This window comes from Geotrypetes seraphini, chromosome 4 (assembly GCF_902459505.1).
Source record: "Geotrypetes seraphini chromosome 4, aGeoSer1.1, whole genome shotgun sequence".
NCBI classification, from domain to species: domain Eukaryota; kingdom Metazoa; phylum Chordata; class Amphibia; order Gymnophiona; family Dermophiidae; genus Geotrypetes; species Geotrypetes seraphini.
In genome coordinates, this window is record NC_047087.1 from 315,458,220 (window position 1) to 315,590,621 (window position 132,402).

General features: G+C 44.3%; 1 protein-coding gene across 3 annotated transcripts; it reads left to right on the plus strand.

Moving 5' to 3' along the window:
* Nucleotides 1–4,635: 4,635 nt before the first annotated feature.
* Nucleotides 4,636–91,349, plus strand: LOC117359555 (pancreatic triacylglycerol lipase-like). 3 transcript variants are annotated; one of them, XM_033942527.1, is made up of 14 exons: nucleotides 4,636–4,661; nucleotides 8,390–8,461; nucleotides 22,784–22,832; nucleotides 33,803–33,957; nucleotides 40,105–40,230; nucleotides 42,201–42,335; nucleotides 50,963–51,071; nucleotides 60,266–60,385; nucleotides 61,694–61,813; nucleotides 66,392–66,510; nucleotides 71,740–71,866; nucleotides 74,436–74,547; nucleotides 82,287–82,454; nucleotides 91,232–91,349. In XM_033942527.1, exons 3-14 carry the CDS (start codon nucleotides 22,784–22,786, stop codon nucleotides 91,332–91,334), a joined length of 1,443 nt encoding a protein of 480 aa, XP_033798418.1. In that variant the 5' UTR covers nucleotides 4,636–4,661; nucleotides 8,390–8,461; the 3' UTR covers nucleotides 91,335–91,349. The 3 variants fall into 3 exon arrangements, with proteins under 3 accessions (XP_033798418.1, XP_033798419.1, XP_033798420.1); XM_033942528.1 differs by lacking the exons at nucleotides 22,784–22,832; nucleotides 33,803–33,957 and having other exon boundaries at nucleotides 4,641–4,661; XM_033942529.1 differs by lacking the exons at nucleotides 4,636–4,661; nucleotides 8,390–8,461; nucleotides 22,784–22,832; nucleotides 33,803–33,957 and adding an exon at nucleotides 36,106–36,235.
* The last annotated feature ends 41,053 nt before the right edge of the window (nucleotides 91,350–132,402 follow it).

Below are 132,402 nucleotides of genomic sequence, written 5' to 3' on the forward strand. Positions count from 1 at the left end.
ATATTATATACTGTTTTGATAAATGCTTAAAACTGAGGTCAACCAACCCGATAAATTAGGGTTAAGTATCAAACAGTATTAACTATCATCTAATTTTGAGAAAAGTGCTTAGGTGCCTATTTGTACTTGTAAGCTAAATTTAGACATTTAAAAATTAGGAAGGTACAGGGGAAGAGTCGGATTGAAAGAATTAAGTTAAGCATGCAGCGCTAATTTCTATCACTGGGTGTTTAATTCAAACAGCTAATAGTAAGCAAACCAACAGACATCCTAATTTTCGTAACCGTGGCCCTTCCCCATTCCGCCCCGGCCCTGCCCCCACATGAACCTCATGTCTCCTTCCCTGAGCTCCAGCCCGCACCTAGATGGCTTCTGCTCATGTGTGGATGTTGATGCGATGACATCACACTCATGCACACATTTGTGGGATGCCATCACATCAACATGCACAGAGGCCCTCCAGATACAGCCCTGAGCTCGGGGCCTTCCAAAACCCAGACAAACTGCCAGCAAATATCTTCTTACTTGGGGCCATGACACCAATGTTTTATGACATTCATTCCTGCCAGAACACCTGGTCTTGGTCACACGTGTTGAACACAGATAAGACCCTATGCAAATACAGGACCACAAACTAAAAGTCTTAAATACACAAATGAAACCCTAAGATGCCAGGCTCTGCATGCAGTAAAACACCAGAGAAATAGAAAGAAATACTTTCCTGAACAGTGCAAAATATAGACAGCAGATGTAAATTCTGAAAACTGACACATTTCAATCACTAAATTGAAAATAAAATCACTTTTCCAACCTTTGTTGTCTGGTGATATTACTTTTCTACTCATCTTTTCCCAGTCACTGGTTGAACTTCTTTCTGTCTGTGCTCTTAACTGTTTCCAGGGCCTTCTTATCCAATTGTTGTTTTCTCTCCTTCACTTTCTACCCTACATCCATCTTTGACATTAACTTTTAACATTCAACTTTCTTCCATTTTATGCTTTCCTCCTCAAATCTATCTACTTTTCCATGTCTTCCCTTCCGTGTATCCATGTGCACTATCCCTCTCTCTGCCCTTCCCCACCATCCATGTGTGCTGCCTTCCCTCTCTATCCTTTCCCTCTATCCCTGTGTACCATCTCATCTCTCTCTTTCCTTCTCCTATGGTCTGACATCTGTCTTCCCCCTTTCCCCCTCCTATGGTCTGGGATCTTTATCCTCTCCCCATAATCTGGCATCTCTCTCCCCTCTTTCCTTCTCCCCCCCCCTTTATGGTCTGATATCTCTGTCTTTCCATTCCCTTCCCCCTGCCTTAGTCTAGAATCCCTCCCTCCTCTTTCCTTTCCTTAGTCTCTCTCTCTTTTTCCCACCTTCCCCATCCAGTGATCTGACATCTCTCTCCTTCCCTTTCCCCCTTCCCATGGTCTGGCATCTTTATCTGCCTCTTCCATTCCCTCTGCTGGAGATCTGGCATCTTTCCTTCCCTTCTCTCTCCAACCCCACAGTTCAACATCTCTCTTACCCTCTCCATGCTATTCCCCCTCCCCCCGAGATCCAGTGCTTGCTCACCCGTCGCTGCTGTAAGTCTTCAGGCCATTGGCAGCATGACTGAAGTAAACACTTTGCCTTCGGCAACCCGGAAGCTTTCTTTCTGCTATTGCTCTCCGCTTATGCAGGGACAGGAAGCAGTAGCAGAGGAAACGCTTCTGGGTCACTGAAAACAGCGTGTTTACTTCAGTCATACTGCCTATGGGCCGAAGAGTTACAGCACACCAGGTGAGCAAGCATCGTATCCCATGGGGGCGGGGGGGGGGCGGCGGAGGGAGGATTCCGGATAGGTGCAGGGGAAGCAGGAGGTCTCCAGATAGGTGTGTGGGAAGGGTGGCGGAAGGAGGACTCCGGATAGGTGAGTGAGCTGCTTAGGGGGTACTAGATGTACGGTTTCCCCAGACAAAAGTTATAAAATTAAAAAGACGCCTGGACTCCCGTCACAGTCCTCAAAAAGAGGACATATCCGTGGAAACCCAGACATCTGGTAACCCTACTCAGGTGTAAGCACCTAAATTTATGGTTAGGGACCTGTTTTGAGCTCTCAAGTTCAACTGAAACTAGGTATCTAGCTTAGTACCTTAAATTTTAGCTCTCAGCATCATTTGAATGTTGCCCTACACTTGTCTACATTTTGAATCATGAGTCCAAGGGATTCACTGTTGTCAATGCAATTAAGACACCGTACAAAGATACTCAAAGGTAGGAGGTAATTTGCAGAATGTCTCACAAAGGTGCAAAGTCCATGGGCACCTAACACCTGTGGACTATCTAAACATTTTCAAAAGGAAAGTTCCTAAGCTGTTTCCCTTTGAAAACTGTTTACGGGTACACCTGGCCAGAGGACTTTGCCCTTGATATTTGTCCAAGCAAATAATGAGTGCTAGTTCCTAATTTCATTCAAAATGCATCCTTGGGAATGCATGCATACATTTACTTGCAGCCAGATTAAGAGTGGTAGGTTGTCGGGCAGTCTTTTTACTCTAGGAAATTCTTGCATATCCATGCAAACATTTCGAATATTGGGCAAAGAAAGGAATCAATATTCAGAGTAATTTAATCGGGCAGGAGAACCTCTTGCCCAGTTAAATCGCTTGTGTGGTGGTGTCCACTGAGATTCAGCAGCACTTAACTAGTCAGTGCTATCAAATATCAGCATGCACATACCTAAATCCATGGGTGGCCCATGGGCGGAGTTGGCACTTATGTGGTTAAGTGCTGATATTTAGCACTTAACTGCCTAAGAGGCTTAGTATGTCTTAAGTGCTATATGACCCAAAGAATAAAATAGAAACATGATGGCAGATAAAGGCCAAATGGCCCGTCCAGTCTGCCTGTACGCAGCATCCACTATATCCTCCTCTTCCTAGGGCTTTATAGTTATAGAAGCATGACAGCAGATAAAGGCCATAAGAATAACCTTACTGGGTCAGACCAATGGTCCATCAAGCATAGTAGCCCGTTCTCATGTGGGCCAATCCAGGTCCCTAGTACATGGCTAAAACCCAAGGAGTAGAAGCATTCCATACTAGTGATCCAGGACAAGCACCGATTTTCCCCCTGTCTTTCTTAATAACAGAATATGGACTTTTCCTCCAGGAAATTGTCCAAATCTTTCTTAAAACCAGCTACACTATTCACTATTACCACAACCTCTAGCAATATTTCCTCCTATTGGTTTTAAAAGTATTTCCCAGTAACTTCATCGAGTGTCTCCTAGTCTTTGTAATTTTTGACGGAGTGAAAAATCAATCCACTTGTACCTGTTCTACTCCACTCAGGATTTTGTAGACTTCAGTCATATCTCCTCTCAGCCGTCTCTTTTCCAAGCTGAAGAGCCCTAACCTTTTTAGTCTTTCCACTTACGAGAGGATTTCCATCTTCTTTATCATCTTGGTCACTCTTCTTTGAACCTTTTCTAGTGCTGCTATTTCTTTCTTGAGATAAGGAGATCAGAATTGAACGCAATACTCCAGATGAGCTCACACCATGGAGCGATACAGGGGCATTATAACATTCTTAGTCTTGTTAACCATCCCTTTAAAAAATAATTCCTAGCATCCTGTTTGCTTTTTTGGCCCCCCGCACACATTGGGCAGAAGGTTTAATTTTATTGTCTACGCTGACACCCAGAACCTTTTCTTGGACGCTAACCCACAAGGTGGACCCCAGCATCCAGTAACTGTGATTTGGGTTATTCTTCCCAATATGCATAACTTTGCATTTGTCCATATTAAATTTCATCTGCCACTTGAACTCCCAGTCTTCCAATTTCCTAAGGTCTGCCTACAATACTTCACAATCCGCATGCGTTTTAACAACTTTGAACAGTTTAGTGTCATCTGCAAATTTAATCATCTCACTTGTTCCAATTTCCAGATCATTTATAAATAAGTTAAATAGCACTGGTCCCAGTACAGACCCCTGTGGCACTCCACTGTTTACTCTCCTCCATTGAGAAAAATCAGGTCCAGTGATTCCCTGCCCTAAAGAGCTTACAATCTGCATGCACACCTGGGATAATCTGCATTAACCAGTGCACCTTGTTAGTGAATATACTCCCCTCATCAGGTATAATGCGGCCTGTGGCAAATAAAATGTAAAAGCTCACCTTTTAACATTCATTAATTAATATATATAATAGTTTACCATATATCAATGATTCTTAAAATGACAAGGTCCTAAGAGCATCATCAAGAGAAACAGGCCTGAAATCCACGTTTCTCTGGCTAACAGTCTGTGGCTCTAACTGCTGGGCCACACCTTCTGCGTTGTACAGTAGTAATGTCCTTTTTGTGATATGAGTCTGAATCAGACCTTGGATCGAATGCTGTTGAATTTGCCAGACTCTTGTCTAATTTTTCCTTTTCTAATGTGTAAATGGCTCTGCATGAGTGATACATGGCTGGAAAAAGTTTTTAAGTGGAGCCTTAATGATTCTGTTTTGGCTGCTGCTTCTTGGCTTTCCATAGTAATGGTAGTGATAACTTCAGTGTAGTAGAGTATATGCCAGTGCAGTTGCTTTGATAGGGTCTCTCCCCTCCCATCTGACAGCTTATAAGAACACTGAGGCTTAGAAGGTCACACAGGGAGGAAAGCAAGTGTGACAGACAGAGGTAAGTCAATTTCATGTGCGTTAGGGGAGATAATGTAACAAGAGCCATATGAGACAGATCCAGAACATGAAGCCTATATTGTAGACATGTGGCTATAATCAACATTATGGGTTTTGTAGCGCTAATGTCTGAATGTTTTGATGAGCTCTGCAATTCCTTAGAAACTTCCATAAGATTTAAGAATTTTTTTTTACAATTTTTTTAATTTTTTACATACTTTAGCTTCTTTTCCACTTTGGAAATGTATTGTCTGCTAATAAATTTGGTTTGAGGAACTGGTCCTTGCAAATATTTCTTGTAATAAAGTTTTACAGATGTCTTTTGACATTTCAAAAATACAAAATTCCAGGTAGAAAACCACTGAGGGGAAAAGTCTGTAAATAGCGTCTAAAAAGATAAGCGCTTATCTCTTGTCAATCATACTTAGGCACCTATTAAGACTCGTGCCTAACTTAAAATGTAGATGCCTGTAATGTAGGCCAGGGTTTTAGAGGCCTAAATCAGGGGTGTCAAAGTCCCTCCTCGAGGGCCGCAATCCAGTCGGGTTTTCAGGATTTCCCCAATGAATATGCATGAGATCTATTTGCATGCACTGCTTTTATTGTATGCTAATAGATCTCATGGATATTCATTGGGGAAATCCTGAAAACCCAACTGGCTTGCGGCCCTCGAGGAGGGACTTTGACACCCCTGGCCTAAATCCTTTAGAGCAGTGGTTCCCAACCCTGTCCTGGAGGCCCACCAGGCCGGTCAGGTTTTTTGAGATAGCCCTAATGAATATGCATGATAGAGATTTGCATATAATGGAGGTGACAGGCATGCAAATCTGCCCCATGCATATTCATTAGGGCTATTCCAAAAACCCAACTGCCCTGGTGGTTCTCCAGGACAGGGTTGGGAACCACCGCTTTAGAGAATCGTGCCTAGCAGTGCCTAAATCCTCTGCCCCCCCCCCCCAAACACTCCTACTTTGTAGTCAGGTGCCTATCACCCAATTAATTCTGATTTTTTTTTCAATTTATGAGCTTTTTAAAGCTCATAATTGAAGCCAATTTACTAATTAAGGTTTTTACCACGGACAGGCGCACTAATTGCTCCGACGCTCATAGCGCTGGCGCATTTAGCGCTCCGGGCTGTGGTAGAAGCCTCTACCGCAGCTTAGTAAAAGGGGGAGGGGAGTTAGACCCCCCTAACTCAGGGGTGTCCAATGTCGGTCCTCGAGGGCCGCAGTCCAGTCGGATTTTCAGGATTTCCACAATGAATATGCATGAGATCTATGTGCATGCACTGCTTTCAATGCATATTCATTAGGGAAATTCTGAAAACCCGACTGGACTGCGGCCCTCGAGGACCGACATTGGACACCCCTGCCCTAACTTTTGGCGCCTACTTAGGTGCCTTTTATAGAATTTCCCCCTCCCTCTCAGTTGATAGGTTTGGAGCAGAAGGAGAATGAACATGTCCCTTGTGTTCTTATTTATTGCCTCCTTGGCTCTGCTCCCAGCTGTTCTGTGAATTGGCAAGCAGAAGCAGCTGCTCCATCAGGAAGGCTGCCCATCTCACAACTATTTTCTATGGCCACGTATCCCATTTAGGTGCAAACAGAAATCTGCTGCTTTTAGATCTTTCTGGGGATGACTCATATTATAGCGGTATTTTTTATGTATTTGGCCGTTTATGTATACATTACAATATCAGCTCACAAGCAAATCCTGCAACAGAAATAGGCCTCCCATATACATTGTATAAATTAAAGAACAAGGAAGTGATAAGCAAATCTCCATCCTTAAAATAAATAAGCAAGGCTCAGGAGGACTTCTGTTAGCTCACAATATAAAAAAAGGTGACACCAAAGAAACATAAAAAGAGAACAAATCTAATCTAATTTCCATCTTATATACTGGATCATTCTAGCAAGGACTCGAGTCGGTTAACAAAGTTTAAAAGAATTTAATATAAAACAATAATGAAGGTAATAGAAAAATTTTCAATAAATTAGATCAGTCCTCAGTTACAATTATAATTATGGCAGGGGGGTATACAGTTATAATATAGGTTTAATCAATATTTTTGAGTATAGCATATGTATGTTAAATTTTGATTATAATATCTGTGAAAAGGGTGGGTGGGGGAGAGGGAAAATTTATGTATTTAGATGATAATAGAAAGAATTTCAAGTGATGTGTATAATTCATTTAATGTAAAATTGTATACTTGATGAAAGATGGAAAAATGAATAAAGAATTGGAAAAAAAAATAAATAAAATGTATCTGGATAGACCTTACATACTCATGAAGCCAAACTATTGGCTAATATTTTGGTAAATTTCAGAAGATTTGGGGACCATTAACAGATTTTTGTAATGAGAAATAACGTTTTCCCAAAGTAAGATATTTGACATGGAGGGGTGTGGGTGGGTAATAAATATTAAATCCTATAATGTATAAGAGTATTTAACTGTTTTTGATGTATTGGGAATGGAACTTTTGTAAGGGGAGGGGGGGTTGGGAGGGTTTTCTAACTTGATATCAATTGTTTAGATACTAGGAATAGTTCATAATATTCAAAATATTATAGAATATAGGTATTGGTTGAAAAGTTATATTTTTAAAGATATATGAAAGTTAATCAAGTGTATATTTATAAGTTCGAATGATTTTTCTTATACACTTGTTGTAATATGTAAAAATGAGTAAAGAATTAAAAAAATATATATATATATATTCAGCCATCATGGTTGTGGGGTCTTTTTTAAAACACAGGTTGCAGCTATCTGAAAAATCAATGTCAGTGGCATGCCTGGCTTGGTTGCCACCTGGGGTGGGGCATCCTCTCCTCTAGGCATCACCTCCCTCCTCCAGGTAGGGGGGAGGGCAGTCACGGGGCCGCAGTCTTTGTGCTCATGACTGTTGAGCCCCTGCCCTGGAACAGTAAGTTGACATCACAGGGGTGAGAGGGCTAGCAGAGGTGACAGCTGCGCACATATGGACTGTAGCCCTATGTTTTCTCTGTGAACCCTTACCACCTGCACCTAGGGCAGTCTGCCCTTCGTATGCCACTGGTATCAGTATTTACCTTGTCTCTTTTTTGACTTCAGTGCAGATAAGGCTTCACCTGATTCCATTCCTGGTGACCACACTCTTGCTTCAGTATTTGATTCCAAGATCACTGCACCCTCCCCTGAGCTTCTAATTAAGCAGCCTGCAGGGTCTGGCATGTTTGGTGGCACCTTTTACCCAGGAATGACGGAAATATCTTCATCTGAATGTGTTGAAACTCTCTCCCCCAGAGCACTAGGAAGGGCTGTTCCTGAAATCACAGAAGTGAAAGGCCAGCAAATGTCCAAGATAGAGTTTTCTGTGCAGAATGTACACCAGCTGGGGAGAAACCCCTAAGCTTGACCTTCCTCATATCCATGTTGGAAAGAAAAGCTCTCGGGGCTCAGAGATCTGCTAGTAACATCTATTCTCCAGATGCTATTTTGTTCTCCTACTTTATTATATATATATATATAATTTATTTTATGTCTAGGCAAAAAAAGTCAACAGTTACCCTAGAAACAATAAAAAAATAAATAAGCAATATACCACAATAAAAAAGTAAATAAGCAATATACCACATGCACAATGTCCATCATTGAAATATCTGAGCACAAACTATTGAATTATCGGGCTCTATTCCACAAAACCAACTTGACCAGGAAGTAATGTTTAATTTTTCTTCTTAGGTAAGGAAACGTACCTCCAGGTTGAAGGCCAGTTAAAGTCAGTTTCAGTGAAAGAGCATTCCTTCCCTCAAGGTATGTTTCAGTCCTAACCCAATTTTGAGGTTACTTATTAATGTGTATTAAGCAAATCATGCGTTGTTCTGGCCAAATAAAGCATGTTAAATGTCAAAGAGTGTGTTATTTTACCCTTCTTGTCCAATCCATCATCCTCTCCAGATTGGACTATTGCAACTCTATCTACTTAAGCCTAACTAAGAAAAACCTCCACAGACTCCAACAGATTCAGAATGCCGTGGCCAAGCTCATCTTCGCTAAAAGTAAATTTGACCATGTCTCCCCGCTCCTGGCCAAGCTCCACTGGCTTCCGATAATCGCCAGGGTCCACTATAAATGCTCCTGTTTAACTTTCAAAATCCTATATGGTATCCTCCCTCCCTTTATCCCTCTTTCTTGGAATTCCTCAAACCCTAATACCACCAGATCCTCCCACAAATTAAAACTATCCTTCCCCTCGCTAAAAGGCATTTCCCACACAGGAAAGCTAGGAACCTCCCTCCACTTCAAAATCACTGAGCTCTGGAACAACCTTACCTCCCCTCTTCGGAACTTGAGCTCTCTCCAAGTTTTCCGCAAACATCTGAAAACCTGGCTTTTCTCAAAAAATGTAAGTCTCCCTTCAACTTAGGAATCAAGGAAACTCTTATATCTTGGCATCCCAAGTCCTCTAAATTTTCTTCACACTTCTACCTCTAACCCTCTGTTGTAGTTCCTTCCTATTTCTCCTACTGTAAACCGCGTCGAGCTCTACGAACGTGGAGATGATGCGGTATACAAACCTAAGGATTAGATTAGATTAGATTATCTGTTAAGGGGAAGAAAAACTCCATTGCAATAGTGTAATGAAAACTCCATTGGAATATCTTACTTGCTAAGGGGAAAAGAAGCTCCATTGGAATATCTTACCTACAAGCGTTCAAACTTGGGAACAGGGTGACTCATCCAGGAGGTGTTGTTGACATCACTTCACTTTAGAAGCACATAAGAACATAAGAACATAAGAACTGCCTTCTCCGGATCAGACCTTCGGTCCATCAAGTCCGGCGATCCGCACACGCGGAGGCCCTGCCAGGTGTACACCTGGCGTAATTTATATTCCACCATATCCTTATATGCCTCTCTTAAGGAGATATGCATCTAGTTTGCTCTTGAAGCCTAGGACGGTAGATTCCGCAATAATCTCCTCTGGGAGAGCATTCCAGGTGTCAACCACTCTCTGAGTGAAGCAGAACTTCCTGACATTAGTCCTGAACCTGTCCCCCCTTAGCTTCATTACATGTCCTCTAGTCCGTGTCAAATTGGACAATGTAAATAATCTTCTCTGCTCTATTTTGTCGATTCCTTTCAGTATTTTGAAGGTCTCGATCATATCCCCACGCAGTCTCCTTTTCTCAAGGGAGAACAATCCTAGTGTTATAAGTCTGTCCTCGTATTCCAGTTTCTCCATACCCTTCACCAGTTTTGTTGCTCGTCTCTGCACCCTCTCCAGCAGTTTTATATCCTTCTTTAGGTAGGGAGACCAATGTTGGACGCAGTATTCCAAGTGTGGTCTGACCATTGCCCTATATAGCGGCATTATAACTTTCTCCGATCTACTCGAGATTCCTTTCTTTATCATGCCCAACATTCTATTTGCCTTCTTTGCCGCTGCCGCGCATTGTGCCGACGGCTTCAGGGTCCTATCTATCAGCACACCCAGGTCCTTTTCTTGTTCACTCTTCCCCAGAGTTGCACCTGACATTGTATACTCGTATTCCTTATTTTTATTGCCTAAATGCATTACCTTGCATTTCTCCACATTGAATTTCATCTGCCATTTCTCCGCCCATGTTTCTAACTGACACAAGTCGCTCTGGAGTTTCTCTCTATCATCCTGCGATCTGATCGCCCGGCATAGTTTTGTATCGTCTGCAAACTTGATGATCTCACTGGATGTTCCTTCCTCTAGGTCATTGATATAAATATTAAAAAGGATCGGCCCAAGTACCGAGCCCTGGGGCACACCACTAGTCACTTTCTCCCAGTCGGAGAACTTCCCATTTATGTCCACTCTCTGCTTTCGGTTTTCCAGCCATTTGCCTATCCATCTTTGTATATCCCCCTCTATGCCATGGCTATGTAGTTTCCTGAGAAGTCTTTCGTGTGGAACTTTGTCAAACGCTTTCTGGAAGTCCAAATATATTATGTCCACCGGCTTCCCACTATCGATTTGCTCGTTCACGGTCTCAAAAAATTGGAGTAAATTAGTCAAACATGATTTCCCTTTCCTGAATCCATGTTGACTGGGTTTCATTAAGTCATATGCGTCCAAGTGCCGGACTATGCTATCCTTGATCAGTGCTTCAACCATCTTGCCAGGGACAGACGTAAGACTCACAGGTCTATAGTTGCCCGGTTCCCCTCTCGATCCTTTTTTGAAAATTGGGGTGACGTTCGCTATCCTCCAGTCGTCCGGTATCTGTCCAGTTCTGATTGTCAGGTTTGCAAGTTTTTGCAATAACTCTCCGATTTCAACCTTCAATTCCTTTAAGACTCTCGGATGAATCCCATCCGGTCCAGGGGATTTGTCGCTTTTAAGTTTGTCGATCTGATAGTATATCTGGTCTAAGTCCACTTCAACTGTGGTGAGGCTGTCTTCTATTTCTCCTGCAAACACTTTCTCCGCTTCAGGTATTGTTGAGGTGTCCTCCTTCGTAAAGACGGACGCAAAGAAGGAATTTAGTTTGTCTGCGATTTGTTTATCTTCCTTGACGTACCCTTTTCTTCCCTGGTCGTCCAGGGGTCCCACTGCCTCTTTTGCAGGTTTTTTCCCTTTCACGTATCTAAAGAAGGGCTTGAAGTTTTTGGCCTCCTGGGCTATTTTTTCCTCATATTCCTGTTTTGCATTCCTCACCGCCTTGTGACATTTCTTCTGATCATCTTTATGTTTGTTCCAGGCTTCGGTTGTCTTTATGCATTTCCATTTTTTGAAAGAGTCCTTCTTTTCTTTTATGGCTTCCTTCACCTGTATGGTAAGCCATGCCGGTTCTCTTTTGCTCTTTGTTCTCCGATCTTTGGAAATCTTCGGAATGTAGAGATCTTGTGCTTCTGTGATAGTATTTTTCAGTAGTGTCCATGCCTGATCAACCGTTTCAAGTTTGTCCATCATCTTCTCGAGTCGTTTTTCTACCATGGCTCTCATGCTATCGTATTTACCCTTTTTAAAGTTCAAGGTGGTGGTTAAGGTTTTGGCATGTTTCCCTTTCCTGATGTGTAGTTTAAAGTTGATTACATTATGATCACTCGTTCCCAGTGGAACTATGACTTCCACTTCTGTTATCGGTCCCGTGAGGCCATTTAGGACCAAGTCCAAGGTGGCGTTGCCTCTTGTCGGCTCTTTTACCATTTGTTCCAGGAAGCAATCCCCTAGCACCTCCAGGAACTTGGCTTCCTTGCCGCAGTTGGAGGTTGCTAGTTTCCAGTCTATCCCTGGGAAATTGAAGTCTCCCAATATAATTACATTGCCTGTCTTGCATTCTTGTTTGATTTCCTCCATCATTTCTGCGTCAGTTTCCTCCGCCTGTCCTGGTGGACGATAGTAAAGGCCAATTTTCGTATCTGCGCCATATTGACCAGGAATTTTGATCCAGAGTGACTCAAGCTTCTCTTTCCTTTCTGTTTTAACCATTTCAACAGAATCTATCCCCTCCTTAACATATAGAGCAATACCTCCACCTTTCTGCCCTATTCGATCTCTTCTATACAGTTTGTATCCCTGTAGTACTGTGTCCCATTTGTTTTCTTCATTCCACCATGTTTCTGTTATGCCAATGATATCCAATATGTCACGTCTTGCTATTGTCTCTAGTTCCCCCATTTTGTTACCCAGACTTCTAGCATTTGTATACATACATCTAAGTTCTCTTCGTGTTACCTTTTTGGACCTTCTACTCTTGGCCGTCCCTGTAGCTTCAATTTTGGTATCCTTTACTGCTCCTGTGTTATCACCCTTTTTTGCTGTGTGGTCGTCCCCTCCTATGTCTGAGTTGTCCCTTCCTGCTTTTTCTCCCTTATTGGCTGTGAGGTCGTCTTCTCTTGTGTAGGTGTAGTTGTCCTTGGCTTCTTCGTCGGGGCATCCTGCTATCCGTACCATCGACCGGTGGTCGACTGTCGGCTTTCCCCTATCTATCAGTTTAAAGCCTTCTCGATTGCCTTCTTCATGTTGCCTGCCAAAACTCTTGCTCCTTCCTTGTTGAGGTGTAGTCCGTCCTTTCTGTAGTACTTGCTTTTTCCCCAGAACGCCGTCCAGTTGCGCATGAAGTCGAAGCCTTCTTCTTCGCACCATCGTCTCATCCAGGCGTTGATTACTTGCAATTCCCCTTGTCTCTTTCCATCCGCTCTTGGTACTGGGAGGATCTCGGAGAAGGCCACCTTCACCTCCCTGATCTTCAGTTGTCTTCCGAGAAAGCGGAGCTGGCCCTTCAGCTCTTCCCTGTCATACTTCCGCCCGCTCACATCATTTGTCCCCACGTGGATAAGTACAGCGGTGTCCTCTCCCCCTGCTCCATCTATGATCCTGGAGATCCTGTTGGTCACATCCTTCACTCTTGCTCCAGGCAGACAGGTGACAACTCTGTCCTCTCTTCCTCCTGCGGTGTAGCTGTCCACATGTCGTATGATGGAGTCGCCTACGATGATCCCCATCTTCTTTATTCGGGAGTTCCTTGGGGGGCGTTGGTCCACGTCCTTGTAGTAGGGCCAGTCTTCCTTCTCCAATGATACTCTTGAAATTGTTTCCTGTTCTTTGGGTGGGGCGATGTCTTCCTGTGGTCTCACTATTCCTCCTGGTGTGCGGTTGTCTCCTACCTCGTCTTCGGTTTCTTCTGTGTTTGCATGGGTGTCTTCTCTCCTCACATCGGTTTCCTGAGTTTCCTGAGTACTCTCTACATGGTGCTGATGAGCATGATGCACAACTAGCAAATAAATAGTTAACCCAGATCCCAGGCATCTCTGAAACCTGGTGGAGGAAAATAACCAATGGGACACTGTTATACTATAGTACAAGTTATATCGTAGTGATAGGGTGGATCGAATCGGTGGAGACGTAGCATTATATACTAAGGAGGGCCTTGAATCGAACGGATTCAAAATTCTACAGAAGTAGAAACACACTTTGGAATCCCTATGGGTAGAAATTCCATGTGTAAGGTGAAAAAGGATAGTGATAGGAGTGTACTACTGTCTCTCTGACCAGGATGAACGTAAATGGGTAACACAGTAATAATGGGTGATTGCAACTATCCTGCTATTGACTGGGTAAATGTATCATCAGGGCATGCTAGGGAGATAAAATTCCTTGATGAAATCAAGGACTGCTTTATGGAGCAGCTGGTTCATGAACCGACAAGAGATGAAGCAATTCTAGATCTAGTTCTTAGTGGAGCACATGAATTTGGGAGGGAGGTAATGGTGGTGGGGGCCCCTTGATAACAGTGATCATAACATGATCAGGTTTGATATAATCCCTGGAATAAGTTTACACAAGAAATTCAATACAACAGCACCTAACTTTAAAAAAGGAGACTATGATAACATGAGGAGAATGGTAAAAAATAAACCTAAAGGTAGAGCTGCAAAGATCAAAAATATATATCAGGTGTGGATGTTATTTAAAATTCCATCCTGGAAGCCAAGAATAGATATATTCCATGTATTAAAAAAGGAGGAAAGAAGACCAAAGCAGCTGGCGTGATTAATGAGAGAGGTGAAAGAAGCTATTACTAAACTAAACTAAACCTTAGGTTTGTATACCGCGCCATCTCCACAAGCGTAGAGCTCGGCACGGTTTACAGAGTTAGGAAGAAAGGAACTCCAATGAAGGGTTATAGGAAAGGAACAAGAAGAAAGAGAGAGACAAGGGTCCCAGAGAGCAGGAGGTGTGAGATTTTTGAAAAGAGCCAAGTTTTCAGGTGTTTGCGGAAGAATTGGAGGGAGTTTGAATTTCTGAGCGGGGATGTGAGGTTGTTCCAGAGTTCTGTGGTTCTAAAGGGGAGGGATGTTCCTAGTTTTCCTGCGCGGGATATACCTTTTGTAGAAGGGAATGATAGTTTCAGTTTTTGGGAAGATCTGGTAGAGTTGGGGTTAGAGGAGTTCCAAAGGAGTGGAATATTACAGCTAAAAGAGAATCCTTCAGAAAGTGGAAGAAGAATCTGACTGACAATACGTAATTGTAAAGAACACAAGAAATGTCAAGTCAAATGCAAGGCGCTAATAAGGAAGGCGAAGAGAGAGCTTGGATAGAAGATTGAGCTGGAAGCAAAAACACACCGTAAAAATGTTCTTAGGTATATTAAAAGCAAAAATTGGTTGGACCGCTAGAAGACTGAGGGATAAAAGGGGCTCTCAGGGAAGACAAGGACATAGCGGAAAGATTAAATGAATTCTTTGCCTCAGTCTTATCTTTGTAGAATTAAAGTCTAATAACAGGTTGCACACCATAGCAGATGGGGCTACTTTTCAATTTGCATTTTTAATCATGATTAAGCACACAATTGAAGATATTTTATATTTATTTATTTTCCACTGTGGTTCCTTGTAACTATGGGCATGTCACTTAACTCTCCATTTGCCCAGGTACAAAATAAGTTTCTACCGCTACTACTACTATTTATTATTTCTAAAGCACCTGTATAGACTGTAATGTGTAAACTGCTTTGATTGTAACCACAGGCAAACTATTAAGACTGAAATTTTAAAAAACCATTTCCGCCCCGTCTCCGCGAGCTTGGTCCCTGCAAACCATCTGATCCCGTCTGCACAAGCCGCAGTTTTGATTTTATATTGAATGTATTTTTATTAAAGTATAAAAAGAAACAATATTCTGAACAATTATGATTTTATAAATAGAAATATACAGAGCACGGACCAACAAAACCCCTTCACATATATCCCCTCTACTATCAAGAAAACTGAACAAGCCAAGTTCATAGAAATATTATGCTAACAGAAAACTGCAGTCCCCAGTTATGTCTCTAGCAGGATATATATTTCAAATCTGATATATTCTTTTTTTTTTTTTTTAATTATTTATTTATAAACTTTCAAATATAATCAATCAAGTTAAACTTGTATAGAAAGCAAGATCCAAGAAATAAAAAGAAAACATCCTACATAATATATACATTCCAAACAAGAAAATAAATTCTATCTTAAATCTCGCTCAAGTCCTCATATAGGATCCAAGATCAAGTTAAACGGAATTTAAAGCAAACAGTTAAAAAAGAAAAACAATTATAGGTTGAAACTGTGGTAGGCAGTCATCTATTCGTCATGAGCTTTCTCCAGCCTTGACAGAGACAGGAATGTTGTCAGTTGTGAGGATTCAAAGAAAGCAAATTTATGCAACTTATAATGAACAATACATTTGCAAGGATATCGAAGGAAAAAGGTAGCTCCCAGGGCAGTAATTGCTGGTCCCTGGCCAAATCAGGAAACATTTGAACTTTTAATCCCAAAAATTCTTTATGTTTATTTTTAAAGTATAACTTCAACAACCATGTTTTATCCAAAGTAAGAGCAACTGAGAGAAGCAAAGTGGCCGGAGTGGCTACTTCCCTGTCTGAAGACTCTAATAGGGCAGATATATCCAATGGTTCTTGAATCACTTCTTGATTCACTTCTTGAGAGTTCTTTTGATCCTTAGTATCTTTAACAGGTAAATAATAAGCCTGTGTAAATGGTGGGATAGAAGACTCAGGAATTTTGAGTATTTCCACTAAGTAACGTTTAAGCATGTCTCTAGGAGTTGTTGTAGAAATCTTAGGAAAATTAATTAATCTAAGATTATTTCTTGAAAAATTTTCAAATGATTCAAGCTTTCTTCTTAAATTTGTATTGTCCTTAATTAGCGCCTCCTGTATTACTTTGGAGGATTTAATATTTTGCTATTGAATTTCAATTTGTGATTTAAAGTCACTAGTAATTTTCTGCAATCCTGTGATTTCCTTATCATGCTCTTTAAGTCTTTCTTCCACTTGATTAAATTGAGAGGTTATAGTTTAAGGAATGGTGGCTACCAAGTCCCACAGGGCGTCCAACGTTACTTCCTGGGGTTTAATAAGTTGAGGGAATTGTAAATGTAAAGTTTTATGCTCACCCACTGGCAAGTCTTCCAGCTGCTGTTCAGGCTCCCCAGCAAAGGCTGGGAGCCTGAATCACCATTCCCCGGATCGATCTCCACTGCCTCTGGGGGAGAAAGCACTCCGGCTCCCGGAAGCTCCCCCTCCCTCGGGGTACTGACCGTTCAAGGATGCGGGGGCGGTGCTCGTGTTTCAGGGCTGAAACTTGTCTCAAGCCCCAAGGAGGACTGCTGCACGCCGTTCCCTTGCAGCGTCTCCAGCGGGGACAGCCCTGTTTCTACCGACGTGCCCTGCATGCGCCGGATAAGCTCCTCAATGCCTCCGACCACGGGAGTCCCGGAGCGCCGCGAGGCCCCAGCTTCTCCCTCTCCGCTTAGGCATCCTCGGTAGGTAATTTATTAAATGCTTGAAAAAAAAAAAAAATCACTAATTCATAAGAATATAAGCAATGCCTCCACTGGGTCAGACCCGAGGTCCATCGTGCCCAGCAGTCCGCTCACGCGGCGGCCCAACAGGTCCAGGACCTGCGCAGTAGCTCCCTATCTATACCTCTCTATCCCCTTTTCCAGCAGGAAACTGTCCAATCCCCTCGTGAACTCCAGTACCGTACTCTGTCCTATTACGTCCTCTGGCAGTGCATTCCATGTGTCTACCACACGCTGGGTAAAGAAAAACTTCCTAGCATTTGTTTTGAATCTGTCCCCTTCCAATTTTTCCAAATGCCCTCTTTTTCTTATATGTTTTGAAAGTTTGAAGAATCTATCTCTCTCTACCCTCTCTATGCCCTTCATGATTTTGTAGGTCTCTATCATGTCTCCTCTGAGTCTCCTTTTTTCCAGGGAGAAGAGCCCCAGCCTCTCCAATCTTTCAGTGTATGAAAGGTTTTCCATACCTTAATCATTCGTGTCGCTCTCCTCTGGACCCTCTCAAGTATTGCCATATCCTTAAGGTACGGTGACCAATACTGAACACAGTACTCCAGGTGCGGGCGCACCATTGCCCGGTACAACGGCAGGATGTCTTCTTAATAATACCCAACATTCTGTTTGCCTTCTTCGCGGTTGCTGCACATTGTGCCGTTGACTTCATTGTTGAATCCACCAGTACACCCAAATCTCTTTCAAGGTTACTTCCCTCTAATACTAATCCCCCCATTTGGTAGCTGAACATCAGGTTCTTTCTCCCTATATGCATGACCTTGCATTTCCCTACATTGAATTTCATCTGCCATTTATTCGCCCACTCCTCCAGTTTGCTTAGGTCCCTTTGTAGGTCCTCACACTCTTCCGTAGTTCTAACCCTTCTACAGAGTTTAGTGTCATCCGCAAATTTTATAACTTCACATTTCGTCCCCTTTTCCAGGTCATTAATAAATACATTAAACAGCAGCGGTCCCAGTACAGACCCCTGCGGAACACCGCTCGTGACCTTCCTCCAGCCCGAGTAGTGACCCTTCACTCCAACCCTCTGTCTTCTGCCTGCCAACCAGTGTTTGACCCATCTGTGTACGTCCCCTTCCACCCCGTGGTTCCACAGCTTCCTAAGTAGCCGCTCATGGGGTACCTTGTCAAAGGCCTTTTGGAAGTCGAGGTAAATGATGTCTATGGGTTCACCTTTGTCCAACTGGTTGTTCACCCCCTCAAAGAAGTGCAGTAAGTTTGTTTGGCACGATCTTCCCTTGCAGAAGCCATGTTGGCTTGCTTTCATCAGCCCATTTTTTCAATGTGCTCACAGATGCTGTCCTTTATCAGTGCTTCTACCATCTTGCCCGGAACCGATGTCAAACTTACCGGCCTGTAGTTTCCCGGGTCTCCTCTTGAACCCTTTATAAAGATAGGTGTAACATTTGCTATCTTCCAGTCCTCCGGGATCTCTCCAGTTTTCAAGGATAGATTGCAAACTCGCTGGAGTATTCCTGCTATCTCATTTCTTAGTTCTTTTAGTACTCTAGGGTGGATTCCATCCGGGCCTGGTGATTTGTCGCTTTTCAATCTATCTATCTGTTGGAGGACATCCTCATGGCTCACCTCTATTGTTGACAGTTTTTCTTCTTGATCACCATGGAAGATCACGTCGGGTTCTGGTACACTGGATGTGTCCTCACTTGTGAAGACTGACGAGAAGAATTTGTTTAACCTGTCGGCTACCTCTTTTTGCTCCTTTATCACTCCCTTTTTGTCTCCATCATCCAACGGTCCTACTTCCTCCCTCGCCGGTTGCTTCCCCTTAACATATCTGAAGAACGATTTGAAGTTTTTTGCCTCCCTGGCCAGCCTCTCTTCGTATTTTCTTTTCGCTCTCCTAACCACTTGATGACATTCTCTTTGGCGTTTTCTGTGTTCCTTCCAGTTTTCCCCAGTTTGGTCCTTTTTCCATTTCCGGAATGAATTTTTCTTGTCTCCTATCGCTTTCTTCACCTCATTGTTTATCCATGCGGGGTCTTTTGTTCGGTTTTTTTTTGCACCCTTTTCTAAATCTGGGGATGTACATATGTTGTGCTTCTTGCACTGTGCCCTTGAATAGAGACCAGGCTTGCTCTACAGTTTCTCTTTTCCTTGAGCTATTTCTGAGTTTTTTCCTTACCATTGCTCTCATAGCATCATAGTTCCCTTTCTTGAAGTTGAACGTTGTCACTGTGGTTCTCTTCCCTTTTGCTGTACCTACTCCTAATTTGTACTGAATCATGTTGTGATCGGTGTTTCCTAGTGGTCCTACTACTTCCATTTCTTTTGCAGGTCCCCCTATTCCGTTGAGGATTAGGTCAAGAGTGGCATTTCCTCTTGTTGGTTCCTTGACAAGCTGATACATAAAGCAGTCCCTCACAGCCTCTAAGAATTCTGTTTCCCTCGCACAGTTCGAGTTTCCAATATTCCAGTTTATCCCTGGGTAGTTAAAATCTCCCATTACTGTCACGTTCCTGTTGTTGCCTTCCCGCCTCAATTCTGCTGCCAAATCTTTGTCGTTTGCTTCCGTTTGTCCAGGTGGACGATAGTATAGACCCAATCTTATGTCAAGGCCATTTTTTCCCGGTAATTTAACCCATAATGACTCCAATCCTTCCGCCTTTGGTTCTATATCCACTCCGGACGAGGGAATGGTGTCTTTTATGTATAGTGCTATTCCTCCACCCTTCTTGTGGGTCCTGTCTCTTCTATAGAGTTTGTACCCTGGCAGTACTACGTCCCATTGGTTATCCTCGTTCCACCATGTTTCCGTGATTCCAATGATGTCTAGGTCTTCTTTTTTGGCTATGATTTCTAATTCTCCCAATTTGGACTTTAGGCTCCTTGCATTTGCGTACAAGCAATTTAAGTCCCGGTCTTTTCTTTTCTCAGCTGGTTTTACATGTGTTTTGCTCCTCTTGCCATCCCCTATCTGGGCTGCCAGTCCCTGATTTCTGTTCCTTTCTTCCTCATTTTTTGGTGCATCTTTTTCGTCTGCGACCTGATTTCCCAATCTCTCCTGTTCCTCTAATTTTATCTGTTTACCCTTCTTGTTGGTCAACAGTTTCTGTTGTTCGTCTCTTGCTTGTTCCCAGCATTTTTCCTGCTCAGTATCTTCTTTGGATACTCTTGTCCGAACCGTCGACGTCAGGTCGACTATTGGCTTTCCCCTTCTTCTCAGTTTAAAGCCAGCTCGATTCCTCTCTTGACGCTGTTTGCTAGCAGCCTCGTTCCTGGAGGTTGTCAGGAGCAAACTCACATCCAACCTATACAGTTGCCATCTTGGATCCAATCTGATATATTCTAATGACAAAATAGAAATAAAATTATTTTTTTCTACCTTTTGTTGTCTCTGGTTTCTGCTTTCATCTTCTTTTCACTCTTTTCCTTCCAGCATCTGCCCTGTCTCTTCAATCCAGCATCTGCGCGTTCCATTCAATGTCTGCCCTCTCCCCGTTCCATATGTATCTGACTTCTTTCTATGCCCCTCTTCCCTGTCCATCCAGCCTGTGCCTCCCCTCTCCTTTTTACATCATTCATTCCAGCTTCACTGCTTTCTTCATTTTTATCTCTCCTACACTAGTTCTAGCATCTTTATCCCTCTCTCATTTCTCTGCTGACCCCCTTTCCAGCATCAATCTCTCTCTACTTTCTCATTCCTCTCTCTCCCCTTTCCCTCATCTGATCTCTCCATTCCACCCTGACCCCCTTCCCCTCCTGTAATCTCCCTGCCAGTTGTTTACTTTTTTCCTTCTCCCTTCCCTCCTCCACATCCAACATTAACTCTCTTCCCATCCCTTTCCCTCCTCCCCTCCCAGCAGCATCTCTCCTACCTCCCTCCAGGTCCAGTAGCAGCTCTCCCTTTATCCAGCAGCTTCCCAGCCTCCTACAGTGGCTTCCTCCCCTTCCAACAATTCTCAGTACTTGCCTGCAGCAGTGATTTACTTAGGCAGCCTTGGGTCCGTTGCCGCCTCTGAGGAAAGAGGAAGTTGCCAGTGAATCATTGCCCTGGCAAGTAGGAGAGCTGCTGGGAGGGGAGACAGCCACCGTCAAAGGCTCCCCAGGATCTTGCTCCCGCACACACTGACCAGCTCCCTTGTACCTGCAGCTCTCTCCCTGCAGAACATTAATTGAACCATATTCCTGTCATTCCCTTCTTGGTTGAGGTGAGAACTTTTCAGCACCCCTTGTAGAATGAATTAAATGTATCTCACAGGGAATTATTTATAAATCCTATTTGTCAATGTGTGTGTGTGTGTATCTGCATTTTGGGGGGCTAGGTTTAGTTGCAGGGGGGTAGTTTAGGGGTGAGGCAGATGGTAGAGCAAATGCAAAGAGTAGATTTGTGGGGTGATAGAGTTTGGGGTGATGGTGATGTGGGGGAGAGGTTTGAGCTGTTAGAGGGCTAGTTATAGGAATGAGGGGAAATTGCTGGGGGTGTTTTGTAGGTTGAACAATTTGGGGTAGTGGGATAGGTGCAGGATGAGTAATTGGGGGGGGTTGAACAGTTTGGGTGAGAGGTGGAGCAGTTGCATTGGTAGTTTTAGGGGTGGAGCTCTTTGGGTGTAGTAGGAGGGGGTAGTTACAAAGAAGTAGTTTGGAGTGAGGATAGTTTGGGGGGCTTGGGAAGTTTTAGGGATGATGGGACAGTAATGGGATAGTTTGAGGGTACTGCGGTTCCTCCCAGTCTCGGATGATCAAGACAGGCTGCCGATGTTGGGACCTATTTTGTTTCAACTTCCTGTTTCCGAACAGGCGAGACTCACAGAGGGAAGACCTCGATGCTGGCAGCCTGTATTCATCGCCTTAGGCTGGGAGGAACGGCAGTTGGCAGGAACTTGAACGGCCGACTCGATCTCGCCGGCCCTGCGCGGACCAGAAGAAATTTTCTCCGGACCGGCACAGGTCCACGGACCGGTGGTTGAAGAACAGTGTCTTAGAGAGAGGAAGAGATAATGGTTACTGCAGATGGGCAGCTCTATGACCTCACAATGCAGGTGCACAGAGCCTTAGCCTATAGGAAGAGGAGATGCAAATGTTAAGAGCCTTAGCCAATAGGGAGAGGGGAAATATGGTAGAGACGTTTAAATGCCTATATCGCTTAAATGCACGTGAGTCGAGTCTCTTTCATTTGAAAGGAAGCTCTGGAATGAGAGGACATAGGTTGAAGTTAAGAGGTGACAGGCTCTGGAGTAATCTAAGGAAATACTTTTTTACAGAAAGGGTGGTAGATGCGTGGAACAGACTGTGTCTGAATTCAAAAGGGCCTGGGATAGGCATGTGGGATCTCTTGCAGAGAGAAAGAGATAACGGTTACTGCGGATGGGCAGACTAGGTGGGCCATTTGGACTTTATGTGCCATCATGTTTCTATCAGTGGGAGTGAAAGAGAGAAAAAGAGATGTTGCAATGTGATTAATTCATTAATGAAAGAGTTAACTGCCATTCACGTGCAGCCCTAATCATATAGAATACCTTTTAAAATACAAAAAAAGTACTATAGAATCCCTGCCCCCCCCCCCTGAAAAAAGGCCGCCAAAGGAAGAGGGGGCCTTAACCAACATTCTCCAACTATTTAGATTTTTTAAATGATTGTCCAGAGAGACCCACTTTGATAATCCATCTGAACATCATGAAATCTGCAATCAAGTGATAAACCCTGGGAATAACACTGGATAAAGTTGTCGGAAAGACGGGCATACACCGTTGCTCCTACTGCATCACAATCCTAAAATAATTGCCATGATATTAATGATGGTCTTTTCAAAACTATTTCAGATGCTGGGCGTTTGGATCTCCGCTTTATTTTTTCTCAGCACAGTGAAAGGTAAGATGTAAAACGGACAGGATCGTAATTGCTGAAGTCTGTCTTTACCTCCTAGAACTAATATTGAGTCTGATATTCTTCCTTATATGTCAGGCAAAAGTTTATATTTAAGGCTTCAGATTTTACATTTAAATAATAAAAACTAAGAAAATATCCCAATGCTCAAAAATTGATAGAGAGGATGATGAAAAGCCCAACCAACTTCTTAAATTCTGAGCCCCATTTTGCCACTTTAGCTGAAAAGAGTGTGATCTTATTTCCTTAAGTGTCAATTTTCAGAAACAAAATTCTCTGTTTTGACCTAGTTTCAGATCATTGATTGAACCGTATCCCCCTCATTCTCTTCTTGGTTGGGCTGAGAACTTTTCAGCATCCCCTGGTAGTGTGAAGAGTGTCAGTCTCTGGTAATCAGAGCTGAGATTTTGATGTCACGATGCCTCATTCAACCAATAAGAACCAACCTCAATAATGATGTCACAATGGCTTCACTGTCCTATACTTGGCTCACTTTTATAATATACCAGGGGGTGCAGAAAAGTTCTCGGCCCAACCAACCAACTTCCTAGCTGAAAAGAGAGTTATCTTATCTTTAAGTACCAATTTTCAAAAATGGAATTCTATGTTTTTGACCTTGTTTCAGATCATTGATTGAACCGTATCCCCCTCATTCTCTTCTTGGATGGGCTGAGAACTTTTCAGCACCCCCTCATCAGTATTTGTTGAATAAATACAAAAACAGCAGCGTTTCCCAGGCTTAGTACTCTTTCACCCCTCTTATATCCTCTATTCAGTTTTTGTGCCAATTCTACATTGACAACACCTAAGTGACAAAAACTTACATATTTCACTCCGTTGGCAAAAATCCTTGTGGTTTAAAAACACCAGCAAACATGAATAAACTGGGCAATTAACTGCCTCCTTCTTGCTGATCTGCTAACCACATAATATTTAGCAGCACTTAATCAAATAGGGGCAAATGCCACTGAATAGCATGAATGAATACTGTGGTATTATCTGCTTAGGGCTGGGCATCGTTGCCTCTTAGCTGAGGGGGAGGGTGGGGAGGGGCTGCTTCACGATCACATTCTTAATAGTAAGAGACAGGCAAGCTCTGCAGGAATTCATCAAGCATGCCTGTTCCTAGCAATTGAAAACACAATTAGATAATGGCACAGGGACAAATTTGTCACCCATCTCCGCAGGAACTCAATTTCCCCACCCCATCCCCATGAGTTTTGGTGCTGTCGCTGTCCCTACCCCATTCCTGTAAGCTCTGCCGTAACCACACAAGCCTCGAACACATGATTTTAAAGTGTTTGAGGATTGTGCAGATGAGGACGGAGCTTAGGCATTGGTGGAATGAGGCATTATGACATCACAATCTGAGCTCTAGAATGTTGCTACTTAGGATTTTAAAGGGTTTGGGGCTTGTGCAGATGAGGACGGATCTTAGGCATTGGTGGAATGAGGCATTATGACATCACAATCTGAGCTCTAAAATGTTGCTACTTAGGATTTGAAAGTGTTTGAGGCTTGTGCAGATGAGGACAGACCTTAGGCATTGGTGGATGAGGCATTATGACATCACAATCTGAGCTCTAGAATGTTGCTACTTAGGATTTTAAAGGGTTTGAGGCTTATGCAGATGAGGACGGAGCTTAGGCATTGGTGGAATGAGACATTATGACATCACAATCTGAGCTCTAGAATGTTGCTACTTAGGATTTTAAAGGGTTTGAGGCTTATGCAGATGAGGACGGAGCTTAGGCATTGGTGGAATGAGGCATTATGACATCACAATCTGAGCTCTAGAATGTTGCTACTTAGGATTTTAAAGGGTTTGGGGCTTGTGCAGATGAGGACGGATCTTAGGCATTGGTGGAATGAGGCATTATGACATCACAATCTGAGCTCTAAAATGTTGCTACTTAGGATTTGAAAGTGTTTGAGGCTTGTGCAGATGAGGACAGACCTTAGGCATTGGTGGATGAGGCATTATGACATCACAATCTGAGCTCTAGAATGTTGCTACTTAGGATTTTAAAGGGTTTGAGGCTTATGCAGATGAGGACGGAGCTTAGGCATTGGTGGAATGAGACATTATGACATCACAATCTGAGCTCTAGAATGTTGCTACTTAGGATTTTAAAGGGTTTGAGGCTTATGCAGATGAGGACGGAGCTTAGGCATTGGTGGAATGAGGCATTATGACATCATAATCTGAGCTCCAGAATGTTGCTACTTAGGATTTTAAAATGTTTGAGGCTTGTGCAGATGAGGACGGAGCTTGCAGGAATGGGGCAGGGGCAGGAAAATGAATTCCCTCACGGAAGGGGACAAATTTTGGCTCCAAGTCATTCTTTAAACACAATATTGAAGCAGCACTCCATGCTGGCAGCCAATGGCATAGTAAAGCGGGTGGGGAGGCCTCGAGCGAGCACCTTCACTTTCCCCCAACCATACCTCTATCTCTTTGCTTGTGCCAGCAGCAACTCCAATCTGCTGCTTGCGCCAGCATTGGCTCTCCCTCTGACGTCACTTCCGGGTCCCATGCCTAGGAAGTGACGTCAGAGGGAGAGCTGATGCCGTTGGCCTCCAGTGACCACAACATGATATGGTTCAACCTCAGGAAAGGTTTCACTAAATCAAACACTTCAACCAAGGTCCTCAACTTTAAGGGCACTAACTTCAAAAGCATGAGAGACTTCGTCCATCGGGCGCTGCAAAACCAAACCGAAACAGATAATGTAGAGGTAATGTGGTCAACTCTGAAATCAACCATACACGAAGCAACCAACCACTATATAAAATCAGTATGTAAACGGAGAAGAAACAATAAACCGCAGTGGTTCTCTGCGGAGATCTCAGACCTCATAAAAAAGAAGAAAAGAGCATTCATCTCCTACAAACAATCAGGGAAGCAAGAATCTAAGGAGGACTATCTGGCCAAGTCAAAAACAGTCAAAACAGCAGTCAGAGAGGCCAAACTCCGAATGGAGGAGAATCTAGCGAAGAATATCAAGAAGGGCGATAAATCCTTCTTCAGGTATATTAGTGACAGAAAAAGAAACACAGATGGGATAGTACGCTTTAGGAAACCCGACGGGAACTATGTAGAATCAGACTCCAATAAAGCCAAACTTCTAAATGAATACAGTGGTGCCTCACACAACGAACTTAATTGGTTCCAGGAGCAAGTTTGTTATGCGAAAAGTTCGTTATGTGAAACGCGTTTTCCCATAACAATACATGTTAAAAAAAATAATTCGTTCTGTAGCATAAAATATGCTAAGATGACATAAAAAAAGATAAATTTTTTGTTATTATTTTTATTTAGATACATCTAAAAACATACCGTATTTGCCGGCGTATAAGACGACTTTTCAGTACCTTAAAATCCTCCCCAAAGTCGGGGGTCGTCTTATACGCCGGGTACTGTTTACATGCCCTTACTTTACATGCCCTAACATCTCCTTCTTTACCTCCTTACGGTGCTTACGGTAAGTCCTCCTGGCCCTGGAGACCCCCCCCCCCTAGTTGTTCGGGCCAGGAGGGAGCCTAAATCCTCCTGGCCACGGCGACCCCCTAACCCCACCCCGCACTACATTACGGGCAGGAGGGATCCCAGGCCCTCCTGCCCTCGACGCAAACCCCCCTCCCCCCAACGACCGCCCCCCCCAAGAACCTCCGACCGCCCCCCCAGCCGACCCGCGACCCCCCTGGCCGACCCCCACGACACCCCCACCCCCCTTCCCCGTACCTTTCTGTAGTTGGCCGGACAGACGGGAGCCAAACCCGCCTGTCCGGCAGGCAGCCAACGACGGAATGAGGCCGGATTGGCCCATCCGTCCCAAAGCTCCGCCTACTGGTGGGGCCTAAGGCGCCTGGGCCAATCAGAATAGGCCCGGGAGCCTTAGGTCCCTCCTGGGGGCAGGGCCTGAGGCACATGGTCGGGTTGGGCCCATGTGCCTCAGGCCCCACCCCCAGGAGGGACCTAAGGCTCCCAGGCCTATTCTGATTGGCCCAGGTGCCTTAGGCCCCACCAGTAGGCGGAGCTTTGGGACGGATGGGCCAATCCGGCCTCATTCCGTCGTTGGCTGCCTGCCGGACAGGCGGGTTTGGCTCCCGTCTGTCCGGCCAACTACAGAAAGGTACGGGGAAGGGGGGGTGGGGGTGTCTTGGGGGTCGGCCAGGGGGGTCGCGGGTCGGCTGGGGGGGCGGTCGGAGGTTCTTGGGGGGGGTGGTCATTGGGGGGAGGGGGGTTTGCGTCGAGGGCAGGAGGGCCTGGGATCCCTCCTGGCCCGATATTGTCGGGGAGTTGGGGAATCGGCGGGGCAAGAGGGCTTGGGCTCCTTTTTACCCCGATCGTGTCGGGGAGTCGGGGGGGCAAGAGGGAGCCAGGCGGAGAGAGGGCAGTTAAGCGCAGTGCCTGCGCGGAAGGATGCAGCTCGGGCGACTTCGTTGTGTGAAACGAAGTTCGTTGTAGGGAGCAAGACATAAAGTTCGTTGTGCGCAGCGTTCGCTGTGCGAGGCGTTCGTTATGCGAGGCACCACTGTACTTCTGCTCAGTCTTCACTTGCGAGGCGCCGGGATGCGGCCGTCAGCTACAGACAAGGGAGAGCTCGGAAGACCCATTTCGAGATTTCGAGTTTACACCCAGCAGTGTCTACTATGAGCTATCAAGACTTAAGGTGAACAAAGCTATGGGACCAGACAAACTACATCCCATGGTGCTCAGGGAGTTGAGTGACATCCTGGCGGAACCGTTATCTGCGCTCTTCAATCTTTCCCTAAGTACAGGAAGAGTCCCGTTGGACTGGAAAACGGCTAACGTCATTCCACTCCACAAAAAGGGATGCAGGACGGAGGCTGCGAATTACAGACCGGTGAGTCTCACATCGATAGTAAGTAAACTTATGGAAACACTAATTAAACATAAATTAGATACGATCCTGAACGAGGAGAATCTACGAGACCCTCCATCAACATGGATTTACAAAGGGAAGGTCCTGCCAATCTAATCTGATCAGCTTCTTTGACTGGAATGCTGGATATAGGGGAGTCCCTGGACGTCATGTACTTGGACTTCAGCAAAACATTTGATAGCGTACCACACCGCAGGTTATTGAGCAAGATGAGTTCGATGGGATTAGGTGAAAACATTAACTGCATGGGTTAAGGACTGGCTCAGAGGTAGACTTCAGAGGTTAGTGGTAGAAACATAGAAACATAGAAACATAGAAAGATGACGGCAGAAAAGGGCTATAGCCCATCAAGTCTGCCCACTCTACTGACCCACCCCATTAAGTCTGAGTACTAATGACCTAGTTCCTTAACTTGACCCTCGTAAGGATCCTACTAGGGCATCCCATTTATTCTTAAAGTCAATAACGCTGGTGGCCTTGATCACCTGCTCTGGAAGTTTGTTCCAGTGATCTACCACCCTTTCTGTGAAGAAATACTTCCTTATGTCACTATCGAATTTCCCTCCTCTGAGTTTGAATGGATGCCCCCTTGTGACCGAGGGTCCCCTGAGAAAGAAGATGTCTTCTTCCACCTCGACACGTCCCGTGATGTATTTAAATGTCTCAATCATGTCCCCCCTCTCCCTGCGCTCCTCTAGAGTGTAGAGCTGCAATTTGTTCAGTCTTTCTTCGTACGAGAGACCCTTGAGCCCCGAGATCATCCTGGTGGCCATCCGCTGAACCGACTCAACTCTAAGCACGTCTTTACGGTAATGTGGCCTCCAGAATTGCACACAGTACTCCAGATGAGGTCTCACCATGGTTCTGTACAGTGGCATTATGACTTCAGATTTGCGGCTAACGAAGCTTCTATTGATACATCCCATAAGTTGCCTTGCTTTGGATGAGGCCTTCTCCACTTGTTTGGCGGCCTTCATGTCTGCACTGATGATTATTCCCAAGTCTCTTTCTTCTGAAGTCCTAGCTAGTGTTTCTCCATTTAAGGTGTAAGGTTTGCATGGATTTCTGCTACCGAGATGCATAACCTTACATTTCTTAGCGTTGAAGCCCAGCTGCCATGTCGAGGACCAGTTTTCCAACGTAAGCAGATCCTGCGTCATACTATCCTGCAGATTGCTTTCACTTACTATATTACATAGTTTGGCGTCATCAGCGAACAGAGTTACTTTACCCTGAAGCCCTTGGGTCAAGTCTCTTATGAATATGTTAAAAAGGAGTGGACCCAGGACCGAGCCCTGTGGCACTCCGCTGGTCACCTCCGATGTCTCAGAGAGGGTGCCGTTGACCACCACCCTCTGATGTCTTCCACTCAGCCAATCCTTGACCCATGCAATTAGTATCTCACCTAACCCCATTGATTTCATCTTGTTTAATAGTCTACGGTGTGGGACGCTGTCGAAAGCTTTACTGAAGTCCAAGTACACTATGTCCAGAGACTCTCCCGAGTCCAGCTTTCCTGTTACCCAATCAAAGAAGCTGATAAGATTGGATTGGCATGACCTACCCCTAGTGAATCCATGTTGACTAGGATCCCTTAGATTCCCCTCATCCAAAATCGTGTCTAATTTACATTTAAGTAGTGTTTCCATGAGTTTACACACTATTGATGTGAGACTTACTGGTCTGTAATTTGCAGCCTCTGCTCTGCAACCCTTTTTGTGCAGTGGAACGACGTTAGCTGTTTTCCAGTCCAGGGGGACTCTCCCTGTACTTAGGGAGAGATTGAAGAGCATGGTTAATGGTTCCGCCAGGACATCGCACAGCTCCCTGAGTACTCGTGGGTGCAATTTGTCTGGTCCCATGGCTTTGTTTACCTTGAGTCTTGACAGTTCGCTGTAAACATCAGCTGGTGAGAATCCAAAATTCTGAAATGGATCTTCCTTGCTTGGCTTTGCTTCCAGCTGTGGCCCGTGTCCAGGTGCCTCGCAGGTAAAGACTGAGCAGAAGTAATCGTTCAGTAGTTTGGCTTTTTCGGAATCTGTTTCCACATAAATCCCATCTGCTGTTCTAAGACGTACTATCCCGTTTGTGTTCTTCTGCCTGTCACTAATATACCTGAAGAAGGATTTGTCCCCTTTCTTAATGTTCTTTGCTAGAGTTTCTTCCACTCGAAGTTTGGCCTCCCTGACTGCTGTTTTGACCACTGCAGACCATGTCTTGTATTCAATTTTAGCTTCTTTCTCCCCGGTGCGTTTGTATGAAAGAAATGCTCTTTTCTTGTCCTTGACTAGGTGTGAGATCTCATCAGTGAACCAACGGGGTTTCTTCTTTCTTTGTTGTTTATTTACCGATTTTATGTAGCGGATAGTTGCTTCGTGTAGTGTCCTTTTCAGTGTTGACCACATAGCTTCCACATCATCCGTTGTTTCTTGAGCCTGTAGCGTCTGATGGACGAAATCACCCATGCTTGCGAAGTCAGTGCCCCGGAAATTGAGTACCTTCGTTTTTGTTTGTGATCTAGGGAAGCCCTTTCTAAGGTTGAACCATACCATGTTATGGTCACTGGTTGCCAGCGTTTCTCCCACCAAGACTTCCGTGACGCTTTCCCCGTTCGTAAGTATCAGGTCCAGGATGGCCTGGGCCCTAGTGGGCTCCAGTACCATTTGTTTGAGCTGTACCCCCTTCATGGATGTTAATATCCTCTTGCTACTACAAGTTGTTGCTGAGAATGTGTTCCAGTCTACATCAGGCATGTTGAAGTCCCCCAACAGGACAACGTCCCCCCGTAAGGTGATATTCTCAATGTCTTCAATTAATTCTTTGTCTTTGTCCTCCGATTGTCTTGGAGGTCTGTATACCACACCGAGGTATAGGCATTTCTCTCCGCCTCTGGCCAGATTTACCCAGATGGATTCCCCAGTGTACTTGACATCTGTGATCCTAGTTGTCTTGATGTTCTCTTTGATGTAAAGTGCTACCCCACCTCCCAACTTACCCTCCCTATCACGACGGAGGTGATCAGCGGAGTGCCACAGGATTCGGTCTTAGGCCCGATCCTATTTAACATCTTCGTAAGAGACTTGGCTAAGGGGCTTCAAGGTAAAATTACATTATTCGCCGATGACGCCAAAATATGCAACATAGTAGGCAAAAGCACAATAGACAAAAGCACAGTGCCTGACAAAAGCTCAATGCTCGACAGTATGACGCAAGACCTACTCCTATTGGAGCATTGGTCAAAGACTTGGCAACTAAATTTTAATGCCAAAAAATGCAAGGTCATGCACCTAGGTAGCAAAAATCCATGCAGGACTTACACCCTAAATGGTGAGATCCTAGCAAGGACTGTAGCAGAATGAGACTTGGGAGTGATCATTACCGAAGACATGAAGACTGCCAATCAAGTGGAGAAAGCTTCATCCAAGGCTAGACAAATCATGGGTTGTATCCGTAGAAGTTTCGTCAGCCGTAAGCCCGAGGTCATAATACCGTTGTACAGATCCATGGTGAGACCCCATGTGGAATACTGTGTACAATTCTGGAGGCCACATTACCAAAAGTATGTGCAGAGAATTGAGTCGGTTCAGCGAATGGCCACCAGGATGGTCTCAGGACTCAAGGATCTCCCGTATGAGGAACGGCTGGGTAAGTTGCAGCTTTACTCACTCGAGGAATGCAGAGAGAGGGGAGACATGATCGAGATGTTCAAATATATCAGGGGCCATATTGAGGTGGAGGAAGATATCTTCTTTCTTAAAGGACCCACGGCAACAAGAGGGCATCCGCTGAAAATCAGGGGTGGGAAATTTATGGCGACACCAGAAAATATTTCTTCACCGAAAACGTGGTTGACCGCTGGAATAATCTTCCACTACAGGTAATCGAGGCCAGCAGCGTGCCAGATTTTAAGAAAAGATGGGATTGGCATGTGAGATCTCTTCATGGAGGAAGTTAGGGGGTGGGTCACTAGTGTGGGCAGACTAGATGGGCCGTGGCCCTTTTCTGCCGTCATTTTCTATGTTTCTTTGTTTCTATGAGGGTAGCAAGTTGGTAATGCTGCAGGTACGGGGTAGGGGAAGGAGCAGGGAGGGGGCAGAGGAGAGGGCAGGGAAGGGGCACCACTTACCCGGGCGCCTCTCACCCTCACTATGCCACTGCTGGCAGCAATACAGTTGGAAAACTCCTATTCAACTTAGAGAGAGCAGCGGTCCAAGGGTGGTTCAGAAGTGGAACAGAGGTGGTTGGAAGCTATCCGGGTACTGCCGAGATTCAGTGCTGATACCTTGATAATTATTTAGGCAAGTAGGACCATGTACATCACAGCCCTAGCTTGCCAAGATAGCTAGCCAAGTCCTAGCACTGAGAGGCAGAGTGGCATAGTAAGGGTGGGGAGACAACCTTGGGCGCCTCTTCACCACACCATGCTGTTGCCATCTCCCTCCCACCCCGTACCTCTGTACATCTTCACTAGCGTGAGGAACTTCTCCTGCCAGCATGGTTCCCCTTTGAATCACTTCCGGGTCACAGGGCCAGGAAGTGATGTTAGAGGGGAATCCAACACGGGCATAAGGAGCATGCTGGAGAAGCCACTCATGCTGGCAAAGATTTAGAGGTATGTGGAGTGGGGGTGGGAAGGAGCATGGGAGGGGGCGCCTCCCAGCCATACTGCTCCACTAGTTAACCATATGGCCTACCATTAAAAATGTTCTTAGTAATTAGGTCTTATTACATAAAATGGGACCAGTAACTTCCCCCCTGAGTGTGAAGAGTTTTAGTCCCTGGTAACCAGAGCTGAGATTGTGATGTCATAATGGCTCAGTCCTCATTCTAAGAGCTGATCTCATAAGTGGCATCACAATAACTTGATTGGCCTACACTTGGCTCATTTTTATTACATATAGTAGTAAGCTTGATTTCTTTTTTTTTTTTTTTTTTATTAAGAGCGGACTTTATCAATATGGGGCTATTGTTATTTTACTGTTAAACCCAATTATCTACGTCAAACCCCTTCATACTACAAGTTCTGGAAAATGTTAAAAACCTATGGCTTTTCTGCGTAACTGGCTGACTGCTATTGTAATTATTGATCTCAAATCTTATTGTTAACCACAATGAATCCTTGTTGACGACTGCGGTATGTAAGAAACTATATGGCATTACATAATATTCTGAGTCTTCTACAGGGGCATCAATGCTTCTTTGTTCCTTCTAGTCATGCCTCTTCCTTCTGGCTTTCTCCGTCACCATTTCAACCTGTTTGGCCACCTTTTGGTCATCACATACTATCACCCCCAAGTCCCGCTCCTAGGGTCACCATATTTGTGAAGACACATGGCCTCGCCCTGGCCCCTCCCTGGCAGTTGCCAGTTGTGTGCAGTCAGGGCTTTAGCAAGCTATAATTACTTGCCCTCCATGCCCCCCGATGACAAAAACAAAGAATACCACAGACAAGAGAAAATAAAAGGGCCTGAGGCAGCCGTTTTTAACTAGCGCTTTTGTGCTTGGGTATCTTGCACACACAATATGAGCACTTTTAAAAATCAGAAGTGCACTTTATGTGCGCACTGAGCAGTGGATGTGGCTGGCGTGTGAACGAAGTGTTCTGGATGCTTCGAAGGGGACCCAGCGTCAGCTTGAGGTGCTGGCGTGCAGGGTTCTCCTTAGCGCATGCACCGCTCGTTGGCGGGGAGCGCTGGCGAAGCCCGGGCTTCCCCTGTCACCCACGCCAGGGTCTCCTCAACTGCCGGCAGTCAGGGAGATACGGCTTTGACCGCCAAGGGTGCTGGGGCTCCCTTCTCTACAAATTACTTTTATGACATTTCATTGAGTCATTTCCCCCAGATTTAAGCATTTCAAAGAAGGAAAGATCCTGCCATAAGCAGCATCTATTTCAAAGAATCCAGCTCTGTCCCACACAGTGACAGTTTGAGAGCTCGCCTGCCAGACTGAGCAAGAGCATCATTAGGCCTGCAAGAAGCCAAGATTTCAGCAAATAAGCCACGCTAGCCAGTTCACAGAACATGAGTGATTTATTGAATTTTGTAGGAGATGAAGTCTGCTATCCCAGGATCGGATGCTTTACGAATAATATTCCCTGGGCTGGAACAGCAGAGAGACCGATTGCAAAATTACCCTGGAGCCCTGAAAAGATCAACACACGCTTCCTTCTCTACACAAAAGAAAATCCAAATAACTTTCAAGTAAAACTTTATATATTTCTTATTAAATCTTTCAAACATTATGCTCCGTTTGCAACCAAATGTTCTTTCCTGCACCTCTCAATCCCCTATGCCACCGGTAGGCAATTCCAGTCCTCGAGAGCTGGAGCCAGGTCAGGTTTTCAATATATCCACAATAAATATGCATGAGATAGATTTGCATCTCAAGGAGGCAGTGCATGCAAATCCATCTCATACATATTCATTGTGGATATCCTGAAAACCTGACCTGGCTTCGGCTCTCGAGGACCGGAATTGCCTATCTCTGCCCTATGCCTTGCTCATGCCCTCCTTTCCCTGCCCCTCCCTAACTCTTTAAAATCTTTGCCAGCGTGAGCAACTATTCTAGCCAGCTGCTCGTGCCATCCTGGGTACCTCTGAAATTGCTTCTGGGTCGCGGGGCCAAGAAGTGATGTCGGAGGGAAAGCCAACACCAGCGCGAGCAAGAGGCCAGAGAAGCTGCTCGAGCTTGCAAAAGAGGTACGGGGGAAGGCACGAGTGTGGCATGGAGGCACGGAAGAAGTGGAGGGGGAAGAGAGAAGCATGCGGGGGGGGGGGGGCCCTACTCTCGCTACGTCAATGCTTGTTTCACTCTGGTCTCCTTGAATAACGTAGGCAGGCCTTCACAAAGGTGAGCTGCCGAGCAGTGCATGACAGATGTGGAGTCACCCATTGGAATAAAATGGGCAGCTCAACATTTAGGGGCAGATTCTACAAACAACACCGTAAATTAGGCGGCGGTAGGCGCCTTACGACCGCCTAACTTAATTGTTTTAATTGGTTTAATCGGCGTAGTAATTGACTGTGCCAATTAAAACCTTGTTAAAAAAATGTAGATGCCCGCAGACACCTAGAAAAAGTGCACCCAAATCGCATCTACAGAGGCACCCAAGGTCGAAGTAGGAGTGGTTTGGGCTGGAAATGACCTCAGGTGCCGTTGGGCGTGATTCTTTGTCAAGAGTTGACGCCGCCAATGAAGCCTTTTAAAACCCTGGCCTACATTCCCGGCACCTACCTACCATTAACAACAAGAGTATACCTAGGAAAAGGCAGCATCTTACGTACTGCAGTAAAACTGAACAAGCCAGACTAGTCAATGCTAATAGAAAACCATGTCTTTCGAACACACAGAACACACCTTCGCCCAGTACGGAATATGCAATCACAAACTACTCCTTCCCCCCCACCTTTTTTACAAAATCATAGCGTGTTTATTTAGCACTGGCCACAGCGTAACAGCTTTGATGCTCATAGAAATCCTATGGAGCGTCGGAGCTAATATCATTGCAGCTGGCGGAAAAAAAAAAAAAAAAAAAGCCTGCCTCTGCCCCCCCCCCTTCCTCCCTGCTTCCAAAATGTGAGGGCCGTTTTGAGTCCAAAAGGGGTGAAGGAGAGCCGACAAATATGTTCCTACTTTGGGCCATGACACCAATAACGTATTTTGTCATTCATTCCTACCAGAACATCTAATCTAATCTAATCTTGCATTTCTGAGTCGCACATACCTATACAGGCTCAAGGCGACAGATCAAAGAGGAAGGGGAAAGAAGGAGGAGGAGGGACTTAGATGTAAGGGATGCTATACAGAAACTGAGATGTTAGTTGTCAAAAAGGTGAGTCTTCAGGTTTTTTCTGAATATAGTGTAGTTTGTCTCTTTCCTGATAGCTTCTGGTAGGTCATTCCAGATTTTTACACCCAGATAAGTTAACATTGTGACCCATCAGACGCCATGCCTGATGAGGTCCCGGTCAGGGCAAGCAAGAAGGGGGTAGAAAGCCCAGGAAAAGAATACCCAAAGTCTGGCCTGGTCACTGTATTGATCTCCCGGAGCTTACTAATCCTCCAGAATCAGGGGCTGTGAAGACCTGTTATCCACCAGGGGGAGCCGGTAGAACTAAGAACTCACCAGGTATCCGATATCCAGGTCACCACCGGGGAAGCCCAAGAGCTGTGCAGGTCCAAGCTGACTCAGCTAGATCAAGGCGTGGCTCTGCTCTAGAAAAGGCAGCAGTTTGGGACAGTTAGGCAGGCTAGGGAGAAGGATAAGGTTCCTCTCCCACAATGATCCCCCTGGTCCAAGCAGAGGTGAGAGCTGTACACCCATGGAGGTAATTAAGGCTGGTGACTCACTGGATCTGCAAACGCTGGAGGAAGAAACCCCTATGGAATTACAAGAGAATCTGCCTGAGGAGCTTGGGGAATATCCTGAATCCATGGAAGTTGGATTAATTACCAGGTGCCAAGAATGACCTTTTGACTGTGAGTTTTTGTTTGAACTCTTTTTGGACTCTACATTTTTGTTTGAATCTTTGAAGCTGTGAGTGTGTCTTTTTGGGTGAGGTTTGCAAACACCCAGGGAGGGAATTTTGATAGCTGTTTTGTAAAGCTGTTTGGAAAGGAAAACCTAGGACACTCTTTATTTCCCAGCAGTGCTCCAAACACTGCTGGAGGCTTCCGTTTTGGGGAATTGTGAACTTTACACATACCAGAGCAGAGAACTATATTGCTGCATTTCAACCTGCTTGGGAGCAGGCTGTGACCGCCCTGAGAGAAGAAGCTCTGAGGAGAGCAAGATCTCAGGAGGTTAAAGGACTATTGTTTGAAAAGGAAGAATCCTGAACTGTTATTGACTGATTGAGCTTGGTATTTTGTTTTGCTTTATGATCCTTTTGCAAGAAGCACTATCTATTTTGCTTGAGCCATCCTTACCTTTATTTTTGAAAGTAAAGTTATGTTATGTTACACAACTGTGGTTGTGGTTTTTGGTTGAGTTCCTCTTGTCACTCCAGTCCTGCAGGGTGACTCCAGGCCGGGTCACAGTTTGTTGTTTTCCCTATGTCTAGCCACTAGGAGTGCTGTAGAGTCCCGGTCCCGGACTGCAGTGTGGCTACAGCATAGACTGGAAAACTCGTTTGTAGTGGAGGTGTTTTGTGGATGGTAGGTTTAGTTGGACTATGTTAAGGATTCTTTTGATATCGACCAAACATTAGAAAATAATTGGAAGAGAGGAGCTGCTGAGCTTCCGTATGGGATCTGGTGTAGGATACATGACAATTTGAAGATTATTTGGGATGATATTGGGAGCCAATGTAGTTGCCTGATGAATAGTTTATAGTTTATTCAGTTTTTGATTAAACGCATTTTCGAATCTACAAAGCGTTGTACAAAGTAAAAACATTAACATTAAAACAAAATAACAATTAAACATACGTTCCTATAAAAATTACAGGACTACCAACCATACAAACTGGGTAAATATTGACCCATAGGTCTTAGATACATATGGGAAGGGGGGAGAAATACAATTGTGATAGAAAACATAAGAAACATTTAAGTCTAATGGTTGTGTTCTGGATGAGTTATAGTTTGTGGATAAGAGTGATGTTGATGCCAAGGTAGGCAGAGTTGCAATAGTCCAGTTGGGGTAGGACTATCATCTGAATGATCAGAGCAAAGTGGTGCGGGTGAAAGTATGGTTTTGTGAATCGCAGTTGACGCATAGTGTAGATGGTCTTTTTCCACAGGTTAGATATTTGTGGTTCCATTGTGAGAGTGTCATCTAAGATGCAGCCTAGCACCTTGGTGGATTTTTCCATCATGAGAGTGATGCCTGATGAAAGAGTGAGGTTAGATATGACATTCTGTTGTGTGGTGCAGAACCAATGGCTTTGGTCTTAGTGGCATTCAGTTTTAACTTGTTGTTCATTGCCCAGGTTTCAATTTGATCTATATTGTTTGAGATTTTTTCGGCAATATTGGGATGGTTATTGGTTATGGGGATGAGGATGAGGAGGAGCATGTCATCGGCATACGATAGTATAGTTTCATCTTCCAATTTGATGTGACCCAGTGAGCTCATAAATAAATTGAATAGGATTGGGGATAATGGGGAGCCTTGTGGGACACCACAGAATGCCTTCCAAGGGTTAGAGTATGATTCTTGCCTTTTGACCATGTATTTGCGATTTTGTAGGAAGTCTGCAAACCATTTCAGTACAGTTCCTGTTATTCCGATTTCTGAGAGTTTGGTTAGTTGTAATTGGTGGTCCACTGAGTCGAAGGCTGCGGAGATATCAAATTGGAGTAATATGGCCTGATGACCCGAGCTTAGCAACTGTTTGATTTTAGTGATTAAAGTGATGAGGAGGAGCTTGGTGCTGTGCTGTTTTTGGAAGCCATATTGGGATATATGAAGGCAGGAGTGTTGCTCTATGTATGAGGCTAGCTGCTTGCTGACGTGGGACTCCAGGATTTTAGTGAGGATCGGAATGCCAGCAATTGGTCTGTAGTTGGATGCTATGGAGAGATCTGCTTAGGCTGTTTTTGGTACAGGGGTTAAGGCTATTTTTCACATTTCTTTGGGTAGGTGTCCTTGATTCAAGGAACTATTTAGCAGGTTAGTGAGCCAGTTAATGATATGATGTGGAACTGCTGAAAGAAGGTAAGGAGGACAGTTGTCAAGGGGATTGCTTCGTAAGGCTAGTTTTGATATTAGCCTATTGGTATCAGGGAAGGAGAGGTTAGTGAATGAAGACCAGATCTGATCTGCATTTATGGGTTCATTGTATTCCATATAGTTGTGTTGGGACGAGTTTGATGAGGTTGTCTTGGCAACTTCCGATTAGACCAATTTGACTTTGTTGAGGAAGAAATCTGGCACACAAGCAGAACACAGATCAACCCTATGCAAATACAGGATCACAAATTAAAAGTCCTAATATACACAACCGTAATCCTAATGCCTGACTCTGCACCAGAGAAATAGAAACAGCAGATGTAAATTCTCAAAACCAACATATTTCAATCATTAAGTTGGAAATAAAATCATTTTTCCTACTTTTGTTGAGGATGCACAAAAAAATGGGAGAAAAATCCAAAGTGGTCTGCAGTAAAAAAAACAGCAAGCAGAAAACAATAAACAAACTGCAGGTAATGTACAAGATGCAGGCGTTGTTTATTAATAAAAATGCAATGACATATACAACCTTATAGCCAACCAAGGGACCCGACATGGTCCGTGTTTCGGATAACACGCCTTCCTCAGGGATCCTAATGAATGTAAGCATAAATACTAAAGTAATGTTGTAAACATTAAGAAGTAAAACTGAAAAATGGATAAATAATAATGTGACATAGTGATAGTGTCCATCTCTCACCTTCCTTTTCTCCCTTTTTTGGGTTCTGGTAGCTCCTCTTCTCTCCTCTTTCCTCCTTCTCCTATTGCCTACCATGGTCTGGCATTCTGTCGTCACCTTCCCTTTCCTGCCCCAGAGGTCTGGCATCTTTCTTTTTTTTCCCCTCTCCATCCCCTCAGTCCAGCGTTTCTCTAGTTGCTGAGAAAGAAGATCTAAAAGGAAAGGCTGAAAAATTTGCGGCTGTACTCACTCGAGGAACGTAGGGAGAGAGGAGACATGATCGAGACGTTGAAGTATATTACCGGCCGTATCGAGATGGAAGAAGAGATTCTCTTTCTCAAAGGACCCTTAGCCACAAGAGGGCATCCGCTCAAACTCAGGGGCAGGAAATTTCATGGCGACACCAGGAAATATTTCTTCACCGAGAGAGTGGTTGATCCTTGGAACGAGCTCCTGGTGCAGGTGATCGAGGCAAACAGCGTGCAAGAATTTAAAAGCAAATGGGATGCCCATGTGGGATCTTTTAGAGGGTTAAGCCAAGGGAACCTGCCACCAGGAGTGGGATCCCTAGGATAGTAGACTTGGGGGTGGGTCAGTAGAGTGGGCAGACCTGATGGGCTTATCTGCCGTCATCTTCTATGTTCCTATGTTTCTAAAAGCATTGGAATGACTAGTGGCAAGCGCAGGGCCTACAAACACAAGTGACACAGGAGACCAGAACTTCAATGCCCTTAGAGGTTTCTACTGCAGCCCGGAGCACTAAATGCTCTGAGACACCACTCCGACGCTCATAGAATTCCTATGAGCATCGGAGTAGCATCAGAATGTTTAAACGCTCCGGGCTGTAGTATAAACCTCTACCGCGGCTTAGTAAAAGAGGGCCTAAATGTGATCATGAGAAACCATGTGCTAGGAAGAGGTATTTGCATTGTTTACAGAGAATTACACTTAAAGTTCTATGTGTTGTCTTAATGTGGTTTTCTTCTGTAATAGGAGATCAGTGCCGTAAACCCATCAACTATTTTAGCTTCAAATTTCAAAGTCAGTAGGAAGACTTGCTTTATTACCCATGGGTTCATAGACAAAGGAGAGGAAACCTGGCTGTCAGACATGTGCAAGGTGAGATATGAAGATTATTTGAATTACAATGTACCAAACTCAGGGCTAGATGCACAAAATACGGTTGTTAAGAATCTTTGAGTCGCTGTTGGCCGACTCTGGAACAGCGATTGATGTATCAACATAGGGTTACGAGCAGGGCCGGATTTAGATGAAAAGAGGCCCTAGGCTATTCCACTTATGAGGCCCTTTCACCTCCCATTTTTAAGTTTGTAAATTACATGAGAGATAATAAAATACATCATTACTGTGATATAGATCAATATGTTAAATGAAACATGTTGTTATTGGTACTAACCTTTATAAAAAATGTGACACGGATCTTGAGGTCCTAGGCTGAAGCATAGTTAGCCTAGTTAGCCTATAGGAAAATCCAGCCCTGGTTACCAGACATCCAGGAAAACCCGGACATGTCCTATTTGTAGAGGGCTGTCTGGTGCCTGGACAGACTTTCAAAAACCCAGTAGTTTGTCTGGGTTTTGGAAAGCCCCGACCTCCTGGCCGCATCTGGAGGGCCTCTGAGTATGCGTGGATGATGTCACACACATACGCGCATGCTCAGAGACATTGCAGATGCAGCCCGGGGGTTGGAAAACAAAGACGAGGCTTGGAGGGGAGGGGGGGGGGGGGCTAGAGATGGAATGGGGTTGGGCTGGAGGTGGAACAGGACAGGGCTGGGGCAGAACTGGGCAGGGACAGGTGTACGGGTTTCTCCGGACAAAAATCTGGTAATCCTATTCTAACAAGTTTCCATGCAAATGATTTGCACGGAGGTTTGCCCTAATCCCATCCGACCAGTCACTATGAGAGCAAATTCAACACCTGTGCAGAGCCGATTTGGGGAAGTCCGAGCTAGAGGTCTGCACGGGAACGGGAATCCCGCGGGAATCCCCCCTAACCCACGGGACTCCCATGGGGACCCCCCTCTGGCCCACGGGACTCCCACGGGGATGGAAGGCTTTGGAAGCAAGGTTCGTCCATTTAATATAATGGACACGTCAGCCTCAGTAAAAGAGGGGGTTTATAAGTTAATTACCTGAACAGAAAACAAAAAAAGGGTTCCACCAAAGAGATTCCACAAGGAAAACAGCAGCGCAAACACAAAAGAAACTGTGGAATTGATGATCCTGTCAGAAGTAATTACTGCTTTTTATGGGGACGGGCGGGGATGGAGGTAATTCCTTGCGAGGACGGAGAGGATACCAATGGGGACAGGTGGGGACGGAGAGGATCTAGGCGAGGACGGGTGGGGATGAAGAGGATCCTGACGGGGATGGGTGGGCACGGAGAGGATCCTGGCGGGGATGGGTGAAGATGGAGAGGATCCTGACGGTGACGGGTGGGGTCGGAGAGGATCCTGGCGGGGATGGATGGAGATGGAGAGGATCTTGACGGGGACGGATGGGGAAGGAGAGGATCCTGGCGGGGACGGGTGGGGACGGAGAGGATCCTGACAGGGACGGGTGGAGACGGAAAGGATCCTGACGGGGACAGGTGGGGACGGAGAGGATCCTGGCGGGGACGGGTGGGGACGGAGAGGATCCTGGAGGGGACGGGTGGGGACGGAGAGGATCCTGGCGGGGACGGGTGGGGACGGAGAGGATCCTGGAGGGGATGGGTGGGGACGGATAGGATCCTGGCAGGGATGGGTGGGGACGGAGAGGATCCTGACGGGACCAGGAGGGGATGGGTGGGATTTCTGTCCCTGCGCAACTCTCTAGCGAGCAGCTGAATGGCAGGGAAAGCCCCAAAGCAGCCTCCTGCCACTCATCTGTGACAAGCAGCAAGATTAACCTGATATTATAGAGAAATATCACAGCACTGCTCACACTGTGGACATCCTTCACACCTCTGAAATCCAAACAGCTGCTCCCTTTGCATTTTGGAAGTCCTTTTACACTGATACGTCATTTATTTATTTGACTTTACTTTTTAACTATGTGTTTGGTTTTTGTATACGTTGACTGCAGCGGATGCTTCAAGTGGAAGACGTGAACTGCATATGTGTGGACTGGAAAGGCGGCTCACGCAGCTCTTACACCCAGGCTGCCAACAATATCCGTGTGGTGGGAGCAGAAATGGCTTTTTTCATAGACACTCTTAAGGTAAGACGAGATCTCTGACTCACAGAGAACCTTGAATTTTACCATTTCTAAGCAGTTCTGGAAGAGACTGGAATGAATTAACATTCAACACAAGACTACGAGTCTCTCTCCTTCAGGAAGTTTCAAGTTTATTTATAGCTTGATATACCGACCATCACGTGTATCTGGACGGTTTACAATAATAAAAGTTAGATTAATCTAATATAACTTAAAATTTAAATAAAATAAAGTGTCTGTGTGTGGGGGGGTGGGGGTGGGGGGTAAAGACAAGGACCAGGACAAATTGAGACTTATTAGAAATGGAAGGTGCTGGGGGGGAAGGAAATTTTAATTACATTGTGTAAATAAAAATAAAAGGGAGGAAAGAGGGAGGGGATGTCGCTTCTTAAAAGTGATTTTTATTTCCCTTTATTAGGTTCTTAAATGCATTTTTGATAGGCGTCTTTGAAAAGGAATGTTTTAAGATTTGTTTTAAATTTATTTAGAGAATTTGTACTGTGGAGGTATGGTGGCATTGCAATCCAGAGAGAAGGCGCAACTACGGAAAAGATGGAGTTTCTAGTATAATATAGGCCTTGATTGAGGAGATTGCCAGTAAATTCTGATTAGTAGATCTAAGGGCCCTAGTAGGGGATGAGATATTTGTCTAGGAAAGCAGTTAGGTGGGAGGTCTTAATTTTGAAGGTTAGGAGGAGGATTTTGTACGTTGTTCTGTGTGACTCTCGAAGAAGTCATATTTCTTGGCCTTATAGATAAGTTTGATCGCAGTACAGTCAAACCTTGGTTTGCGAGTAACGCGGTTTGCGAGTGTTTTGCAAACGAGCAAAACATTTTCACAAATCATGACTCGCAAAACGAGCACTGACTCGATTTGCAAGTCCCCCGCCTGCGAACCGGCATTGCCCCCCGCCCGCAAACGCCGCCTGCCCCCCCCCCCACAAACTGGCATTCCCCGCCCGCCCAAATTGAAGGTTTACCCCCAATCTGGCACCGGCACTGGCACACAGCACCAACCCACAGGAGGTGCCAGTGCCCGAAGATCGTGCTGCTTGCCAGACTGGGCCTTGAGCATCTGCGCATGCTCAAGGCCTTCTGGCTCTTGCCTTTCTCCTGGTTTTACCAGGCCTAATTTACCAGCATTTAAATCAACCTAAGTCAACCGTTATTCATTTTACTTCAGTGGCATGGTCAATTACCACGTCATTTAAGCTAATTGACTCAATAAAGGCTAGGCACGGATTTTAGTTAAGCATCACTAGGCGGCCTCAATTATTTATTTTTATTTATTTCTTTCTTTAGTCATTTATTTAGCCCGTCCTCCCAAAGGAACCCAGAACGGGTTACAAGAGTACATTCATAGTATGGGTAGGACAAACTTTATTGAGAAATACAGACTACAGCATTTACAGTATAGACAAGGGGGTTTAGATTACAGCATTTACAGTGAAGACATAACATACAGACTTAAAGATATAGACTTAGTAGGCATAGGGTGGATTAAATTGCAGCGTTTACAGTATAGATATAACATGGAGGTAACATAGCTTTCTAGCAGGTGGGTGTATCTTTGTTGTCGGAGAATGTGGTGGTAATTCAGGTTATATTTGTGGTGGCTTGTGAGTTTAGAGATGTTGTTTGGTCTATTAGGCGGTGCCTTTGAGATCCATCCATCCGGGGTGTAAACGCGGGTTGTTAAGGAGCTGGGTTTGTAAAAAGAAAGGTTTTCACGGTTTTCCTGAAGTTCCAAAGACTGTCTAGTGATCTAATGGATGGGGGGATGATGTGCCATAATATGGGCTGTCTCAGACGTGAGCGAGCGGCTAGGTGGCAGGATCAGCCGTTTTTCTTTGAGATCTCAGTGATCAGTTGGGGACATAAATTTGTAGTTTTGATGCTATGTAGTTTGGTGTCATCTTGTGGAAAATCTTACAGGCTAACACCAAGGCGCTGTTTGTAGAATCAGACCCTAAATTCTCACGAGTGGTTGACGCCATCCATGGAACTCCATGGAATGATGTCATCCATGGAACCCCATGGGATGATGTCACCCATATGAGTCTGCTGTACTTGGAGAACACCTGCTGCAAGTAAATTGCTTTACCTGGGTTCAGCTTCTCCAGCTTCTTCTTCATAAAGGCAGCAATAAATCCTAACAAATAAAATAAATTGCTAAATGATGATGTTGGGGGTGGAAAATGCATAAATTACATGGGAACAAAGAGAGCCACCTCCATGAAATCTTTATACAGAATTAGTGTAAGAATAGTACAATCGGATCAGGGCAGGGAGCAGAACATCAAGCATAATTTTAATCAAAACAGAGCCTGCTTCTGAACCTGCTAGGAATAAATGTTAGGAAGTGCTTTTTCATGGAGAGGGTGACAAATAGCAATGGAATTAAAAAATGTATAGAGTAAACATAAAGGAATCCTGTATGGAACAAAGCCAGTGCCAGGCAGAGTTCCTTCACAGCTAGACAAATTTGGATGGGCTGGAGGGGGGCTTCGATGACAGCTTCAGAAGTTGGAGAACAAGGCCGGAGCCCTGTAGTGCACAAGGAGAAATCAAGATCAAGCATGCATATGCTATGAGCTTATCTAGTGAAGACCGGATGGACTGTCCAGATGGATTTTATCTGCCTTCATTTTCAAAAGAGAAAAATGCCCCCAAAATGGCATAAAGTGGCATGTGGCAGTGTCCAGTCTGGGGTTTCCTGGAACCCTGTGCACATTCACAGAATAACCACTGTAGAAGGTGCAACAAAAAGCTTTTATTTGGGTACAGCTCTGAGTCTTCTTTCTTCACAGGCTTAGGGTTCAAAGTAAACTCATAGTTCAACACAAGGACATCAATATTTACACAGATTGAGTCTCTTATAATCATGTGCTTTACCAAGAACAGCTATTATAGTATTCAGCTTTGTCATACTCTAAAACATCATGCCATATAGTTTATTCAACGGTTATTTACCTTAGCCACCCACTCAGCAAGCCAATCAGCAATCATCTCACCTCATCTTACTCTCTTCCTTCCCAGGGCTCTGATTCAGCCCACTGCTAGGGAAATCTTCTTTCTCTGAGACTTCTCTGAGACTTTCTCTTATTCACCATCAGCTATGCTCTTGTGAAAGACTCTAGAGATGCAAACGCTCCCTATCCACACTTAAAAAATACAAAGAACAAGCTACCTTTTATAAGAAATCATTACAGGCAGCCAAGAAAAAATACTATGCTAACCATATAGCCACTGCAAAAAACTCCTCAGCGCTATATTCCATAGTTCGCTCGCTCTCCCCTTACATTAGAAGACCCGCCCCTACCTCAAACCAACCTACAGCTCAAGTCCTTGCTGAACATTTTGACCAAAAGATCAAAGGTGTACAAACAACACTTGTTAGCACTTCAATATCTGACTCACCTACGTCCCCTCTACCCAAATATTCACTTCCCTTCAGTTCACTCTTTGCTTAGTCTACCTACACTAGATGAACTGCAGACCATAATTCAGAGCTTGAATCCAAGAAATAGCTCTTTAGAAAATTTGCCTCCTACCATTCTTAAAAATCACTTTAGCATCTTCGGTCCATTCCTACTTGACATGATTATCAAAAGTCTCTCTACAGGCTATATACCATCATCTTGGAAATCTGTTCTTGTATTCCCAAAGCTTAAACAAATAAACATATCCGAAAACCAAATTAATAATTATCATCCTATCGCTAATTTACCTTTCCTAGCAAAAATAATCGAAAAACTGGTCTTCAGTCAACTGTTCAACTTCGCTGAAAAAACTAATGCTCTACATCCCTACCAAACAGGTTTTCGGAAAAATTAATCCACTGAACTCTCGCTCATTGGACTAACCACTTCAATTCATTATTTTAAAGATCACCGCGAATCCTCTGTTTTAATTTCTTTAGATCTCACTTCCGCTTTTGATACAATTGAGCATTCCCTACTTCTTACACGACTAGAATCTATCAATATTTCTGTACAGTTTTGCAATGGTTCTCCTCTTACTTTCAAGACCGAAACTATAAAGTCAGTTTCAATGACTCTGTCTCCTCCACTATTTACCAAAACTATAGAGTCCCTCAAGGCTCTATTCTTTCTCCCCTTCTTTTTAATATATTTCTAGCACCACTACTCACTCTGGCTCAATCTATAGGTTTCACCGTATTTACATATGCTGATGATATCCAACTACTTCACCCCTTAAATCCTCCATCCCCTAATGAAGTAACTGAAATTAATCAAAAACTCAATAAAATCAGCCTCTAGCTTCGGCATAACATACTTTCACTGAATATCCTAAAAACTACTAGTGTCCTTTTTTCGCCCTCTCCAGATGAACATTTATGTCTACTCATCTGTATCGACTCCTCTCCAATTCAAAGGGATAGTAAAGTTAAACTTCTTGGAGTCATTCTAGACAAGGACCTCACCTTTCATCAACAAGTTAGTGCAGTTATGCAGAAATGTTTTCATAAGCTTAGGCTCATCCGTTCTATTTCTTCTTTTCTTGATCCCTCCTCAATTAATATCCTGATTCACTCCCTAGTATTTTCAACTATAGATTACTGTAATACCCAGAATGAAATCCATCATTTATAACTATTGCAAAACACTGCTGTTAAATTAATCTATCATGCAAAAAAATTTGACCATGTCACTCCTCTCCTCCATAAAGCACATCGGTTGCCTATTACTCATCGTCTCTGCTATAAAATACTCCTCCTCACTTTTAAAACTAAAAACTCTAACCAACCAGCGTTCATAGATAAACTCTTGATACCTTATTCATCATCCAGGACCCTCTAATCAAATAATCAAAATTTACTCTCCATAACATAGTAACATAATAGATGACGGCAGATAAAGACCCGAATGGTCCATCCAGTCTGCCCAACCTGATTCAATTTAAATTTTTTTTTTTTTTTTCTTCTTAGCTATTTCTGGGCGAGAATCCAAAGCTTTACCCGGTACTGTGCTTGGGTTCCAACTGCCGAAATCTCTGTTAAGACTTACTCCAGCCCATCTACACCCTCCCAGCCATTGAAGCCCTCCCCTGCCCATCCTCCTCCAAACGGCCATACACAGACACAGACCGTACAAGTCTGCCCAGTAACTGGCCTAGTTCAATCTTTAATATTATTTTCTGATTCTAAATCTTCTGTGTTCATCCCACGCTTCTTTGAACTCAGTCACAGTTTTACTCTCCACCACCTCTCTCGGGAGCGCATTCCAGGCATCCACCACCCTCTCCGTAAAGTAGAATTTCCTAACATTGCCCCTGAATCTACCACCCCTCAACCTCAAATTATGTCCTCAATACGGGAACTATTTTACGATACTACCCGCAAATCCATCTTTTCGGTCACCGCCCCCTCTCTGTGGAATGCCCTCCCTTTAGATGTTTGATTAGAGAACTCCCTGGAAAAATTTAAAGCCAAACTTAAAACCTTCCTCTTTAAAGATGCCTTTCCTCTTTAGTACTATATTCAGCCTCTTAACCCTTTGATTCTTGTGAAGCTTTGAAATATCTAATACTTCTTTTGAAATGATTCCCCTCCTAATGTTTTTGCCACTCCCCGTTTACCTTTCTTTCTTCTACTTTCCTTCCATTTCATGTACATTATGTCAAATTTGTCTAGTATTTTTAATATTCAATAAAATATTGTTTTTATTTACCTATTTTAATTGTCCCTTACAATTTTTTTACATTGTACACCGTTTAGACATTTGTTTTGATAGACATTATATCAAAAATAAAGAAAACTTGAAAAACTCTTCCTTGGGAATCTCTCTCTCTGGGACTTCTCTGTAATCACTACAAACTAGGGCACGAGTCCTGTCTCTATGACTCAGCTGAGTTGTATTACGTTCCAGTCTTATTCCCTCAAATGGCATTTGGACATTTTACTCAGTAAAACTCCTAAATTGCCATTTTTGAAACACATTTTATAGACTTTTTTATGCTGCCTGTAATGCATTGAAATTTCAAGAGAGAATGATGGAGGCGTGGTTTGGGCAGAACTAGGGCAGACTTATGATTTGGATGCTTTTCTGCAAATAAGGAACATTGCAGAAAATGTCCAAGGCAAACTTGGACATTTGAGGCTAGACCTGTTTAAATAACGAATAAATGCCCAAAATGAGGCCAAACCGACCAGATGACTACTGGAGGTATGAAGACATGGCCTCCTTACTCTCCCAGTGGTCACTGACTCCCCTCCTATCCCCCAAAGATATGAATGAAACAGTACATACCTTCCATAGGAGGGGTCTTAGGTGACTGAGCCAATCAGAGCCTTAGGCCCCCTACCAGTGCATCCCAGGATGCACCAGGAAGCAGAAGGCCTGCCAGCCAGAGGGAGCGGTCATCCCTCTTCCATCTTTAAGGTATGAGGGTTGGGGGCTTGTCAGGGGCCCTTGGTGGTCTGCCAGCAGGAGGGAGTAGTCATCCTTCCTACCAAAGCATGGGGGGTGTATGGCGGTATCTGGGTGGGTTCAGGCAGTGCAGACTGAGGCAGGAAGGAATGGGCATCCCTCCTGCCAACCTTATACAGGGTGTAGGAGGGGTGCAGCAGCTGGAAAGGGGGGATGTCGGCAAGATTGGGGACTTTACCTTCTGCTGCTCTCCCTGCCAGTCAGTCAGCTGAGCCGGCAAGACTTGGGGAGACTTGTGCTTCAGTTGATCGGGGCAGGAAGAACAGCCTTGACAGGAGGGAGGAGCTATACTTAGTAATTAGTCTTCTGATCAAGTGTTGGGCATAGTTCTTTCCCCCACCCCCCCTTTATCGTCAATTCTCTACACAAATAGCATGCATATAATTTGCATGCTATTATGCTGAGAATTGCTGGCCCGGAACTTCCTCTCCGACGTTAGAATTAATGTCGGGTGGGGTAGGTTGGTCGGCCCAGCGCTTCAGCGTCCTCTTTACGGTGGCGGCCTGTTCCCTGATGGCAGTGGGGTGGCTTGGGGGAGGGCAGGGAGAAAGAAAGGCATGGAGACAGATAGAAAGGGGCATGGAGAGAAAAAGACAGGGAGACAGAAAGAAAGAAAGGTGGCATGGAGAAAGACAGGAAGACAGAAAGAAAGAAAGGGGGCATGGAGAGAGAAAGACATACAGAAAGAAAGGGGGGCAGGGAGACAGAGAGAAAGATGGACAGAAAGAAAGGGGAGGGGGCAGGGGTAGAGGAAGAAAAAGTTGGAGGAGGGAATGAGGTCTGGAGGAGAGGAAGCATACAGGAGGCTGAAAGAAGGGAAGAAATATTGGATGCACAGTCAGAAGAAGAAAGCGCAACCAGAGACTAGTGCTGCCTGATTCACAGATTCGAATCGATTAAAAAAAAAAAAAAAATCAGCCTCCTGATTTGGTAATAGACCCACCCCCCTCACCCCCTAAAGCAGGAGTGGCAACTCCCTGTGCTAAAAAACGCTATTACGGTTTAGTAAAAAGGGAGGGGGTATATTTGCCTATTTTTGTATAGATATTAATGAGATGACATTGCATAAAGTCTTCTGCCTTGACCTTTTTGAAAACCCGTTTAATATAAATGATAATTAATATTTTCTCTGCGTACAGTGCGCTTTGTTTTTAAAAATTTTATTGTTGGTAGATAATTTTGACTTAGACATTTTAAAAGTAGCTGGCAAGCCCAAAAAGTGTGGGCACCCTTGGGATAGACCATACGGTCTTTATCTGCTGTCATTTTTTATTTTTCTGTTTCCAGGAAAATGATAGCCCCTAAAGTGGAAAATAGGGAATGAAACATGCTTATGATTAAGATTACCAGATTTTTCAGAGAAACACGGACACGTGGCCCTGCTCCCGCCCTGTTCTGCCTTCAGCCACACCCCATTCTGCCTCCGTTTTTCTTTTCTGACCTCTGGGCGCGGATGCGGGTGACATGCTCAGAAGCCCTCCAGACGCGGCCGGGAGGTCAGGGCTAGACTCCATTCCAGATACAATTTTAGATGATAAGAAATGAGGTTTTGTAAAATAAATATATCTCTTGATAAAGATTTGCAAAATCCATGTTTGTGAATTATTCCCCCCCCCCCTTTTATTAAGCCACGGTCTGCGATAAAAAAACCTTAACACAGCTTGCTAAAAGGGGGCTTATATTCAGGGCAGGATTAATTCGTCGAGGGCCCCTAGGCACCCAAGTACACTGGACCCCCTGCCCCGCCCCACCCCACCATGCGCCCAGGCGGAAACAGGAAGCTGCATCAGAGGGAAGCTTTGGGCAACAGCACTGCTTGCACAATTTCAGTTCCCATTGCCTTTCTTACCCGCGTTGCTTGCTTGTCTTACTTTCCGTCGATGGGGGGGCGGGGGCCGCATTGCCGATCGATGCTGGAGGGGCCCATCGCCGTTTGGAAAAAACAATGTTGATTCCCTCCTTCATCGGGCCCCCCTGACCATTTCGGGCCCTAGGCACATGCCTACTCGGCCTATTGGTTAATCCTGCCCTGCTTATATTAGCAGAACCGGGGCCCTTACTATTCAGCATTTTTTGTCAGTAAAAAAAGAAAGCTAGGGGATTAAAAAGTACTACTTTTGGCCCCCAAACTAGTGGTTTTTTGTAACTTTATATTTTTTTCTTAAACAATGTCCTTAGAATAATTATGGCTACCCTCTTTCGAATGTCCACCTCATCGGCCACAGTCTGGGAGCCCATGCTACTGCTGAGACCGGAAGAAGAGTCCGTGGCATCGCAAGAATCACCGGTAGGTGACAAGAAAGAGGGTTGAATCAATGCAATCTTTCCCGCTGCAGATGAACTGCCTAGTAGCCCGGTTAGTTAAGTGCTTGAGCTTTTCCTGAAGCTCACCTGCAGTGCATGTGTTATCTGCTTCATCTATACCAGCACTATAGAAATAGTAAATAGTAGTTGTAGAAGCTGGCTTATAAGATTGCCCTTCATATGCTCCAAATGGTTTCTTAATGTTGGCAGGGGAGAGTGTGGTGCAGTGGTTAAAGCTACAGCTTCAGCATCCTGAGGTTATGGGTTCAAATCCCATGCTGCTCCTTGTGACCCTTGCCCCCCCCCCCCCCCCATTGCCACCGGGACAGACAGGGGAAAATGCTTGAGTACCTGAATAAATTGATGTAAACCGTTCTGGGCTCACCTGGGAGAATGGGATAGAAAATTCAATAAAAAAATAAATAATATTCAGAAGGGAGCATCCACTATTTACGTGGCATCGTAATTCTTTTTTCATTGTATGCTAAATGAAATCTTACAAAATCACGCAATTGGAGGCGTTTGGTGACGCCTGATGCAGTCTTACGGGCAAAACGTAACCATGTTGGATGCTGTGTTTCCCAGTCAAGGGGGTTCAGTGGCTCAAAATAGAATCCTCTGGACTTCAGTGTTTTGGTGCTATTTTTATCTTGTGGTTAGCCAGTTGCAAATCTTCAGGAATCTATACGTGAATATATTTCCATTTGCATTGATCTGCTCTTACCCTGTATAAACCAGAAGAACCAAATCCTCAATTTTTTTTGGGGGGGTGGAGGGGGGATGGAAGTTCTACTCTTCACTGTAACTGCCCAGAGATTAGGAAAAATGAAAAAAACACAAAACATGGTGGCATCTTATAGACTAAAGTCCCAAAATACAATCCATTATATTTAAATAGATGTATACATTAAAAGCTTATTAGTAATGAAAGGAAAAAGCCTCCGGTGGCCCGTGCAATCTTTCAGGCACAGCATAGCATTGCAGTTCATTGCTCCCATCTTAAGAAATTTACATTGCTTACCAGTATCTTTTTGTGTTCAATTTAAAATCTTAAAACTTGTTCAGATTATCCGGTCAAATGCCTGTTGTTGTACAAACCATCCAGGGCACTGAGATATGAAAATTCTATGTTGCTCGATACAGGGAAACATTGCTCAATATGTGCGAACGAAAAAAAATCCCGTTTTTCTACGGCTGAGCCTGTTCTGTGCAACGCTTTGTCTGTTCAATATTTTTCTTTCTCCATTACTGAGCATCTGCCAGTCAATTGGTTTTACTTCTTTCTCTTACGCGGACGATATTCAACTTATCCATCCTCTTGACCCAGAAAATAATAATGATATTTTGTCTATAAATAAAAAACTAGATCTACACCCTAAATGGCGAGATCCTGACAAGAACTGTAGCAGAAAGAGACTTGGGAGTGATTGTCAGGGAAGACATGAAGTCGGCAAACCAAGTGGAGCAAGCTTCATCCAAAGCAAGGCAAATCATAGGTTGCATACGCAGGAGTTTCATCAGCCGTAAACCTGAAGTCATTATGCCACTATATAGATCCATGGTGAGACCGCACCTGGAGTACTGTGTGCAATTCTGGAGGCCGCATTAGCGCAAGGATGTGCTGAGACTGGAGTCGGTCCAGAGAATGGCCACCAGGATGGTCTCGGGACTCAGGGAGCTCCCGTACGAGGAGCGGTTGGGGAATTTGCAGCTCTACTCACTCGAGGAGCGTCGAGAGAGGGGGGACATGATCGAGACATTCAAATATCTCACGGGCCGCATCAAGGTGGAAGAAGACATCTTCTTCTTCAAGGGTCCCGCGGCAACAAGGGGGCATTCGTGGAAAATCAGGGGCGGGAAACTGCGCAGTGACACTAGGAAGTTCTTCTTCACTGAAAGGGTGGTTGATCGCTGGAATAGTCTTCCACTTCGGGTTATTGAGGCCACCAGTGTGGCGGATTTTAAGGCCAGATGGGATAGACATGTGAGATCTATCCGCAAAGATAGATAGTGAGGATCACTGGGGTGGGCAGACTTGATGGGCCTTGGCCCTTATCTGCCGTCTATTTCTATGTTTCTATGTTTCTAGAAACAATACAAAACTGGCTCAATTCAAACAAATTAGCATTAAACATAAAAAAAACAAAATCCATGATTTTTACCTGGAAAAAGGACATAGGCTTGAAGACCCCACTTTAAAAATTCTTGGGGTCATAATTGATGACAAACTTCCATGAACACATCACTTATATAGTCAAAACATGTTTTTATAAATTATGTTTAATACGATCAATCGCCAAATTTCTTGAGCCCAAATCGATTAACATCCTGGTTCATTCTTTGATTATAGCAAAAATGGACTACTGTAACTCACTATTACTTAACATCTCCCAAAAAGAAAAAAGAAGACTACAAATTATCCAAAATACAGCTATTAAACTAATCCACAATGCCAAGAAATATGACCCCATTACGCCTTTATTGATCGACTCCCATTGGCTCCCAATCAGCCATCGCATTTCCTTTAAGGTCATGCTGTTAATATTTAAAACCTTAACCTTTAATGAACCTCAGTTTATAGCTAGAATGTTAATACCCCATAACACTATACGACCACTCAGATCATCCTTCCAAAATCTCCTATCTTTCCCCTCTCTGAAAATAGTAGGCACGAGAAGATCTGATATGGGCCCCCAATGGTGGAACTCATTTCCACAATATATTAGAAATGAAAAGGATCTCACCTCCTTTAAAAAATCCTTAAAATCTTATCTTTTTAAAGATGCTTTTAACATTTAAATTTTAGATTTGTTAAATATTCTCAGATTTTTATCTTTCCCGTTCTCCATTGTTCTCTTCCTTTTTTGTCTATTTCCTCTAAAAAAATTGTAACTTTCCCCTCCTTTCTTCCCAATTCAAGTTTGTCTTATCTTCAAGAATTTTGTCATTTGGTTCGTCTTTTTTGTAATTTTACTTCTTTTTATAATTTTGTACATCGCTTAGCAAACCGAACAAGCGATTCATCAAATACTAATAAACTTGAAACTTAATAAACTTGTTGCAATTCAGAAAATTGCTCAAAACTTACCTCTTTGTAGAGGCGTTTTTTTGTGGGCTCTCCACTTCTCAACGAAGATTACGTTACCATCATTAAGACACTTATGAGATAGTATTTGTACCCCTGACATCTATTGTTTACCTGTTATATACTTGGTCTTGTAAGACTGTATGTATTTTAAACTGAGTATGTGAATTATGAGCCACTTTGGTAAAAACACAGATTATAAATGTAATCTAAGTAACATCAATAATGCAGTAGTCGATAAAGACTGATATAAATTGAATCGCTTATCAGATAGAAGGCAACGTTAAGATCCTCCGATGATGGCCATCGTTTCGCAGCTCCAACATGCCACTGCTTCAAGGTACTGGATCAAGTGCTTGGCGCTATTACCGCTCACAACTCGGGAAGTAAAACCCAGATTTCTCAATCCATCCTCCTTTTTCTGGAGCCATATGATAACCCTACACAGGCCCATATCCCACTCTACTTATGGTGGAATATGTGAGCCATTCAAAACCCACCCAAATCCAATTGTATCTACATATAGGCGACACCTGCAGACATAAGGGCTGGTATTGTGGTGTACAGTTGGGTCCTATAGGTTTTGGAGGGTTCACCATTGTGACCAGCCAGACATTCTCCCTGCCAAGGTCCCAGTTGAATCTCTAGACCAGACCCAAAAGAAATCCCGGAGAGGAATCAGGAAGGTTCATGTAGTTCCTGATACCGACAATATCTCCTTTGACCACCAGAGGGAGACTGATTTGACTGAGGAGGAGTTAGGTGACCTATACCCAAGTCGCCACCGGGGGAGCCCAAGAGGCCCCTGGAACACTGCTGACTCAGACAGAGTAGGGCGTGCCCCTAAGGTATTTAAACCAGCAGTTGAGAGCAGACAGGCAGGTCAGCTAGGGAGAAGGTTTAAACCTTTTTTCCCTAGGGAGTCCCCTGGGCCAAGCAGGAGCAATAGACCCATTCCCATGGAGCTATTAGAAGCCGGACAAGCTGAGGAGCTGCCTGTTCCAGAGGAGGAACAACCCATAGATTGTCAAGAAAGTTTTGCAGAGTGTGCTCCTGACTTTCCTGAGGCCATGCAGGTGGACTGGGCCTCAAGCTGCAAGCAGTGAGTTGTTGGTTCTTCAAGTAACTGTTTGCTTGCTTTGTTTTTGATGTTTTTGCAAAGCTAAGAGTGTCCTTGTGGGGAGAGGTTTTGCTAACACCCAGGGAGGGAATTTTGAAAGCAATTAGCTGTGCTTTTGACTTGCAAAACCTGTGACACTCTCCTTTTCCTAGCAGGTATATTTTAGGCTGCCAGAGGCTTTCACTTTGAGCACTGTAGTTTGGAGAACAATTGCCCTGAACTTTATTTTTGTTTGTGAAACTACCTGCTTGGGAGCAGGCAGTGCTAGCTCTGAGGAGAGCTGAAACCTCAGGTGCAGCTGGGACTAAAATTAATGCTCAGAGAAAGTTTGGACTTTATTTTGTGCTGTTTATGTTTCTTATTCCTTTTGGCATTTTTTGCTTTACTGCTGTTTGGGAATCCTGACAATTTTTGCAGCTGTAAGAATGAACTACTTACCTTCATGAAAGCATAAGTAAAGTTGATTTATTTGCCTATGAACTTTAACTGTGGTACCTTTGATTTTTGGTTCCTGTCTAAGAACAGTTCAGTCCTGCAGGGTGACTCCATCTCGGGTCACACGCTGGTGTTCTATTTTGGTGTAACCACTGGGAGTGCTATAGAGCAGTGTTCTTCAACCTTTTTACACCCGTGGACCGGCAGAAATAAAAGAATTATTTTGTGGACCGGCAAACTACTAAGACCGAAATAAAAAAACACATTTTCGCCCGTCTCCGCAAGCTCGGTCCCCACAAACCATCTGATCCCATCTGCACAAGCCTCAGTTATGATTTTATATTGAACGTATTTTATTAAAGTATAAAAAGAAACAATATTCTGTACAATTGTCATTTTATAAATATAAATATTCAGAGCAAGGACCAACAAAACCCCTGTCTCCCCTCCCCTTCACATATATCCCCTCTACTATCAAGAAAACTGAACAAGCCAAATTATTACAGAATGCTACACAGAAATATCATGCTAACAGAATACTGCAGTCACACATGACAGGAATAGTGTTAGGCTTTGCAGTCCCCAGTTATGTCTCTAGCAGGATATATATTTCAAATCTGATATATTGTAATGACAAAATAGAAATAAAATGATTTTTTTCTACCTTTTGTGGTCTCTGCTTTCATCTTCTTTCCACTCTTCCTTCCAGCGTCTGCCCGTTCCATCCACTGTCTGGCCTCTCCTCCTTCCATATGTATATGACTTCTTTCTATGCCCCTCTCTCCTTTCCATCCAGCCTGTGCCTCCTCTCTCCTTTTTACATCATTCATTCCAGCTTCACTGCTTTCTTCATTTTTATCTCTCCTACACCAGATCTAGCATATTTATCCCTCTCTCATTTCTCTGCTGACCCCCTTTCCAGCATCAATCTCTCTCTACTTTCTCATTCCTGTCTCTCCCCTTTCCCTCCTCTAATCTCCCTGCCAGCTGTTTCCTTCCTTTTTTCCTTCTCCCTTCCCTCCTCCTCCCTATCCAACAGTAGCTCTCTTCCCATCCCTTTCCCTCTTCCCCTCCCAGCAGCATCTATATTTCTACCTCCAGGTGCAGTAGCAGCTCTCCCTTTATCCAGCAGCTTCCCAGCTTCCAACAGTGGCTTCCTCTCCTTCCAGCAGCTCTCAGTACTTGCCTGCAGCAGTGATTTCCTTAGGCAGCCTTGGGTCGTTGCTGCCTCTGAGGAAGGGGAAGTTGCCAAAGTGAATCACTGCCCTGGTAAGTACAGAGCTGCTAGGAGAGGAGACAGCCACTGTTGAAGGCTCCCTGCACATTCGCGACCCCCCCCCCCCCCGGCAAAAACAGCTTTGCACCGCAGGCCCTGCCGCCCAAGACGAGCCGGAGGCCCCTATCCGCCGCATCCTGCACGTGGGCAGAATCTCAGCACAGACACTGCTGATGGCCCCAATCCACACGCTGCCCCCCACCGCGCACGCTGACCATCTCCCTTCTAATTGCAGCTTCCCCGCGGCCCTCTTCGGCGACTCGGTCGGGGCAGCGATCAAGACAGGCTGCCGACATCGGGACCTTCCCTCTCTGAGTCCCGCCTATTTTGTTTCAACTTCCTGTTTCCGCATAGGCGAGACTCGGAGGGAATGGCTGACGTCAGCAGCCTGTCTTGATCGCCCGAGGCTGGGAGGAACAGAAGATTTCCCCGAACATCACCAGGGCAGGAAATTTAACAGCGTTCATCTTGCCGGTCCTGCGCGGACCGGCAGGAATTTTCAGCGGACCGGCACCGGTCCGCGGACCGGCGGTTGAAGAACTGTGCTATAGAGCCCTGGTCTGGGCTACAGTGGGCTACACCATACATCATAAAGGGGTTATGGCGCAACCTTTCAATTGAAGTTCAATAGGGTGCCCCACTGCTCTGCTGGGATGTCGTGTGGCCAGTCTAGGACAGATGCAGGCCCCTCCTACATTGCAACAGCTTGTTTTGTGTGGTTTTCATTTGGTTGTGGGGGTTTTTTCAAAAATAATTTAAAAAGATAGATGCACTGAGGGTAAGCACATCTGAGAAATGGCCATTTTCCCAAAACCAAGACAGACATTTTGCAATTTTGAAAAAGGTTATGTTCGCTACTGGAGTTTTGTGCATCTTCCACAAAATGTCCAAACTTGGATTTGGACGTCATATCAAAAATGCCCCTCTATATCTTTTTTAAGATATGGAACCAGAATTGCACATGGTACTCAAAGTATGGTCTCCCCACGGAGCAATACAGAAGCATTATGATATTCAATGATTTATTCTCTATTCTTTTCCTAACAATTCCTAACATCCTCTTTGTTTTGATTTTTTTCTTTTGGGCTGCACACTTGCTTGGGAACTTTTGGACTAAAGAAGATGAATTCTTCAGCTTTTATCGTGACGGAGAAACAACTGCTTTTGGCTTTGAAAGCATACTCCATCAGGGGTGTAGCTTCTTCTTGGGCAGAATGTAATGCCATATCTCAGGTGTGCCATGAGACGCTGGGAAGGAGGAGAGGCACCAGTGCCGGCTGACTGCCTACAGGAACATGCCTCATGCGGCAAGAGGTTCATCCTGAAGGCAATCGGCCAATACCAGCACTTCTCCTTCTCTCTGCATGTCTTTCCTTCCGGCACCCCCCACAGGCGGCTCAGGGCCCATCTGGAGGGCCTTAGTGCACGCACAGATGTTGATGTGATGCATCTGTGCGCTTCCGGATGCCTCTAGCCATGGCCACTACGTTTAGTGTGCCATGGCTCGACAAAGCTTGTGAGACATTGGTTTAGATGTTGCAGCAAGGGAGGAAGTCACTTTTCACCCTTCAGTTATTAGGGTAGGGGTGACTAATTCCATCCCATCTTCAGAGTGATATTGTATATCCCAAAAGTCCTGGACTTATCTGGTGCTGAAAACAAAGAAGGAGAAATTAGATTGTATCTGCTAATTTTCTTTTCTTCAGTTGCATGAGTCCAGCTACCTGCCCTTCATTTATCTGTTCAAAGCAGAGTATTTTGTAGTCAATGTTAATGTTTCTCTTGTGCAACAACTGTTTTGCTTTGCATTTGCTTTCGTTAGGCAGAAGAAGAAGGTTGTGTTTTTGTATTCCCTCCATTTTCATCATTCCACCAGTGCTGCCCGATTTACCAATTCAAATCATTTCACTGAAGAATCGATCAAATTGATTCATTGTCCGAGAAAATTGGACTCACTAATTCAGCAACCCCCACCCTATGAGACCTGACATACCTCTGAGGCCTTCTAAAACAGAGCAGTGGAGGCACTCTGAATGGGCTGCTTCGCGGCCTTCCTTGCCACAGCCTTCCCTCTGTTGCGTCACTGATGATGTCATTGGTGATGCGGCAGAGGGAAACAATAGCAGGGCAGATCTCGAAGCAGCAAGTTCAGAGTGCCACCACTTCTGCTGCTTTAGGAGACCTCGGAGGTATGTCAGGTTTCATGGTGGAAGGTTCAGTGCGGTGCGGTGGGGTGCTGCTGCAGAGGGGGATGGGAAGGAGGGGTGGAAAGCTGGTGCATGGGATGGGTGGGAGAGGAGGAAAGCTGCTGCTCAGGGAGATGGGAGGGGATGAAAGATGGTGCACATGGGGGAGAAAGGGGAGAGGAAGAATTGTTGGGGTGAAGGAGAGGAAGGGAGAGATGAAACAAACAGATAGAAAGGAGTGAGAGGGAGAAATCCTTCGTATGGTGGAGGGGAGGGAGACATGCATAGAGAAGAGAGAGGGAGAACTGTTGGACAAAGGGTGGAGGGCAGCAAAAGATGGTACATGGAGAGAGAGAAAGAAATGTTGCACATGATGATGGAAGGGAGGAAAGGAGAGATGCTGCATGGAGGGGAATAGAGAGGTTTGACCCAGGGCAAAAGGCAGGGGGGGGAGAGTGAAAGATGGTAGACAATAGGAAAGAAACAATTGTTGGATATGACAATGGAAGGAATGGAATGTAGAAAAAATAATAAATTTATTTTCTATTTTGTGATTACAATATGTCAGATTTGCCTGCCAGAGCTGGTGTTAGACAGCAAGCATGAGCAAGGACATAACAGAGAGAGGAAAAGTCTTTTTTATTTTGTTTACACCACACCGCCAGCGTGGGGTTGGAGAGAGCAAACAGGGGTGGGGTGGGTGGAAAGACTACAAAATAAACCTGTCAGGATGTTTGAAAAAAACAAACAAACACCCAATTGGGCAGGAAAAGTGGATAGAATCAAATTGAAAAATCAATTCAATAGGCTGAATCGAATCGAAATTTTTTCCCCTGAATCAGGCAGCACTTCTTTCAACTGCTTTGACATATAATATTGAATTGATTGAGCTGCACAGGGTTCTATGAAGGCACAGCATAATTTTGGCTCTTTCTCCACCTGCTTTTAAAAGGGTGGAAATCTACATATCCTGGACTCGTCTAGTACAATTATAGGAAAGAAAATTACGAGCTAAATCCAATTTCCCCTTTTCACACTGAGTCATGGTACTTATATCGGAATATGTTCCACTTAGGTTTGGATCCAGCTGAACCTTATTTCCAAGGCACTCCTACAGATGTCCGCTTGGATACATCCGATGCCATGTTTGTTGATGTCATTCATACAGATGCGGCACCAATAATTCCCAACTTGGGTAAGTTTGCTGGAAATTATGGACTATTAGACCATATTTTGATGTTTCTTCTTTTAGACTGTTGATACAGTCATTAAGTCTAAGTATTTTGGATTACTGTAATATAATTTACTTAGCGAGTTGTCAGAAAATTCTTCATAGACTCTGCATCATAAAAAACACGGTAGTCCAATTAATTTTCAAGCTGAAAAAATCAGATCATGTCACATCTTATTACCAAAGACTACATTGGTTGAGACCAGAGTCAGATTTATGTTTGGTTGTACACAGTAGACCCAAATGGTCCATCTAGTCTGCCCAACCTGATTCAATCTAAAAAAAATTTTCTTCTTCATAACTATTTCTGGGTAAGAATCCAAAGCTCTGCCCAGTACTGCGTTTAGGTTCCAACTACTGAACTCTCCGTCAAAGCTCACTCCAGCCCATCTACACCCTCCCAACCCATCCTCCACCAAGCGGCCATATACAGACACAGACCGTGCAAATCTGCCCAGTACTGGCCTTAGTTCTTCAATATTTACGATTATTTTCTGATTCGAGATCCTCTGTGTTCATCCCACGCTTCTTTGAACTCCGTCACCGTTTTCCTCTCCACCACCTCTCAGGAGCGCATTCCAGGCATCCACCACCCTCTCCGTAAAGAAGAATTACCTTACATTGCTCCTGAGTCTCCGACCCCTCAACCTCGAATTATGTCCTCTGGTATTACCATTTTCCTGGTGGATCATTTTTTATTCATTAATTCACAACGCCCAAGACGTAATTGTAATTTGTTTGCTTTTCCGTTGGTAAAGGGTCATTTATACAAGAGCTATTTTCAATTACTCCTATCTTTTCAGGAGCTTCTTGTGATAAAGAGTTTGTAAATCTGTTAGTTAGCTCTGTCTTTTACCAGCAGTTTAGGAAATGTTTGTAATTTCTAGGTCATTTTGGTTTTATTATCACTGTTTCAATTTTCTTTTGTAAACTGCATAGAATTTCTAAGGTACTACACTATATAAATAATTTTTTATGCTGTGTTATGTAAGCAGTATTCCCTCCAAGCTGAGTGGGAGCCCTTCAACTATATTGCTGTCAGTGGGAGGGGGGGGGTGCTTCAATACTGGGGGAGGGTTTCAGTCTCTATAGAAAGGTAGGTTCCCTGGAGTCCTGCAGTGCTTGCCTGTACCTCACTATTAAAAATGAGAAAGTAAAACAGCACCACCAACTGGCTGGACTGTAAGTGGAGGACTCTCGGTCTTCTTAGAGGGAACAGTGGTGGTAAGGAATGAGATGGAACTCTTCTAATATCTCTCTACCATGCGTTAGGTTTTGGAATGAGCCAGGCTGTCGGCCATCTTGATTTCTATCCAAATGGAGGAGAACAAATGCCGGGATGTAAGAAGAACATACTCTCACAGATTGTAGACATTGATGGTATTTGGGAAGGTAAAAATAAACTTTGACATCCTAAATATTACAAAAAAAAAAAAAAAAAGGTTTGGTAATAATAAATTACATTTCATATACTGTAGTTTTTATTTATTTATTTTTAAAATTTATAGACTGCTTAAATCTAGTTCTTTTTATCAGATTGGATCTTGGTATAGTTTTTGCTATTTAGTACTTTAGAATCATCCTCTGAGGTGTAAAATCTATCCATCAAATTTAATATAGTGAGTTTTCAATCAGATGAACAGAGAAGGGGAGGGTTAAGTGACTTATATAAAGTCACAAAGAACTGCAGTGGGACTTGAACCTGGCTTCTGTGGTTCTTAGCACACTACCCTAACCATTAATCTACGCCAGAGGTGTCCAACCTTTTGGCTTCCCTGGGCCGCATTGGCCGAAAAAAAAATGTTTCTGGGGCTGCACAAATGTGCAAACGCTGCAGCAAGACAGAGGAGGGAGCCGGCAAGACGATAAACACCCAGGGGCAGCAGAGGAAAACACTGCATCGTCCTCAACCGGGGCCGCATAAAATACTTCACGGGACCGCATGCAGCCCTCGGGCTACAGGTTGGACACCCCTGATCTACGCCTTCTTTTTTTTTTTTTAATAGTTAATAAATGAATAGTTAATAAATTCTTCCATATCATAAAAGTTATGACCCAGTCCAGAGAAATAAAACTTGCCTTTGTAGGAGATCAAATTTCCGATTCCATCTGGTCATTATACAAAGGTGGTTTGAAAAGTATGGTAAAAAAGCAAATTAAACAATGTAGTCTCCATCGAGGTCTATACACTTAGGGCTGGATGCACTAAAGATAATCGCTAATATCGACTGGATCGCTGTTGGCCGATTGTGGACGAGCGATGCACAACCGAGTTGACATGCAGATGATTTGAAAGGAGGCTCACCCTAATCTCATACGATCAATCGCTGTGAGAGCGATTTAAAGGCATGCGCAAAAGATTCCTGTTGGTTCACGCTGCAATGTACGCATACACCTGTTGTAGATCAACCATAGGCGTGGTAGGTCTGCGCACGTCATCAGCCACAAAGCATTGTTGTCGTGAAATGCAATATAAGGAAGTTATTGGAAGTGGCTGTTGGGCAGTGTTGTTCGTCATATACATGCAACCATCGAAGCCATAGGGAACGGGGCGAGGAGATTGCCGTTCACTATGGGTACAATAGTGCTGGCCCTACTCGTTGATATTGTTGGCACCCCTTATTCCGCCGCTGTCCCTTACATTTTTTATCGTGTACACCAATAACGGGTCTGCATAAAACCTGCCTTTAACAAATGCTTTAAACACACACGCTCACAAGGCCCATATGATACAAACATATAACACTCGCATAAGTTCCACTACATATCTATATTTATTTCTATAGTTTAACTTCGATACAGATTCTATTACTTTCAGGGCTGAAGAGTCGGCAAGGATCGTGAGTGACTCCAGTTGTGTTCACCAATCGCTCTTTTTTGGATCGGTAAACCCGATTGCTATTTCTTCTGCTAGCAAAAGCCATTTTGTGCATAGATCGATCGCCTAATTTGCATAGCATTTCAATACAAATCCCCTCATTTGCATGCTCGGATCAGATGATCGCTCGAAGAAATAGTTACAGTGGGATCACTTCAAGGAAGAAATTAAGGGGTGGGTCATTAGAGTGGGCAGGCTTGTTGGGCTGTGGCCCTTTTCTGCCGTCATCTTCTATGTTTCTATGTGCATTGGGTCAGGAAATCCAATCGATTGTAAAACTGGTCAAACTGGTTTAGCAATGATCGTTAGACAATCGGTAAGTGTAGCGCATCCCCTATTTAGTCCAGTGAGTTTCTAGTTTTTTCAAAAGCTATTTTTCCTACTTCTAGTAATCATTTCTATAGCGCTACTAGACATATGCAGCACTGTACATTAAATATTCAAGAGGCAGTCCCTGCTCAGTAGAGCTTACAATTAGAGAATGACACAGGGACCGTTTACCGCGGTAAACCGCGGGTCACCGCAGTAAATCCGCAGGAATGGAGATATTTGCAACTGGTTTACTGCAGGAATGGGGACAAGACCTTTCACCGCCCCGCAGGAATGGGGACCTTTTACCACCCCGTGGGAGCGGTGAAAAGTCTTACTCCTGTGGTAAAAAAAATTGCGTCTCTGAAAGAGAAAGGTGTATAAGGAACCTGATATGATTTTTTGTTCTGTTTTTATATATGGAAACTATAGTTGGTGTTTTTTCATTGTGCACAGAAGCTTGTGTGAAGGCAAAAAGTAGTTTTTATTATGGGCTTCTTTTACAAGACTACAGTAGAGGTTTTCTAGGCTGACGAGGTAAATGCTCTGATCCACGGCCTCCCCCCAAATTCTCAATCGCTGTGGTTTTAACCCTCCTGCCCACCCTTCTCCTGGTGTTTGCTTAAAACTTTGGGCAGCCACCTCGCAGCTGCTTTGTAGCGTCAGACAACAGGCCTGTCCTGCAGCCCTTCATTCTACTTCCGGGGGCAGGCCTTCTCGTGGACGCTGCACGGCAGCTGCTGAAGATTTAAAACTAAAGCGCCGGGAGGAGGTAGGTGGAGGACTCGGGAGTTGTTTAAAGGTCGTGCGCCAGGGCGGAGCTACTGGCTCCCCCCCCTAACAAAGCAGCATTTCGCTGCCTATGCCGATGCTTACTTTGCGTTGGAGCATTTACCTCGCCAACCCATGGTAGAAACCGCTACTGCAGCTTTGTAAAAGCCAGTGTATATTTTTAAAACTCTTATTTCAACTTCTATAATTGGTAATGAGATAATCAGTTTTATCTTTGATTTGTTTTCTAGGAAATATATGTATATAAAATTCTTTGCAGTAATTAGACGGTACCTTCTGGAACGTTTTGAAACACATTAGGCAATTCATTAATTTATGGAAAATCACACTAGGTTCAGAAATTGATATGATGCCTTTAAGAGATTGTTTGCAGTTACTATATCAAGTTGGCAAGATTGAAATTAACACATTTGCAGGACTAAAGAGCAGTTAAGCCAAATGTTTGAGGCTGCAATGGAGGACTTTGGAGGCCACATGTGGCCCTTGAGCCTCATGTTGGAGACCACTGACATAGACGCTGCCATTCAGCAGATAAAGGCCTGGATGCACTAAACATAATCATTTATACTGACCTGATCGCTGTTGGCTGATTCTCTGGCCAATTATGGAAGAGTGATCGATGTACCAAAAAGATTGAATGTAAATGATTTGCGCGGAAGTTCGTCCTAATCCCCATCTCTCTCTTCCAATTGATTGGTGTGGAAGCGACTCTCACACATGCGCAAAGCTGGCAAAGGGAAGCCCAAACAGCTGGGAGTGGGCATACCTCCTGACAATTTTCTCTCGTGGGGGATGCCTACTCACTCCTGCCATGACATACCCCCCACCAGAGAAAATTATGAGGAGGCATGCCCCCTCCCTCCTGCCAATGGAGGCCCCCCTGAACCATCCCCTCCCCTCCCCCCTTCCTTCCAGAAAAAAATGCAGTAAGAATGCCCATTCCCTCCTGCCATCAGATGCTCCCTCGAATCCCCCCCCTCTGAGACCCCCCTCCCCCCAATACCTTTGGTAGATGTTGGGAGCTGGAGGGAAGCATGGTTCATTTAGTTCTAAGGCCCACCAGTTGAAAATGATGGGCCTTCCCCTCCCCGGTGCACCTTGTGATGCACAGGGAGGAGCCTAAGGCCCTGATTGGCTCAGACACCTAAGGGGAGGGGACTTAGGCACATGAGTCAATCAGGGCCTTAGGCTCCTCCCTCTGTATCCCATGTGATGCACTGGGAGGGGCCTAAGGTCCTTATTTGTTCATACATCAGACCTTAGGCCCCTCCCTGTGCATCACATGGTGCATTGGGGAGGGAAAGGCCATCATTTTCGACTGGCAGGCCTCAGAACTGGAGGGACCTTGCTTCCCGCCAGCTTCCAATGTCTACAAAAGGTACAAGAGGGGGAGAGTTCAGGGAGTGGGATTTTGGGAAGCATCCGGTGGCAAGAGGGAGTGGGCATACCTCCTGCCAATTTTCTCTCGTTGGTGGGGAGGGAGATAATTCTCGGTGCTGCATTTGCAGGGTCATCGGGGAGGGCCGTCATCAGCAGTGGGGGACTATTTCCTTCTTTTTTATGGGACAGATATTTTGCATGTGTAACACATGCAAAATATCTATGCCATTGAAAAAAAAAAGGAAAAATCAGTTAGACTTGTCGGTAACACAGTTACTGACCGGTCTTAGAGACCTGTTGTTTTTTTCCAGTCACTAAAACCCCTGTTTAGTTTGATTTTTATTTTGCATAGCCAAGTGATGTTAGGGCATCAATCACTTGACTACTTTGCATAGGGTTTTAACTAATTTGCATGGCCGGATTGGAAAATGGGCAATTGAGGGGAAAAACACACGGTAAGCCATTTTGTGAATCGGGTCAGTAAAAGTGATCATCGCTAAAGCTGTGAAAAGAGGTTTAGAGATGATTGCTGACTTTAGTGCATCTAGCAGAAAGTAAGGAGTATTTAAAATTGCAAAAGATATATATTCACAGAAAACTCTTTTTCACAGGTACTCGTGACTTTGTGGCTTGTAACCACCTGCGAAGCTACAAATACTATTCCAATAGCATCACCAGTCCAGATGGATTTGTTGGGTATTCCTCACCAACCTATGAATCATTTACGTCAGTAAGTGTGTGGGAAGGGCTTCAGCATTATTTCTTTAAATATAGTCTTGTTGAAGAGAGTAAATATTTATATCAGAGGCAAGCATTCAAATTAATATTGTGAAAAATGACTCATATTCATAAGAACATAACAATTGCCATACTGGAACAGACTGAACATACTGGGACAGACTGTTTCCAACAGTGGTCAACCCAGGTCCAAAGTACCTGGCAGAAACCCAAAGGGTGGCAACATTCCAGAGCTCAGATTGTGATGTCATAATACCTCATTCCACCAATGCCTAAGAGCCAACCTCACCAGTGATGTCACAATGGCTTAACTGTCCTGTACTTGGCTCACATAAGACCATAAGAATTGTCATACTGGCACAGACCGAAGATTCCATCAAGCCTGTTTCCACAAGTGCCTAGCTAAATCTGTGGATGTAGATTGGGACATCTTGGATTCCATGTCATCTAGATGCAAGGAGATCTTGAATTCTCTACAGAGGATCTCATCTAGCAGCTGTTAATGGAGCCCGTACGTGAGGGGACGAAACAAGACTTGGTGCTTGTGAATGGTGAGATGTTTCTCATGTTGTAGTGGCAGATCATATAGAATCCAGTGATCACTGGATGATGTGTTTCCATATTAGGCCAGAGGCAGTGATTCACTCCAAAGCAAGGGTTGTGGACCTCAGGAAAATTAACTTTCTAAGATGGGAGCATGCCTCAAAGAATCATTAGCTAGAGGGGAGTATCTATGGGATATGGAAAAGTAATTGACAAAATTGAAATGAAATATTGTAAAAGCAACAAATCTGTTATGAAAGTAAAATAAAAGCTGTGGCGTAGCAAGGGTGAGAAGCACCTCTCTCCCGCCCTCTTCTCCACCTCCCCCTTGCTGTGCACACGTGTACCTCTTCCCTGTACCTTTTTAACTACGAGCCATCAACTTACTGCCCACGTTGGCTTCGTGGAAGTGACGTCAGAGAGAGCGCCAAAGCCAACAAAGGCAGTAGGTTGATTGCTTGAAGTTAAAAAAGTACATAGAAGGGGCACGTGAGCGGCAGGGGGAGGAGTAGGAAGGGTGGCGGAGAGGAGGATGGGTGCCGGCACCCCAAGGAAGACCATGACTGGGGCGGTCCACACCCCACGCACCCCTTTACAATCCCACTGAATAAAAGTAAGAGGATAAGAGCCCTCTATGGTTTGCAGAAAGAGTAAGATAGGCAACCTTATCTGGAAATGTAAAAGCAGCTAGGAAAGTGGTCAGGAAAGCAAAGATTCACAGCAAAATCGAAAGAAGACTTTTATTTTTAAAGGAATGTTAATGATAGGAGGATGTGCAGAAGTAGCATTGTGAGACACAAAGATAAAGGGAAAGAAAAAGTAGAGGCTGATGAGGAAAAAGCAAAACTGCTTAACAGTGTTCACAGTACCTGGCCAAAATCCAAGGTGTAGCAATATTCCATGCTACCGATCCAGGGTAAGCAGTGGCTTCCCCCTTGTCTTTCTCAATAACTGACATAATATGGACTTCTCCTCCAGGAACTTGCCCAAACCTTTCTTAAAACAAGCTACACTATCCGCTCTTACCACATCCTCTGGCAACGCTTTCCAGAGCTTAACTATTCTCTTAGTGAAAAAAAATTTCCTCCAATTGGTTTTAAAAGTATTTCCCTGTAACTTCATCGAGTGTCCCCTAGACTTTGTGATATTTGATGGAGTGAAAAATCGATCCACTTGTACCCGTTCTACTCCACTCAGGATTTTGTAGACTTCAATCCTATCTCCCCTCAGCTGTCTCTTTTCCAAGCTGAAGAGCCCTAACCTTTTTAGTCTTTCCTCATACGAGAGGAGTTTCATCCCCTTTATCATCTTGGTCGCTCTTTTTTGAACCTTTTCTAGTGCCACTATATCTTTCATGAGATAAGGAGACCAGAATTGAATGCAATACTCCAGATGAGGTCGCACCATTGAGCAATACAGAGGCATTATGACATTCTTAGTCTTGTTAACCATCCCTTTTTTAATAATTCCTAGAATCCTGTTTGCTTTTTTGGCCGCTGCACATTGGGCGGAAGGTTTCATTGTATTGTCTACGATGACACCCAGATCCTTTTCTTTTTTTTTTTTTTTCCAAATTCTTTATTCATTTTTCCATCTTACATCAAGTACACAATAATATATCAGTTAAAACTTGTATACATCACTTGAATTTCTTTATAATATCATCCTTTTCTTTTCTTGGTCCTTTTGGGCGCTAATCCCCAAGGTGGACCTTAGCATCTGGTAAGTGTGATTCAGGTTATTCTTCCCAATGTGCATCACTTTGCATTTGTCCACATTAAATTTCATTTGCCATTTGGATACCCAGTCTTCAAATTTCCTAAGGTCTGCATGCAATTTTTCACAATCCGCAAGCGTTTTAACAACTTTGAACAGTTTAGTGTCATCTGCAAATTTAATCACCTCACTTGTCGTTCCAATTTCCAGATCATTTATAAATAAGTTAAATAGCATCGGTCCCAGTACAGACCCCTGCAGCACTCCACTGTTTACTCTCCTCCATTGAGAAAAATGACCATTTAATCCTACCCTCTGTTTTCTATCCAATAACCAATTCGTAATCCACAACTGAACTTTGCCACCTATCCCATGACACTATAATTTTCTCAGGAGCCTCTCATGAGGAACTTTATCAAAAGCAATCTGAAAATGTAGATACACTATATCAACCGGCTCATCTTTATCCACATGTTTATTTACACCTTCAAAGAAGTCAAGTAAATTTGTGGCAAGATCTCCCTCGGCTGAACCCATGCTGACTCCGTCTCATTAAATCATGTTTGTCTACGTGTTCCACAATTTTATTTTTTATAATTGTTTCTACCATTTTGCCCTGCACCGAAGTGAAGCTTACCGGTCTGTAATTTCTCGTATCTCCTCTGGAGCCCTTTTTAAAAATCAACGTAATATTGGCCACCCTCCAATCATCAGGTACTACAAACGATTTTAGCGACAGGTTACAGATCACTAACAGCAGGTCAGCAATTTCATGTTTGAGTTTTTTTTTTAGTACCCTGGGATGTATACCAACCAGTCCTGTGATTTATCACTTTTTTAACTTGCCAATTTGACTCAGTTAAAAAGTGATAAATCGCCAGGCTCCCTTTTGTCTTATGGCTTGGCTCTAGGAACACCTAGGTAAGAAAGGGTATTCAGATAAAGTGATCTCCACTTTCTTGGGTCCTGCAGACTTTTCACTTCTCAGGCTTATGTGTGGGTTTGGCGTATATTTGAGGAGTGGTGTACAGTACGGGGAATAGTCTCTTTTCGCGCTTCCCTGCCCAACATCTTAAAGTTCTTGCTGGATGGCCTGGACAGGGGCCTGACTTGGTCTTCTCTCTGGGTTCACCTTGTGGCCCTATCAGCCTTTCGTGGGTTATTACAGGGTCAGTGTCTGACTGCCATTCCTGATGTTGTTCACTTCTTGCAGGCAGCCAAGTTGCTCACGCCTCCCATGCGACCATCTGGTCCCTCTTGGGATTTGAATCTGGTCCTGTCCAGGCTGATGTGCCCCCCGTTTGAGCCTTTGGGTGCCTGCTCTTTGAAGGACCTTACTGTTAACCAGTCTTCTTAGTGGCTATTACTTCTGCTAGACGTGTTTCGGGGCTGCAGACTATCTTGTAGGTTTCCCTTCCTGGAGTAGGTCATGTAAAGGCCTGTTCCTTCCTTTCTGCCAAACATAGTTTCTACTTTTCATGTCAGTCGGTGGTCTTCCCGGTTCTAGGTAATCGGGAGGATTCTTCTAAGCAGAAATAGTTGTGCTAGTTGGGTGTTGGTTGGGTCCTTCGAGCCTACATACGGAGGACCCAGGAGATCAGGAAATTGGATCATCTTTTTGTCCTTCTAGCAGGTCCTGGTAAGGGGGATGGCGCTTCCAAGGCTACCATTATGCGCTAGATCAAGGAGACTATTGCTTCCGCTTACCTTCTTCAGAAAAAGCCGGTTCGGGAATTTCTCAAAGCTCATTCAACTCGGGGTCAGGTAGCTTCTTGGGCTGAGTATTCGCTGGTGCCTCCAGTAATATTTGCAAGGCTGCAGTCTGATCTTGCATTCCTTTGTCAGACACTACCGTGTGGATGTTCAGGCACGTCAGGATGCAGTGTTCGGTGGGTGTGTTCTGTTGTCGGCCCTTCGGGAGTCCCACCCATGATGGGGACTGCTTTGGTACGTCCTGCTTATAAGATTAACCTATGCTGGTCTGGAGAGTTGCTAAAGAAGGAGAAATTAGGTTCTTACCTGCTAATTTACTTTCTTTTAGCCTCTCCAGACCAGCATAGGACCCCCCCACCCTGTCTACTGTCGTGTTGTACTTGTGTGCAGATTTTGGTTTCTAGTATTTTTCTAGAGCCGGGGAGATCTAAGAACAGCGGCTGTGGTTTGGCTGGCATAGCTGGAGCGCTGTGGGGACCTTTGCTATTTGCATTTGTTCCTGTGCATTTTCCAAAAGCGTTCCTGTTTTTCTTAGTTGTTATTCCTGTTCGGAGTACTGTTTGTTTTCTGTTTATAGTTCTTAGTTCTCCTTGGCTATTCGGCAGACTGAGGTAATCAGGGAGGAGCCACACGATATGTACTATTCCAAAGTTTTGTCTCGGTCTCCACCTGCTGGTCATGATGAGATATAACCCGCTTGTAAGATTAACCTATGCCGGTCTGGAGAGGCTAAAAGAAAGTAAATTAGCAGGTAAGAACCTAATTTCTCCTTTTAGGCCTGATGCCACTGGCTTCCTTGTGTATTTGTGCTATTTGACACGACTCTGTAGTTCCGGGGCATAAATCACTACAGTTTTGTAAAAAGGGGTGGATTGAGGGTGTAAATGAGGTAATTTGGAAATGGCAAATTGAAACCTAATAACTGGACTAATGTGAAGCAATATTAGAAATATACATGACAGAAATATGATAAAAATCAATACAATGTAAATATTCCCTCCAGGAAAAAAAAGGGAGCGAGAACATTTGTATTATATTAATTTTTTTCCTAAAGTTTTACCAACATGTTAGTTTTATACATTGTTTTAATAGCAATTTTTAAACACATTATAATTAAATCACTTTAGCATGCGCTACATTTTAAAGCCTCACTAATGTACCGAACGCAACAAGTACTCATTTTGTTTTGAATGCTCATTGGATAGGATCCAATTCTCTTTTGCTAACCAGAGGCTTCAATTTTCCTCAGGGAACTGGCTTCCCATGCCCATCTGGCGGATGCCCAAGGATGGGTCACTTTGCAGATACCTTTCGTGGGGTGACAACAGGGAGCCAAAAATTTTACTTAAACACCGGAGATGCCACAGACTTTTCTCGTAAGTCTGCATTAAATTTACTGCCTATTTTAAGGATCTTTGATTAATTAAGAAATAAATTTGGTTCATAGACAACGGCGTGAAAGACAAAAGCGCGCGCCGACAATTGAGCTCAGCGCGCGCCGCCGCGCCACTCTAAATTACAGTTTTTAGGGGCTCCGACGGGGGTTTTGTTAGGGAACCCCCCCAGTTTACTTAATAGACATTGCGCCGGCGTTATGGGGGGTTTGGGGGGTTGTAACCCTCCACATTTTACTGTAAACTGAACTTTTTCCCTAAAAACAGGGAAAAAGTGAAGTTTTCAGTAAAACGTGGGGGGCTACAACCCCCCACAATGCCCCTACAATGCGGCGCGATGTCTATTAAGTAAAGTGGGGGGGTTCCCCCCACGCCCCCCCCCGTCGGAGCACTAAAAACAGTAATTTAGAGCAGCGCGGCAGCGCGCACTGCGCTCAATTGTCTGGGCGCACCTTTGTCCCGCCACGCTTTTGACCTGACACCATAAATTCAAGAGTGACGCTAGTATATCTACTTGATAGGGGTGAGAAGTTGATTTTGCACTGAAAAAGGAAGCTTTGGTGTAGCCATATTGGATGACCTCAGGGTAGCAAAATAGTGATGGTCAAAGTGAGAGTGATGCTAGAGTGGAAATGGAGAAGAACGATCATAAAGAATTGCATTCACTAGGAAAATCAAGGCTACAAGTCTCTGCAAACCCAGTACTGGATCCACGTGGGCAAATCTAGATCAAGAACATAAGAACATAAGAATTGCCGCTGCTGGGTCAGACCAGTGGTCCATCGTGCCCAGCAGTCCGCTCACGCGGCGGCCCTTAGGTCAAAGACCAGTGCCCTACTTGAGTCTAGCCTTACCTGCGTATGTTCTGGTTCAGCAGGAACTTGTCACACTTTGTCTTGAATTCCTGGAGGGTTAGCAGCTCTATCCGTGGCTTGGCTGTGTGGAGATAGTGTGTGTGTGGTGGTGAGGGGGCAAGGAAGGTCGTGGCCATTCAACAAGAGTGACATGTAATGGCCATCAGGAGGACCTATGTCATCGGGGTTCCAGAAGGAACGTTGGTACATGATCCCCCTTCCCAGAGCTTTTACTGCAATGACCACACTTAGATTATGTGGGGGAGGGGGGGGCAGGGAGGTATAGGGGAAAAAAATCTCCAGATGGTTGTATTTAAAAGATAATGGCACCAAATTCCAACTCTGTTTGCAACTGAGTTGGAAGTTCAATGGAAAAGATCAAAAATATTAATACTGGGGGAAATCAAAAAGTAAAGGGAAAATACATTTAATGGCTTTAACAAAATTGTAAGTTTTATATTGAATTGTACCTGCCCTCTCCCCTCCGGATGTTGATGCTTCAGCCTTTCCTCCGATGCTGCTTCCCCCTCACAACCTCTCACTCCAGCTCCCACCTCCCCCACCTCCCTCCTCCCCGGCAATTTTGAATCTTTGGGCAACCAGCAGAGGCAACGAGGTGAACCTGTCCCAGAAGCCGCTGCCTCCTACGCAAGAACAGAAAGTTGCTGCAGAGAGGCAGCTTCTGGGGCAGACTGGCGGCAGTGGGCTCACCTGGTTACCAATGCCGGCTGCTCGAAGATTCAAAATTGCAGCGGCCAGGTAGGAGGTAGGTGGAGGAGTCGGGAGAACTGGCTAACCATCCGGACACCCAGACAGTTTTCTAAAAAGAGGACACGTCCAGGTTTTCACAGATGTATGGTAACACTACTCTGAGCCAATAGCTACCCACCTACTAAGCTCTGTCTCCCCCTACTGTCATCATTGAGTTTGTCTGATTTGTTTAGAGGGGGGAGCATAGATCAATGTGGATGGGGGAAGAATCTCTTCCCTCTCCCCTTCCCCCTACCACTCACTCTCTCTGCTACATATAGGGCTCCTTTTACTAAGGTGCGCTAGCGTTTTTAGCGCACACTAAATGAAAAATACTAACGCAAGCTCTATGGAGGCGTTAGCGTTTAGCACGCGTGACATTGTAGCGTGTGCTAAAACCGCTAGCACACCTTAGTATAAGGAGCCCATAGAGACACATCCACTTTCATCCATTCATCCACTCACCCCCTCTTCCAGCTTATCACTTGTACCGGAACCTTCCTTCCGTTTCAGTTGTGACAGGATGATGCAACTCAGAGAAGAAAAGAACTTAGATAAATCTAAAAGTAAACTTAGGAGCTTTCTTTTCAAAGATACTTATGATATTTAGGAGTCCCAGCCTATTTTTGCTTATTTTCATAAGGCTACTTCTTTTATTTCCCTCCTATTGTTTTTTACCATAATCGTCCTTCTTTCTATCATTATTATTGTATTTCATTACCCTGCCTTTCCCTTTGTTTTCCTTTTCTGTTTATTCTGTTAGTCGTTAATTTAATATGTTTTGTTTAATGTCCATCTGTCTTTTATCACCCCTGTATTATCTGTAAATTGAATGATTTGTTCATCGCTTAGATATTTGAGTAAGCGATTACGGGAATCAAATACTTAATAAACTTGAAACTTGAAGTCTTTGTATTTGTTCATCTATTCCTATTGTCTTATTTTAGGCTGGAGGAATAAGGTGTCGGTCACAATCTCTGGAAGTCACAGAGTGCAGGGATATTTCAATATAGCATTGTACGGAAATAATGGATCCACAAGGCAATATCAGATTTTCAAGTGAGTTCATAAAAGAGTGTTGTCAAAGTATTTCCTATTATACACAGAAAATGACTCATGAAATTGTGTGGACAAATACTATATGCAAACCAACAAGATCTTGTATACCTATAAGAACATAAGAATAGTCTTACTGGGTCAGACCAATGGTCCATCTAGCCCAGGGATCTCAAAGTCCCTCCTTGAGGGCCGCAATCTAGTCGGGTTTTCAGGATTTCCCTAATGAATATGCATGAGATCTATGTGCATGCACTGCTTTCAATGCATATTCATTGGGGAAATCCTGAAAACCCGACTGGATTGCGGCCCTCAAGGAGGGACTCTGAGATCCCTGACTCTAGCCCACTATCCCATGTTCACAGAGGCCAATCCTGGTCACAAGTACCTTGCAAAAAACCAAATAGTTGCAGTGTTCCATGCCATCGATCCAGGGCAAGAAGTGGCTTCCCCCATGTCTGTCTCAACAGCAGTTTGTGGACTTTTCCTCCAGGAACTTCTAAACCTTTTTTAAAACCAGCTGCATTAACAGCTTTTATCACATCCTCTGGCAACGCATTCCAGAGCTTAACTATTCTCTGGGTGAAAAAAATATTTCCTCCTATTGGTTTTAAAAGTATTACTCTGTAACTTCATCGCATGTCCCCCCTAGTCTTTATAAATCTTAATGCAGTATAAAAATCAATCCACTTGTACCCGTTCTGTACCACTAAGGATTTTGTAGATTCCGATCCTGTCTCCCCTCAGCCGTCTCTTTTCCAAGCTGAAGAGCCCTAACCATTGTAGTCTTTCCTCATGTGAGAAGTTCTATCCCCTTGTTCATCTTGGTTGCTCTTTGAATCTTTTCTAGTGCTGTTATATCTTTTTTTGAGATAAGGAGACCAGAACTGAATGCATTACTTCAGGTGAGGTCACACCATGGAGCGATACAGAGATATTATAATATTCTTAGTCTTGTTAACCGTCCCTTTTCTAATAATTTCTAGCATCTTGTTTGATTTCTTGGCCGCTGTTGCATATTGGGCGGAAGGTTCCAGCATATTGTCCTCGGTGACACCCAGGAGTGATGTGTTCATCTTTGGTCTTTTTTAGGCATATACACAAAGTAATGTTAATTTTTGTTAACAGGCTCAAAATTGATAAAGATTTATAAAGGCTTAGTGCTCTTCCTTTATAAATCATTAACACACTATCAGTGTATATGCCTAAAAAAAGACCAATGATGAACACATCACCCCTGTAAGGGCACGAAAAAATGTTGAAGTAGTGCCATGGGTGTTTGAGGTCTCGTGGTGAAACCAGCCAGATATTATATAAGTTTGTTCTCTGCGAATTTGGAATTGTTTTTTGAACAACCTAGATCTTCCCTTTTAGTGGACTGGAGCACATATAGCCATTTCGGCAAAATCATCATCCGAATCAAGTTAATCCTAGTCAAAAGCGAAATGGGCAGATCTCTCCAATTCTCCAACAATAATCTCGTCTCCTGAAGCAGGTGCGGCACATTCAACACGTACAGTGACGTCGTCTCCATCCCCATTTTCACCCTTAAGTATTTAAATGAATTCTCTGCTCAGCGGAGGGCTTCTGATTTGTCCAAATTGAATCGGAATTGCGCAAAATCCCCCATATGCTTTCATTACCTCAAGAAGATCTGCCAATGACTGCTCTGGGCTCATGAGATGGACTAAACGATCATCAGCAAAGGCTGCTATCTTAAACTCCTTCATGCCCACTGGCACTCCTCTTATAGGGGCCAATGCCACTACATCCCTCAACAATGGATCCAACGTCAAAACGAACAGGAGCGGCAAGAGCGGGCAGCCCTGTCTAATGCCTCTATAAATATTAATGCGCTCCAAATCACACTCATTAACACTTACTATATAACCTGTGGGAGGGCATACAGTGCACGTATGGCAGACACAAAAATCCCATCAAACTCATAGGCCACTAGGGTCTCATACAAGAACTCCCAGCACACATTGTCAAAGGCCTTTTCCGCATCGAAACTAATGAAGAGGGGAGTCCAAATGTAGCCGCTGTCTCTGCTCTAAGGATATTAAGAGTTTTCTCATATTCTTAGCAATAGAACACCCTCTAACAAACCCCACTTGTGCATCGTGTAATAGACTGGGTAGCAGAGTCGCCAATCTATTTGCCAAGATCTTGGCTAGCAGTTTCACTTCTGTGTTTAACAATAAAATAGGTCTATAGGACCCATCAAAAGAGGGTCCCTTCGGATCCAAGATGGCTGCAGTTTAGGTTGGCTGAGTGAACTGCTCCTGTGGGTTTGCTCTAGAAACTAGATATTTGTCACTTTATTGATATTTTCTACCTGGGAAAAATGCCGAAGAGGAGAGGAAGAAGTGTCGTTATTTGATGGAAATATTGGAGGTCCCTGAGGCATCGTTTATTACCTCCCAAGTAAGGAGCAAAATAATCGTCAAGAAGTGATTGAAGAAGATCCATTGAATTTATCAGCCTTGTTAGAAGTCTCAGATAGGGAAGTAAATACTTCTCTCAGTTGCTCTTACGCTAGGTAAGACCTGGCTCTTGAGACTGTATTTTAAAAATAAGCAAAAAGAATTTTGGGGACTTAAAGTTCAAATGTTTCCAGATTTGGCACGGGAAACACAGAGGCATAGGAAAGAGTTTTTTCTGTTGAAACCTGGTATCTTAGCTTTGGAGGCTACATTTTTTCTTCGTTATCCATGTAAATGTATAATACATTATAAATCGCATACATTTGGTTTTTTTTGAACCCTCACAACTGACAATATTTCTGTCACTGTCGAGGCTGGAGAGTGCTCAATGAAAGACAGATGCTAACCTATTACTGCTTTTTTCTTTAAATCATTTTCTTGTTTCTGCTGCTATATATATATTTTGGATCCTATTTGAGGACTTGAGCTGGATTTAAGCTATGGTTTTTCTTTGATTATAATAGTGTAAAATTTTGTTTTTTCATATCTTGAATTTTTGCTTCCTGTACAAGTTAATCTTGACTTATAAATAAATAAATAATAATAATTCAAAAAGAGGGAACCTTTCTGGCGTGGGCAACCCCATTATGCGAACCACTTTATGGGCAAATTGATTCCCACTAGAAGTTAATACTGAAGGATCAGGGCCCGAATATATCCCTTATTTACTGAAAACAAAGCCCCACATGGATAAACGATACAAACACCCAGCAACACTACAAGGCCTTAAACTTACAGCCCACAACATTCACACTCCCAAAAGAGAAGGGGAAAAGAAAAAGAAGTGGAGAAAAAGGCCTCAGTTCGGCTTCATCTGGCCAAAAAACTCCACTCCTTCAGAACTGTTTATGTGTAAATGCAAAAAAATATAGTCCAAAAAAACCCCCAAGGCAACTGAAGTAGCCTGCCGGGTGGTATCAAAAGGCACGCCCAATACAGATAAAAGTCAGTGGGTTAATGTAACAAAAGGCAGTATAGTCCAGCTCCTAACATCCACAGCAAAAGCAAGAAAAAAATAACTTAGCTGCTAATGGCTTCTAAATCCAGGCCAGGCAGTCCTTACACCCAATGGGGAACCCTCTGTTTCGCATGAAATCGCTGTGTCAGGGGTGTTCATATCATTGCTTCACATCCAGATATTCCAGACTAGAGAATGACACGGTGACAAAATTTATCACCGTTCCCGTCCCCGCGGATAACCGCGGGAAATAATCCCATGTCATTTTCTAGTGTCTATCTCAACCTCGGTCCTTCTACACCATCATTCTTCAAAGCAAAGCTTGCGGGTCAGTGGTTGTGGCCATTCATACTCTGATTCTTATGTGAACCAAGGATAATGAAGCCATTTTGACATCACTGATGTGATTGGCTCTTAGGCACTGGTGGAATGAGGCATTATGACATCACAATATCTGCTCTGGATACCAGAGACTGTCATTCTGTAGTGTCTGTTTCAACCTCAGTCCTTCTACACCAGCTTTCTTCAAAGCAAAGCTTGCGGGTCAGTGGTTGTGGCCATTCGTACTCTGATTCTTATGTGAGCCAAGGATAATGAAGCCATTTTGACATCACTGATGTGATTGGCTCTTAGGCACTGGTGGAATGAGGCATTATGACATCACAATATCTGCTCTGGATACCAGAGACTGTCATTCTGTAGTGTCTGTTTCAACCTCAGTCTTTCTACACCAGCATTCTTCAAAGCAAAGCTTGTGGCTCAGTGGTTGTGCCCAATTATACTCTGATTCTTCCCTCTCTCCTTAAAGAATGACATGAAGATTGTTTCCCGCGGTTATCCACGGGGACGGGAACGGTGATGAATTTTATCACCGTGTCATTCTCCATTCCAGACCCACCATACTCCTCATACATCCTCACCACTTCATCAATCAAAACCCCCCACATTCCAAGTAGCAGCTTTCATGTTAAACTGTGTCTCATACGCTAATACATCCTGCCATGCTTGCCTCCTAAAATAGAGTACAGCCATCCCAGCCTACAGCTGCTCCCGCTTACAGTATCATGAAAAGGATCAGCCCTGGACCCACCACTTCTCGCCACTTCCAGAGAGGTCACCAATCCCGTCAGCCACAGTCTCTCCCTTACCCTTACCCCTACCAGCCCCTACCCAGTTCCATAACGCTCCTACCTCCCCCCCCCATTAACCAGAACCCCCCCCTTCCTCACCCATCCCCACCCCCCAGACCCTCCCTCCCCTCCTTTCTTTCTGTTCCCCGAATAAAACAGTGTCCAAGGTCCCCATGAAAGGAGGCAGTCTCCACTCCAGCTAGGCCACCATTTCTATGCAACCAACTGCCAGATTGCTCGCCTCCTCCCCTCATATCTTCAATAACTCTATTACATTATCCCCACACGCACACATTCCACCCTAACAGATCATTCACACTCTTCCCACCCTCCTCTATCTGGTTCAACTCCCAGACAACATTCCCCTGCTCTCACACGCTACCAACCATGCCTCTAGCCACACACCACAAGTATAGTCCCTTATTCCAATTCAAGAAAAGTCCAGCAGAAAATGTCCCAGATCTTCAAGTTGTGGGCTCTGCCTCCCAATGCCCTCTCCTACTGTCAGCCGTCCAGCGATTCTGCACCCTCTGCCACCAGGTCACGGGTCCTGGTGTTTTTACTCCACTGCTCCTCTCCGACTCTCGCTTCAGCAGGTGGTCTACCCCCGTCAGTTCCAGCGCCTTCCACACCTCTCCAGCAGTCTTCACTCTTTTTGTGTGTGCTCCCACCATCATCGCTAACATGAAGGGGCGCAGCCAACGATATCGGTAACCCTCCTTGCGCATTAACTGAGTGACCTCCCTGAAATCTCTCCGTCTGTCCAAGGTCACTTCCGAGAGGTCTTGATACATCTCCAATTTAATATTTTGTCATTTATACACACCCACTCTGCGTGCCGCTTGGAATATCTCCTCTTTCAAGGCAAATCTGGGGCTATTATTAGAGGGTCGCCCCAACATAGAAAATGACGGCAGAAAAGGGCTATAGCCCACCAAGTCTGCCCATTCCAAATACCCGCCCCCCTGATTTCACTCCCTTAGAGATCCCATGTGAATATCCCATTTTCTCTTAAAATCTGACACGCTGCTGGCCTCAATCATCTGCAGTGGGAGTTTGTTCCAATGATCCACCACTCTTTCGGTGAAGAAGTACTTTCTGGAGTCGCTATGAAACTTCCTTCCCCTGATTTTCAGCGGATGCCTTCTGGTGGTCGAGGGTCCCATATTAACTATTCGGTTTACAAAATTACACACAAATCAACTTAAGCTCCATGACAGACGATTGCAAATCAGTTTTCAATAAAATTAACACAGGAAGGCATTAACAAACAGTTGCATTTTCTTGAAATTCATCCTCCCAGCACAATATCACAAAATTCCAGGAAGGCATTAACACCAGAAGCTGTAGATCAGATAGGGTAGCTTCGCTACTGCGCACCAAGTGTAGCAAGTCCATGTAAATGGCTCGGGTCACCGTCTGAGAGTCTTTATATGCCTCTTCCTCAGGCACTCCCCTGATTCTCAAATAGCGCCTCCTGCAGCGATTCTCCAGGTCCTCTATCTTGTCCCACAGAGCTTTCTCGATCTGGGGCGTAAAGTCCTGTTCCTGCTACATCCTCTGCCACCTCATCAAGCCTTGTCTCCACCGCCTCCTGCCGGTTCCGCAGAGCCGCTATTTCAGATTTGATGTCAGTGACAGCCTGCATTAAATTGGAGCGCATCAAGTGCAGCTCCTTTTTCATCTCCTGCAAGAGTCCCAGTAAAGCACTCGGCACATTGTGCTCCGCAGTCTTCCATCTGTGCCGCTGCTGCCGCGCTGCCACCTTTAGCTTTCGGCTCTGCCATTTTGGGTGTCTCTCCAAGGGTCGCCAGCAAGATTTTATCAGTAGCGGTAAGCCTCCAATTTGCGCTGTGTGGTCATTGACCCTGTAGAGATAGGGTAGCGCTCTGCGGTGCTATTTTGTGCAGGGGAGGATATCCGATTTGCAAGCTTTTGCAAGGCCCCAACGGAGCTTCACTCTCATGCGACCAGCCGCACTGGTGACATCACTTTCCTCCGACCCCCAGATCTTTTCCTTAAACACTGACCCCCAAGGTGGACCCTTGCATCTGACAACTGTGATTTGGATTATTCTTCCCAACGTGCATCACCTTGCATTTGTCCACATTAAATTTCATCTGCCACTTGGTCTTCCAATGTCCTGAGGTCTTCTTGCAATTTTCATGGTCCGCTTGTGCGTCCTCTTTTTTGAACCATAAGTATGCATGCCCAGAGAGAAAGAGCAGGGGCAGAATTATGGAGCAGATATGTGCAAGAGGATTTGTGTATTGCTTGGGCTGGTTCTGGGAGCTTATCTTATAAAGGAACATAGCAACCTATGTTGCCTTTATATTTAAAAAAAACAAGCTTAAAATACCCTAATACCACCAGATCCACCCACAAATTAAAACTATCCTTCCCCTCATTAAGAGGCGTTTCCCATAAAGGAAAACTAGGGACATCCCTTCCCTTCAAAATCACCGAGCTCTGGAACAACCTTTCCTCCCCTCTTCGGAACCTGAGTTCCCTCCAACTTTTCCGTAACATCTGAAGGCCTGGCTATTCTCAAAAATCTGATACTTATTCCATCTCTGGCATTCTAAGCCCTCTAAAAACTCTTCATACTTGGACCACTAACCCTTCATTGTAGTTCCTTTCTATCCCATCTCCTGTAAACCGTGCCGAGCTCTACGAATGTGGAGATGATGCGGTATACAAACCTAAGATTTAGTTTAGTTTAGTTAGACATCTCTGTCAATTTTGACAAAGCTGTTCTTCCCCTGTGGTATTGTATATATTTCCCAATAGAACATAATTTAGATTATTACAAATTTATCAAAAAATGTAAAAGTAAACATCTTAAAAGTAAAAATGAGTTGAAATTTTTTTATAAAGTTTGCTAAAATTTCTGAAGGTTTTTGGATCAATGAAGAAACCTTTATCCACATTAAAGCCTATGAGAGATTGGCATGGGTTTCTGAGATCCTTTTCCTTCAGCACAGCACTTTATTACTGATAAACTTTGATTTGGGTCTCTATATATTATGTGGGGCATGTGGATTTGTCGGTGAAGGCAAGTGACTTGTTAAGAGGATTGTCTTCCTTCGAGAATGTAACGTTTGAGTTCAAGGCCTATGCTTTGAAGAGCAGCGGCCATCACGCTTCCTCTTGTGCTTCTGTTTAAAGGGGGTCCCTCGCACCTGGCAAGACGTACAGCGCGTACATCGACGTTGAAACCGATGCTGGAACTCTCAACAAAGTGAAATTTCTCTGGAACAACATCATAATCAATCCACTTCTGCCCAAACTGGGAGCACAGACCGTCACCGTACAATCTGGTGAAGATGGCACAACGTATGTAAATTTATCGTATCCATCATCTTCCTTTCAAACTCTGGTTGTACAAATTAATAAGAGCTGGCCCAAAGAAATAACAATGCTTACTGTATATTCAACACTGCTGCACGTATGTCCTCAGATTCTATAAAAGTTACCCAAATTTGGTGCGGATCCTACATCAAAGTTCAAACTAACTAGCCACTAATAATTACTTTTGTTAACTGGCACTAGTTAGGACTTGCACACAGATCTGCCTAATGCCTGTTCTTTAATACTTCCCCTCAATATTCAGCCAGTGACTATCAGTGTTTTTCTGAATGCTTACTGTTGCGTTATATTAATAGCCTCCAGTGTTCAGTGCTGGGCCATGTCCAAGCTGCGGCGCTGAATACCAGAGCTTGTATGGGCTTTGGCTGAATACTAAGCAGGCTCCCCCCACCCAATTTATTGCCCTGGAAACCTTTCCCACAATTCCTGACATAGCTCCCTACCCCCCAGCTCATGGGCATCAAGCAGTCCCCACTCCCCTCTCATATAGGGTTACTAGACGTTCAGGAAAACCTGGACATGTTTTCTTTGTAGAGGACTGTCCGGGTTCCCGGACAGACTTTCCAAAACCCGGCAGTTTGTCCGGGTTTTGGAAGGTCCTGACGAGCTCCGGCTGCATCTGGAGGGCCTCTGAGCACGCGGCAGATGACGCCACACACATCCGCGCATGCTCGAGGCCCTCCAGACGTGGCGGGAGCTCGTCGGAGAAAACGAGGCTTTAATGGGAGTGGGACTGGGGGTGGAATGGGGCGGGGCTGGAGGTGGAACAAGGTAGGGGTGGGGCAGAATGGGGTGGGGCCATGCATCCAGGTTTCTGAGGCTCCAAATATGGTAACCCTACTCTCACAATTATATTACATTACAGATTGATATTCCGCCATTACCTTTCGGTTCAAAGCGGATTACAAAAAGAGTTATGGCAGAAGGGTTACAACGTTAGATCAGAGAAGGTTTCCAAGAGAGGGAAAAGTAGGATCTGGGGTTAGGGAGGGGATGGTAAGAGGGGGGTTAAGCTTTATCATGGTATTAAGCTTTATTAAGGGATTTCTTGAAGAGTATAGTTTTTATTTCCTTTCTGAACATCTTGTAGTCTGGGGTTGTTGTCAATAGGTTGGAGACTTGGTTGTCTATCTTCGCTGCCTGAGTGGCCAGTAGTCCGTTGTATAGTTTTTTCCGTTTTACTTCTTTGATTGGGGGGTAAGTGAATGGGATGCTTGTTTTTCTATGCCTGGTAGAGGTGGTTTGGATGAGGCGGTTGTTTAGGTAAGTTGGGCTGTCTCCATTTATAGTTTTAAATAGTATACAGTAGAATTTAAATTGTATTCTTTCCTGGATTGGAAGCCAGTGAGAATTGATGAATGCCTCAGTAATGTGATCATGTTTTTTCAATGAGTAGACGAGTCTCAGAGCTGTATTCTGAATTGTCTGTAGTTGTTTAATCATTATTGCAGGGCAGGGGAGGTAGAGGATGTTGCAATAGTCTAGGATACTTAGGATTAGAGATTGTACTAGGAGCTGAAATTGTGTTTTTTCGAAGAATTTTCGGACTTGTCTAAGGTTTCTCATAACTGCGAAAGATTTCTGTATTGTTTTGTTAATTTGTGGTTGCATGGTGCAGCCTTTGTCAATAGTCATACCTAGAAGTTTTAGGGTGGTTTGCAAAGGGTAGTTGATAGAGTTGATTTCTAAGTTGGTTATGGTTGGGATTTTGTTATTTTCCAGGAGGATGAATTTAGTTTTGTCTGGGTTGAGTTTCAGTTTGTGGTCTTCCATCCAAGTCGTAACTGTAGCTAGAGTTCTGTGTAGTGTGTCTGACATTAAGAGCATTGGTTGGTCGAAAGGAATGAGGATGGTGATATCATCAGCATAGCTATAAGAGGATAGGCCTTGTTTGTTCAGGTAAACGCCAAGAGAGGCCGTATATAGGTTGAAGAGAGTAGGGGAACGCCGCAGGGGTTGGACCAAGGTTTGGATTTTTCTTTGTCTGATTTTACTTTGTATGTTCTGGATTTTAAGAAACCTTCCAACCAGGAGGATACTTTATCTGAAATGCCTATTGAGTCCAAGATTTGCAGTAGGATGTTATGGTCTACCAGGTCAAATGCCGCCGTCAGGTCCAACTGTATGAGCAGCATTTTTTTTCCAATGCTGAGGTGTTGTCTTGCTGTGTCGATAAGGGAGCCTAGTAGTGTCTCTGTGCTGAAGTTAGTTCTGAAGCCGGATTGCGTGGGATGGAGTAAGTTATGGTCCTCGAGATAGTTGGTGAGGAATTTGGCTACTAATCCTTCTGTTAGTTTGATATATAGAGGTATTGAGGCTATTGGTCTGTAGTTGGATGAGAGGTCTGTTGGTCCTTCTGGGTCTTTTAAGATTGGGGTGATGATGATTTCACTGAGGTCATTCGGGAAAATGCCATCTGTGAGCATGGTTTGTATCCAGTGTAGGAACTTAGGCCCTGATTCTCCAAAAGTGCGTCCCGATTTTAGGCAGCTGTAGGCGTCCTACAGCTGTCTAATCAGCCAATCGGGATGCACGTTTTAAAAAAAAAAATGCTCCCCAGGCAGGCCTGAAGGCGTCTCCGGGAGCCTAGGGAGACCCGCAAGACGCCTAAGCTCACCTAAGGGCCTTAGGCGGGCCTTAGGCGAACCTAGGTGGCCCTACGCGTCTCCCTAGTAGAGGAAGAAACCTTAAAATGTAGGCCAGCAAAATGCTAGTCTACATTGTAAGTAGACGCAGCCGCTATACTTATCGCGGCAAGGGATCTCTCTGCCGCTATAAGTATAGCGGGCCGCGGCCTGTCCGATCGGATGCCCCCCCCCTCCGACACTACTGACCGCCCTCCCCCGACATTACCGATCTCCCTCCCACCCCGACACTACAGATTGCTGGCAGGAGGGTGTCCAATCCTTCCTGCCCGAAGATGCACCCCCCGCCCCCCCCCGGCGCTAACAACCCCCAAACCTCCAAACTAACCTGTTCTTCAGGCCAGACGGTTCTTGCCCGTCCAGCCTGTAGGCCCGCCTGGTCGAAATGAGGCGTGCTCGCCCCTTCCCGGCCCATCCCGTCGAAGCCTAAGGCCTGATTGGCCCAGGCTCTAGAAGCCTGGACCAATCAGGCCTTAGGCATAGCGGGTCCGCCCATCCCCACTAAGTCTAAGGTTAGTTTGGAGGTTGTTAGCGCCGCGGGGGGGGGAGGGCGGGGGGGTGCGTCTTCGGGCAGGAGGGATTGGACACCCTCCTGCCAGCAATCGGTAGTGTCGGGGTGGGAGGGAGATCGGTAATGTCAGGGGGGGGCGGCATCTGATCAGACAGGCCGCGGCCCGCTAGTGTAGGCCGATTCTGAATAGGACGCCTCTCCCGGGCGTCCTATACAGAATCAGGGCCTAGGTGTCTTGCGGGCCTTGCCTTCAATATAGGCAGCCTGCCTGGGGAGCATTTTTTTTTTAAAAACGTGCATCCCGATTGGCTGATTAGACAGCTGTAGGACGCCTACAGCTGCCTAAACTCGGGACGCACTTTTGGAGAATCAGGGCCTTAGTGCTCGCTGATGACAGGAGATATGGCGGGCAGTGAGATGGCTAATGGAAGGCCTGAGAATAGCGAGTTGCAGTAGTCTAAGGTGATGAGGGCATGGATAAGTGTTTTGGTAGTGTGCTCAGAGAGGAAGGGTCGGATTTTGATAATAATATAGAAGAAGCGGCAGGCTTTAGCAATACGTTGTAGATAAACGACAAAGAAACAACAAACCCCAATGGTTCACTGAAGAGATCTCGCACCTCATTAAGGAAAAGAAAAAAGCATTTCTTTCCTACAAACGTACGCAGAGAAGAGAAACTAAAGTAGAATATAAGACCAGATCTGCAACGGTCAAAACAGCAGTTAGGGAGGCCAAACTTCGAGTGGAAGAAACTCTGGCAAAGAACATTAAAAAAGGGGACAAATCCTTCTTTAGGTATATCAGTGATAGGAAAAGGAACACAGACGGTATAGTACGCCTTAGACAACCGGACGGAAACTACATGGTGGCGGATTCAGAAAAAGCAGAACTACTAAATGAATATTTCTGCTCAGTCTTCACCTGCGAAGCACCGGGACACGGACCACAGTTGATGATAAAACAAGACGTGGATGACCCATTTCAGAATTTTGAGTTCACACCTGAGGACGTTTACAACGAACTGGCAAGGCTAAAGGTAAACAAGGCCATGGGACCGGACAACTTACACCCAAGAGTGCTCAGAGAATTGAGAGACGTTCTGGCGGAACCGTTGGCAGTGCTCTTCAATCTCTCACTAAGTACGGGGAAAGTTCCGTTAGATTGGAAAACAGCCAACGTCGTTCCTCTACATAAAAAGGGTTGCAAGGCTGAGGCTGCAAACTATAGACCGGTAAGCCTCACCTCAATAGTGTGTAAACTCATGGAAACACTAATTAAGTATAAATTAGATACGATCTTGAACGAGGGAAATCTCCGGGATCCCAGCCAACATGGATTCACCAAGGGTAGGTCATGCCAGTCAAATCTAATCAACTTCTTTGACTGGGTAACAAGAAGACTGGACTCAGGAGAGTCCTTGGACGTCGTGTACCTGGACTTCAGCAAAGCGTTCGACAGTGTCCCACACCGCAGGCTGCTGAACAAGATGAAATCGATGGGATTAGGAGAGACTCTAACTGCATGGGTTAAAGATTGGCTTAATGGCAGACTTCAGAGGGTGGTAGTTAACGGTACCCTCTCTAAAATGTCGAAGGTGACTAGCGGAGTGCCACAGGGTTCGGTCCTGGGCCCACTCCTCTTCAACATATTCATTGGGGATCTGACTCAAGGGCTTCAAGGCAAAGTAACCTTATTCGCTGATGACGCCAAACTATGCAATATAGTAAACGGCCATAATCTACAAGATGCTATGGAGCAAGACCTGCGTACTTTAGAAAGTTGGTCCTTGAACTGGCAGCTGGGCTTCAACGCCAAGAAATGTAAGGTCATGCATCTCGGTAACGGAAATCCTTGCAGAACTTACACCCTGAATGGAGAAACTTTAACCAGGACTACGGCAGAACGAGACTTAGGAGTAATCATCAGTGCTGACATGAAAGCAGCCACTCAAGTGGAGAAGGCTTCATCTAAAGCACGGCAGATGATAGGTTGTATCAAGAGAAGCTTCGTCAACAGGAAACCTGAAGTCATGATGCCATTGTACAGAGCCATGGTGAGACCTCATCTGGAGTACTGTGTGCAATTCTGGAGGCCACATTACCGTAAGGATGTGCTCAGAATTGAGTCGGTTCAGCGGATGGCCACCAGGATGGTCTCGGGGCTAAAGGGTCTCCCATACGAGGAAAGACTGAGCAAATTGCAGCTCTACACTCTTGAAGAGCGTAGGGAGAGGGGAGACATGATTGAGACATTTAAGTACATCACGGGACGGGTCGAGGTGGAAGAGGATATCTTTCTTCTCAGGGGACCCTCGACCACAAAAGGACATCCGCTCAAACTCAGGGGAGGGAAGTTTCGTGGAGACGCAAGGAAGTACTTCTTCACGGAGAGAGTGATCGAGCATTGGAACAAGCTTCCAGTGCAGGTGGTCGAGGCACGCAGCATCCCAGACTTCAAGAACAAATGGGATACCCATGTGGGATCCCTACGGGGTCATGCCAAGGAATAGGGTCACTAGGACTTGAATGAGCGGGTCAGTAGAGTGACAGTATAATTACAATTATACTTAAGGGATCAGAAGACTTAAGAGGGTGGGTAAATGGTGTGGGCAGACTTGATGGGCTATATGGCCCTTATCTGCCGTCATCTTTCTATGTTTCTATGTTTCTATCTGGGGGGAGAAGGAGAAAGAGGAGTCAAAGAGGACCCCAAGATTATAGCTGACAAAGCAGGAAGGATGAGAGTGTTATCCACAGAGAGGCTTTATGGGGGGAGATGGAGAAAGTGCTCCAGAGCTTAAAAAAAAAAAATTCTGTAGGTCCTGGACTGATGTTAAGTGCTGGCACCCGCTTCCCAGCCTAGTATGGGGGAGTATTTGAGCTGTCCTACATTAGCCGCTTAGCTATGGTGGTGCTGGCACTAAATACTGCTGTTACCTGCATAACCCCAGGCTCCTTCTTAACACTGCCCCTTCTGCCTCTAATCTGCCCATTTTTTTTTGTGAGTGGTCAGGGATGATATTCTTCAGCACTACCCGGTTTAGTGCCACTGAATATTGACGGCCCCTAAGAATTTAAGTGGGCACCAGCCTCTCCTACCTGCTTAAATGGCTTTGAGTATCAGCCCTTGTGTGCCTAATTTGTGTCGTGCGCATCCGAAAAGGGGGCGTAGTCAAGGGGAGGGGAACAGGCAGGTTTGGAGCATTCCCTCAGTCTTATAGAAGAGGGTCATCTATGCACTCAACTGCCATGAGTTGTGTGCCAGCATTTATGCCAGGTTCAGCAGGCGTAAGTCCTTGTGCCCAAAAATAGGTGTGGGAATTCGCTAGGTGACTTTTATAGAATTGATGCTTAGAACGGATTGTAACAGTGTCTAACTTTGAGCGCTATGGCCCGGATTCTCGAACCAGTGCAAATTTCCTAGGCGTTGGTAGGCGCCCATACCTCCGTTACAAATGCCGTCCAAATGGTGATTTTAACCGAGATTTGAGGCGCATACCAGCGTCTAGAAAATCGGCACCAGAATCACACATATGTAGGCCTGGGGTGTGCAGATTTTTTTTTTTCACTTGAGTCACCAAAAAACTACATTTTTTATCTCAGTATTAGCAATGCATTTCTGTATATCTCACACACACACCCCTCCCCCATCACCCATATGATAATTGATTTAGTTTAGTTTAATTTAATTTTTATAGTTTAATTTTGTTTGAGTCAGAGCGAGTCAGTATTTTTATGAGCGACCATGCGAAATGTATAAGTGATTGCTCATATGTTCCACTTAAAGGGAATAAGGATGAGTGGTTCTGCCTAAATACTGCAGATGCGTTAATATTCTACAAAGGAAAGAACACGCCTACTTTCTTTCATAGGCTAGACCTGTTATAAAATTGCCCTTCACACGTACAGCCTAGGCCAGGGCTACCCAAGTCCGGTCCTCGAGATCTACTGGCAGGTCAGGTTTTCAGGATATCCACAATGAACATGCATGAGAGAGACTGGCCTGCACTGCTTCTTGATATGCAAATCTCTCTCATGCATAATCATTGTGGATATCCTGAAAACCTGGCCTGCCAGTAGATCTCGAGGACCGGACTTGGGCAGCCCTGGCCTAGGCTGTTTACTTTAGGTACATACTTAGACTGGATTCTGCAACTGGTGCCGGTATCGTATGGCATCTCCAAACCCGGTGCCGGGCACATGTCGATCATGCACTGACGCCCGTTGCAGAATCACGGCTACGTGAAACAGAGGAGCCAGAAATGTAGGCCAGCGTTTCAAAGGGCTACATTTCCAGCACCTGTTTCATGTGAATCTATTACTATTTATTAGTTCTATAGTGCTGAAAGGCGTACACATACACTAGAATCACGGCTACAGAGGTGCATAAGGACGCCTAAGGTCATTTCCGGCATTAGACACGCCTTCTTTGACCTTAGGGGCCTCAGTAGCTGGTTCAGGAGGTACCAGCAGGGGGCTCCATTTTTTTTTTTCTTAATGACAGTTTAATGACTTTTTAATGATGCGGTCATTTAAAATAGGTAGCGGTACGGTGCCTACTGCCACCTACCTGCCCCCCTCCCCCTTTTTACAAAACCATAGCACATTTTTTAGGGCTGGCCGCAGCAGTAATAGCTCCGACGCTCATAGGAATTCTAGCTGTTACCGCTGTGACCATGCTACGGTTTTGTAAAGAAGGGGGGGGGGTGTTAAGCTGCCATTTTTAGCCCTTTGTGAGGTTGCAGAAGCCATCGCTCCTGTCTGTTCTTCTAAGGGGGCCGACATTTACACACCCTATATTTGGTTCACAGACGCTGTAGTCAATGAAGGACTGGCACTCTGGACCCCTGTTCGTTTACAAAAATTGGATTGCTCTAGGTCTAATAGATGGCATTGTAACCTTGATGCTGGAACTTTAGATCACTTGTTCTTTTATTGTCCATTCATTAAAAATTTTTGGATTTCTATTTGGGATCAAATAAATCATTTAATGGAAAATTATGTAGCATTATCATACGACACAATTTTATTTGGCATGCTGGTGAGAGCTAAGCCTCAAATATCTGCTAAAAATAATAAACTTTTGATGATATTGACAGGGGTTGCCATTCAACAAATAACATATAACTGGAAAGATTGTACAAGGCTGAATTATTGTTTCTGGTGGAATTCAGTATGTCATGTGTTTAAAATGGAAAGAGCGTTGGCAGTTCAAAAAGGTTACTATAATAAATTTAAGGATGCGTGGGGGCCATTTTTAAATTATTCTAATGAATAATTTACACTTTTCCCAATTTTAATTCTTACATGTGGATCTGTGGGGGGTTGGATTTCTATTAATAATATATATGAATGATAAGATATTATATTCATGTGGTATATTTTTTTTGTTGTATATGAAAGTGGGAGGAGGTGGGGGATATATCTTTTTGTTGTATGATATGGTAGATTTTCAAGTGATATTGTATTCTAATTGTTTGATATTTACTGTACACTTGTTTGTGAATTATAAAATGGATAAAGAATTATTAAAAAAAAAAAAAAGCAAGAAAAAACGGTATCCTTGATTTCTCATTTTTCTCTTCTCAGATCTAAGTTCTGTGGCAGTGAGACCGTGAGAGAGAACGTTCTGCAGACCCTCACCCTCTGCTCAATTCCGAACGAAAACGGGACTCTCTCCATGAATGAATAAAGAATCATTGCTCCATCTTGTCTCTGCCTTATTTCTCTTATTTGTTTTGCAACATACGCCATCAGCAATGCACGCGCTTGTGGATGTATTTTAAGACTAAGCTGACTCAAATCCTTTCGAAGGCACAGTACTAAGAAAAACATCTTAAGATGACGTATTATTCAGAATACCGCAATCAAACGTATATATAATCAGAAGACGTTTGATCATGTCACCCCTTTGTATTGAAATTTACACTGGCTCCCCGTAGAAGCGCGTGTTATTATCAAACTGGGCTGCTTTTACTATAAAGTCGCTACTGGTCAAGCTCCACAGTACTTGACTGACCTATTTGTTTTCTCATGCTTTTTTCGCCTTTCCACCAGCAAACGGCTGTAAATGTTAAAAATACCGTGAGCGTTTGCTCTCTTTTCAAACTGCTACACATGATAAGGATTTTAGTTACTTGTTCTCTGCATCTCACCAATATCTTCATTTTAGAAGGCAATTAAAACCTCACCTTTTTAATAAGTTCATAGGTAACTAGTATTCCTCACACTTGTTCATGCTATGGTTTTATATTAGGTAATCTTTTCTGAGCCACATTGGTCTATCTGGTTATTGGTTTATTGTACTGTTGTGTTGTCTTTGTAAGAACACTTACAAATGTAGGGCCCTCTAAAGTACCAAAGGTAGGGCGATTGAGGAGGTCCTTCCTGGGTGCAGGCAGGTCGCGGTGCGGGGAGCAATTACGGGGCTGCGGTCCACATGTGCGTGGCTTTCAGCTCTGCTGGCCCTCGCCCCTTCTTGACGTCAACTTCCTGTTCCATGGCAGGGGTTGGCAGAGCATATGTGGCTCACAACCCTGCAGCCGCTCCATGCACCCTCCAACTGCCTGGAGAAGGGGAGTGCTCCTGCCAGAGGAGGGGGTACTTTGTCCCAGGTGGCCACCATGCAAGATATGCCACTGTAGGGGCAGTATTCAGCCATAGTAATCAGTGTTATTTAAGCAACTGACAAGAGCGAGTCCAGAAGGCCTTGAGCATGCACATATGCTCAAGGCCTGGCCCAGTCCAGCCAAGAGGGAGAATCTTCAAGGCCCAGCCCAGTCAAGAGGGAGGATCTTCGGGCACCAGTAACGGCATGTCCTGTGCATTGGCGCTGGTGCCGGTGCCAAATCGGGGTAAGGGATGCTGTTTGGGTGCTCGACGGGGGATGAGAGATTGCGGGGGGATGCCGGATCGCAGGAGGGATGCTGGATCACGGGGGGGTGGGGGGGGGCTCGTAAATCGAGTAAAGCTCAGTTTCCGAGGTGCCGATTTTGCAAATGTTTTGCTCGTCTTGCAAAACATTCAGAAACCGGTGCACTTGTAAACCGAGGTATTTTGTTTGTCTAGATTTTGCTAAAAGTTTCTGTATTTTAATATGTTTGTTTTAGATGTAATCCACTTAAGAACATAAGAATTGCCGCTGCCGGGTCAGACCAGTGGTCTATCGTGCCCAGAAGTCCGTTCACACGGCGGCCCTTAGGTCAAAGATCAGTGCCCTAACTGAGACTAACCTTACCTGTGTACGTTCTGGTTCAGCAGGAACTTGTCTAACTTTGTCTTGAATCCCTGGGGGGTGTTTTCCCCTATAACAGTCTCTGGAAGAGCATTCCAGATTTCTACCACTCTCTGATTGAAGAACTTCCTTACATTTATACGGAATCGATCCCCTTTTAACTTCAGAGAGTGCCCTCTTGTTCACTCTACCTTGGAGAGGGTGAACAACCTGTCTTTATCTGCTAAGTCTATTCTCTTCATTATCTTGAACATTTCGATCATGTCCCCTCTCAGTCTCCTCTTTTCAAGGGAGAAGAGGCCCAGTTTCTCTAATCTCTCACTGTACGGCAACTCCTCCAGCCCCTTAACCATCTTAGTTGCTCTTCTCTGGACCCTTTTGAGTAGTACAATGACCTACTTCATGTACAGCGACCAGTGCTGAACGCAATATTCCATGTGGGGGCGTACCATGGCCCAGTACAGCGGCATGATAACCTTCTCTGATCTGTTCGTGATCCCCTTCTTAATCATTCCTAGCATTCTGTTCATTCTTTTTGCCACCGCCAATCATTGCGCGAAAGGCTTCATTGACTTGTCTACAAGCACTCCCAAGTCTCTTTCCTGGGGGGGTCTCTCCGAGTACTGCACCGGACATCCTGTATTTGTGTATAAGATTTTTGTTACTGACATGCATCACCATCCACTTATCCACATTAAACCTCATTTGCCATGTCACGGCCTATTTCTCGAGCGTGTTTATGTCGCATTGCAGGTCTTCGCAATCCTTCTGTGTCTTCACTTTTCTGAATAACTTTGTATTGTCTGCAAATTTATCATACCAATTTCCGGGTTGTTTATAAATATGTTGAAGAGCACAGGCCTGAGCATCAAACCCTGCAGCACTCCACTCGTGACGCTTTTCCAATCCGAGTATTGTCCATTTACCTCCTACTCTCCGTTTCCTAGCCACTAACCAGTTTTTAATCCACATGAGTATTTCACCCTCAATTCCATGGCTTGCAATTTTTCGAAGCAGTCGTTCATGCAGGACCTTGTCAAACGACTTTTGGAAATCTAGATATACAGTGTTGACTGGGTCACCCTTGTCTATCTGCCTGTTTACTCCCTTGAAGAAGTGCAGTAGTTCGTCAAGCAAGATCTTCCTTTGCTAAAGCTGTGCTGGCTGATCCTCATCAGATTGTGTCCATAAAGGTGATCAACATTGTGGTCCTTTATCAGCGCCTCTACTATCTTTCCTGGTACCGAGGTCAGACTCAGAGGTCTGTAGTTTCCCAGACCTCCCCTCAAACCTTTCTTGAAGATCGGCATAACATTCGCCACTTTCCAGTCTTCTGGAATCCTTCCTGATTTGATCGACAGATTGGCTATTAGTTGAAGCAGTTCAGCTGTAACCCCTTTCAGTTCCTTGATTACCCTCGGATGGATGCCATCTGGTTCTAGGGATTTATTGTTTTTAAGCCTATCAATCTGCCTGCATACCTCTTTTAGATTGACCGTCAACCCTGTCAGTTTCCTGTCTTCATTTCCTGTATATAGTAGAGAGTTGCACGGGGACAGATATCCCACCCATCCCCACCAGGATCCTCTCCGTCCCACCCATCCCCGTCAGGATTATCTCTGTCCCCACCCATCCCCATCAGGATCCTCTCCGTCCCTACCCATCCCCGCAAGGAATTACCTCCATCCCCGCCCGTCCCCATAAAAAGCAGCAATTACTTCTGACAGGATCATCAATTCCACAGTTTATTTTGTGTCTGCGCTGCTGTTTTCCTTGTGGAATCTCTTTGATGGAACCCTTTTTTAGTTTTCTGTTCAGGTAATTAACTTATAAACCCCCTCTTTTATTAAGGCTGACATGTCCATTATATTATATGGATGAACCCTGCTTCCAAAGCCTTCCATCCCCGCGGGATTCCCACGATCCCCATTCCCGTGCAGACCTCTAGTATATAGCCTGTCGGCTTCTGGTATATTGTATATATCCTCTTCGGTAAATACAGACGCAAAAAATGTGTTCAGCTTTTCGGCGATGACTTTGTCCTCCTTTAGTACTCCTTTTATTCCATGGTCATCCAACGGCCCCTTAGGATCGAAGCGTAATAAGTTTTTAAATACAGGCAGTCCACGAGTTACAGATAACCGACTTAACTATGACTCCTACTTAAGAACTCGGTCACAGATTCATTTGATTTCATTGAGCTATAATTCCAGTGGCATAGACTCTTACACTTCTGCAGCAGATTCAGGAATGATGCATGGCCACATTAAGAACAGTGATGGCGGCCCCTGCGACAGCAACACACCCAGAGAGACAGGAAGGATGCCCAATCTTTTCTGCCTCATCAACCTATGGCAGTGAAAATTGACAGAAGGGATGCCCTGGCAGGCAAATTACCCCCCCAGGAGGGTTGCCCACTCCCTGCTGCCAACAAAGGCCCATCCCATGCCAAGTGCTCCCCCCATGAACTATCTCCAAGCCTCACTCCTGCCACTAGATGCTCCCCCAAACCTCCCCCAACCCCCCACATACCTTTGTCAGAAGTTGGTTGCAGGAGCGATGCTCAGTCCCTCCTGCTCCAAGGCCTGCCAGTCCAATATGGCAGAACTTCCCCTCCCCGGTGCATCAGGGGCCTTAGGCGTCTGAGCCAATTAGGCCTTAGGCTCCTCCCTCTGTAACCCAGGATACAGAGGGAGGAGCCTAAGGTCTGATTAGCTTAAAGGCATGGGGGGTTCGGGGTGAACATCTGGTGGCAGGAGGGAGTGGACATCCCTCCTGCCTTTTTATTATGGGGAAGGGGAGGGTTGGGGATGATTCATAGGGGGTGCCTGGCATGGGGGAGGCTCCCATTGGTGGGAGGGAGTGGGCATCCCTCCTGCCAATTTTTGCTGCCATGGGTTGCTGAGGCAGGAGGGAGTGGGCATCCCTCCTGTCTTTTGCAAGGGTGGCCATCAACATCAGGAGGTTCAGGGACCTACAGTTGTCATTAGGGGAGGTTGCAATGAATGGAAACAGATGTGCTGGGTAACACACACATCTGTGTTCATTGAGAAAAAAAAAGGTATCCTGCCCCAAACAGCTGAGGGGCAGGAGGCTGCTTTGGGGCTTCCTTTGCCTTTCAGCTGTTTGTTCTTTACCTGCCGACTCTGCGCATGTGTGAGAGTAGCTCTCATAGCAATTCATCAGCGGGATTAGACAGAGATTAAGATGAACCTCCTTTTGGAGGACTGGAGAAGAGCAGATGTGGTCTCTCTCCACAAAAGTGGAAGTAAGGAAGATGTGGGGAACTGCAAGCCGGTAAGTCTGACTTCTATGGTAAGAAAATTAATGGAAACGCTTTTAAAACAGAGAATGGTCAAGTTTCTGGAATCTTGTAGATTATAGGACCAGAGGCAATATGGATTCACTAAAAGTAGGTCTTGTCAGACAAATCTGATCAATTTCTTTGACTGGGTGACCAGAGAATTGGATAGAGGAAGGGATGTTACCAGTGGTGTGCCTCAAGGTTCTGTTCTTGGGCCTTTTTTACATTTTTTAACATTTTTATAAATTATATTGCTGAAGGCCTGTCAGGTAAGATTTGCCTCTTTGCAGATGATATCAAAATCTGCAATACAGTAGACACTCCGATGGGGTGAATAACATGAAGAAAGACCTGGCGAAGCTTGAAGAATGGTCTGAAATTTGGCATCTAAATTTAATTCCAAGAAATGTAAGATCATGCATGTGTGCAAGAACCCAATGGAACATTACAGTTTAGGGGGTGAAGAACATATGTGCACGACGGAAGAGCGGGATTTGGTGTGATTGTATGTGATGATCTTAAGGTTGCCAAGCAGGTTGAAAAGGTGAAAGCGAAAGCTAGAAGGATGCTAGATTGCATAGGGAAAGGTATGCCCAGTAGGAAAAAGGAGCTATTGACGCCCCTGTATAAGACTCTGGTGAGACCTCATTTAGAATATTGTGTACAATTCTGGAGGCCGCACCTTCAAAAAGATATAAAAAGGATGGAGTCGGTCCAGAGGAAGGCTACTAAAATGGTGTGTGATAAGGCGTATGAGGCCAGACTTAAAGATCTCAACCTGTATACTTTGGAGAAAAGGCGGGAGAGGGGAGATATGATGAGACGTATAAATACCTACGTAATGTAAATGCACAAGAGTCGAGTCTCTATCATTTGAAAGGAAACTCTGCAATGAGAGGACATAGGATGAAGTTAAGAGGTGATAGGCTCAGGAGAAATTTAAGGAAATGCTTTTTTACAAAAAGGGTGGTAGATGTGTGGAACAGTCTCCCGGAAGAGGTGGTGGAAACAGAGACTGTGCCTGAATTCAAGAGGCCCTGGGATAGGCAGGTGGGATCTCTCAGAGAGAGGAAGAGATTAATGGTTACTGCGGATGGGCAGACTGGATGGGCCATTTGGCCTTTATCTACTGACATGTTTCTATGTTTGAGCATCAGTCGCTCTTTTGGAATTGGCCATGAATCGGACTGCAGCAGACCCACGCAGTCTCACCAACCCTGTTTAGTGCATCTAGCCCTGTTTGTTCTGAGGGATTATTAGATCTGCTGTTGGGAGGGGTGGAGTAGATTTTGGTTCATCTGGTGCTGATCAGTAGGTAGAGAATAGTTAGGAGATACCAATTCATTTTGGTTAGTTCATTGTAGAAGATAGATTGGGTGGGTGTTAAGAATATAAGAACTGCCATATTCAGACAGGTCAAAAGTCCATCAAGCCCAGCATCCTGTTTCCAACTGTGGCCAACCCAGTACCCACGTACCTAGCTGGATCTCAAGTAGTAAAACAGATTTTATGCTGCTTATCCTAGGAAGAAGCAGTGGACTTCCCCAACCTATCTCAATAATGGCCTAAGGACTTCTCTTTTAGGAAATTAACCAAGCCTTTTTTAAACCCTGCTAAGCTAACTAATGTCAGCCTAGAGGCCTCTGGGAGATTATATCAATCTGACCCTGGCATGGGAAGGCAGATAGACCCTTAGTGCAGGGAAACTGTTTTAAGTAGCCCTGATTGATATATTTTAAGTTTCAAGTAGCCCTGATTGAATCATGGCTAGCTAAAAGGTGTTAATGCCTGATTAAGAGGGTGCTTAGGACAATGGTGCACAGATCAAGCCAGAGACTTAATCCCATCAGGTTTCTCACCCTCCTTTGTTAATTAAATTAACCATTGTCTCAAACAGTTTGCAAGTTCTAAACAGAAAGATACTGGGAGATACAATATTTTCTCTATTCAGAATAAGAGTCAAGGTATAAAAGCCTGCTCTCTGCAACACACATATCTCTCTCTTTTTCTATGCAGCTATCAAGAGCTCTCTCTTTTTCTATGAAGCTATCTTTTGGCTCTTTGCTCGGCTTATAAATATTACTTTTCTGTAAGACTATTTCTATAATATATTCTTTATGCAATCACCTCTGGTCGTGTCTATTATTCTACTTCCTGGTGAGTCATCTGTGAGGGAACTGAACCTGGGACCTGGTGTTTGTCAGTACGCCTTTCACTTAACCCCTGCCACCTAATATTGTGGGGGCCACTTTCAAACTGACATTTTCCACCATCACTCAATCTTGTATTTTATTAATAATAAAATATCAATTTGATCTAATATTCTCAAAAAATCTTCTATCCCATCTTAGAAATTACATGTTAATCCAATCCCTTTAGGATAAAAAGCAGTATTATTAATTGATTTAAAATAATAACAGGGGCCTAAATCAAGTAAATGGTTTGTGGTGAACTGAATGAATTAAAATGAAGTTTTGACAAATGTGAAAGATCAAAAGAGTAACACATTCAGGTCTCTTGGTGACAATAAATCTTGGAACAATTCTCACAGTTTCTGGATCAACTCTGCACCTCCTCCAATCCACCTCATCACTTATCAATTTCTCATATGGCATAACCTGGCACTTGTATCTATCACTCCACCACTATAACTCTCTGATGATGCCTTCTCTGCTTCCAGCACTGACCCTTTCATCAAATTGTCAAAATTAAAACTGTACAAAGTTTTTACCACGGTTTCGTCAAAAAACACTCCTTTCCAGTAGTTTGATACTTATGATTTCCAACCCTAGACTCTTACTATCCAACAGAGATCGGCGCACAGCCACACATGAAGTCAATCAGATGACTCTCCGTCACTAAGCCTTTTGGGAAAAGCAGACAAACACTGTGCAGCACAGGAAATCGATCATGTAACTCGGAGCCACTAAGCCTTTCGGGAAATGCAGTCCATTTCTGCCCAGCCGAGGAATTCAGTCCTTTCAAAAACACATCTTGCACCCTTCACGTGGCAAAATTAGTAATCTAGATACTGGATCTCAGTAGTTATCCTTCATTCTGCTGTTCCAGCTGATGTAAATCGCAGCTTATAGCACTGAGATCCAAGCTTGTCAATGCTCATCTCACTTCCAAATGTCCATTGAGATCATTTTTCACATTTGCCAATGTAAAAAACACAAAAACCCATCAGTCAAAAACCACCAAAAACTTTACTGAGTCTCTTATTCAATTATTTGCTCAATGTATTTTAAAATATATTCTTTTAACTTGTCCGGATCATCATATTGGATGGTTTTGTTGAGGTGTGTCACCTTCATCAAGGCTGGGTAGAAGAGCCCATTTTGTGCTCCCAGCTGTTTTAATTCCGGACGTAGGGCTAAAAATCTCTTCCTCAAATTTGCAGTATTTTGAACAAAATCTAATAAAAGAATTAATTTCGAATCATGCCATATAATATTTTTTATTTCTTTAGCAGAATTTAAGATCAGCATGGCCTGTTGAAATTAATACTTTAAAGATAATGGCCGAAGCCACGACTGACGGTTGCCTGCACGAGCAGGGATTCTATGAGCCCGCTCGATATCAAATGGCAGTTTAAACTTAATATTTAACAATTTAAAGATTAACAGCCTCTTTTACAAAGCTGCGCAGCAACAGCCCCAAAGCCTTTTAAATCTCTATGGGCTTCAGGGCCATTAGCGCAGCACAGCCGCTAGCGCGGCTTTGTAAAAGAGGCTGTAAATCTTCTAAAAAAGTTATGGGATCATTTCCCTCCACATGTTTAGGGAGTCCCAAAACTCTCACATTGTTTCTTCTGGATCTATTATTCATGTATTTAAGATCCCTCTCCAGCTTTTTAATAGTCAGGTGATCAGTTTTACTTTGAATCATAATCACCTCCGTAGCTTCTACCCTTTTCTCTAATTGATCCATTCTGGCACTGGATATTTGTAATTGATTAGACAGTCCATCCACTTCTTTAACTTCAGTTATCTTCTCAGATTTTCTCCAGCCAGTCTCTAATGAATCGCTGCTGATTTATTACCTCTCCTTCCTCCAATGTGTCCTTAGAAAAGGGGATCTAAGAGGGAGTGGGAGGATCCTGTTTTTGCCTCCTGGGTTGGAAATCCAAAAGAGATTTTTTTCCAGAAGACATTTCCAAGCAAAATATAGTTGAATGCTGCCAAAATAATTACTGTATATCTGAGAAAAAAATCATTGAGTGCCTCACACATCCATCTTTGTTGGAATCCAAGCCACACCATATGTGATGATCCTTAAGGTGGCCAATGTGATGGTGAAAGCTAGAAGGATGCTAGGTTGCATAGGGAGAGGTATGGCCAGTAGGAAAAAGGAGGTATTGATGCCCCTGTATAAATCTCTGGTGAGACCTCATTTAGAATACTATGTACATTTCTGGATGCTGCACCATCAAAAAGATATAAAAAGGATGGAGTCGGTCCAGAGAAAGGCTACTAAAATGGTGTGTGGTCTTCATCATAAGGCGTATGGGGACAGACTTAAAGATCTTAGGATGATATACTTTGGAGGAAAGGCAGGAGAGGGGAGATATGATAAGAGATGTTTAAATACCTACCTGATGTAAATATGCATGAGTAGAGTCTCTTTCATTTGAAAGGAAGCTCTGGAATGAGAGGGCATAGGATGAAGTTAAGAGGTGATAGGCTCAGGAGTAATCTAAGGAAATACTTTTTATACAGAAAGGGTGGTAGGTGTATGGAACAGTCTCCCAGAAGAGGTGGTGGAGACAGAAACTGTGTCTGAATTTGAAAGGGCCTGGGATAGACACGTGGGATCTCTCGGAGAAAGAAAGAGATAATAGTTACTACCTCTGTACCTCAGTTGCCAATTGCTGGACCCACACCTAGGAAGTGACATCAGAGGAAGAACTGAAGCTGGCACGACAGCACCTTGGGAATTGCTGCTTGCACCACAAACGTTACAGAGGTATGGGGGAAGGGAAGCAGCATGCGTGGCAAGAGGGGGCAGAGAAGGAGCTTGTGGAGGTTAGGGGTGCAGAGAAGAGGGCGGGGAGGAGCACCTCTCGCTATACTACTAGTTAAGGGGAACAATTAAAATGGTGGTTGGGCAGTTCGGAGTAGGGTTAAGGATTGAAGCCTATATCAGGTGGGTTTTCAGTCTGCTTTTGAACAAGGGAAGGGAAGGGGCTTGGCGGTCAAACTCAGGTAATTTATTCCAGACATAGGGGGTAACTAGATGAAAGGAACTAAGTCTGGAAATGGCAGTGGAGGAGAAGAGTAAAGCTAAGAGTTCTCTGAGAAGTGTATAAAGAGAGAGATGAGAGGAGAGATATTGAGGGGCAGCAGAATGAACACACTTGTAGCAGTCCAGAGGAGGGTGATGAAAATGATAGGAGATTTGTGCCAAAAGATTTATGAGAGACTGGAAGCCCTGAATATGTATACCTTAGAGGAAAGGCGGGGCAGGGGAGATATGATTCAGACGTTCAAATACTTGAAAAGTTATAATGTAGAACCAAATCTTTTCCAGAGAAAGGAAAATGATAAAACCAGAGGGCATAATTTGAGGTTGAGGGGTGATAGACTCAAGAGCAATGCATGGAAATTATTCTTTACGGAGAGGGTGGTAGATGCCTGGAATGCGCTCCTGAAAGAGGTGGTGTTGAGGAAAACAGTAACAGAGTTCAAAAATGCGAGGGATGAACACAGAGGATCTGGAATCAGAAAATAATAGTAAATATTGAAGAACTAAGGCCAGAACTGGGCAGACTTGCATAGTCTGTGTCTGTATATGGCCATTTGGTGGAGAATGGGCTGGGGAGGGCTTCAATGGCTGAGAGGATATAGATGGAGTGGAGTGAGCTTTGATGGATACTTCAGTAGTTGGAACCTAAGAACAGTACCGGGCAGAGCTTTGGATTCATGCCCAGAAATAGCTAAGAAGAAGAAAAAATTTTTTTTAATTGAATCAGGATGGGCAGACTGGATGGACAATTCTGGTCTTTATCTGCCATCATCTACTATGTTACTATGGGGTCCTTTTATCAAGCTGCGGTAGGAGTTTAATGCACGTAATACCACGCGTTAAACTGCCTGCCACGCTAGCCGCTAACGCCTTCATTGAGCAGGCGTTAGTGCTTTAGCTGGCCGCGGGGGTTAGCGCGTGATGAAATGTCCGTGCTAACTCCGCTAGCGTGGCTTGATAAAAGGAGCCCTGTGCAAAAGGAGCTTGAACTATCCACAGTTCCTTCTTAGACTTTGAATAAGGAAAAGTTCCTTAGGTTTCCCAAATATTAATTTTCCTTTTAGAAACATTTAAATTTCCAAGTGAACAATGACTACTTTAAATTGCTTTTACCCAGAATTCAGCTTTATCTTCAGTCTCACAGATTTCTTCCCCCTTAGAAAACAATCTAAACCTAGCTTTAAACTGACACACAAGCTTTTTTCCTCACACATCACTCATTGATTTCAGAACACATTTTCCTTTCAAATGCTTCACATTTTTTCCCCTCACACATCACTCATTGTTTTCTGAACACATTTTCCTTTCAAATGCTTCACTTTATTTTTTTTTTCCTCACACACAACACTCATTGTTTTCAGAACACATTTTCCTTTCAAATGCTTCACTTTATTTTCCTCACACATCACTCATTGTTTTCAGAACACATTTTCCTTTCAAATGCTTCACTTTATTTTCCTCATTCTTCACTCATTGTTTTTAGAACACATTTACCTTTCAAATGCTTCACTTTTTTTCCTCACACTTCACTCATTGTTTTCAGAACACATTTTCCTTTCAAATGCTTCACTTTAAGGTAATTCTATAGCAATTCATTCAACTGAAAGACAGTGGCGTACCAAGGGGGGGGGGGGGTGGGGGGGCGGAGATCTGCCCCGGGTGCAGCCTTAGGGGGGGTGCACAGCTGGCCAGGTCCGGAAAATTCTACCGGGCCGATCTGCCTTCCTCTCCCCGACGTCAATTCCGCATCGCCCTGTCATCTTGTTCCTTCTCCGCCTCCATCCGCCACGCCAACATCCGCGCGCACTGTCATGAGCCGCACTTTTGCAGCCCACTGCCCCGCCTCATAGAAACATAGAAAATGATGGCAGAAAAGGGCCAAGGCCCATCAAGTCTGCCCACACTAATGACCCACCCCCCTAACTTAACCCTCTTAGATATCCCATAGCCCATCAAGTCTGCCCGCTCTGACTGCCCTCCCCCAATTTACCCTCTTAGAGATCCCACATGTGCACCCTATTTTTTCTTAAAATCTGGCACGCCGATGGCCTCAATCACTTGCATTGGAAGTTCATTCCAATGATCAACCACTCTTTCGGTGAAGAAATACTTACTGATGTCGCATGAGATTTCCCGCCCCTGATTTTTAGCGAATGCCCTCTTGATGACGAGGATCCTTTAAGAAAGAAAATATCATCCAATCCTCTGGCATCGCCCCTACCCGCATGCTGCTCATTCCAGGCTTCGGTTTCATTATATAGTTTGTTTGGGGCGGTTCTGTCCCTTGATTGGCCATGCGGCACCTGTGTGTCTCCGCCCCCTTCCCCCTCCCGTGGCTTGCGCGCCGCGCAGGCTGCTTCTCCCTTCCGCGAGCCGGTCTCATCAGTGTCTCTCTCCGGCGCTTTAGAGAACGGAGCAGCCTCCAATGCCATCCCCCACTGGGTACCGGTTGAAGAGGACGGAGTAATGCATTGAGAGGAGGAGGGGTTAAGAGAGAGAATGAGACCCTCACCCGGGGTTGGGAGGGTACCAGAGAGAAAGGGTGGAAAGAAAGACCTTAATTGTGGGAAGGGAGGGAGACCTGAATACCAGAGTAGCCCTATCTAATCCCCTCCCCCTCCCAATCAGAGACTTGATGGGCTGCTACATAGAGAACAACTAAAACTGCTGTCTCTGGGTCAGAGGGAGGGCTAACCCCCCTCACCCTCCAATAGACATTCAGACAGAGAGTGAGGCAGAGACCACCCCCGCCAGAAACAAAGGCTTCTCTACCTAAGGAACCGGTCTCAAGAGAACAAATCCCTGGCTTGGGGAAGGACTATGGAGAAACAGATTCCGCCTCCCCCTTCACGGCTACCCTGTTACTGTATGAAGAGACCCTGCTTACATTGAGCCCTAGAACTAGAGAGATGCAAGTCTACTACATAGTGGAGGAATGGGAGACCCTGCATCAGAGGAAAAGAAATTTAGAACCAACTAAACTGGCCAGCCATCCTACTGGAGAAGGAGCAAGGGCCATAGCTTCCTAACACCAGTATGATCACACGCTCCAGTAGAAAGACTCCAGGGCAAGGAGAAAGAGTGCCCGGCAGTAGAGTGGCTGCAGGGCAAGATTGAAGTGCATGGGTAGAGCTATGTGTATGGATCTAAGTACTGAAATAGAGGTTGATACAGGGCAAGTTTGAGGTGTGTTTATTAACAGGATGCTTTGTATGCTTTGCTTTCGATTCTTCTGAGCCTCTCCTGCTTTCAGCTTCTAATGTTCAATCTCGACAGATCATTGTTGGAGTCATCCTTGTTTGCATTTCATAGGTTAACGGAAAAATAAAATTTTTTTTTTTTTGCATTTTTAAAGTGAGAACATTATGATGGAATCTCCCTGTCTTCTTTATTCGGGGTTTCTTAGGGGGTCCCAAGTCTGTATTCATGGTATAGGACCCGTCTTCTCTCTTCTGTGGTGCATCGAGCCGACCAGCATTCCTCTCCCCAATGTCAATTCTGCTGTTGGAGAGGAAGTTTGGGCCAGCCAATCGCTGCCTAGCTGGGCAGAACTTCCTCTCCGACGGCAGAATTGACGTAGGGGAGAGGAATGCTGGTCAGCCCGATGCAGGGAAGGAAAGCTTGGGGCGGCAGCAGCTTTGGGGCATGTTACCCGATGGCGGTGACTTGGGGGGCTGTTCCCCGATGGCGGCGGCAATGGCTTGGGGGAGGGCAGGGAGGAAAAAAAGAAAGAAAGGGGGCAGGGAGACAGAAGGAAGGAAGGGAAACAGAGAAAAAGAAAGGGGGCATGAAGAGAGAAAAAAGAAAGGGAGGCAGGGAGAACGAAAGGGCAGGAAGAGAGGAAGAAAAGGTGGGGAGGGAATGTGGTCTGGAGGAGAGGAAGCATACAGGCTGAAAGAAGGGAAGAAAGATTGGATGCACAGTCAGAAGAAGAAAGTGCAACCAGAGACTCATGAAATCACCAGACAAGAAGGTAGAAAAAATTATTTTATTTTAAATTTAGTGATCAAAATGTGTCTGAATTTATATCTGCTGTCTATATTTTGCACTATGGCCCCCCTTTTACTAAACCACAATAGCGGTTTTTATCTCAGGGAACCTATGAGCGTCGAGAGCAGCCCTGGGCATTCAGCGCAGCTCCCTGCACTATAAACTGCTATTGTGCTTTAGTAAAAAGGGAGGGGGGTATTTGTCTATTTTTGTATGGTTGTTACTGAGGTGACGGTGCATAGAGTCAACTGCCTTGACCTCTTTGAAAAAACCCCAGAATAGGAATGATAATTAACATTTTCTCAGCGTACAGTGTGCTTTGTGTTTTTTTAAAATTTTTTATTGTTGATAGATCATTTTGACTTGGTCATTTTAAAAGTAGCTCACAAGCCCAAAAAGTGTGGGCACCCCTGAACTAGAGTGTTGAAGCTGCGTGTTTCTGCCATAAAGGTCATCTCTGACGCAACCGGAAGTTTAATCAGAGATGACCTTTACGGCAGCCATATGTAACTACAATGCTCCGGCTGCTGTAAGAAGGCAGTTTAGACATCGCCGGCCACAGGGCAGGGAGGTTTGTTGGACTGGGCCTGTTGTCCGGGCCGGGGGGAGGGAGGTGAAAGCGTCACAAAGGTATGGGGCAGGGAGGGAGAAAGGAAGAAAAGGTGGGGTGGAGAGGAAAACAGGGTAAAACAGAGGGGGGAGAAAGACGCTGAAAGCACATCAGGAAGACAGAGTGGGAAGAAGATGCTGAATGGAAATGGGGAACAGAGAGTGGGGAGAAGATGCTGAAGGGAAATGAGGAACAGATAGTGGGGAGAAGATGCTGCATGAAAATGGGAAAGAGAGAGTGGGGAGAAGACACTAAAGGGAAATGGGGAAGAGAGAGTTGGGAGAAGACGCTGGCAGGGAAGAAGACAGAGATGCCAGACTATGGGAGGAGCGGAGGGAAGAAGATGGGTGCCAGACCAATTTGGAAGGAGGGAGAAAGGGAGAGGCACAGTTACAGAGCAAATGGAAGATGCAGAGAGAAGAGAGACAGTGGATGGAAGGAAGAGAGTAACAAAAAGATGAGGAAAGCAGAAACCAGAGAAGATAAAGGTAGAACAAAAATTTTCTATTTATTTATTGCTTTAGGAGACATGTGTCACTGTTTCTGTGGTGTTGCATTGTATGCAGAGTCCAGCTTCTTGCTGGTTCAATTTAACCTTTGTCTATGTATTTCTATTTTATCCCCCCTTTTACAAAATATTTTTTAGCGCCAGCCGTGGTGGTAGCAGCTCTGATGCTCAGAATTCTATGAGCGTCAGAGCTGTTACCGCCGTGACTAAAATCCACACTACAGTTTTGTAAAAAGGGGAGGGATTAGTTTGTGATGACATATTCCATACTAGGCAAAGGTGTTTTCTGTGTTCTGTGTGTTTGAAAGACATGGTTTTCTGTTAGGATTGACGGTGTAGGATTGATCTGTATTAGTCTAGCTTGTTTAGTTTTACAATGGGTGTACTGATGTTGTACTGCTCACTGCAATATGTAAGATGCTGCCTTTTCCTAGGTACTCATGTGTGACATGTGGCTTGTTACTAAAAATCATGTTTTTCGTACAGATGGGGGGGGTGCCAAAAATGATGGGCCCCAGCTGTCACATATGCTAGGTACGCCACTGCTGAAAGATACTCTTAAACTTAACTTTGCATTATTAATTCTAATTTTTTGATTGGTGGGTATAGACTAAATGATATATACATTGAAATATATTTGATGATTGCTTAATGTATAGATAAAAAGATCTGTTACTTAATGATTATAGTGACTCAACTAAATATTTGTTAGGAAATTCAAGATTTATCATTCATATCATTACAAATGAGATGCTGGGATAGAATAATACAGTCTTACTTGATATATGCTAATTGTAATTTTTGAGATTATTTGATCAAATTGATATTTTATTATTAATAAAATACAAGTTTGGATGATAAGGATAAGAATATCAAGGACGTATTATAGAAGATTTTAATTGACTAAGTGAAGTAGGCCGCTGTCTAGGCCTACCTCGAAATGGAGACTCCACACACTATATACTGGTTTCAATAGGTATACATTTATTAACAAATCAGTAACAGCTTACAATGTCAAATCATTCAGCATATAATGGAACAGATGTGATCCTCAGGCCTGAGGGTCCTCTGATGTCTGTTTCCCTTACTTCTGCTTATAGGCCTGGTTTTATACATTTCTTGGTGGTCAATACCACGTTAGCCTAAATCACATGATACATCTTTATTGGTTATTTTTCTTATACGTCAATACATAAGTAGATTCATTTATTGGCTTATCTATTTGTGTCATCTTATACGTCTGTTCAGTTTGCCGTAAGGCCTAACCCTTTCCTGCAAATGTCCTTTTCCCCTTACCATATATGCAATTCCGAGTCCAAAATTCCTTCTCTGCTGTGGTAACACATGATATATCTTGCTAAATAATGTTCTTGAGTACTCTGTTTTTCTGACCATGAGCTGTGTTCCTCTTTGCATAATATCCGGCCAGGTGCCATGCATCGGAATTTAAGTCTTGCTTCTTACAAGTTTTTGCTTACCATAGCTAACTCAGAAACAGAACATTTCTCAATCACTATAGGCCAGCTGGCAAGTGGGTTATGAAATATCTTTTACAGTTCATATACTGATTTATTAAAGCAAGAGGGAGGGGAGGGGGTTTTTCTCTTATGAGGTCTGGTTACTTCACCTTTATCCAAAGGACTTGTTTTGCTTCACCTGTATCTCACCAGGACTTCTTCTTCGTCTCATCCTCTTTTCCCTCTCATAAGTTATTATTTAAGTAGGATATTTTATTTTAAGATATATAATTAATTGCTAGATTGGGGAAAGGGAATTTTTTAAATAGTTTATTTATCTAATTGATTATAAATTGATTTATGGATATCCATAGATATCCATATTGTTTTATTGGTGATTTTATATTCAAATGTAATATTACTGTTTCCTTGAAATTGAGTGTTTGGGGGAGAGGAATTTTACACTAGTCCATATGTTTGCATACAAGTTTTCGTATGAAGAATTGGATTAGGTTAGGAGAGGGAAGGGAGGGTATTCAGGGGGAGGGGTTCTGGATATGCATGATTGTTAAAATTTGGGTAGGTTGGGGGGGATGAAGGTATTTTCTAATGGAAACCCTGGATGTGCGGAAAAATTTCTAATTAGTCATGTGTTAAGAGGGAAATTAAGAGAACAATTGACTGAATATTTTGTTAAATGGAAAAATGAATTTTAAATTAATCTCCTTAAATGTCAATGGGCTCAACCATTCAATTAAGAGGAAAACCCCCCACTTAATTTTCTAAAACAACAAGATGCGGACATATATTTATAGAGTAAAATCAGACAAACAAAAATCTAAACCTTGGTCAAACCCCTGCGGAGTTCCCCAAGGAGACCCTCTATCCCCTACTCTCTTCAATCTCTATACAGCCTCCCTCAGCTCTCACCTGGACAAACAAGGCATAACCTCCTACAGCTATGCCGACAACATTACCATTCTCATACCCTTCGATCAACCTGAACTCTCCATGACGAACACAATATACCAAACACTAAAATCAATAGCAACCTGGATGAATGATCACAAACTGAAATTGAACCCAGATAAAACGAAATTCATCCTCCTAGAAAACAACAAAATACCAACCATAACCAACATTGAAATCAATGCAATCAACTACCCCATACAAACCACCCTAAAACTGCTAGGAATAACTATCGACAGATGCTGCACCATGCAACCACAAATCAATAAAACAATACAAAAGTCATTCTTAGTCATGAGAAACTTAAGACAAGTTTGGAAATTCTTCGAGAAAACTCAATTCCAGCTCATAGTTCAGTCCTTAATACTAGGCCTACTTGACTACTGTAATATCCTCTACCTCCCATGCCCTACAACCATAACAAAACAACTACAAACTATCCAAAACACAGCACTAAGACTCATCTACTCATTAAAGAAACATGATCACATTACAGAAGCATATCTCCAATCGCACTGGCTTCCGATCCCAGCAAGAATACAATTTAAATTCTACTGCCTACTATTTAAGACTTTATATGGAGACAGTCCAAACAACCTGAATAACCGTCTCATCCACAACAACGCAACCAGACATAGGAAAATTCACACCCCATTCTCATACTCCCCAATTAAGGAGGTCAAACGGAAAAAACTATGTGATGGCCTCCTGGCCACTCAAGCAGCCAAACTAGACAACCAAATCGCCAATCTACTGATGGCATTCCTCGACTACAAGACTTTTAGAAAAGAAATAAAGACCATACTCTTCAAGAAAACTCTGAAAAAAGAAATAATACCGCAAGTTTCAAACTCCACCTCTCACTAAAGCCAACCACCCCAAACAAATAACCTTACCCATTTCTTACTCTCTTTGAAAATGACCAATTTTTTTTTTTTTGTAAGTTCTTGTTGTAATATATCTTGGATAATTCTTTTGTAATCCTCCTTGAACTGCAAGGTAATGGCGGAATAGAAATCCCTAATGTAATGTAATATAATATTATATCCAGGAAACATACTTATCTGCTACGGAATCGAGAAAGTTAGAAGGGGGGTGGACTAAGTATTGTTTTTATGCTCCAGCAGTAGGTAAGAAGGCTGGGGTGGCTACCTTGGTCCATAGGAAATGTTCAGCTGCATTCAATCTGATTTCTGCAGATCCCTTAGGCAGATGTATTCATGTGGATATGAGCTTGGTGAAAGATACGTTGGCGCTCTTCAACATCTATGCCCTTAATTCAAAACAAGCTGAATTTTTCAAAACTCTTTAACAGTTGACAGTTGACAGTTTAACAGTTGATAGTTGACAGTTGACTGCTTCTAATGTAGTAGTGGCGGGGGACTTTAACGCTGTTATGGACTCATTGTTGGACAAAAACCCAGTAAAATACTGAAGTCATTAGGTTTAGATAACTTTGTACAATCCTGTGGATTGAAAGATATATGGTGGATCCTTCATTTTGATGCTCGGGAATTTTCTTTTTGCTCCCATGTTCTTAAATCATTCTTACAAATAGATTATGTTTTTGTTTCAGATCAATTAGTATAGCAGGTAACAAAAGCCACCATAGATCCAATTATTTTGTCAGACCATGGTGAAGTTTGGATTGAATTTAAGTTTGCTGAGCAAGATTGTAGTAGACCTGTGTGGAGATTTAATAATACATTGCTTGCGGACTCAAACTTTTTAAAAATGAATAAAGAATTGGAAGAATTTCAGTTAAAAATGAACAAATATTTCCAAATCAATGCCTCAGAGGAAATCTCCTTAGAAACATTGTGAGATACTTTCAAAGCTACCATGAAGAGGCAAATCATATCATATTCGGCACATATTAGGAAACAACTTAAAATGGAATTTATTAATTTGGAGCAAAATATTAAGGATTTGCAGTCTCTTCACAATTGGCCAGGAAAGATTTGTTTTCTCAACAGGCTCTGTATTATGGAAACTCGAATAAAGCAGGAAGATTATTAGCTAATTACCTTAAAGCTAACAAAAAGAAAAGTAAAGATTGTGGCGGTTAAAGATGAGAAGGGTGAAACTCATTCTCAAATTGGAAATATTTTTTAAAAATTTTGAACTTTTATAGAGCTGTATATTCTTCTGTATCTTATTCAAATAAAGAACTTGAAGGTTTAGAGCAAGGGTGTCCAACCTTTTGGCTTCCCTGGGCCTCATTGGCCGAAAAAAATGTTTCTGGGGCTGCACAAACGCGCAAACGTTGCAGCAAGACAGAGGAGGGAGCCGGCAAGACGGTAGACACCTGGGGGCAACAGAGGAAAACACTGCATCACCCTCGATCAGGGCCGCACAAAATACTTCACAGGGCCGCAAGTTGGACACCCCTGGTTTAGAGTTTTTAAAGTTGATCACTCATTGATTTCAGAACACATTTTCCTTTCAAATGCTTCACTTTTTTTTCCTCACACATACACAAAAGGCTCTTTTTTCTTCTCAATCTTTCCAATGGTCACAAGGCAGCCAAAGCCCTCACAGCCAATCAGGGAAGTCCTTTCATAAGCTCAGAACCTCCTCACAGCCCAGCACAGCCAATCGGGGAAGTCCTTTCATGAGCTCAGAACCTCATCACATTCCAGCGGAAGATTTGAACCTTTCAGACTTTCCTTTCTGGAGAATAAATCACTAAATCCAACTGTGAAAATCTCCACAATTAATGTTTTGACAAAATAGTTCAATATTTCAGTTGCTAAGCAACAGGTGCCATTTTAAAGTGACAGCAGCAGTGCAAACACACAGCACTGCTCAGGACAGCCACAGCACCTCTGCTAGACACTTAAAACATAAGAACATAAGAAATGCCTGCACCGGATCAGCCCTGGGGTCCATCCAGTCCGGTGATCCGCACATGCGGAGTCTCAGCCAGGTGTACCCTGGCAAATACCTTATTCACTCGTATCCCTCAATATGTCCTGCAAGAAGATGTGCGTCCAATTTTCCCTTAAATCCTAGAATGGTGGTTTCCTCCACCATCTCTTTCGGGAGAGAGTTCCAGGCGTTCACCACTCGCTGTGTGAAGCAGAACTTTCTGACATTTGTCCTGGCCGTGTCCCCTCTCAGCTTCAGTCCATGACCTCTGGTCCGAGACTGGGTTACATTTGCCAATGTGAATAACGCTGTTTCTTGCTCTCCATCCTTTCCCCCTGCCGGTGAGTGAGCTTGCTCCATTTTATCGATTCCTTTTAGTATTTTAAAAGTCTCTATCAGATCCCCTCTCAGTCTTCTCTTCTCAAGGGTGAATAATCCCAGTTTTCTGAGGCGATCTTTGTAGCTCAAGTTCTCCATACCTTTTACCAGCTTCGTCGCTCACCTCTGCACCCTCTCTAGCAGTGTTATATCCTTCTTCAGGTATGGAGACCAGTGTTGGACACAGTATTTCGACCATTGCTCTATAAAGCGGCATTATGACCTCCCTTGATCTACTCGTGATTCCCTTCTTTATCATGCCTAACATCCTGTTAGCTTTCTTTGCCGCCGCTGCGCATTGAGCCGACGGCTTCAGGGTCCTGTCTATCAGTACCCCCAGGTCTTTCTCTTGTTCGCTCTTCCCCAATGTTATACCCAACAGTTTATACTCATGCTCCTTGTTTTTGCGCCCAGGTGCATCACTTTGCATTTTTCTACATTAAAACTCATCTGCCAATTTTCTGCCCATCTCACAAGTTGTTTCAAATCTCTCTGGAGTTCCTCACTGTCTTTTTGTGACCTGATTGCCTGGCATAGCTTTGTGTCATCTGCAAACTTGATGGTAACACTGGTCGTTTCTTGTTCCAGGTTCATTTATGAAGATATTGAATAAGATAGGCCCAAGAACCGAGCCCTGAGGTACACCGCTAGTTACTTTCTTCCAGTCTGAGTACTTCCCATTTATGCCCACTCTCTGTCTTCTGTTTTCCAGCCATTTTCCTATCCATCTTAGTATATCCCCTTCTATTCCATGATTTTGTAGTTTTTTGAGAAGTCTCTCATGAGGTATTTTTGTCGAACGCTTTCTAGAAGTCCAAGTATATTATGTCCACCGGTTCTCCGCTATCGATATGTTTGTTCACCCCCTCGAAAAACTGAAGAAAGTTTGTCAAGCACGACTTCCCTTTCCTGAAGCCATGCTGACTACCTCTCAGCAGATCATGGTTATCCAGATGCTGTACTATGCTGTCTTTAATCAAAGCCTCAACCATTTTCCCAGGGACCGATGTGAGACTCACAGGTCTATAGTTTCCCGGTTCTCCCCTTGATCCTTTTTTGAAGATTGGGATGACTTTCGCTATCTTCTTCTGGTATCTGTCCGGTTCTAATTGACATGTTAGCGAGGGATTGCAGTAGTTCTACGATTTCCATCTTTAGTTCCTTTAATACTCTCGGGTGAATTCCATCTGGGCCAGGGGATTTGTCACTTTTTAGTTTGTCAATCTGATAGTACATCTGGTCCAGATCCACCTTCACTGTGGTGAGGCTCTCCTCTATTTCCCCCTTGAAAACTTTCACTGTTTTTGGTATTGATGTGGCGTCTTCCTTGGTAAAGACAGATGCAAAGAAGGAATTTAATCTGTCTGCAATCTGTTTGTCCTCTTAGATGTATCCTTTTATTCCTTGGTCGTCGAGAGGGCCCACTGTTTCCTTTGCAGGTTTCTTCCCTTTAACGTATCTAAAAAAGGGTTTGAAGTTTTTGGCCTCTTGGGCTATCTTTTCCTCATAGGCCCTTTTGGATTCTCTCACCGCCTTGTGGCACTTCTTCTGGTCGTCTTTGTGACTGTTCCAAACCTCGGTTGTTTTCTCGCGTTTCCATTTTTTAAATGAATCCTTCTTTTCCCTAACTGCATCCTTCACCTCTTTGGTTAGCCAAGCTGGTTCTCTTTTGGCTTTAGTTTTCCTTCCTTTGGCTATCTGCGGAATGTATAGATTCTGTGCTTTGGTGATAGTATTAGGATATCACGATATCCTAATCTTCCAACTCTCCGAAATAGGCATAAGCTCCACAGTCCTAGATTGGTTCTCAAAATTCCTACGCCTCCGTTCCTACACCGTTAACATAAACGGTACCTCATCCCCCCCTGGAATCCGAAATGTGGAGTCCCGCAAGGCTCACCCCTCTCTCCTATCCTTTTCAACATCTACATGTCCTCTCTGAAACTCCTTCTTCTATCCCCTCTAGAAACTCTCTACATCTACGCTGATGACATCCTCATCCTCCTCGAGACCAACTCGAACCTCTCGAACCTCGCTGAGAATATCTCCATATGTATAACGAATCTCCAATCCTGGGCCTAATCTGTACAAATGAAACTGAATGAGTCCAAAACAAAACTACTTTGGCTCGGCCCAACATTAGATCATTTACCCACCTCCATCCCATTACCTTCTGGCCACACTCTTCAGCTTGAGTTTTCAAGCAAAGTCCTAGGCATTGTCATAGACTCCTCTCTCTCCTTCAATGATCACCTCAACTCCCTGTTAAAAAAATGCTTCTTTTGCCTTCATATGTTGAGGAAAGTGAGATCCTGCTTTCATCATTCTCACTTCACCGTCCTCGTTTAATCTACCATCCTCTCTAGACTGGACTGCTGCAACTCCATCTATATAAGCCTAACTAAGAAAAACCTCCATAGACTTCAGCTAATTCAGAACGCTGCGGCTAAGCTTATTTTCGCAAAAGGCAAGTTCGATCACATCTCCCCACTCCTCTCCAAGCTTCACTGGCTTCCAGTACACTCCAGAGTCCTCTTCAAATGTGCCTGCTTAGCCTTCAAGATCCTACACGGCATCCTTCCTCCCGTTATTCCACTCCTTTGGAACTCCTCTAACCCTAACTCCACCAGACCCTCCCAAAAACTGAAACTATCATTCCCCTCTATAAAAGGTATATCCCGCGCAGGAAAACTTGGAAGATCCCTCCCCTTTAGAATCACAGAACTCTGGAACAACCTCTCATCCCCACTCAGAAATTCAAGCTCCTTCCAATCCTTCTGCAAACACTTGAAAACTTGGCTCTTTTCAAAAATCTAATCACTTCCCATTCTCTAGTATTTTGTCCCTCTCTATCTTCTTAGTCCCTCTCCTATATCCTTTCATTGTAGTTCCTTTCTTCTTAATTCTGTAAACCGTGCCGAGCTCTGCGCTTGCGGAGATGGTGCGATATTTAGTTTAGTTTAGTATTTTTTAGTAGGGACCATGCTTGCTCTACCGTTTCAATTTCAGCTATCCTTTTCTTGATCCGTTTTCTTACCATGGCTCTCATGTTATCGTATCTTCCTTTTTTAAAGTTAAAGGTCGTGGTTAGGGTCTTGGTTCGCTTCCCCTTCCCGATGTCGAGTTTAAAGTAGATCATACTGTGATTGCTCATCCCCAGCAGGACCATGACTTCTACTTCTTTTGTTTGCCAAGTCCAAGGTGGTGATTCCTCTTGTCAGTTCTCCTACCATTTGTTCTAGGAAACAGTCACCCATCATTTCCAGGAACTTTATTTCTTTGCCGCAGCTTGAGGTTACTAGGTTCCAGTCTATTCCTGGGAAATTGAAGTCTCCCATGATCGTTACATTGCCCGTCCTACATTCATGTCTTATTTCTTCTATCATCTCAGAGTTTGTTTCTTCCGTCTGTCCTTGGGGTCGATTGTAGAGACCTATTTTTGTGTCTGCTCCGTTCTGTCTGGGGATCTTTACCCAGAGGGACTCCAGTTTCTTCTTCTCCTCTGCCTTCCCTTCTTTAGTAGATTCTACTCCTTCCTGGACATATAGGGCAATGCCTCCCCCTTTCTGCCCTATTCTGTCTCTTCTGTAGAGTTTGTATCCCTGCAGTACTGTATCCCATTCATTTTCCTCGTTCCACCATGTTTATGTTATGCCAATGATATCTATTTCTTCGCATCTTGCTAGTGTCTCCAACTCCCCCATTTTATTTCTGAGGCTTCTGGCATTCGTGTACATACATTTAAGTTCCCTTTGCGCTGCCTTCTTGGACTTTCTGGGCTTCACAGTCCTTATTGTGTCTTTCACGGCATCTATTTGCGCTCCATTGTTGTCTCCCTCGTTTGCTGCAAGTTTTTCCCTTTTATCTGAGCGGATGTTCTTAGTGCCTGCTGTCCGGGCCATCAACTGGTTGTCGACTGTCCGCTCTTCCCTGATCTTCAGTTTAAAACCTTCTCAATGACCTTCTTCATGTTTCCAGCCAATATTCTCGCCCCTTCTTTGGTGAGGTGTAGTCCGTCCTTCCTATAGTACCTGCTCCTTCCCCAGAACGATGTCCAGTTGCGCACGAAGTCAAAGCCTTCTCCCTCACACCATCGTCTCATGCAGGCGTTGATTTCTCGCAGTTCATCCTGCCTCTTCGCATCTGTTCTTGGTACCGGGAGGATCTCAGAAAATGCCACTTTCACCTCCCTGACCTTCAGTTTTCTTCCGAGTGAGCGGAGCTGGTTCTTCATTTCCTCCCTATCATAAGTCGTTTGTTCCCATGTGGATAAGTACAGCAGTGTCATCCCCTCCTGCGCTGTCTATGATCCTGATGATCCTGCTGGCCACATCCTTCACTCTTGCTCCGGGCAGGCAGGTGACCAGTCTGTCTTCTCTTCCTCCTGCGATGTGGCTGTCTACATTGCGTATAATGGAATCTCCAACGATGATCCCTATCTTCTCTATTCGAGGGTTTCTTGGGGGTCGTAAGTCCACGTCCATGGTGTAGGTCCTGTCTTCTTTCTTCTGTGACACATTCCCAACCTCCGCTTCTGACTCTTCATCAATTGTAGTGGTATCTCCGCCCATCTTACCTTGGACTTCTTCCTGAGTAGTTCGGGTACATCTCTCCAGCCCTGGGACCTCCACATGTTGTTGGTGGGCTTCTTCGATGAATTTCTCAAGTTCCTCTATCTCTTCGCTGGCACTGGACGTCACAAGCAACTTCTCCTGTTTGCTGGGTTCTTCTTTAAAGGTGAGGAGTTCTTCCACTTCTCTCACTGTTCCCTCCAGCATACGGACTTGCTGTTTCAGGCTGTCCAGCTCTCTGCACCGACTGCAAACGTATGCCCTAGTCCCCGAGGGGAGGTAGTCATACATATTGCAGCCAGTGCAGAAGACTGGAAAGCCCATCTTCTGGGTACCGTGGGCGATCATTTCCTTCTTCCCTTCTGAGGTGTCTGGGCTGTATGTGAACCTTCTGTTTCAGTCTCCTTTACTTAGAGTTGCCTTTGGAGGCAAGAGTATTATTCAAATTTTCCTGTATCTGCTGTAAGCTGATATTGGGATTGTCTGTAGCTTACCTTTTTCCTTATTTTATGTTCCATAGATCATAAGAACATAAGCAGTGCCTCTGCTGGGTCAGATCAGAGGCCCATCATGCCCAGCAGTCCGCTCACGCGGCGACCCATCAGGTCCAGGACCTGTATAGTAATCCTCTATCTATATCCTTCTATCCCCTTTTCCTTCAGGAAATTGTCTAATCCCTTCTTGAACCCCAATACTTACTCTGTCCTATCACACTCTCTGGAAGCGCATTCCAGGTGTTCACCACCCTTTGGGTAAAGAAGAACTTCCTAGCATTGGTTCTGAATCTATCCCCTCTTAATTTTTCTGAATGCCCTCTCGTTCTTGTAGTTTTCAAAAGTTTGAAGAATCTGTCCCTCTCCACTTTCTCTATGCCCTTCATGATCTTGTAAGTCTCTATCATGTCCACTCTAAGCCTCTGCTTTTCCATGGAAAAGAGCCCCAGTTTCTCTAATCTTTCAGCATATGAAAGGTTTTCCATATCTTGTATCAATCGTGTCGCTCTTTTCTGAACCCTCTCGAGTATCACCATATCCTTCTTTAGGTTCGGCGACCAATATTGGACGCAGCTCTTCGTTCTGATTGTAATACCTTTCTTGATAATACCTAGCATTCTATTTACCTTTTTAGAGGCCGCAGTGCACTGTGCCAACGGGTTCATTGTCTTGTCCACTATTACCCCCAAGTCCTTTTCTTGGGTACTTTCACCCATTACCAGCCCTCCCATCGTATAGCTGTACTTCGGGTTTCTGTTTCCTACATGCAAGACTTTACATTTCTCTACATTTAAACTTCATCTGCCATCTCGTCGCCCACTCCCCTAGCTTGTTCAGGTCCCTTTGTAATTCTTCACAGTCCTCTTTAGTCCCAACTCCACTAAATAGTTTGGTGTTGTCTGCAAATTTTATTACTTCGCACTTCGTCCCTGTTTCTAGATCATTTATAAATACATTGAACAGCAGCGGTCTGAGTACCGACCCCTGCGGAACACCACTCGTGACCCTCCTCCAGTCAGAGTAGTGGCCCTTCACTCCTACCTCCTACCCCATCAAGAGAAACTAGAAACTTCTACTTATTTGCTTATCCAAAAATTAATGGGTGTAGATATAAGACCTTCTTAGATAGGACCCTGGCATTTCAAGCTGGTAGGCAACAATCTTGGTTAGCAGGTTAGGTAAATGTATTCAGTAAGCTATGTTATCAGAAATTAATTAAGACCACTTTGTTCGATAAGTTTATTACTTAGTGAGTTTTATTATTGAAATTCTATTTTACAAATATTTGTATTATTGTATTTTGCTGATTGTCCAGCTCTTTTTAGTGTAAACCGTCTAGAACTTTTGGTTATGGTGGTATAAAAGAATAAAGTTATTATTATTATTATTTTAGAGACATTTCCGGGTGTCTGGATGGCTTTTCAAAACCCGGCACTTTGTCCAGGTTTTGAAAAGCTTTTCCAGCCAGAAGTGACATCGGGATAGCGTCTGTGCATGCGCAAATGCAGCGCGGTGACTTTGCACACATGCGTGCATGTATGTGATCTCATCATGTCATACCAGCGCATGCACAGATGCCTTCCTAACAAGTGAACAGGTTGAGGGGGTTAGGGCTGGGGGCAGAACAGGACTTGACTGGTAGAACAGGGTGGGCCTGGGGTGGGGCCAGAGGTCGAGATTTTAGTTCTGGAAAATCTGGTAACCCTACCTTTACTGTTTGGGGCATGTTTCGACTTTGGCACCAAAACACTGGTTTTGGGCTCTATGCAGTCCCCCTTTTCATTTCCCAGCACTCCTGGGGTGGGGCCAAGGATTAATTATTATTAATATATGCACAATTGCAGAAAATGTGCTACTCACATTGCATGCAAACTCTGTCTGATCACAAAGAATTGGAAACAATGGGATGGTTTGAATTTTCCATTCTGGTGGGAGACATTGTGCATGTCCTGTCGTTTTGAGAGAGAGTTGGCAGAAAAATCTGGTGATTCTCGAAAGTTTAAAGAGATCTGGAGTCCACTAGAGTCTTATGTTAAATTTCTTTAAATTTTATATCAAGTTGTAATTTTATGGAATCTACCTTGTTTTGGGTTATTTTGCTGCCCTTCATATACATCCAGGGACAGGGACAGGGGAGGGTGTGTTTCATGTTCACGTATGCCTAGTATTTAGTGCTTTTGATTCTGCTAACTGTTCATATAAAACATTTTGCACTCTGTATCAGCTTTTTGTTCTATAAAACCAATAAACAGTCTTTAAAATGAAAAAATGATTTAGCGAGGTTTCTAGCAGTCTCTGACACTGACATGCAAATGGACTCTTCAACACTGACATGAGCCCTCTGGTGGATTCTTAAAAAAATGCCAAGTCATTTTAAAGCGGCGTCGGCTTTTAGCAACAAATATAAGGGACTGGTCCAGGGATGCTGGTCAGTGTCAGACTGCTAGAAAGTCCCTGTATTGTGATGCAGCGGGAGAGATGAGCAAGGGTCCAGACAGAGCCCTGGAGACCACCTTGAGGAATCTTTCCAGGACTGCTTTGGTTCATCATTGCATTTGTGACCACTGTTGTTTGTGGTTGGAACTGAGGCCTAGTGTGGTTGTTGTTGTGTTTATGGGGGATGTTTGTTGAGTCTGTCTGAGTTGACAGGGGGTGTGTGGAAGTGAAGCAATTGGGGTTTCCTAGTAGGAGTGCGTGGGGGGTACGTGTGGGTAGAGGGAGGATGGGGAAGTTATCATGTGCCCCGAGGGTCTGGGCTAGCGGGTGTGCCTTTCTCTGAAGACCCCTGATCCCGGTAGGGGTATCTGGGAGTAGTTGGTGGGGTTGGGAGGTGGGGGGAGTTGGTTGGGGGATTGGGTTGAGGTGGGTATTAGTTTTTTGGGGCAGGGATTGCGAGGTTTCTGGGACTGGAGGGATGTTGGAGGGAAGTGGAGGCTGGGACACTTCTTTCCAGGGCTGGCTTTTGCTGAAGAATTGGAAGGTTTTGCTGTTTCTTCACTTTTCATGTAGTTACTTTGAATGTGGGAGATATCCATTCTCCTATAAATGGTCAAAATTTTACAACACTTACAAAGACATTGGGTAGATATTGCTTTGCTCCAAGAAACTCACCTAGATGCAGTGGGACATGCCAAGTTGAAGCATTGGGGGGGGGGGGGACTTAGTTGAGGCACCTGCGACAGATCATAGGAAAAATGGGGTAGTGATTTTGTTTCATAAAGGGGTTACGCGTCGGATGCGGACAGGAGATTTGTTTTGTGTAAAGGCCTGTTTATGGGGCATGAAATTTTTATAATATCTATGCGCCTAGGGCCTTTTATAGGCGGGTTACAGACCTTCTCTTGCCTATGATGATTCTTGTTTGTTTGTTGGGGGGGAGGGGGATTTCAAAGCCGTGCAGGACCCAGATTTGGACAGCACTGGGCAGGGGGGTAAGTCTAGAGAGGACGGGGCACGAGGGCTCTGTACTTTTTGTGCGGGGCTAGAGCTTCTTGATGTCTGGAGGGTACTTCACCTGACTGACTGAGACTTTACCCATCTCTCTAGGGCACATGCCACCCAATCCCACATAGATTACTTATTTGTTACAGAAAATCTTTTCAATGCAATTGATTCTGCAGGGATTGGGGCTTACACCATATCTGATCATGCCTGGGTGGAGTTGACCTGGGAGGTGGGCGGCTTGGGGTCGGAGGGACGGGTATGGACCTTTCCCCTTTCACTTATTGAGGATCAACATTTTCTAGCCAAATTGCATAATAGCTGGAGGGATTATGTAGCTCATAATGCCCTTCATGTGGATCAATCGGAGTTGTATTGGGCGGCAGCGAAGGCAGTCCTGCGTGGTGAAATTCTTACTTATAGTAGTCATATTAAGAGGGTCCGTAATAGGGAAATTTTGAGGATGGAGCATGAATTTGGAGAAGCTCAGCGCCACTATGGAATAACTGGGAGCCCTGCCCATTAGGCTGCTTTTATGGAATTGCAGGTGGCGTTGAATGAACTGCTTCACCTGCGAGCCCATAAATCCTTAACATATTATAAATACCAACTCTATCGTTATGGAAATAAAGGGGGCAAAATGTTGGTCCATTTAATAAATCGAAGAGAGAAACCCAAACGTATATTACAGCTGCGGGGGGGGACACAGGAAATAGGATTCATACTGCTCAAGACATTCGGGCCACTTTTTCTACGTGGAGCCCCCTGAGACTGGTCTGCCGGTGGATGACTATCTAGTGGATATTGCCAAGCCTCGGTTGACCCTGGAGGAATTTGCACATCTTAATGAGCCTATTAGTACCGATGAAGTTCTGTTGGCTATTCAACAAAGTCCTTCGTCGAAGGCGCCGGCGATCGATGGATTCCATATAGAGTTTTATAAGCTTATAAGGATATTGTGGTCCAGTTGACGACCTTGTATAATGTTATGGCTCATGCTGAGGCAATGCCGCCTGATTTAAATGTGGCAAGGGTTTTGGTTTTGCCAAAGCCGGGCAGAGATTTGCAATTACCAGCCTCTTATCGTCCTATATCCTTGTTGAATGTAGAAGTTAAGCTATTTGCGAAACTGCTGGCCAATCGGATGCCTCGAGTGCTTCCTAGTTTGATCCATGCTGCTCAAATAGGGTTAGTGCGCGGTAGGACCGTGGTAAAAAATTTGAGAAAGGTTTTGGTGTCATTGGAGCAATGTAAGCACCAGACAATGTACACGATGCAGGCAAAAATTTATTATCCCAAAATAAAATGCAGTAATATAAAAACCTTTTTACCAACCAAGGGACCCAACACGGTCCGTGTTTTGGACAAACACCTTCATCAGGGGTCCTAATAAATAAAATACTGAAATAATATAAACAATATTGGCAATATTTAAAAACTTAAACACTAAAAAAAAAATATATATATAGTGATCCAAAAATAATAAAAATTATATAAAATAAACTAAAAGGATGGTGTTGTCATGCCATGCCTAAGAAAAACATATTGAAAGTAATAGACATAAGTTAATAGAACAAAATGATGTACTAAACACAAGGAAAGAAACATGCAGTGAAACAGGGTTGATGAGAAATAAAAGTGAAAGCAAAAAACAGAAAGACGTGACCGTGTTGGGTCCCTTGATTGGTAATAAGGTTTTTATATTACTGCATTTTATTTTGGGATAAACTTTCGGCTTTTGCAGATGATATTTTAGTACACCTCACGGATCCTTTGCCTTCATTATTGGAGTTGATTAAAGAATACGGTGAATATGCAGGTTTCCGTATAAATTTAGGTAAATCCGAGGTGCTAGTGTCCTCTGTGGCGGCAAAGGCCTTATGGGGGTCGGAGTTTCCATTGACTTGGACGCAAGGGCAATTTATGTATTTGGGGACAGTAATGACTATGTTGACTTCCCAATTATATCGTCCTAATGTGGATAGGCTTCAACAGAATATGGAACTATTGTTGGATACCTGGCAGACGTTGCCCCTTTCTTTAATGGGTCGCATCTGTTTGGTCAAGCTTTGGTCTTTCCTAAATGGTTGTATATGTTGAAAACTTTGCCGATATGTTTACTCAAGAAAGATTTAAAGATCTTTTATTTAAAAAATTACTCGTTTCTGTTGGGCTGCTAAGAAACCTAAATCAAAGTTGACATATTTGCTGGGTAATTGGAATAGAGGGGGGGTTGGGTTTACCAGATATGGGGATTTATAATTATGCGTGTTTGCTTCGTCATTTGGGTGATTGGGTAAATGTGACAAGCATTTACACTCCACTTCAGATAGAACAGGAGTTTTTAGCTCCTTATGATATATTTGCATTACTACATAGTGCGCAGAATGCATTGTCATCTCTTATTCGTTCAAGTGTAGTATTTAATACTTTACAGTTAATAATAATAATAATAATAATTTTATTTCTTATATACCGCCAAAGCCATAGTAGTTCGAGGCGGTTTACAACGAAGAAGGGCATGGCGTTGGCTTGTGCAATTATTGAGAGGGAATCCGATGGTTACTGATCTTTTGCCTTTGCAGGATAATCCGGCTTTTCTTCCGGGAAGAGACTCTAGGGAGTATAGATTATGGGGAGCAAGAGGAATTTTAAGATTGGAACATATACTGGGAGATGAGGGGGAGCTATTGACTCGTGCAGAATTGTTGGCTAAGGTGGGGGAGACTTGGGGAGCGCAGTTTGCATGCATACAAGTGGAACATTATGTGAGATCCCTTGACAGAGTACAGTTGAGTTTGCATTTGGGTGCTAGATTGAGAGAGTTGTTTGCTCAGGAGGAGGGGATGTCTCTTTCGGTGTCTTGTATTCATTCTATTTTGCAAAAACTACAACCAGACAAGGACTATCAGAAAATTTGGGATAAATGGAAGAAAGAATTACAACTTAATTTGAGACATTGGGATATTGCCCGTACTATAAGAGCGACACCTGGGGTGACTTCATGTACATGGTTAAGAGAAACGTATTATAGGGTTACATTACGTGCCTATTACACACGTACACAATTGTTTTATAGTGGAGGTCTTCCTACACCTTTATGTCATAAATGTGGGAGGAAGGGTCATACATTAGGACATGCATTTTGGTTTTGTCCCATAATTCAGCACTTTTGGAAGCGAATAATAAATTATATGTCAAAGATAATTGGAAGATCTTTGCGCTGTTCTCCTTCCCTCTTTATTTTGGATTTGCCAGACGCTTTGGTCATTTGCCTAAGGGACATAAGGCGCTGTGTAGGAAAATGAGTCTTTTGGCTAGAAAATGTATACTTCAATATTGGACGATCCCTGATCCTCCGAGGTTTTGGCATTGACGGAACCAATTACATCAGTTGGCCATTTGGGAAGCTAGAGATGCTGGAATGACAAGAAAGCGAAAGATGTTGTTTCTACAAACCTGGGATTCATATTTGCAAGCTTTGCATCCTAAGGGCCGTAGTGCGATTTTAAGTTGGGTCTCTTAATTGGGCTTTTATTTAGTTGGAGAGAATTGGGAAGAGAGTACCATTGGGTGGGGAGGAGAGGGTGTGGAGAGGGGTGGTAGAGGTTATTGAAAGGTTCAAACACATAATAGATAAAGTGGGGGTTTATTGAAAGTGGAATTTGTCTTTTTTATTATGTATATTATATTATTATATTTGATGCATTATTGTTGTGCTTTGATGTTGTATTTGTTGTATCTGATGATGTTTGCATCAATAAAACTGTTTGAATCTATATAGTGGTGGCAGTATGATTCTATCTTGAGCTACTAAAGGTCATTATACACACAAAAAAATGTGGATCATTTAAATACCTTAAATACCTTGCACTGACATCCCAATTCTGCAGAAGAGATATTTTAAATAGCGGTAAAAAAAATAATAAATTCAACCCTATCTAAGAAACTAGAGCTGATGTGGTCTATCCAAAGCAATTTTCTGAATTAACACCCCCAATAATCCCAGGAACAGGTATAAAAAAACCAAGGCACCAAGAAAAATCTTTTTTTGTGTTGGCCTAAGTTATCAATGTCAATTGGCTTGATAAACAATTAAGTTGAACATGCAATCTTGCTACATGTTGACCAGCTCGTTTCCTTTCTTCAGCGGGCAAGTTGCTGCTCAATGCGCAATTGAAGAGGAATTGAAGAGGATCGCCCCTCAGTATTTTATACAGAAGGGGCCACATTGTCTTTAGAAACTCACACGATCAACTCTGTTGTTGCTTCCCACTTATAACTTGTGCTTTTGTCATTTTCACTTCACGATCTGGTTGTAAATATATTTATTATATGTTGATTTTGAGTAAAGTTGTTTTTGTCCTATATTTAATGGTTTTCATTTGTGTATGTTTTATTATAAACCAGCTAAAATGGTTCATAGATGAAAGCACGCGGGACAATCGCGGCGGACAAATCCGCTAAGACAAATGCGCGCAGGACGTCAGCATGCCGGATTAAAAGGTAAGATTAAAGCGATACGAGGGGGGGTCTGGGGGGAACCCCCCAGTTTTCCTAGAACAGTTGCCGCTGCTGTTTGGGGGGAACTCCCCCCCCCCCCATTACAGAGGAAAGTGTAATTTTTCCCAGTATTTTAGTCAAAAATTAGTTTAAGAACATAAGAACATAAGAAGTTGCCTCCACTGGGTCAGACCGAGGTCCATCTCGCCCAGCGGTCCGCTCCCGCGGCGGCCCATCAGGTCCGCGACCTGTGAAGTGGTTTCTGCCTACTTCTATAACCTACCTCAAGTTCTATCTGTACCCCTCTATCCCCTTATCCTCCAGGAACCTATCCAAACCTTCCTTGAACCCCTGTACAGAGTTCTGGCCTACCACATCCTCCGGAAGCGTGTTCCATGTGTCCACCACCCTCTGGGTAAAAAAGAACTTCCTAGCATTTGTTCTAAACCTGTCCCCTTTCAATTTCTCCGAGTGACCCCTAGGCTTGTGGCTCCCCACAGTTTGAAGAATCTGTCCTTATTCACTTTCTCTATGCCCTTAAGGATTTTGAAGGTTTCTATCATGTCCCCTCTAAGTCTCCTCTTCTCCAGAGAGAACAGCCCCAGCATTTTTAACCTGTCATCGTATGAAAAATTTTCCATACCTTTTATCAATTTAGTCGCCCTCCTCTGCATTCCCTCGAGTATCGCCATGTCCTTCTTGAGGTACGGTGACCAGTATTGAACACAGTACTCCAGGTGCGGGCGCACCATTGCGCGATACAGTGGCATGATGACTTCCTTCGTCCGGGTTGTGATACCCTTTTTGATGATGCCCAGCATTCTGTTTGCTTTCTTGGAGGCTGTAAGTGTGTGGGGGGGGATTCCCCCCCCCAACAGCAGCAGCAACTGTTCTAAGTAAAGTGGGGGGTTCCCCTCCACCCCCACTCAGAGCGCTTTAAACTTACCTTTTAATCTGCCATGCTAACGTCTTGCGTGTATTTGTCTTAGTGGGTTTGTCGGAACGTGACTGTCCGGCGCGCTTTAGTCCCATCACCGCTAAAATAGTAGAATAGTATGGGATAGAAATGTTTAAAGATATAAATACTGTCAATTATTTCAGCTTTGCTTGCAGTCCTCACTCCGCTCCTTCGCTGTACAAATCATATCAGGGCAAAAGTTCTCAGCCCAACAAAGTTGGGGCAGTTTCCATTGAGAGCTATACACTTAGGCCTCCTTTTATTAAACTGCGCTAGCAGATTTTAGCACCAGGAGCCGTGCTGAATGCCTTGTGCTACGCCCGACGCTCATAGGAACTCTATGAGCGTCGGGAGCAGCGCAGGCCATTCAGCACAGCTAACCACGTTAGAAACTGCTAGCGCAGTTTGGTAAAACAGGGGGTTAGTCCAGCAATTTTCCACTTTTTTCGTTCCGCATTTTTCCAACAGAATGGAAAAAAGTCGATCACTAAACTAAGCGAATAGCCCTCGATGGAGATTGCCTCAACTTTGTTGGTTGGGCTGAGAACTTTTCAGCAGACCCTTGTAGACGCAATTTCAGCCCGCTGTGATCTGTAAAAGCTCTGAATATTTATGAATAGTGAGTTTGTATGTTTCATACCATCCAAAAGACCTATAAGTTAAAAAATGACATGGGGACAAATTTTCCCCCGTTCCTACAGGAACTCAATTTCTCCATCCCCGCTAGTTTTGTCACTGTCCTTGTCCCTCCCCATATCTGTAAGCTCTGCCTTAAGCGCAAAAGCCTCGAACACTTATGATTTTAAAGTGTTTGAAGCTTGTGGAGATGAGGAGGGAGCTTAGGCATTGGTGGAATGAAGCATTATGACATCATAATCTGAGCTCTAGAATGTTGCTACTTAGGATTTTAAAGTGTTGGAGATTTGTGCAGATGAGGACGGAGCTTAGGCATTGGTGGAATGATCCATTATGACATCATAATCTGTGCTCTAGAATGTTGCTACTTATGATCTGAAAGAGTTTGAGGCTTGTGCATTTGAGGACGGAGCTTGCAGGAATGGGGCAGGGATAGGAAAATAACTTGCGGGGACGGGACGGGAAAATGAGTTCCCGTGGGGACGGGGAAAAATTTGTCCCCGGGTCATGCTCTACTATAAGTCCATTTGAAAACTGACCACCTAGATTTCACCTGCCTTGTGCATTGGTGCAAAGCTGGTCTCCTAATGCTCCATGTCTTACCACACTTTCATTTCCGTTAAATGCTTGAACTGCCCAACAACGACATGAAAACCTTTATAATCAGAAACTAACTGCAACGGAGAAGGAAAAGTGTATTTCATAGCTGTAGATATATACATACACAGACACCAAACAGCATTGTGGAAATAAAAATCTGTACAATATATTTAAATATTGTCTATACATTAAAATCATAGTGCTCAAAGCTATAGGATTCTTCATTACAGTATATGTAAACTGTGCCGGATGGCACGCACAAAGTATGTAATACAGTCTTCTGATTTTAGGTATACGAAGCAGCGCCAGAACGCTGGCTGGCATCCAGCACGCACATCCAGAGAAAGAGAGCGCAGGGACTAGTTCAGGAGGTTCTTGGTCAGTAAGTATTTCCAGTTTAAGTTCCTGGTGGCTTTATTTTCACATTTGATTAGGGAATTGTGCAGGCAATGAGAAATTGCTTTAAGAGGAGGGGTAGCTTAGAACCTGTTCCATTGGGCAGAACGGAAACTCTCTCCCTCTCTCTGTACAGTACAAGGGTCATGAACCAAGAGCACAGAGCCTTCCACATGCAAACTGGCTTGTTAAAGGAATTGAAAACTAGGAAGGTTTTGGTGTTTTGACTGTTGGCAGTGAGGGTTTGTAGGGTCATGAAATGGTTAACTGTTGTTTAAAATATTGCTCTGGCCTACATAGCTGAAGAAAGTGTACAATCTATTGACTTCATCTGCCTAAAATGTATGTCCCTGCCTTACCACATTGTAAGCTAAATAGATAAGAGTTTGAGCCATGATGTACCCTGCCCTTCTGTACATTTAACATTTAGAACTGTAAGAGTTAGATAAGTGACCTGCTAGTGTGAGCTTAGGACCAATAATAATTGTAGAAAAGTTATAGAAGTAACAAATGAAAATTGTAGTTTTTGCATATATTAGTTTGCAAAAAGGGCATAAAAGTCCGTGTATTTCCTGTTTCTGACATTCTAGTAGGCAGGTTATTAACTGCACTAGAGTCCGGTATACCGTAATAAATTTCTTGTACTTTCTTCACGCCTCTGACTTTGTGTCAGGTTGACTCAATCCCAGTTGACAGGGGGGGGGAACTAGAGAATGATGCAGGGACAAATTTTTCCCCATCCCCGTGGGATCTCATTTTCACATCCCGTCCCGGCAAGTTCTTTGCCTGTCTCTACCCCATTGCTGCAAGCTCCATCCTCATCTGCACCGAACACTTTGGAAATCATAAAGCGTCTGAGGCTTGTGCAGTTCAGGCGGAGCTTACAGGAATGGGGCGGGTACAGCGACACAACTCACGTGGACGGGACAGGGAAATTGAGTTCCTGCAGGGACAAATTTGTCCCTGTGTCATTCACTAAAAAAAACCACCCTGCCTTTCAAAACATCTGCATTTTTTTTTTTTTTTTAACTTAAAATGTAATCCAAGTTCTAGAAATAATGAAAATTCTGCACGCAGACCTGAGGACATTTTGGAGACCAAATTGATTTTACAGACAAGAAGTGGCAAGAGATTGTCCCAATATGTCCGTATGTTTTCCCAGATCGAGGAGCAGCAAAGAGCAGCTGAACCCAGCGCAAGACTCTCATAGTTCTTCAAGAGGGCCTCAGTCAGAGGGGGAGGGGATTAAGGCTGCCTAAGAGCACTTTGAGATTGTCATTTAGGTCTAAACCTGTCAACACAGAGATGTCTCTGCCATCCTGCTCCCAAGCTCAGGGTCAATGCCTGAATATTGCAATCAGAAGTGCTCTTAAGGCAGGGGTGTCAAAGTCTCTCCTCAAGAGCCGCAATCCAGTCGGGTTTTCAGGATTTCCCCGATGAATATGCATTGAAAGCAGTGCATGCACATAGACCTCATGCATATTCATTGGGGAAATCCTGAAAACCCCACTGGATTGTGGCCCTCGAGGAGAGACTTTGACACCCTTGTCTTAAGCTAACGAGAGTACATCAGTGGCCAAGCCACAAATTTGAGAATTAGCAAACTGTTTTTCCTTTGACATCACACCAGGCCTTCTCATAGGGTGTAATAACAGCAGAGTAAAAGACGAGGTGGGGAGAGAGGGGCAGATTTTGATTGTAGAAATTATCTCAGGCATTCAATCTGGAGCAAATTTCATGCTGGCGTTGCTTTAAAAGCCTTTTCATTCTGGTGTATGGCATGCAAGACACGTGGGCCAGAATCATTTCACAGGTCCCACTGCCCTTCCAAAGATGCACATTTAAATTTAAACACTTAGCATCAATATAAGGTCGTCCCCCATCCTCCCCAGAGCATACCTGGGTTTGAGGGTAGATCTGACAGGAGCCTCCGCTTAAGGCAAAAGGGACGAAGCCCCAGATTCTGTATATGGTACTCAGATTTGGACATGCAGTGGTACCTCGGTTTATGAGTGCACCGTTTTTTGAGTGTTTTGCAAGACGAGCAAAACATTCGCAAAATCGGCACCTCGGAAACGGAGCGCGCTTCGATATGCGAGCGGCACCCCCCGCCGCCATCAGGCACCCCCAGCAGCCATCGGAGAGAACGTGAACTCGCAGGCCTTGAGCATGCGCACATGCTCAAGGCCAGCATAGAAGAGGAGGCCTACATGCCAGTGCTACATTAAAGTAAGAAGAGGGCTCTGGGGGACTTCAGGTTGCGGCGGGGGGGTGGGGGGGGTGCCCGATGGCGGCGGGGGGCTGCCGGATCACAGGGGGGAGGGTGTCGGATCACGGGGCCTTCGGGGGGAGCAGCGCTGCTGGCCTCGGTGGGGGGATGGGAACGTATCAAAGCGAGTTTCCATTATTTCCTATGGGGGAAACTCGCTTTGATAAACGAGCGTTTTGGATTACGAGCTGCTCCTGGAACGGATTATGCTCGTAATCCAAGGTACCACTGTGCTTCCGAGATGCATGCACAGCTTATCTGGCTAACAAACTGTTAACCATCAATCATTACCGTAGATCCAGTTATTGATCACATCTGGTTGCCATGCTGTAACACTGGCAGCCAGATTCTACAAGTTGCCGAATGTTGGTGCGATAACCCAATTAAAATCTCATTAAAAAAAAATTCAGCTGCCGCTACTACGCAGCCTCGGGGACTGACACCTAGGTCCCTGGGAGCTAGCGGTGCACGGCGATGCCAAATCCCAGAAGTGGGCGTGGTTAGGATGGCATCAGACTCCAGCGTCACTATGCACCGCTAACCGCAATTCAGGAAGGGAAGCCACGCCCGTGGTAGGAGGGGGCGGGGAGAGAGTGTGCGCCACCGCACCGGGCACCTCTCACCTTCGGTACGCCACTGTCTACACCAGGGGTGTCAAAGTCCCTCCTCGAGGGCCGTAATCCAGTCGGGTTTTCAGGATTTCCCCAATGAATCTGCATTGAAAGCAGTGCATGCACATAGATCTCATGCAGATTCATTGGGGAAATCCTGAAAACCCGACTGGATTGCGGCCCTCAAGGAGGGACTTTGAGACCCCTGACCTAGAGCATGGGTAGGGAACTCCGGTCCTCGAGAGCCGTATTCCAGTTGGGTTTTCAGGATTTTCCCAATGAATATGCATGAGATCTATTTGCATATTCATTGGGGAAATCCTGAAAACCCGACTGGATTCCGGCCCTCGAGGACCGACTTTGACACCTGTGGTCTACACACTCACTGACAGATTTCACAGAATCCCAACACCCCCCCCTTGATGACAAAAATCGCTCACTGATATTCCCTCTTCTCTCGAGCAACGTTTGCTATGGAGAAGGGAAAGGACACATTCCTCCCTCAGCACCCCTGAAATCTCATGAAATGCTCCAAATCGAAACGCCAGCCTGGTCAACTCGCAAACCCATCAAAACCCCAGTTTTATCGAGACAAATGCTGACCTTCAAAGTCCCCTCCCCTTCTCAAGAAAAGGGGAGAGAGATCTGAAAACCGATTGGCTGAAATGCTCTTTAAAATCGACTTTGGCTTACTAGACTGGCATCTCTGCAGCACAATCAAAACAGAATTTCAAATATCCAAGGAGAGGGAAATCCCATTTAAAACAAGATCTCGGATGCATCTTTTTTAAAACACCAGCTAGGCAGGACTGCTTCAGAGGATAGGTTATTCTTAACCCCTCAGTTTTCTGGGGGACTGTCCAGGGAAAGGGGGACGTCATGCGTTTCATGACCCCTTCTGATATGTCTGTGACACAGGCATTTTGCCAAAGGCCATGGGAGAAGCTGAAGAGGGAGCATGGTGAAGGTCAAATTCTCCAAGACCCCCCCCCCCCCCACCACCACCACGACGTTTCTGTGAGCTAAGAGTATCACTAGTGCACATACGGACCTGGGAACCCCCAAGCCCAACAACCCAGCCTCCTACAGGGCTTAAGAAAACAGGGCAACAGACTTTCAAGGTCTCAGATTCTGCATGTGAATTAATCAACCCTGTCACACATTAACTCATTCAGATACATAGGCTGGAAAGTCAACAAGCAAGCCGCAGATGATACTTCTTTGGACTGAGTGTGTGTGCGAGTAATCTGTGGAGAGCTAAACTCCCTTCCCCGCGTCGGCGTTAACAGATCTATTGGCTTAGGGTTGTCAGATTTTCCAATCGGAAAATCTGGACCGCTAGACCCGCCTCCCAGGCCCACCCAGTTTTGCTCTAATCCCGCCCCCGCTGCCTGCTCTTGCCTGCGCGGACTTCCTCCCTACCCGACGTGATTTGAGGAAGCTTTTCAAAACCCAGACGAAGTGCCGGGCTTTGAAAAGCCGTCCAGGGAAATCCGGACGTCTGGTAACCCCTTATTGGCTGGTCACAAATGTATTAGTCCAAGAATAAAAGTATCACCTAGAACCTGTCGTTTCCATAGGTCTGGCACTCTCATTATCTCAAATGCTGAGCGGGGAGGGGGGGGTCTCTATTTCCCTTCTTATAAAGCACTTCACTTGAACCAACCCAAATCCTGCTTAGTTGATACACAACTTTGCAGAAGCACTATACTG

Coding starts and splice junctions, on each gene's coding strand:
- LOC117359555 (XM_033942527.1), top strand. CDS start 22,784: ATGCTGGGCGTTTGGATCTCCGCTTTATTTTTTCTCAGCACAGTGAAA. Junction 33,958..40,104: donor AAAATCCAAATAACTTTCAA/GTAAAACTTTAT, acceptor CTTCTGTAATAG/GAGATCAGTGCCGTAAACCC. Junction 61,814..66,391: donor CATTGATGGTATTTGGGAAG/GTAAAAATAAAC, acceptor TCTTTTTCACAG/GTACTCGTGACTTTGTGGCT.